We start from the raw sequence: 143,015 nt of genomic DNA, 5'->3' as shown, positions 1-143,015 counted from the left end.
TCCTGGTAAGTTCAGCTGCCTGTCTTTCAGTATAATGTCCACGCTGAATAATCCTATCAAAAAGCTCTCCACCTGCACACAATTCCATCACAACATGAACAGCCACAGCATCCTCATATGCACCTTTGATGGATATAACATTAGGATGCCCAGCCAAGTGGTGCATTATCTGAATTTCTCTTCTCACATCCTCAACATCATCATCTGTGACAAGCTTCCTCTTTGCAATAGATTTGCAGGCATACTCATTTCCTGTTGCCTTCTCCACACACAAGAAAGTTGTCCCAAACTGACCCTGTCCAAGTTTTCTCCCAAGAGTGAAGAACTCCTTGAAATTATCAGTCTCTCTTTGCAACACAGAGTCAACTCGAAGCCCTGCACTAGAAACTCTCTTCACAGAACCATGTTTCTTGTGCTTCTTCTTCTCTTGTCCCTGTGCTGGTTCTGTTTCTGATTTTGCCTCTTGTTTGGCTTCAGGTTTCGGCATAGTTATCTGCTCAGGAGGTTTATTTTGGACAGGCAAAGGCGATTCGGGCACACTAGTTGCTTCCTCTTTTACAGATTCTCTATTAGACACTGATTCATCGGGCAATTGAGACCGCCAAATTGCTGCAGAAACTGATTGAAACAAACCATTTTTTGAAATGCTAGGACCAGTACATGTGTTCCCCATATTGCTTCACACTGAAAAAAATTGTGCTACAGCTAATAAATATCCAACTTTCATCACTCGGATCTAAAAACCTACATCATCTGTAAACACAAGACACAAGATCTGAATATGAGCTTCAATTCCTTTTAAGTGAGCATCAAAGTCAAACCCCAAGTACTGAACCAAAATTTTGTTACAATAATCATCAAATCCAAAGATTCATCCTCATCCAACAAAAATGAGAGTTAGCTTGGACCGGAAAACAGATAGAAAATCTTTTCATTTTTCAGACAACATTAAAAAATTTAATAGATAATGATTGATATTAACAATAAAAGTCTCACAAAGAAAGGGGGGAAGCCATCAAACTACAAAAAAAAAATAGCAAAATGCAATGAATAGTTTGAACAGTTGAACACCCAAGTTGGTGAAAAGAACAAAGAATCGAACTTTATACAACTTCAAGGACACCCTTTTGAAAGAAAGAAAAATTAGACTCAAAAGAGCACAAATCAGAAACTATAAAAACCGTAAATGAAGATAAACAAAATAGAGGTCAAGGGTGGCTAGAAGAGAGAGAGAGAGAGAGAGAGAGAGAGAGAAGTTGAAGAATGAAGCATAAAGAAAGAGTAAGAGAATAGACAAAGCTTGAGTTTACCTGGTCAGTTGAGGACGATGAATGCCGAAGACAGTTTGGTAGATATACATACATACGACTCTTCTGGTTTGTTTCCTTCTTGTGTTGTACCTCTTGGACCATGTTACACTCCTTCCTTAATTTCCTTTATCTATTTCTAATTTCTCATCTCATTAAATTCATATTTAATTTACTAAAATATAAATAAATTACTTTTATATAATTATTTTGAAAATATATACATTCAAATTTCGTTGTCATTTTAATAAATTGTTTTTTACAAAATTAAATAAATTTTACTAACAACACAAAATTAAATATTGTTTATTATATTTGAATCTAGACTGAATCCAACTTTTTCTTCGATCACTTTTTTAATGGGAAAGAGATATATTAAACTGAGAATGAATCTCCGGCAGATACACTTTTTCTTATTATTTGTTATTACAGAAGAAATGCGAAGATAATGGAATTTTCTGTCTTTTCTACTTTTTTAACATTTATATTATAAAATGTTATATAGCGAGAGATGTGAAATGCGAAGTGTTAATTTTTAAAAAAAATACCAATCTAATTTTAATTTTTTTATAAATTTACTTATATTTATAAAATTTAAATTTAATTGAAATAAACAAGATAAAAAGTATATAAGATTTAAATTTGTATTGTTAGGGGTCGTACGACCAATATCATGTCTTGGATTCGACCATTACACTGACTGACACGGCATAATCAATTACTTTTAAGTAAAATTAATGAAACTAATTAAAAGTAATTCACTTCTAAATATGACTCAAACTCTCTAATTTGGTCCAATACGAAAGATTCACCACAATCAATAAATAGGCACAAAATTCAGGAATCAGATATGTCATTATATAATACTTAGAATATCAATACTAAATATGACTTTAAGGTTAGAATGTCTTTTGCAGGAATCATCCGAGTTTGGGATATGTGAAGACCGAGGAGTAGATAAGTACAGAAGAGGAAATAACTTGTTTGGAAATGAATGAAAGTGTAAATCGACTCTAAGGAGACAGCGAAGTTCTAATGGTTTTTTAATCCCAAATTCTCGAGAACAAAACTAAATTAAAATAGTTGGTTTTTCAAAATGTGAGAGTTATAATTAGAAAATAGAAAATTACAAGTTACCAAAATTACAATTTAGCTAATAATGTATTTATAAATGTTTAAATTATACTATTTTTTTCTGGTGCATTATTTATGCCATTAGAATTATCAATAAAAATACAATGTTTATTGTTAAAAGGGAATCGAATACAAGTTCTGTGAATATATATAAAATAAAAAATTTAATCACTCTACCAACAACGAAGTTGGTAATTACATTGCTACTGTTTGTATCAATTAATATGTGATTAAATTTTATATATAAAATCGTTAAGATAATATTGATATTTTAGTGATGGAATTAATAAAATTTATTAAAAGTTGTGTTTTATAATATATATAAGATGTTTGGATGAATGTGAAAGCGAGTGAAACGCGTTTTGGCCTCAAAGAAGGAATACGCTAATTCCGGGTTTAACGTTTCTGATGAAAGGGAAAGCGAGTGAAACGCGTTTTGGTCTCGAAGAAGGAATACGCTAATTCCGGGTTTAACGTTTCTGATGGAAGAATGATGATAAATTAACAACCAACTAATTTTATATAACTAACTACACTTTTTATTAAATGATTTAATTTATATTTTAATTTCGTACTTTATTATTGAAAGAAGCTGTGAAATAGTTATTTACTGGAAAAGATTATTGTCAAAATATTTTTTTTCTTAATTGAATTTGCCTTTTATTTACTTTTCATACCATTTATTTATAAATAAATTTAAGGTTAATTATGTTTTGGGCATAAAACTATTAAAAACTTTGTAGAAAAAAATTGTATTAATTCAGTCCTTATAAACATATTTTTGTACACTCTATTACACAAAAATATGTTTTAGTTAACTACTCAAATCATATATCAATAATTTTTAAATTAACATCTAACTAAATACATTATCAAATTTAAATTAAGTGATATCTAATTAAATATCAATTACAAACTAATTTATAATTTTTATTTTATTAATAATATAAACTATTATAGATAGTTTTTAAAAAAATATTTAATTTAATGAATATTGTGATTAATTATTTTTTGTCTTTTTAAGTTGTTTTTATTTATTTATTTTTTAATAAAATTTTGAAAAAAAAATTCATGTGGTTACACACTATTCACAACTCTTCACCCCTATTCTACTAATTTCTTTTCACTCGTCGTTCTTAAAGCACATTGTTAATTGGTTTCTACCCATTATTTAGATTTTTTTCAAAAATAACAATAAATAGAAGTACTTAATGTTACCTTTGAATTATTAAATATTTAAAATTATGTTTGAATTATTAAATATTTAAAATTATGTTTGAATTATTAAATACTTAAAACTATTTTTTAATTATTTAATATTTAAAATTACTAATTATTTTAGTAATGTTTAGTATTAAGATTTTAATTTAAAAAGGCATGCATTAGTATAAATTGAATAACTTTATCTAAGAAAATTAAAATATAAAATATTTGAATTACTTTAAACAGATAAAATCTATAAAAGATAAAGAATACTCAATTGCAAGTATCTATTTGAATTTATATATAAATTCATTTTTAGTTCCTATAATTTTTTGCAAATGTGTAACTCCTATAATTTTCAGTTTTTCAAAATTAAGTAATTTTAGTGTATTGCTAGAGTTGTTTGTCATAATAATTGGTGGTCCATTGCTAAAATTTATTGACAAACCTTCCAATAAAAATGTTAGGTTGACATTTATACACACAAATATATATATATATATATATATATATATATATATATATTAGTTTCGATCAGTAATTGCATGAACATATCGATAAAAGGTTATACAATTATTTTTTTATAAAGACTAAAATTAGATATAAAATAAAAGTGAATTTTAAATGTTTATTTATTGAATGGCTAAGATTTCCAGTTATTTCTTTTACGAGGATGGAATAATTATTCTCCTGGCTTAAAACTTCTTGTATGGTCCCTCTCCCATCATTTGGATACCATTCATCACATGCACATCTTCTAACAATTTCTTGCATTTGGAAATATTTTGTTAGTTTTTATTTAATTTAAAACTTTTTTACTTTGTAAACTGTGTTTGGATTGACGAAGAAATTTGAGGGTAGAAGAGGAAGTGAATTTCTAAATATTAGAGATGATCTTTGAAGATATATATGTGAGATTTTCTGAAGTGAGGGATAATAAAGTGGATTTATGGAGATAGTTTATTGAAATTTGTGAGTGATGTGATAAAAAGAAAATTTAGAAATTAACTAAAAATTTAGAATGTAAGTTTATAAATTTATCTTTGTTATTAAAAATATTTGAATAATGAATTGTGATAATTTTTGTGTGTAGGTTTAAATTACTTAAATTTTGTTAATATATAATATCCATAATTACTTGTATTTTTTAATAAAAAATAAAAATTATAATAAAAATATTTTTGTGTTAGATTAAAAAAAATTATTAAATATATTAAAAATTATAAAAGTAATATTTATTATTATATATATGTGTTATTTGTTGATATTATAATTTTATTTTATTATTTTTATTATTTATATTTATTTTGTTTTTTTTAATAGTACAATTAATTATTTTTGAAATTATAAAATAAATTCATGTAATATTTAATTTGGTATATTGTAATAAAATGCATGTATAAGAATATTTTGGTAAAATGCGATAATCTTAGATGAAATTATTACGGATATCTTGAGATAGATTAAACAAATACTTTCACCCTCCCTTCGTCCAATCTTTCACCCTCTTCCTTATTTTTATGTATGATTACATTGACTTATTATTATTTTTTTTAGAGTCATATTTCCTAAATCATATTTTTTATATTACCAATGTCAAAAAACAAGGAACAACAAAAAAGAAAAAAAATCTTATAGATCTTGCTAAAAGAAAAAAAAAGGATAAAAAAAATATTGCACGTTTGTACCAACATGAGTGCAAGCTGGCATAGTTTAGAATGATAACTTTGAAACACTAGTAAGTATAGACAATAAATAAAGAAGGTTTGAATGAACTTTCTGGGAACAACATCAAAATTAATTTTAATATATTTAATTGTTCATAAAAGATAGGATTATTATTGGTAACATGCATCATTGATTTGTTATCGTAATATAAAAAATAGGAATAAAATAATCAACATAAAAATTTGTCAAAATAAAATTATTTATCACATTGTTTGAGCCATGGTTCTTTTTTATGTGATTACACTCTATATTTAACATGATAATTTTTATAAATAAATAAATAAAATTATTTGAGACGTGACATTAAATTCATTCATGGATGTAATTTTGAATCAGCAAATTGGTTGGGGGAGAAATTTCACCTGTAATTAGTTATACCTAACTTATATGATCTAATTAAATTTGAGTCTTTTATCCTCTATTCTTTTAAATACTTTTTCATATCTTAACATTTAATTTAAGTTATATTTTCATTAGTTTATTTGAATTTTTAATTATTGAATTTTATTTACTAATTGTATTCTTGTGAGATAAATTATAAAAAAGATCTTAACTATTTGAAATTAGATTTTGAACACACACAAGAAGGCTATCATCTATATTTTATTTTATTTTAAATTGAGCTTAAGTATTAAAAAATTAAAAATACAAATTAAATTTCATAAGGATGAGTGAATATCTAATTAGCTTTTCATTCATCAAACAAATAATAAAAATTGTGAATGTTCTGTTTTTCTTTTAAGACAAGTTTATTTTAATTGAATTGTGTATTGGATGTTCAAAATATTTTAATTTTAAATAATCTAAATATTCTTCATTCATTTTTTACAACTTAATTCTCTAATTATTTAACTTACTTATTTCGTTTTAAAAATTTATAGTGATAAATTCTAAATGCATTATTTAAATTGCTTAAATCTCCTCTATTTTTTTTATAATTTATCTTTCCTTAGTTTGTCTCACAATCTTCTCTTATTTAGTTTAACCTATTTTTTATTTAGTACTTTTTAGTTTGTTTTTAAAAAAAGTTAACTTTGTCTTGGAGTTTTCCATTTCTTGACATCTTGATTTGAAAATAAAATTGTTATATCTTCCACTTTAAATATAAATTTTTGATAGGCTGATCAAAACTTTATCAAGAACTAACTGAAAAGGAATCATAGGAAAGGGTGCATAATTTTTTAAGAGTAAATAACCTTTTAAAAGTGATATACAAATTAATTAAGTCCAAACACTTACTAAGTGGTGAAGTCTATTTGTTTTACTTCTGTCAGATTTTTTTTATATTCTTTTTGCAAATATGAGTTCAGATAATTTTGATAAAAAATTGTTACAAGAAGAGAAAAGGTAGAAAGAAAAATTTATGACTACAAAATACTTGAACATAAAAAACATAAGTATAAAATACATCAAATTCAAGGATTAAAATTAGCTTCACTATATGTTTCGAAATGTGAAGATTATGCACATGCTTTTTATCAATAACATCAAATTCAAGGATTAAAAATAGTTTCACTATATATTCCATAAACATACTTCTAATCATAAACATACTTATAGATTTAGATGCAAACATAATATGTCAAATGCAGAGTTATAAGTTCTAAATATATAGTTACAATTATCCATTGAGTCCTTTTATAAGAAACTTTATGAATATAAGATGCATCTAGCGAAGCACCAAATGAACGTGTCAAAAGATACAAGTGTTACAAGATCATATGTGTCTTAAAGAAACGATGGACCAAGATCAAAAAGCAAGACAAATAGATTAAGTACAATTTACAACTACTAACACATGAAGTATCATTATGATGTAGAATATTTTAATAACCATTAAGTTTAATGATAATGCTTCTCAAGGAAGACTTTGACATATCATACCAATTATCAATATGTTGTATGCTTAACATGGTACGATCAATTGAATAAAAACTCAACAGAGATAAGAGTGTGACTCGCATATCTCTTTGATATACAACAGTGAAATAGCTCGACATAAAGTCACAATTTTTTTATAAATTTCTAACACAAAATCTTCTAAAATATGCTAACTACAACAACCCTTTCAAAACATCTACACAAATAAGTTTTCCCATGCAAAAAAAGTTTAATGATCAAAGTTATATCAAAAGATCTTTACATTTCTTCAAGTGCTTAGTTTATGATTCTCTTACTATAGGATTTAGAGAGAACTAGTTTTGTATATCCTTCACTAATGTGAAGATAATTCTCTAACGTAAGAAACGTATGTTTCATATCTTCTTTGTTAATAGTGAACATTGTAATTTGAATAACTTATTGTATAGCTTAAAGTGACTTTGTGTAGTTAGACCAGAGAGGCGTGTACTTAGTACTTATGTTAGGGGAACATTAGCACATATCGTATAAGTGACCGTAATAATAGTTGTAGTCATTCAAGATTAGTATAATCTTTTGTAATTTGTAAGGAAGAATTGAACATAGTCCAAGCCTGGAGTGAACCAAAAGAAAAAAAAAGAGTAATAGTTGAATTATCTATTACATAGTGCATTAGTTCTTTTTTGTCTCTTAAATGAATTACAAAAGTCTTGTGAAAGAATTTGATAAGTTATTAGACATAAATGTTTTGGATATTATTTATAGAATCCCTCTTACAACTGTGCTTCAACCTTGAGAAAATCCTTGTAAGGATGACAATGGACAATACAAATTGGAAGCTCTTCTAAGCTAAAAAAGAATGTGATGAATAAAATTGAACTTGGCTACGAGTATAAAGAAAAACAACAAATTTTTAAAAATAAATAAAAATTTAGAAAACCATTCAACACATCCTTTATAACTTGTTTTTTTTTTTATGGGGAAGCAACATTGTTAAGAAAAGTTATAAAAACATTATTTTATGATAATTCATTAAAAAACAATTTAAAATGTTGTCTATTCAATATTTTACTAAGTCTTTGACTAGTTTAATTCTTAATATCATTTACAAAGTGATATCTCTTAAGAATCATTTAAGAGACTATTAATTGTATATTTGAAGATGTGATTGTATCTTTCAAATGCGTGTTATAATTGTAATATGAACATTTATAAATAGTAAAAACAATTATTCTAAAGTTGAGTGGTTGATAACATATATAAAATTAAGAATATTTAAACTAGTTTAAAAGATATTTTGTGATATTTCTATCTTCTTAGTTTATCTTTCTTGTTTAATTAAATTAAGAAACCCTAATCTATCGTTAAACATATGAAAAAAAATTATAATTTTTCTGATAATAGTAAGAGAAAAATTTCAAAGAATTCAACTTTACTTTGTTAGTGTTCTAAGCTATCCTTTAACAAATTTTAAATATTATCAACAAAATAGTGTTTATTCAATAAATAATTTTCTTTTTTCTTTTAATATTCTCTTATTTTTGATTAAACATAAAGAATACGAATAATAAAAAAAAACTATAATGATGACTTTAATTTTTTTATAATTTTATTAATAAATAAAAAATACGTAAAGAAATATATAAGCAAATCATGAGTAAAAATAAACAACACACTATTTTTATCATAGTAACTGATGATGCTAGTCGGCCCAACCCAATTGATTTGATTTCATACTCAACCTAACTGATTTTTATTCTTTTAAACAAAGTAATTTTAACAAATTATATGTGTAATTATATTGTTGGAATAAATATTTTTTGAACAACTTATTATTTAAAAATTAGCAATAAACCACATATTAAATAAATAAGAAGTTTTATAAACATTAAAATTAAAAAAGAATTTATTTAAGATGAAAACAATATGTAAAAAAAAAACTTGGGAAACAACTATACTCATCATTTACAATATTAATGTATCAAACTAACAATTATTTTAATGTATATAAAAAACATATGAAAACACAGTAGAAATTAAATTTATATTAAATATTAGAATGGTAAAGAAAATAATTAAGGTTAATATAAAATATAATATTTGAGGAAGAAAAAGTTATTTTAGGGAAAGTAAAAATACAAAAAGTAGTGAGAGATTCTTTTCCGTTCTCATCGGATATCCGTTGCCCTATTTCGTTTTCCTTTTACAATTATTTATTTATTTATTTATTTTCTCTTCTATTTTCCTTTATTTCATTTTATTTGTTTTTTGTTTTTTATTTTTATTTTCTCTCTCTTCTCTTTCTATCTCTGCGATTAAAACCCTAATTTTGCTCAATCTTAACTTCTTCTCTCTATCGAATTCGAACCTCTCTCTTTCTCTCTCATGGCGCCGGCGCGTGAAGAGAACCCTTACGAAGGCGGCGGCGGCGGCGGGGGGTTTGGCAAGTTCCGTAAACGACCGTTACGAAAAACTCAAACGACGCCGTACGATCGTCCACCGACAGCGCTGCGAAACCCTAACCGAAACAACGGTTGGTTCTCAAAGCTTGTCGATCCCGCGCAGAGGCTCATCGCTTCCAGCGCTCACAAACTCTTCGGCTCGGTTTTCCGCAAACGCCTTCCAGCACCACCAGGACCAGCAGCACCACCACAAGGTTTCTCTCTCTCTCTCTGAACAAATTATCAATTAATTTAAATTGATACTTTATAATTTAGGTTTTTCTTTTGCATGTTGTATTTTTATTTTTTTCTTGAGAATATAATCACTTTCGGCATTGTTAGTGCTGATAATTAATAATGTCAACATGTTTAAATTTTAAAGCATTTAAGGCGGGATTTGGATAATTATTGTGACTATTATTGTGTGCACATTTCTCAACTGATTGAGTTTTAGTTCATGGGGTTTTAATTGTCTGAAAGCTGTAGAATTTTGCATTGCGTTATGTTTATAAACGTTTGAGAAATTTTTCTGTTGTGTGATACTGTGTATTCTGTTACTAAATTGTAAAACTTGTGTTATATAATTAGAGGGTGCTGTAATTTGATGTGATGTAAATGCGTTTTTAAATTTAGCTTGGTGTTTTGAGGATGTGGGGAAAAGGATAGAATGAAACTGGGTGTGTCTAACGTATGGAGAGGAAGGAAACTCTCTTGTTCACTTAGAATGTTGGGATGGAGCACAAGGTCGGGATTTTGTTTATTGACTTTACAGGGAATGGTTGTTTCTTAGTGACAAGTGCATGTGGGGGTTTGGGAACTGGATTCTGCATCCCTGAACCGATTCGGCTTTTGGGTTGGTTGTAGATTCAGTCTGTCTCTCAGTGGTTTCCATCATATGTGTTGTAATTAATTTGTAAACAATATCTATAAGAATGAAAGAAAGAAATCGAGGGAAGACAAGAAAAAAGGAAAGAAGAGAAACGAGTGAGAAATAAGTGGAAGATGAGTTTGTTTGGTTGAAGTGAAAATAGAGTGGAAAGAGAGAAGAAATGAATGGGAATGTAAAGGTGTATGTATGTGTTTTTGATTTGAAAGAAAAGAAAGAAGAAAGAAAAAATAAGTTATTAGTATTAATAATTATTATTATTAGCATTTATTATTTTATTATCAATATTATTTTTATAATTAATTATTAATATTCATGATTCTTTTTAATGTTATATATTATATTTATTATTTTAGTATTATTAAAAATATATTATTTTTACTGTAATAAAATAATAAGTAAATTAATAGTAAAGGTAAAAGTTTTTGCAAAGGAGGAGAGGGAGGTTGGTGTTCTTCTGCACAGTAGGCAAAATGGACGGGATGGGTGATATTCAATAATGTAGGGAAGGGGTTGGATCAATATAAGATACAGGGAGAAATGCAGCTGGCTGAACAGAGTATATCTAATTTCAAAGCTGAGAGTAGGAAAGTGTAAATGAGAAATGGGAACCACTGCTATAATATTTCTCGGGGCTTGCTGCTTTCCCTATTTTTTTAAGTACAAGTGTGGTAGATTGTGGGGTATTCTGTGGAAAGGTAACTTGTTAGTTGTAACTTTTATGTGCATTTTCATTTTTTTTCAATTTCCTTTTTATTTTGTTTGCTGTTCTCTGATATTTGAGTGAGAAATATGATTCATGTTTTTATTTATGGTATGTATATTTTGGCGCAGAAGTAGTACAGGAAGTGAGGGACCATCACCAGGAAACAGCTCTCATTGTAAGTAGGCATGCTTTACATATCTTATTTGTGTTTGCTTCTCCTTACGAATAGTATTTTGGGTGTTGATGAGATGCATTTCCATTGTACCACTAGTAATACTTTGGCTATTTCATTATTAAATTACAGAATAAAATTATGCAGTTATGAAGGTTGACTTTACTTTTATCTCTTGATAGTTAATAAACTAAAATTTGTTTTTGTTGACAAATCATTATTGAAAGCTCTGAAACTCTCCAATGATTATTTTCTCTCTTTCAAAGGAATAATTTAAATGCCTAATATGCCAAGATGGATAGTTTTCACTTGAAATTCAAAACATGTTCAATTGATTTTGTTGAAGAACTTCACTCCTTGTTTGTTAAATTAATTGGGGTGCCTACCCAAGTTCATATCATAGCACTGCCCCAAAGAACCGATGTCATGACAATTTTCTCTCAATGACATTTCACTTAGCAGCAGTTTCTGAGAAACCAACAATTAACTCTGTTATTAATTGATAAGTTGTACCCATGCACTTGGGGAATCTACCCTCAAAACACTTGAATACTCCATGAGCATCTCATACTACTTGATGTGGGACTTGGCACCCCATAATACCCAAGTTGCTATGATTGCTTCTATTATTTTGATTCTTGTTTTTTATGCCAAGTTTATCGATATCATTTTCTGTAATTATTGTTGTGGTTATCATTTTGTTTTTCTGTTTGAGGAACAGGTTGGAAATGAATCCTCTGGCAAGCAAAAAGTAGTAGGAGAAAGTAGTCTCCAAATTAACTGTTCTGATGGAGATGGATTAACTGAACTTGAGAAAATGCTAAAGCAAAAAACTTTTACCAGGTATTTTTCTATGACGTGCATGACTGTCTGTTACCACTGATTCTGGTATTGGGTTGATTGGTCTGTGTTTGGTAGTTTGCTTCCAACATATAACTTTGTATCTTTGTGATGTGGATTGTTGGTACAATCCTTTGGTTCTTAATAGAGCCAATGTTGCCCCTTGATCCATGTAGTTGAGCCCACGTCATTCATAGTTTGCACAGTGCATGGTGGCTATTAGTGTAATTTACACTTCGTGCATAATTTATTGAATTTATGAAGTTCTTGTTTTGAAACATGCACTTTGCATCTTCTGTTGTCCATTGCAAATTCGTGTCATTCTGTAGTCTCACACAACATTCCTTTTAATACAAGTCTGCATGTAATAAGTTTGTATTATTCCACAGATCCGAGATAGAGCATTTGACTGAACTTATGCGCTCAAGAACTGTTGGTTCATCTGTTGGGGAGGAAAGGAAGAACACAGAAGTGATTCCATCAGATCCAGTTTTACCTCATGCACAAAGGGAAGAATACCTCAAAACTCCAGCACTAGAAAATGTGATGGATCTTGTTTCAACCCCATATGTTGCGAAGGTTCTTCAACTCTATGATCTTTTGCTTCATACTTATCTTTCATATATATGTCTCCTTGTTCCCTTGTATTTGTAAAATTATTAATTACCTGTTTTAATTCATCTGTCTTCTATATATTACGTCTATAGGTTTCTGTTGATGATGTTGCTTCCCCTGCGGAGCTTGCCAAGGCTTACATGGGTAGCAGGTCTTCAAAGTTATCACCATCAATGTTAGGCATCCGAAGTTCTCCCAGGGAGGATCCAACTCTACTGAGAAGTCAAAATTTTTCTCAAAAATCTCCTATTATGTCAATTGTGCCAAGGGCTACTACCCTTACTAGGGTTCATGAAAATGGTTTTGTGACCCCACGATCTCGTGGCAGATCAGCAATATATAATATGGCTCGAACACCTTATTCTAGAGTTCATCCAGGCTCTGTGCCCAAGGTTTGCCCATTTACTGAATGATATTTTTTATCATTATATCTCTGGTGTTGAAATTAATGTGGTTTCTCTTACAGGGTGCCAGGGTTGATGTCGAAGGTGAGCCATCATCTTCAGCTCATCATGTAATTGATCATCATATGCATTCTGGATCTAAACAAGGGGTACTGATACTTATGATTGCTAGTCCTATCATTTTTAGTTTATGTGTTTAAGATCTCTAAAGGATATTTTACTGGGTTTTTCCTCTTTTCCCCTCCCTTTTTTTGCAGCTATTAAAACGTAGAAGTTCTGTATTAGATAATGATATAGGATCTTTTGGTCCTATACGCCGGATCCGTCACAAGTCTAATCTTCTATCTTCTAATAGATTGTCATTATCTCATTTGGGAAACCCTATATCTATAGATAGGAGTGGAGTTGGTACTGATGCTGCTCAGCAACCTTCGTCTTCCACGCAGAAGCCTAATCTGCTGGGTGAAGCCAGGCATACACATTCAAAATTGTCTGCAGAGACTGTAGATGACACGATGCCTAGTACAAGCACTCCTCCTTTACCCTCAAAATCTAGTGAGATGGCTACAAAAATACTGCAGCAGCTTGATAAGTTGGTTTCTCCTAAAGAAAAATCCCCAACAAAGTTGTCTTCATCCATGCTACGAGGGCAGGCTCTTCGAAGTATTGAGACAGTAGATTCATCAAAATTCCTGGATAACATACTGGATAAACAATTGGATGACACACTTAAAAATATGTCTGCTGGTGCTCCAAGGTTAAAATCTAAGATAGATGAAACCGAGAATGGTTCATCAAAACTGGTTGCTCCTACTGATGCAGTGATTCCTGTTGATGCAAATGCTACAGTCCCAAGAAAGCAAGATATTTCTATTTTAAAATCTGGAGATTCCTCTGGAAAAAAAACAGGGTATTATCCTCCACAAAAAAAGAGGGCATTCCATATGAGTGCACCTGAGGTTTGTGATTTTCTTTATTAATTTCTTTGTAATGATTTTATTTTTTTTAAAACTTTTGTTAATTTAATGCAATTTCAGGTTAATTATTTTGTATATCTCAATGGAAAGAGCTGGTACTATTAATCTTGTTGATATTCATTTGTTTGACAAACTAAACTGAATGACTTTTCTAAATGAAAAAGTGCGATTAATATGTCATCATGATTATTCACTGTTGTTCTTTTTACTCTATCTCTTGTAAAGGATTATCTGGAGCTGGATGATGAGGCCAATCCTAATGGAGCTGTGTCTCCTTTCTCTACTTCGAGGAAAGAAACAACAGTCTCCACTGCTTTGGCTGATAAAACTGCCTCTTCTATTGAAACAGCTGTACTGGAGAAGTCCCCGGTTTCATCTGGGCTTGTGCCATCCAAATTTTTTACAATAGATGGTAAACCTCAAGTTAGAACAGCTGATGGGTCTATTGTTGAAGAGAAGGTTGATGTATCGACCTTTATAACTCCATCTGTCTCTGATCCTATGTTTAAGCCAACTACAGGTGCAATTACAACAGCTTCTAACACAAGTTTAGGCTCTAACAAGTCTACACCTAATGGATCAGTTGCTAATTCTCCCCTGTTTAACTTTGGGAATAATGGTGTTCCATCAACTGAGCGGACAGCTGGTGTTGCTCCATCAAAGGACACTACTAAGCCTAGTCCACTATTTGGTTTGGAGAAGGTTGCTTCACCAAAAGAGCCAGGTACTGAGGCTCCTTTGGTTAATTCTGGCTTCAACAAAATTGTTGACAAGGTTCCCCATGTGCCATTTACTTTCTCCTCATCTGGTGGTGAATCTACTGTGTTTAAATTTGGCTCTTCTTCTGACTCAATTCCAAGAAGCTTGATCAGGTTAGTGTATGTAATTTTGACTTGCATTTAAATCTCAATTGATCTTTTACTTGCATAGGATATTTTTATTGTGGCTTAAATTTACTTTCATAGTTAGAGTGAAGTTTGAACTTGTGTTTACATTTTGCAAATTGAACTGGATTTTTGTTATTTATATATTATGTTTTTCTTGATTCACTGTTCAATTGAAATTGAAACGAATCTACATTAAAACAGTGAAGTACCACAACAATCAGTATACTAAGCGTTTTCTTCATTTGCAGCTCAAGTCCTGTTGCTGGTGCTGTTGATGCAATGCCAAAACTTGATTTAGAAAATGCTGGTGCTAAGTCTAATATATTCACTGGTTTCTCCACCCAGTCGTCTGAACCAGCTGTTTCTTCAGCATTGACGCCATCATCTACAAATATATTTACCTTTGGCAACAATTCAAATCTAAATATTGGACCTGCTGCTTCAAGCACCTCTCCACTTTCCTCTGTGTTTACAAACAATTTTGCAGATCCGAATATATTTAGTAGCTCATCACTTGCAACAAGCAACAGCAGCAGTAGTGCCACTGTTACCTCCACTAGCCCTTGCACGACAACTAGCACCCCTGCTGTAGTTGCAGTGACTAATAACAGTTCCTCTTCCCAAGTGGCATCTTTATCTCCCACAACTTCAGTTTTCAAATTTGGATCTACTCCTTTACAATCAACAAGTTTACCTGTATCATCTTCTGCCTCAGAACCACTGGAAAACAAGAACAGCATTTTTGGGAGCTCTTCTGCTGCAGTTGGAAGCACAGGGAGTGGCATTATTGGCTTTAATTCCTCAGTAGCGACTACTGGAAGTAGCCAGTCTCTGGGTTCTGTCATTGACACTACAAGTGGGTCTGTTCCTGCTACTCTGGCATCTTCTGGTACCAGTTTGTTTGCAACTTCTTCTGAGAGTCAGCCAGTAGCATTTAGTTCATCTGCATCAGCCCCATTATTTGGGTTGTCTGGGAGCACAGGTTTTGCTTCAGGTAGTTCATTGTTTGCTTCTTCTAGTTCCCCCACAAATATTTTCAACGCAGGTACAACTTCAGGGCAGAGTACCCCTGCTGCTTCTTCAGAAGCCAACCCTGTTAGCTCCAGTAGTGGCCCAAGTTCTACTGTTTTTGGGCTTTCAAGTTGGCAGCCCAACAAGTCTCCATTTGGCTCTTCCTTTAGTTCAACATCTTCACCTTCCTCTGGGTTTGCCTTCGGTTCATCTTTTAGCTCATCATCTTCATCTACCCCTGGGTTTTCCTTTGGATCATCCACATCTACTGTTACTTCTACCAGTTCTCCCATGATGTTTGGATCCTCTGCTGTTGCATCAACTCCTCAGTTTTCATTCACTTCAGCTACAGCTACTACCAACACCCAACCTGCTTTTGGAAGTTCTAGTCCTGTCTTTTCATTTGGTTCAGCTCCTGTTAATAATGATCAGATGAACATGGAGGACAGTATGGCCGAGGACACAGTTCAAGCAACTCCACCCGCAACTCCTTTGTTTGGCCAACAACCTGCCCCACTTCAATCAAATTTTGCATTTGGAGCACCAACTCCAACAGGAGCTACTCCTTTCCAGTTTGGTGGTCAACAGAGCATCGCCCCACAGAATCCATCTCCATTTCAAGCTTCTGGCAGTCTCGAATTTAATGCAGGAGGGAGTTTCTCATTGGGCACTGGTGGGGGTGACAAGTCTGGTCGAAAATTTGTGAAAGTTAAACATAGGCAGCGGAAGAAGTAAGACTATTGTTTTTGAAAAGTGGTTTTTTTGTCGCTGCTGCAGGCTTTATTAATGCTACAAATTAATAAGCTCTAAAGTGAGTGATGTCTGAATTTCTGTCCAGGTAGGAGGAATCTCGATAAGTGACGTTATTGAAAGTAAATCAGGTGCTATGTTGTCAATCTCAGTTGTCTTGCTTCTTGTTGGGTGCAAGGCAATTTTTCACAATTTTGTAATAGTATGATATGGTTGAACATAATCTGTGCTCTACTTGTAATGGTTTTAGGTCATAGTACTAAATCAAAGATTTGGTCAATTATGTTCACAAAATCCCTGTATTCTCGCTACTTGTATCATAGCCAGAAATAGGCATGAATTTATGGCTTAGCTGGTTCTCAAATAACTTACGATTCAAGTGAGCAAGCTGTGAATGATTATTAGCTAGCTAGTAGGTTTTTTGTTTTATTTTTTTTTTCCATTTATGCTCACTGACAATGAGGTGCTGGATTCTTTTGGGCTATTCGATACATGCTGCCATTTTCTTGTCAATTTTTCCTGCTTTCTTTAAGTTTATAGTAGGAATCCAATGCCTATACATTTTTATTTTTTTTTATATTTTTAAAGTAAACAGTTTAGTCACTAAATTTATTATCTTTGATATTTTTACCATTTAATTGAAAAAAACACATGTTCCGTTTATACCAGGTTTAAATTACATTTTTAGTAAGTTTTATAGAATGCAAATTTAGCAAATCCAAATATTAAATTTTATATTCTATCAATTAGTTTATGCATATGAATCTTCTGATAATTTTAAAATTATATAGAAGGCTTTTTTTTTGGCTTAAGTAGCCTTTTTCGTCTATTATAAATTTTCAGTTAGGTATTTGATAATTTTTATTTTTATTTTTGATTCAATCATTTACTTGTATCGGTTAAGAGAAAAATTATTTTTATAAGTGACATGTTTTTGTTTCTCAACATTTTTCCCTATTCAGGTTTGACATAAAATTTACACTCTTATTTTGGCCTCTTTTGTTTAGTTACATTTTTTTTAAGTAGTAAGAGCTTAATTGAAGATTACATCAATATCAACGTAGAATTAACACGTGTTTAGTTTTTTAAAATTATTTTATTTAAAGAAAAATATTAACCAATATTATTAAAATAATGTTGTTTCATCATCATTTTATTATTTGATGGTAAAAAGTAAAAAATAAAGTTTTGTTTAAATAAAATACTTAAAAAAATGTTAATTTTACTCATTTATTAGGTATGTACATGAGTCGAATTGCTAAAATCCAATCAAATTCAACCTATGCTCTCAAGTGAGGTTGGATTGGATGTTAAATATGTTACTTGTTTTGAAATCATTTTATTTTTGCTAAAATTTGTAATTTCAAAAACTTTTTTTATTTGATTTTTTAGAGTAATTTTGTAAAATAACTTGCATATTTTAATATTTGGAGATTTAGCTTATAAAAACTCCTAAGTAGTTTATGATTATTTTTCAACTTCTTAAATACCTTTTTTCATGCAAAAAACTGCTTATTTTGCATCTAAATTAAATTATTCATCTTAAAATTACTTTTCAACAAACTTATGTAATATTATTTTATAATGTTTACACAGATTACTATATTAATACCAAATAATGTCTGATATAAGTTATTTTTATTCAGTATAGTATCTAGCTAGCTTATTCAATCAGAAATAATTTGCCAAATACAAACCTTAATACAATTAGTTTAGATAATTTAATAGAAAAATCTAACTAATTTGTTAACACATCATTATTCAATAATAGATAAAGTGAAATACCCTTATTAACCATCTATCTTGCATTCTTGCTGCTTCAACGCACTTTGAAGCATAGTCCTTTTAATAATACTCTTTTAAGAGAAGTGATTAGAAACTACAACAACCAAGACACATCATCCTTTTCTCCTAAGCCATCCAACCAAGTCTGATGTAAGTGCATCCAGGTATAATGATGTGGTGCATCAACCTGCCAAAATCCAAAACCTATTAATAGATATATAAGATCAGAAAACTAAGGTATAATGAAGTGCTAAATAAAAAACTAGGAGCTAAAGACCGAGTACAAGGACTTACCTTTGAATTCATCAAAACCTTTGTTAAACAACCCTGTGTCTCATTCCCTGATTAGATGACAGGACAGAACAATGAAGTGTAAGTAATATAGAAAGAGGATTTGTAAAACTACTTTATAAAAGGACAGGAAATCTTCCAATACTTGTCTACACAGCCTTAGAAGGGTAGCTTAAAAATGCAAATGAGTAAAAGTTGAAAACAAGAAAAGGAAGCTCAGCATGCTGCATTGAATTAGGCAATTTATTAACAGAATCACACATGAAAATCAGCAATCACTACCACTCATGCAATCAATCATTTGTATCATAAAATCCAATGTAAGTTTCTGCAGAATGAGTTCTGCATGTTCTCTGCAGAGTTGCCCATAACTGATACCTTGAAAGTAATTACTAGATATAGATGTATTTCTCAAGTATATATCACAAATATTACTCGATATAATTTGGCTGCAACACTTTCAAACTGTGAAGTTGTTGATAATTATCAAATTGTTTTATGTATTTGGAGATAAAATAGATGTAGCCTTTGTAGTTAATCTGTCCACTTTATATTAGATATTAAAAAGATTGAAATTATTTCAGAAAATTCAAAATAGGCTCCTTCAATGGAATCTATTCCATTTTTTTCATGGAGATGTAATAGTGTTCTGTCTTATCATTTGTTTAGGGTTTAGGTTCCTTAAATGGAATTCCCTGTCAAACAGAGTCATTTAGAACCTATCTTAGCGATACTTCGTAGGGCTTATCAAGCCACCCACTTTAAACTGACAAACAATTTTGGAATTGCCTTAATTTGTGTATATTAAACCAGGACCTGGTACATTCTTGATGAAGGTGTGTATCACAACATTCCAATGGCTATCACATGGGGCCTTTAGGAATTGGCTAACTACATTGGCTGCATATTTGATTTCTAGTCTAGTGACAGTGAGGTAATTAAGTCTGCCTACTAGACGATGACATCTTCTAGGGTCTTTCAATGGCTCCTCTTGACCTGACCGAAGCTTCAAATTAGGATCCTAGGACTATTTTTGGGGCAACAATTAATCATATCAGTCTTGGTCAAAGCGTCTAAAGCATACTTTAGCTAGGAAATGACAATGTCACACAAGGATTGTGTAACTTCAATGTCATTAAAGTACCGAAGTGGACCCAAGTCTTTGGTCACATATCTTCTATCTGTAAGTCAACTTTCCAGTACTTATTCAACCCTAACGATTCATGAGACCCGATTTAGGGAAGAAAATATCTTTTATCTTTAAGTCAGTTTTCTAGATCTTATTTGACCCTAAGAATTTTGTTGAGGTCCCTATAAATATGATGGTTCCCAAGGGGGAGGATATGAAGTATTCTGGTTGGAAATCACCAAGTTTCTACAAAAACAAATATTACTGGCTTGAAGTCACTCAACTTTAAACCAGAACAATTAATATAAAAGAATATGTGTTTAGTCTTTAATAATTATCACATATGTTTATTAAAGGGAAAATTAATGTTAATATGCAATTAATCATGAAGGAACCACTAAAGATTTTAGATTTACAAAACAAAAAGCAAAGGATAAAAGGCTCTAATTGCATATTAACGATAATTTTTCCTTAACTAAACACATGTAACAATTACTAAAGGTTAAACACGTGTTCAATTACCTAAAACATTAATGGATTTCAAACAAAATTAACAGAATTAAAGTTGTTGTACTAAGACGGTAATTTTTTCTTACAATCCTAGACCCTCTTGCAAGCCCAAATGCTTATATCAAACAAGAAGCCATGAGGCAAATAAAGATGCAAATTGAAGAATAGAACTCAAGACTAGTGAATTAAAAATACAGATGCCAATCAAAAAATCGAACTTAAGACTAATGAATTAAAGTTGAAAAAAAACTCACCAGATATCTCCCACTTGTCAAATTTGACCAGCCACGAACCCAAACTAACCTCTGCAAAAGATACACCATCAACCCACACTCGAAAGTATTGATCCTTCTTGTCCCCAAAAGCCTTTTCTAAGGTATCTAAAATTTGGTGCATAGGTTGGTCAACTCCTGAAGGGTGGACACAATTTCCTGAAGAATGCTACAAATAAACAAAAAAATTGAGAAAAGAATAGAATCGATGCCTCTTCAGGTTAACAAAATCAACATAAAAGGTCCCTCAGGTTTCAATTTCAATTTGTAAAACCAACTCCCCTTATTCTATGTTTTCATATAAATGCATAGAAAATAATTGGGGATATAAAAGTCTAAACTACATGTGTTGTGTTTCCCCTTTCACTCTTTATGATAAAACGCCTTTTCAAAGCCACCAAGTCTTTTCTCGTGCAATTTAAACTTCTCCGTGCTTTCTTTCAATACCCTAACAATTCTTGGTATTCCTATTCCTAAACTAATTCATTGTTCATGTACGCAAAACATTCAGCTCTGATTAAGGTTAGCAATGGATTTGCAGTTATGAGAAAAATCTTACAATTGGATCAAACTTACGAAGACTGATTTAAAAGTTTGCATATACTGCTTAGGATTCTCAACTTCACCACGCCTCCATCTCTCATAAAATATGTAAAACATCACTACTTCATGGCTTGGACCAAGAACTTTCCTGCTGGACATGCAATCTCTAATATCTCTTGGAGACACATTCGGACCAAGAGAGAAGTTACCGATGGCTTGCAAAATGCCAGCTGCACACCTTTCAGTTGCATGAATTATTTGGGGATTGCTCCTTGCATTTTCTGCATACCAATGAAGCAATTCTTCCTGTGCATTGCTGACCTTCAAATTCAGGAGATGAAAGATTACTTTTCACAGTACAATCACATTTACAGACAACTGTAAGTTGAAGTTGTTAATTCTTATAATGCTACGAACCAAGACCCCATTAACTTCAGGTACAGTGAATAGTTCAGCATCATTTCCAGAATCACCACAAACAAGAGTGTTGTGTGGCCCAAGTCCATCAGCATTTAGTTTTTCAAGTAGAAAAGCAAGAGCCCTTCCTTTTCCAGCAGCTTGGGGTAATACATCCAAAGCAATACCATTACTATAAATTATTTTCACATCTAACTGGAAAAGAGAAAAAAGTAATATCACAAGTCATTGTAATATAAATATAATGAAATTCTAGCATGTCAATACAATATCAGATCAAGACAAATCCAATCAACTAAGTATCCATGCATACTTGTCAGTTGTTTGTCTTTACAGATGAGAAAGGATGGCAGAAGATCTTAACCGCCTATCCAAAAAAAAATTGTAGGTAAAGCTTTCAAATGAAGTAGACAAATTTCTGCCATTGAGTTAATATATGAACTATAATCTTACCCCACGTTTCTCTAAACAATTTGAGAGGGCTTTGACGATATTTGGGGCCTTCCCTTTTTCCAAATAAAAGCTGACCTTGTGAGGCCGTTGTTCTGTTTCTGACTGCAATTACTCCAGAAGGTTCAAAGAAAACAAGTTGATAAATGAATATCAATGCTTCTCTAGAATAGCTAATACCGAAATTCATTCAAGGTCATTCGGCTGATCATGATTCAACATATAAAATTTCTGATAAGTATCTTAATTTTGATAATTAACAGATTACGAGGTAGATACATACTTGCATAGTTAGTTCAGGAAACTTGGCTGTTTCCTCCAAAACTACGTTTCTGTCCCACTTATGATCCAGATACTGTTTCCAACCATCATCAGGGACCATGGATTCACCATATGCAATCTCAGTACCCACAGACATTATAGTAATATCAGGAGTCAACAAAGGATTCTGTTTTCTTAAATCTCCATAAATAGTTGGCGATCTCCCGGTGGAGAAAACTAGCAGAGAATCATGACGATAATAAGCTTCCCACAGCGCATTGAACCTGAGAAGAGCAAGATTCTCTGGATCATCATGGTCAACCTGCAGTGAGATACACAATCTTCACTAGATTTCACCCCAGCATTAATCCAGAAACAGATCATTGTCAAAATTATGATGTCTACCATTGTGAAATCAAGATCTGACACTATCATTACATTGGCAGAACCACTGAGTCGGTCCATAAGTTTATCTTCTCTTTTCTATCACTGGAAATCCCCAAAACACGACAGTATCTTCAGAATTATGCACCTGCAAATTCTCCACCAGCTTAGGTTCAACATATATTAGTTAAGACTTCAGAGTCCTTAGCCGTTTTGTATAAGAATCATACCCAGTTTTAGTGCAACTATAAGAACCAAGATTCACAAAAACAATTTAGAAACATTCACGATCAATGCACAAAACACAGGCTTCATGCATACCCCCTATTTTGCCAAATAATCAAGGTCGAGAACAGGTCTCTATAACCAGTCTAACTGTAGTTCAATAACATCAATACTATTTATATAAAAACAAACAAAAAAATACAAATCTGACTAGGGTATCCAGGTGAAAATATAAATTTTACAAGCTCCATACATTGGGATTGAAAAAACTCAAGGGAATAACAAAATCAAGTTTCAACCCTAAAATAGAATAACCCTTGGAGCTCATCCTCAAGCTTGTTATCAATTTGATCATACCCCAATCTGAAATTCAAAATGCAGAAACTCAACCCTTCCAAAGTACAGCGATATTCAATGAAACAACAACAAACAAAAAAATCATCCTAAGAAAAAGGGAAATAATATAAATATACAAGAAAAGGGGCAAGAAGCTACCTGCTTTAGACAGTACAAAACATCTGCACAAATAGGTTTATCCAAACACTGAATCTGCAATAAAGTTCCACAATTCTGCACAATCCAAGGTAAAATCAGTTATAGTATTCTAATGTCTTATCAAACTTGAACAGGTAAATTAATTCATTATATGAAAATATAACAATAACTTTCAACAAAATTCAATTTACCATATTCTTTCTAAAAGGACCATATAACATGTTCCAATCTGCTCAATCTAATTTTTTAACGATTTAAAACTAGAATTTCTCCTTCAAAATTGTTGAAGTGACATAAAAACTAGGGTATTTTAAAAAAGACGTAGTAATTTGTTTTTCTAAATTAGTAAAGTTTAAGAAAGTTACCTAAACAAATAAATTGTACATTAAAAGAAGACTTTTATATACAGAATTTGTGTTTTTTTTACCTAAAAAAGAAAACCAAAATCTTATTTTATAACATAATTTTATTGGAATATCAAAAGATATTATATTGGAATCATTTGGACTTTAATTAAAAAATAATATTCAAATCGTGTTTTAATTCATAACTTTAGCTCAAAAATATTAAAAAGTATAGTATCAAAATTTTGGTTAGTGTATTATTTTAGTTAAAAAAATTCAAGATTTGTAATTGTATAATTATTAATACGAATTTATCCATTAAATTGTGCATATTTTCAATTTCATTCCTTTAATTTCAACTAAGAAACCCAACTTAGTGAAAGAAATTTCATCACCTTTAATTCTAATTAAGATATTTTATATATTAACAATTAAGTTAGGTATATAAACCATTAAAAAGACAAATATCCTAGATTGTATCGCTAACTTTGAACTAAAAGATTTAAGAAATAAGTGAGATAAGAACTTGGCAAAGCAAGTTTTGGTCACTTAAGATAAAGAAGAGAATGATTTTAGGGAAAAATGTTGTTAATTTAGAATTTAAAATAGTTAGAAATTAAAATGTTAATAATTAATATTATATATATATATATATATTTAGAATTTAGTTTATAAATTTTTATTAATAATAAAAATTACTATATATATATATCAATAATTTGTATTTTCTTAAAAAAAACTTTTTATAATATTTGTTTTTAATATTTCTAAATAAAAGAAAATATAGTGTGATATGGATATACTTATAAACAAATAAGGTTGTTTATTTAAAGGTTCCATATCTTTTCAGACACATAACTATTTAATATATTTTATTTAATCATTCATAATTTAACATAAATCAATGCTGGATTAAAATCTAATAGTTTTTTATTAATAATTTTCTTTTGATATATATTAGTTATTTTTCATATTTAATTTACTATACTAATTTTCTAATACCGGATCATCATCGTAAAAAAAAAGTTGATGATAAAAAAAGAATAGAAGTCGAAATTTGCCTGAATAACATTTTATCAAAACGTTGCAACTAATGCATGTAGAATTGGTTTTAAGCTTGAGATATCTCTTATTAATTTGTCTGATTTTTGTTCTTCATTTCCTTCATCTCCTCCACTATACACTATTCCATAGCCAATGCTACAAATATCTATTGCAACTTATAAGAGAAAAAGATAATACATATATAATTAAGTTGATTGCAAGGAATTGTAGTAAAAGTGATAGTGACTCATAACTTTTATATGCATTTACCAGAACTAAGACAAGTGATCTTAGTTTCTAAAGTACATGCGAACTTTACTAAGAATAAGAAACAATTGGAAAGAGAATTAATTTTAAAAATTATAAATAAAATCATGCAATATAATAGTAACATTTTTTTTAGGGTTTTTCACAAAAATGGTGTTTTTTTTTTCATATTTACGTAAATGGGCAAAAGTAAAAAAAATTACAGAAATGGGCAATTCTTGGTCAAAGTTGCCAATGGTGTAGGCAACATCAATTAAATTTGTTAATCTCTCCACTTTTTATTTTTTAATTAAAGTTTCTAACTGGATTGGCAACTTCAGTGTAAATAAAATTGGATATTGGATTGACAATTTCACTCCATTGAAGTTGCCAACTGTATTGGCAAGTTCAGTTCATATTTTTTTATATAAATGACAATTAATATTTTTGGAAATAAAAATATATAAATAATATTTTAAAAAATGACAATTAATTATAATATCAAAATTTAATTTAATTTAATTTAAGAAAATGGTATATAAAGTTGAATAATTAAATTTTTTTTTTACAATAATTTTAAATAAATTGGATTAAAAATGAGTTGTTTGATAAATTAAAAATATTTACTATTTTTTAAATATTGTTAAAGTTAAAAATACACTTATAAAAATGTGATATGATTTATGTATAAATTTTTAGATTATATAATATATGAAAATGTATTTATGTAAAATAAATGAAAATATTGAATAGAAGTCATTAAAAGAAGATGATATTAAAATATTTGATAACAACATTACAAAGGATGATTCTACTGTCTAAATGGACAATTTCCTCTGTTATGACCTTCATTGCGACAGTAAGAACATTTTTTTGGCTTGTTTTGAATTGGTTGATCCATTTCATTATGCAAACGAGTTGTAATTGGTCGTCCCGAGTTTTTACGTCGCATGTGGGGGTCAGGTATGAAATTTGGTCCGGTATAAGTAGACCAATAATCCTCGTTTCGAACGGGATGGAATTGAACTTGATATGCCTTTCTAATTGTGTGGAGGTTGTAAACCGGATCAATGAATGTCGTCATTTGTAAATGACAAGAGGAACAAACGGCAATCACATGACGACAGGGAAGTCGAAGAGCTTGGAAGTGACCACAATCACACCACCAATCATTTAATCTAACTGTATATGACTGAGGTCGTCGACCATGTTGGGGGGTGGCTAATTCTTGGACATCAAATTCAGAATTTTCTACATTAAACCTTTCCACGAAACACATAGTCGAATCTTGTTGATTTTTTCTAAATAAGGTTGTGATATCTTCTGGATAATGATGACCTGCACGTAACATGGTGTCTATTTTGAAGGCTCGCTCAAGAAACCATGTTTTTGTTTTTTCGAAAGTTGCCTTAACCAAAGCGGAAATCGGTAAGGAACGAGCTCCCTTAAGCACGAAGTTAATGCATTCCGCTAGATTTGTGGTCATGTGACCATACCTCTTTCCCCCATCGTATGCTTGAGTCCATTTCTCTAACGGTATGCGATCTATCCAGGAAAATGCTTGCTTGAACTCAGATCGCATAACTGATAGCTTTGCCTGTACTATCGGTTGTTTCATCTCATAAGCTGTCATAAAGAAGTAAATGAATTTAGTTAAATGGTAAAAAGTCGTAATTATCTATTAGAGAAGGTAAGCAATGTTATTACCCATGTTAATCAACTGTTGTTTGAGCTGGGCATTTTTGAATTTTTTGTTGAAATTCGATGCGATATGACGTATGCAATACACAGAAACGAGGCCGTCTCCTTCCCATCCAACTTCTTCGGATTGTAATGCTGAAATTATACCGGTTCCTCTATCAGTAATCATGCACAAATTTGGCTGAGGTGTCACATATTGTCGCAATAATTGGAAGAACCAAATTAAAGCCTCCCGAGTCTCGCCTTCAACAATCGCAAACGCCAATGGAAATATGTTCCGATTCCCATCTTGAGCGATTGCGGTTAACAATGTTCCATAGTATCTTCCAGTTAGAAATGTCCCATCAACTTGTACAATGGGCTTGCAAAAATTGAAACCATCGATACAAGGCTTGAAAGACCAAAACACACGATCCAACGTGTAACAAGAATTGTCTTGAGCACCATCAACCATACAAGGAGAAGCAATATACTGCACAATTGTCCCCGGATTGCTCTCTTTTACTGCTTCCTACCATCTAGGAAGATCATTGTAGGATTGTTCCCAATCGCCAAATGCCAAAGCAAGAGCTTTCTGTTTTCCCAACCAAGCTTTTCTATATGTGATAGTATAGCCATACAAATTTTTTATTTCTGCAATTAAGCTTTTAATTCGGACAGAAGGGTTTGCTTTTACTGAAGTCAGCACCATGGACGCAATATGGGTTGAGTCCAAATTAACATGGTCTGCCGAAAGATTTGTTGACAAACAACTATGTTGTGCATCAATTTTCTTTATCTCCCATTGACTTCGGATTTTACTAAAAGATGCACGTAATCTCCATTGGCACCCTCCCTCACGATGTATGCACCGAGCGACATATCTGTTTGGCTTTGATTCCACAACAACAAACTTGTAACCATTGTCTATGTGGTATTGTTTTATGGCATTCAATGTCGCCTCCTTTGACATGAAACACATGTGTTCATTGAGGTCGCGGTCAATGTTATGTTCGGATTGACTGCCAGACGGAATATACTGTGAAGAAGATCTGTTGAACTGATCTTCATCATCCAAATCAAAGTCGTAGTTCTCTCCATCTTCACTTATGTCGTCCACGATGTCTCTAATTATTGGTTCTTCATGTTCGCTTAGTGACGTTCCACCGACATTCCACGTGTCCATCTGCATTTTAAAAGAAATAAAATTACCTTATATATATATTATATGTGTGTGTTGCCTAAATAGGAAGAAATAAGATGATAAATAAGAATGTATTACCTTGACGATTTTGTTTGAACTTTACACTAGAAGGAGAAAATAATGTGTCCCACAAACTTTCTCCTCAATTTTTTTACTTGGATACAAGAATTAAGACAAGAACATGTGTACAACAAAGGATGAATGCATTTGTGTAGAAGACTCCATTGTTGTTCCATTATATAGCAAATGTTGTGTCTGAATTAAATATAATTTTAACATATTTATTAAAATTTGTATTGAGAAGTCCAATCCTCAGCAATCAATCTCTGTGACATTTGTGTATAGAAAACCATCACGCGTGTATAGAAAACCATCACGCCAAGCTACACTTTGTTTCATTTATTTTTTTCCAATTTCATAACAAAGAAGTTGCCTTCACCATTGGCAACTTGGAAAAAGTTGCATTCACCATTGGCAACTTCTATTCAAAGTTTCCTTCATGGTTGACAACTTTGCATAGGCACAAAAAAAAAGTTACTCACACTATTGCAACTTTAATTGCAAGGACGTGCAACACAGCTTGATTTTCTCACAAGCAATGTTTTTCTTACACAAAAGACATGCCAAGCTACACTTTACTCACATGGCTACATATAGATTCTTTTGGGTACAATGGCACAGAGATTCCCTTGGCAATTCACACTTATACTCATTGGTTGGATGAATTTAAAGTTTCAGGAACTCTATTTAATAGAGTCCAATCTCATATCCAATTCACACTCAATTTATTGCATTGTGCTGGAACTCTATTGCATTGTGCTGGAACTCTTTAGGTGTGCCAAGTTATCTTCAAAGGTAATATTTGTCTAAAACTTTAATTATTTAATTAATTATAGTATTTTAATTCTGAAAAATCATTTTGTATTTTCTATTTATGATTAATTTATTTATATTATATTAGATATTTATATATAATATTAAAAGTAGGTAGTGAATATTTCTTCATTCTCTCGTTAGTGGTGTTTTAAATAGAAATTAATATTGTTAAAAGTGTAATTGATATTTGATTACTGCACAATTTGGTTCCTACCGAACACAGAACAAACTATAATTTGTATTGGGCCAACTGATTTCGAAATACAACCCAACCCGTATTGCTAAATTATAATTATATATATATATATATATATATATATAATTCAATAATTTACCATAATTACGATTATAATAAAAAATACTGTTTTAAAATAGACAATATTTTTAAAGATGTTATTTTAAAGTGTAATGGTGTATAATATAGTTTAAAGTGCAATTAAATAAAATAAAATTAATTAAAATATATTTATATTTGATCTCCACCTAGGATTTTTTTTTTTAATAGGAACTAGGTATAAAGGTACTATAAAATATGGTTGTATTTGCAGGAACCATCTTATTAGAATTTTATGGCATCTTGTCGCCTTCCCGCGAATATGTCCCTATTGCGACTCCAAGATAAACATGTTACTAAAGACGTATGGGAAGGTAATGAAAGACTATTGAGACCCAGAAGGCATGCAATCTGGATACTAAAGCATGAGGACATACTTGACCAACGAGTCAAACAGTTAATTGATCATTCTGGTTTTGGACATTTGTTAAAATTTAAGAACATTGACTTCAACCACGTACTACTTACAGCATTAGTGGAAAGATGGAGATCAGAGACTCATACCTTTCACTTTCCTCTCGGTGAAACAACTGTTACTTTGGAGGATGTGGAACTCATATTGGGTTTACCTGTTGATGGACAGGCTGTCACCGGGATTACTAATGGTGATTTAGTATCTTTGTGTGAGCAGTTCCTCGGATTTATACCACCCACTACAGCGGTGAAAGGAAATGCAATTAGTTTGTCTTGACTTAACAACACTTTTCAGGAATTGCCACATCATGCAACCGATGATGTTATTGCTCAACATGCTCGAGCTCACATATTAACACTTATTGGGAGTCTATTGATGCCTGATTCTTCAGGTAGTAAGGTACATTTAATGTATCTATTATTGTTGGCTGACTTGAACAACGTTAGAAATTATAGTTGGGGGTCAGCTGTATTGGCTTCTTTGTATCGTGCGCTCGATCACGAAATAGACTTTAATCAAGATAATATTGGAGGTTGCACGCTGCTTTTACAGTGTTGGGCATGGGAACGCCTAACATGCATTTCTCCACAACTTCAACCATTGACCGATGAAGAAGTTCAACAAGGGGTTGGTTTCCCACTCGGGAAAAGGTATGCTATTTTTTTATTAATTTTCGAGACAAGAAAACAAAGTTCTTAATATTCCTTTGCTTATATTAGGTGGACTCGGAGGATGCATAGGACGCACACAGGAGGAACCACTGTTCCTCAAATACGAGCAATGTTTGATGGCATTAAAGCTAAAGAGGTTGTAACCAATATATAAACTAACATATCATTTTATTTGAAAATTTCATATTACTGATGTTTCAAACATGTATTTACAGTTTCTTTGGACTCCATATCGAGTGGATTATGTTAGGCGCTTGATCACTATCGAGGTTTCCCCAATTGCACGAGCGGTAGTTCCTCTCATATGTTTCGCAACGGTTGAATTTCATCAGGTTGATAGGGTTATGCGCCAATTTGGATTTCGACAAAGTATTCCACATGACCCATTCAATCTTGATCAACTTCACAAAGAGGATATGAGAGGACGAACTTATCGATATTGGCCACAATATCATGTGGCATGGATAGCGATGTGGAATGACCGTCATAATTGTCTAATTCAGGGAAATCAATTTAATGGAAATGGTCATTTGCATGACAAGTCAACATACATGCAATGGTACATCAACCATACTATCTGCTACATCTCGCCTATAGAGTCATCGTCCGAGGATGATTTAAGTTCAATTACAAAATTATTTATTATTCTTCATTCACTCATCCAAAATTAACACATATTTTCAAAACAGTATGATATGCCACATGAGACTACACAACCTCACTATCAACATCATGTCGGGTCTTCTTCTCAAGTTCAATCGTTTCAACAACAATCTTTTCGTCTGCCAGGTGTTCAACCGACCCAGTTGTTCGGATATAGGGATCAACCTCACATGTCATTCCATCAACCACCTTTCAACTACTCAACATCTCCATCTCAACAACAATTTTTTGTTGGTCCATCAAATCCCTTTGCAACCTCTACCATGATCCCCCCATCTGCCTACAATCCAATGTCATCCATGCAGTATTATCGACCAATAATGCCTTCACAGGTGTCCGAAAATCAGAATGATGATAATGAAGTCGAAGGCACTGACGATGACATTCCACCTCCACCCCCTCCTACCCTTCCATCCGAACAACAGCCACAACAACGACCACGAAGACAACGAAGAGGACCACCATGCGGCACAGCTTCACATAAATGACAACTTTTCCTACATCTCTATTTTATAATCATGTATGAATTGTACTTATTTATTATTTTATAAATATTGTTAAACACTAACCTATTTATTTATAACTATATCAACTATAAATGCTACTTCATGAATATAATTTCAATTTTTTAAAAACAACAAGTATTTTTAATTTTAACATTTAAAAAATACTAAATATATTACATTTATTACACAACTTATTTTTAATCCAACTTAATCTTGGGTAACTTTGTTTCTTGTGAAAACAAAAATTTAGTTTTAATAGTTTTAATTTTAAAAATTATTATTATATAAATTTTTTAATTTTTAACAAAATTAATTATTTAAAAAAAATGAACTGAACTTGCCAATACGGTTGGCAACTTCAATGGAGTGAAATTGCCAATCCAATATCCAATTTTATTTACACTGAAGTTGTCAATCCAGTTAGAAACTTTAATTAAAAAATAAAAAGTGGAGAGATTAACAAATTTAATTGATGTTGCCTACACCATTGGCAACTTTGACCAAGAATTACCTATTTCTGTAACTTTTTTTACTTTTGCTCATTTCTGTAACATTTATTTCTGAAAAAAAAAATACACCATTTTAGTGAAAAACCCTTTTTTTTTATCCACAATAGAAAGAGTAAATAAATATGAAACATTGTAGGAATGCTTCAACCTTATTATAACTTATATAGTTTATGAATCCTGCATAATCCTAAAAAATTAATCAAAAAGAATAGTATATTCTAAGTTATAAGGAGTGTATATCTTGGAACCATGATTTGTATGAAGTATTTGAAAAAAATGATGTTTGTGGACCTTATATCTAACTTTTTGTTTATAAATGGAAGGTTTGTTGTGTTTCTCTATGTAGGTTTGTGATTGTGTAGATATCTGCTTTTCGTAAAGAGTACTCTGGCTCCCGGTTGACTTAGTTAGTAACAATATGTTGGAAAAGATTCTTATTTTGAAGAAGGAGAAGGTTTTGGGTGGAGTTGTTTTCTTTTGTGTAGGTTACTTCTTCTTGCCAACTTAGGTGAGGGTTATCTGCGGTTGCATGCCTAAGGTGTAGACGTAGGTTTTCGGTTGTTATTAGGGGGGTTTTCTTTTTGTTTTGTATTTGTTTTAGTATGCAATTGGTAGGATGTCAGTGCTTATGTGAGGGATTATGCATGCTTGTTTTGATGAGTTATTTTCTCTTTCTCATATATTTGTTTCCTGATGTTCAGTTTGTTGTTTTTTGACTTGTAGTGCTTGTTGGAACATCTGTTGGTTAAGTGTTGAGCAGTTAGGCCTTGACCATTTTTTTAAAAGGATTGAGACACTCCTGAAATGTCTCATTCTATTTTATTTATTCTTTGTTGATAAAAAAATCAATACTGAAAATTTTTAGTTGTTTTTTTCTTTCTTAGTTTTAATTTGAACGATTCACACATACACCTTGGTACACGTTCCTCGACGTTGAGGGCATCCTAAGAGTTGGGGATTTTTGTGACGTTTCAGAGTGGCTAGTCTTTCTATTGAGCTTTTTTAGCCAAAGACAAAAAGCTTTAACTAAGAAAAAAATTCCTAAAAACTCCTCAAAAAGTAGAAGTTGTTCTTGATGCCAAAAAAAAGAATTGTCCAACAAAACCTCAACATTAATCATCTTACAACATTGGTAAAACTGAGATATTCACCCCATATTTCACTTTGCATGTAGTTGTCATTGTCCAACAAGCAAAACCAGAGCCAACAAACCAATTGTTATCCTTTTGTCTTAATCTTTTCCTACATGTTGTGGATAACCAAGTGGTCCCATAATTCAACACATTTATTTGCCTCCAGAATCACCCAGTACTCATCAAACAATGATTAGGACATAAAAACCAATTTGAAAAAGAGTGACTAAAGTTAGGTATTAATTTTCAACCAAGTCCAAAATTTTAATTGAACTATATACAAAATCTCCTTAGATTCTACCTTTCCTTCTTTAAAAGCAACTTCGTTCATATGTTCCTATACATATATCTCCAATAATAACCACTAAGAATGAAAATCGATTAACTTGAACATAAACTCTAGTTACCCAATGAGTCTGCAAAATATAATCAAAGATCCGTATGTTGCATATCGAACTGAAAAATGACAATCACTTGCTCGAAAAGTGAACAATTAAAAAATAAATAAACATAATATCCACTACAAAGAAAATAAATTCAAAAGAACAAACAAGAATCACAAATCACAAGTAAAATACATATGAGGATTTTAATGAATTTCCCCCCTAAATAATACCCTTTTAAATAAAATTTCAAAATAGACCCAAAACAACTTTATTTTTTCAAATAGTACGTATCATTATTTATGGTGAGAATTTGACTAAAAGTTAAATTTCTACCTTTGTTTTTCTCCTACAATAAAATCATTAAATAAAAACCAATTTTAGTGATAAAAATAATTAGTTATTATTTGACTAAATTAGAGACCACTTTATAAATTAAAAAATTATTGTTATCTAACGTAGTATCTATTATTAATAAAAATTTAGAAAGTAGTTTCTAAATTGGTATTTAATCATTAACTATCAAGATTTTATCTAATAACTACTTTAGATTCTAAATTAGTCTTTATTACCTTTTTAGAGGTTAATTTAGAATCTAAAATATTAGTAGCTAAAACCTTAGTAGCTAGTTTATATATCAATTTAGAAACCATTTTACAAAGTTTTATTATTAATAAAAACCACTTACCGATACGTTTTTTAGTTTCTAAAATACTATCTAAGTTAATGACTAATTATTATTTTTTTTGTGGTGGGTTTCTAAATAAAATTTCAAATAAACCCAAAATAATCTTATTTCTTCAAATAGTACCTATCATTATTTATGGTGAGAATTCAATTCATAAAGAGTGAAATTCCCACCTTTGCTTTTGGTTTCTGATGTATTAAATTCCACTTCTCAAAAGTCAAATTTTAGAAGGGTTTCATACCCGAAAACTCAAAATAAGATGAAAATCTTGTTTCCTATAGATCAAATTTCGAATTGTAAAATTTTCTCATTGTATTCACATAAAAAAAATAGCAAAACACTCCCCCACAATTATGTCCCCAAGGTGAATTCAAGTGGAGTTTTAGACGTCAAAATTTTTGGAGAAATAAATTATCCTAAATTCATTTCATAATTTTTTAAAATATATTATTTATGAAAAAATTTCGAGAGGTTGGAGATTTCCCAGAGATTGAAAATGAAAGAAAGAACATCTAGTGGTGTCTGTGGAAGTAGTTAGGCAACAATAATTTTCTCGATATTGTTTGGTTTTATATTTGAAGGTTATCAAACATCTATTATAAAGACATGCTAACCTTTTTTTAACAAATTTTTTGTATGTAGACAGATTATTATAACTTCCCAAATTTATGACAAATTTAATTATCAAAATTTAAATAGATTTATAATAGGGCTCAAAAATGCATTTATGATGCACAAAGTCAAGGTTTGGCCATGGCTATTTTAAAACTATCAAATTACTTATTTCTGATTCGGTTTTCCTTTTTTCTAATTAAAAAAAAATTCTCACACGAAAAAATTAAAACCAATAATTTAGGATAACACACATGTATTTTTGAGATGTAGTAATATAAAATTAAGAGAAATTCAGAGATAGAAAAATATAGTAAAAAGTTTTTTTATGTTTGAATAATGAAAATGTTAAGCAATTTAAAGGAGGATTTTTGAATAAAATATTTTCTCTTTTTTGAATTGTAGGGACTGAAATTGAATTGCACATTGCTTTCAGTGTACCAAAATTTAAAAGACTTCTAACACACAGAAGGAACGTGTGGAGTTAGCCAAAGCACAATAATAAATGCAAGAGCTTCTCAAACCAAAGCATAAAAAACATATTATACATTAATTAATGCATTTTATGTTCTTTTCTATTTTCTAACTCTTAGTTTATATCTTGCGATTAATATAGCATGTATCACAAGTAATATTGTTGAACAAGTTTTCTTTAAGGATTTATAGGTAGTGCAAAATAAATAGAAAAATTAAATAAATTTTCCATTAAGTTATATATATTTAAAGAAGTTTTTTCATATAATTTTTTTAATTTTAAATTTTGTATAAATTAATTATAATTTGTACAAAAAGTTTATCATTTTTCTTTTAAAAGTTTTAATTGATTTTTTTTTTTAAATAGATCTAAGTAGAAGTTCGATTGAGTAAAATTTTTCTATTTTTTTTTATCAACAATTAAAAAATAAATAAATAGTAGTATTTGAGCTACTCCAATTGTATTAAAAAATTCTACATAAACCTAGATGAACTAACTAAAATTACACATCTTAGATGGCCTTAAAAAAACATAAGGTAAAAAGATGGTGCATTAAAGCAAATCCAAAGACTAATAAGACATAAACAACATACGCAAATTTTCTTCTACATAAAAGTGGTTGTTTAAAGTTTTATACACATATTAAAAAAATTATTTAAATAAGTTTACACTAAATTATATTTATTTATTATTTTATATTTTTTTTTACAGTACTATTTCTATTTCATTTTTCATGAACTAAATTTTTACTACATAACGATTAAGAAACACTATTTTTGTTTCCCCTTATAGATCTAATTGGTCTACTTCATTATTGCATTAATGAAAGTAATTAGTTTAGTTAGTTAAAGAAGGTGTTGAAATGAAAACAAAAATTAGAATAAGGAATGTGAATTGCAATGGGAAGACAAAAGGTGACGGAGCAAACCATGCAGAAAAAGGTCACCTTCTCTTCGTTTCTATCGCACCTTTTCAATCAATCAATTTCAATCGCTTTTGGAAATCTCGGAGCCACCATTGTCATCGTTCACATACTCATTCATACCAAACCAAAACTTGTCTCACAGTGCCACCAAATCTGCATATATATTCATGCAACTAACCACACTTTTCATTGCTTCCATCCATGGCTTTTTCCACCTTCCCAACCGTCACCAAGTGCTCCTCTATTGGTCGGGAACAACACACTGTGGTTGCGGACATGGATGGAACCTTGCTCATAGGTCGAAGCTCTTTCCCTTATTTTGCTCTCATCTCCTTTGAAGCTGGTGGGGTTCTTCGCCTTTTGTTCTTTGTCTTGGCTTCTCCCCTTGCTGCTCTTCTCTACTACTTCATCTCTGAATCTGCTGGCATTCAGGTTCTCATCACATCCTTTTCCTTTTTCTCACAGTTCCATGTAGATTAGAGAAATTATGCTTTCACATGTTTATAAATAATGTTTGTGAGAGATTGTTGTTGTTGTTTGATGTATAAGGGTTGTATGATAAAAAATAACTGATTTGGTGTGATTTAGGTTTTGATATTTGCGGCAATGGCGGGGATGAAGGTGTCGAGCATAGAATCGGTGGCGCGAGCGGTGCTTCCGAAGTTCTACGCGGAGGATGTTCATCCGGAGTCGTGGCGGGTGTTCTCGTCGTGCGGGAAGCGGTGCGTGCTGACGGCGAATCCGAGAGTGATGGTGGAACCTTTCTTGAAGGAGTTTTTAGGAGCAGACGTGGTTTTGGGGACTGAGATTGGGACATACAGGGGAAGAGCAACTGGGTTGGTGTGCAGGCCTGGGGTACTTGTTGGGAAGAACAAAGCTGAAGCTCTTCTCAACACTTTTGGAGAAGACAAGCCACACCTTGGACTTGGTGATCGACTAACTGATGCTCCTTTCATGGCTTTGTGCAAGGTAACAACCTTCTTATCATCATTCACTACTCATATCTTCACATTTTATGTCAATATGATTCATATGATTCTAAGCTGATTGAATGTTAAGAAGTAATATTTGTTAGATTTTACTATGTATTTGTTCTGTTCAAGTAATATTTTTATTATTAGCTTAATATAAGATTATGTATGCTGGTATATGCAAAAGGTTAGTATATTTTGAAGAAGAGGAATTGATAAAGAAGTTCGTACACTCCTCAATGACGTGTCGTGTTTGATAATATTGGATACGATAATCGTATAAAATTTGTAGGAAAATTTAAAAAGTATTTATTAGATTTCTGAAAATTCTAATATATTCTAACACAAATTTAAAAAAAAAATACATTAATTTTTAAAAAATTCAAATTTTATGTCGTATAAGTGTCTCTTTAGCATATAAGTTTATAGTTGAATTATACAATGTTTTTTTCTGGTTTAATTATCCTTTATCACCTATATATATTAGGCAGAATGATAGAATGAAAAGTATTAATTAATGAAGTGTTTGGTAAAAGTCACATTATTCTTAAATGAGAACATTATCCAGTTTTTCACATGTAGCTCTTGTTCTTGGTCAAACAAAAAACAACCACAGTCTTGGTTTTGCGCTGTCTCTTCTTCACATTAATTAATTAATCATAACTACCTTTTTTTTTCTAAAACATTTAAATATATTGAACTTAAATTAATCTTATTTTAAATCATTTAATTTAATTTTTGTCTCTTAAATAAAAGATTTGAATTACCAGCAAATATAAAAATTGACTTAAAAAGGTGTTAATGTTTTTGATGGCATGCATGAATGCAGGAAGGTTACATAGTCCCAGCAAAAAGTGAGGTGAAATCAGTTTGTACAGAGAAGCTTCCAAAGCCCATAATCTTCCATGATGGAAGACTGGTGCAGAAACCAACACCAGTGGTTGCCCTACTCACCATTCTCTGGATACCCATAGGCTTCCCCTTAGCATGCCTCAGAATTGCTGCAGGCTCCCTTCTCCCCATGAACCTCGTCTACTATGCCTTCTGGGCCCTGGGAGTCCGCGTCCTTGTCAAGGGCACCCCACCCCCACAACTCACCAAATCAAACCCTAACCCTAACACTTCCTCTTCAGGGGTCCTCTTCATCTGCTCCCACCGTACCCTCCTCGACCCCATTTTCCTCTCCGTCGCCCTCCGCCGCCCCATCCCCGCCGTCACCTACTCCGTCTCCCGCCTCTCCGAGATAATCTCCCCCATCAAGACCGTCCGCCTGAGCCGCGACCGCGACACTGACGCCGCCATGATAAAGAAACTCCTCCAAGATGGCGACCTAGCAATCTGCCCAGAAGGCACAACCTGCCGAGAGCCCTTCCTCCTGAGATTCTCCGCCCTGTTCGCGGAGCTAACCGACGAGCTGGTCCCTGTGGCCATGGTGAACCGCATGAGCATGTTCCACGGCACAACAGCAAGAGGGTGGAAGGGCATGGACCCCTTCTACTTCTTCATGAACCCTAGTCCCGCTTACGAAGTCACGTTCTTGAAGAAATTGCCTCAAGAGTTGACTTGTGGGTCGGGGAAGAAGACGAGCCATGAGGTGGCGAATTACATACAGAGGGTGATTGCATCGACATTGTCGTATGAATGCACTGGGTTTACGAGGAAGGATAAGTACAGGGCACTTGCTGGGAACGATGGGGTTGTGGTCGAGAAATCTCAGGTTGCTAACAATAAGGCTAACAAAATCATGGGTTGCTAAATTTTCTTTCTGCTTTTAATATGGAACTCATCACAAATCAAAAAGGATATTCAATACATGTTTCACAAATAAATGGAATCATTTATAGCAATTTGTATATGAAGCTCTTGATTTTTGTGCTTTTTTAGAAAAAATAAAATAAAAAAAATGTTAATTTCACAGCTCTTCAAAGTCACTGGTTTAAAACCTTTCAAAAAAAAAAAAAATCATCTACTCACATATTTTATTTTTTATCAGCAGTTTTAACGTTTGTAATATGGAACATTGTGAAGTATACGAGGACTCAAACTGTTGTATTCATTGGTGATTTTAATTTCGTGGTTTCAAAAGATCTACTTTTGGCTTCAAGCTAGAACGGGTTGATTTGCTTTTATTCTTATCCTTTTATTTTTTCTTAAATAAGAAAAAACAAACTTCTTTTCATAATTGGTACAAGGCGTACCATACAAACTTAAAGGAAGCAAAAATAAAAACAAATTGTTGTAACTTCATACAAAGTATACAACAATTCACCAACTAACACATGTTTAATACTCGTCTATACCTCGTTAAACAATCTTGATCTTATCAACCATTTATATAACACTTGTTTCACTATAATAAAATCATTAAAACTAAGTTTAGATACCAAACATAATTAATTGATACATTTCCTATATTAAATATTATTTTAAAAACTAAAAAATTATTGGTATCTAAATTAATTTTTATTATTGATAAATAGTTTCTAAATTGGTATCTAATTAACTATCCAAGTTTTAACTACTAACTTAAAAATCTTGGTAGTTAATTAGATACTCATTTAGAAACGGTTTATCATGATAAAAACTAATTTAAATACTAATTATTTTTTTAGTCTTTAAAATAGTATTTAATTTATTCAATATAACAACTAATTAGTTTTAATTTTTAAAATTGATTTCTATTTAATGATTTTTTAACTTATTCAATATAACAACTAATTAGTTTTAATTTTTAAAATTGATTTCTATTTAATGATTTTCTAACTTATTCAATATAACAACTAATTAGTTTTAATTTCTAAAATTGATTTCTATTTAATGATTGTCTAACTCCTTTACGAAGTAGAAATATAATATATATATATTATCAAAATTTTCTAATGGTTACATCAAAGTACTAGATGCTTTAAGTAGTTTGGAATCTATTAGTTTGATATCATGATACGAAATCAAGCCATAATCATAAATATTAGTTATACATCAAATCAAAAATAAATATATAATATTAAGAGTTTATTTATATCTATTAATTTTAATCATTGAAAAAAATGTATTTATATACACGAGTGTCAAAATGATTCAATTAAAATCATGAGTTGAATGAGTTGAGCTAAAAATGAGTCAACTCAATTTGACTTATTTCATTAAGAATTAATGAGTCATAAATTTTGTGATCAAACTCCATTCATATTTCCCTAAACATTATCTATTATAAATTTATTCTTCGCACAATTTTCTACTCCATAAATATCATAAACATATCGCATCAAAAGATAAAATTTGTACTCTTTTAGAAAATAACCACTCCACCAAACAAATTTGTCAAAAAAGGTTTAGAGACTTATTCAATGTCCATTCCACATAGTAGCAAGGAAATCAATGAAAGAAGTAAAAAATTGAACATGTACACTAATCTTTCATTTCCTATGCAATAATATACATCTCGATCTGATAATAAATGTATGAAGTATCTGTCATCTCTTCCCCCTTTGGGAGGGAGGAATAATTATATTCTAGCAAGTTTGTAGAAGTACAAAATGTTCTTGCTTTAACCATTTCACATGCTACTCTCTTGTATACTAATTAAGTTGCTCACTATACATAACAATAAGCTAATTAAGAAATAGAAAAAAAATGGATTACCCAAAAGTTATGTGTATCTCAATTGTGGTTGTAATAGTTGAAATTTTGAAGCAATCATTGCATAGAGTAGCAGGTAAGAAACATAGTAAAATCCACAGAATGGTGCAGGCCTTTCAAGAGTCTTCAGAAAATATTCTGAATATGAAGTCACGAAAACGCCTTGAATATTGTCTGGGATCAACGGCTGATATTGAGGTTGGATCATAGTGAATGGACTTGTAGGCATGCTCAAGCTTCTTGCTGATGTCATAATCTTGAAGTATGTCTATGACACCAAAAAACAAAACCACCTCATAGAACTCTCCGATTGGATCTCCTACAAGTTGTAATTCACAATCACTTTTCCTCACTGTTCTTTCAACCCTTGCTGGCATATTCACACCCAATTTGATACTTGCCCATCTGCAATTGCAAATTACACATATGTATTATCCAACACCATGACTTGTGTAACAATCCTCAGGCAGAGTTTGGGCAGAGCTTTTCACAAAATTTCCCAGATTCAAAACCTCCATGAATCTGTTTGTTCATAAGTTATTTTAACTTATAAATGAATCAATTTCCTTTTTTCTTCAGATTAAAAGTTTTTATGAAAAAACTTGTCCAAATATTTCTACTGCTAAGATCAAAATTGGAGGGCTTGTCATTAGCAACGCAAATAAGCAATAACCAAGCATTTATTTGGAAAAAAGTTACCCTTGTTGATTCAAATAATCATAGCATTAATGTCTAATGGTGTTATAGAGTATATTGGTACTTAAAAGTATTTAGAGAGCAACCTAGAGTAACTTCTGGGTGGTGACCCTAAGAACTAAGTTTTGGCACATAACTCATTATAGTGTATAAGTGAAGAACAAGTCTCATCTTATTATTAAGTTGGTTTTGTGAGGACAAATTAAATTTAAAATCACTTTATAAGGTGGTATTAGAATCTATTTTAGTTAGATTTATTAAGACAGTCTATTATAGGACCCTCCTCTATTTTTCATGTTCAAGGTGTATCATCCTTAATATGAAAAGATGTGTTGGAGATCCTACATCGATTAGAGATAAGATCAAATTTTACTGTGTAAAACAGCTGCAAACTTCGTCTTACTAAACTGGTTTTGTGATCTTTGATTTAAGTTTAAGTTCATGATTATAATTGGTTACGAGCCTTCTTCTCTTACAAAAAAGTGTTTCTCAATAACTACTATAGCTGATATACTTTTGTGCACATCAAATAACATACTCTCTAGATGACAAAACAATCTTTATCAATTGCATTACAAGTTAGCATTAAAATTCGAAAAGATATGTGACCTGGTAGGATCTAGAAGAAGTAGATCCATGTCTGCTCTAGAAGTACATGGAGTTCCTTCATTCTCTGGATCACCTGAAATTGACAAGTCAAACCATTTTTCTTAGTTTTGAATTTTGAATGTATTGTAGGTATGCCAAGGAGTTGAGGTTAAGTAGTACCAGTAGGAGTGTGAGATCCTGAAGAAATAAGTTCTCCATTTTCTGATATATCTTTGAAATGAATACCAACCAGCAGACTATAGTCCATAATTCCCTCCTGTTCCAGAAGCTCACAGTCCCTATCAATTTGCCTGAGATAACAAATATATATAGTTTGTGTGCTTATTTTTTTCCATTGGGGTATTAGAAAAGAAACCAACTTTAACAGGGTAGACAACATCTCAGATATAACACAGTGTGACAAAATCTTTCATCACCTGCAAAATTCTTGAAACCAAGACTTTTGTAGACGAAATATGAAATTTAGATCTAGATCTTTAAGGATAGTTGTTTCACTAATCTCTGACTCTGGCTTAATTGTTATTCGCCCAAGGGAAGAACCCTTCAAATCAAAGCGTCTATGGATGGTATACTCAGAGCAGAAGAGATTGCCCATTATGATAAATCGAACCTGCAAAATCCCAAAATTTCAAGTGTTAACTTCCAAGTTTTTTATGCAGTTATAGAAACCACAAATGACTCCACATAGGGTCTTTTCTTTTTCTTTTGCCATGGTACGTGAAAGTAAAATATAAACAGTAATGGGCAAGAAAAATTCTCTTATTTCTTTTCACTTTATCTCTATCTAGACAGAAGAAAATATTGTTTTCTTTCCTCTTAACTAAACATGGCTTTATTAATCAACCTCCTACCAAATGTCTAACCATAAATATACAAGAAAATAAAACTTGTTCTCATAATCCCATATAAATCTATCATATTGTTCTATCTATAATCCAACAAGCTTTTTTACCTTCTTCTGAGCTGGTCCAGTTAACTTAACACAATGCAGACCATAAAATTTTGTCACAAGAGCATTCTCAAATGCTCGAAAATGATTGTAATAAGCTGGTAGCATCCTTAAAAGAGCCTGCATCAGCATAGCCAAATACGTTAGAAGGTGGCTTGATTTAATTTCCCAGAACAATTGAAGTAGGGAGAAGATACAGCACACTCACTTTTGCCTCGGCTTTCTTCATTGTCTTTATCATATAGCGGTCATCGTTGGTCAGGTAAAAGAAGCTACCACTTTTACCAGGAGAGGAAAGTTCACGAAGGGCCTCATTTCCACATATAGATATCATGTAATCAGCTGCATCCACCTTGAAGAGCTTCCTAAGAGTTCTGTAGGCGGAGAGATTCATACAAAAAAAGTTATAACTGATTTAGTACAAGAATGAAGAAAATAAATAAGGATTGATATCGCTGGTTTCTAGGAGATATGAGATCTCCAATACACCCTCACGTCGAGACCTGCCAACTCGTCCGATAGCGGGTGTCACAATAGGTCTAACAAACTTTCACTATAATAAGCTCTAAATAGTTCTGATACCATATCAATAAGAGAATTTTAAGCCTAACTCAACTTTATAAAATTGGCTTATAAAATAAAGTTTGTACTCACTTATATATATTATTCTCTATTAGATGTGAGATTTCCAACAAAAGTAATTACCTGGAAAACTAACCACTGCACTAGGATAAACATGTGTTTGGTTATGGTAAAGTTAATTGCTTTAATTTAGCACCTGTCTTAGAAAACTTTCAAAAGTAAATATATAATTACTTTCCTTGAAAAATCCATGTATACAATCTTACCTAAACACTACTGGGCAATAGTCCTTCCATTTGAACTCACATGATGGGTGTGGTGGAGTGTATTTAGATCCTTCTGGGGGAAATCTTGTCCACACTTTTTCCTTGGGATCAAAAGCTGAAGGCTTTAGATCAAGTGATGCTGAGGGGGCAGGTCTTCCAACAGAATGCCTGTGTAACAAATCAAACAAACTCTAATGACTCATATGTGATGCAGGGAATAACTCAACTGCATGTGTGGTTCTATGTGAGATTGATTAATTTGTAAAATTTTGATGATGTACCTGATTCCCAGCTGCAAATTGAGCATGAGCTCGTAATTTTTGTGTCCTTTGCATATGGTTTCCCCTTGCCTCTTTGATTTGGTGGGTGCTTTGAGGGTTTGGAGATGAGTCCCTCTTGAAATAGAACCATCATGGTTTAAAGTTGTGAGGTTGTCATCTGCAGTAGTTGGAGTTTTAGTGCCACTGAAATCACCCTCACAACCACCCCATAACTGCATTCTATCACTTGGCTTCTCCAACCCAACACTTACCCTCCCATCTATGGACATTCTCCTTGGCTTAGCACCATCCCCTCCCTTTGAAGACCTCCACACTGCAAGCCTCTTCTGTGATGGCAAAATTGAAACCTTCTCCCCTGGACAAACTTCATATGCACTCAATGCATTAAACACTTCTCCAGGATCCCACTCAAGGTGACCCTCCTGTGATGATCCTGGTGGATAGTATGTTCCACTCTGATCTCTGGGATCCTTGCTCCAGTTTCCTGAATAAAAACTTCCATCTTCCCATCTGAAAGCTCCAGTCCCTTTAGGTAAACCATCTTCCCAACTCCCATCATACCTATTCCCATCACCCCAAAAAAATGACCCTTTACCACAAATATTCCCATTCTTCCACTCCCCAATGTAATAGTTCCCATCCCTCCATTCATATCTACCTTGCCCTTCCTGCATCCCCCTTCTCCACTCACCTTCATACTTGTCTCCATTGGCAAAATTCTTCACACCATTACCATGTTTCATATTCATCACCCACTGCCCCTTGTATATGTCACCATTTGAGGCTGTGTATGTGCCTGTTCCATCCATGTAACCATTCTTGAATTCACCTTCATAATTTGGCCCATTTGGCCAACTGAACCTTCCCTTTCCCATTGTTTTCCCTCTGACCCATTCTCCAACATACACACACCCATCAGTCCACACATATTTTCCCTTCCCATGTGGAAAATTATCTGCCCAATCTCCCTTGTAGTAATCCCCATTGGACAGAACCTTCTCTGCATGGTAAAGTTCATATACCTCACTTCCATTTGAATGATCCTTACGGCTATGGTCTTCTTCATCTGCATGGGTCATCCCAAATATGCTGTTTGCACGCTTCTTGGCCACAGCCTGTGTCTTTCTCACCGTGGCCTCCCATGCCTTCATAACACTACTATCTCTGCCAATCATTGTTTTTTCCTTCTTCTTCTTCCTCTCTCCCTCACCCTTTTGCAAAATCTCGCACCAATACTTAGGCTATAGCAAAATTCATCAACAAATCTGTGGGCGAGGGAAATGTCAAGTTTCAAAGATTGGCTTTCTGACTAAATGAGCCATCTTTTGTTCCGAATCCAATACCAACTTGCATGTTGGCGTTAAAATTTCTGTATCTCAAGGTTCCAAGTCATTTTTCATATTTGGGGTATCGATGAAACAACTGTGGCAGACAAAGTTTGCTAGAGGACCCATTCCTTAATTTGGTCAATTTCATCGCCCAAATTAATTCCTAAAGGAATTGTTGTGATATTCATGAAACAAAAACCGTGAAAAATCCATCAGAGGTGCAGTTTTTTCTCCCATGTTTGAATTGTTTTTGGTGAGAGAGAATCGTTCATTTCCTACAACCTCTAAGAACCGCGACATGGAACATCTGCTAAATCAGGGGTTTTGTTAACTATTATTAGCCTATGAATAAATTTCATCAACCCTTCACATACTACGCACACTCACTGCTCAACCGTGGGTACTTCATACCTGGTTTTCACAGTGAATGCTAAGGTTCTTTCAATGGATTTTTCTTTAGATTCACTCTAATTCACACTCATTTCGCCATTTTCGTTACAGAGATCATTTATTAAAGTTCTATAGATGAAGACAGTGATGCTCAACACTTCTTGAACATTTGTTAATTTTTGTTATGATCATGTTTAGATGACCGATTATGAGTGCAAAATTTGGATGGAGAAGAAATTTAAATGAATTAATTTTTTTTATGACTATATATATATATATATATATATATATATATATTAGATTAACACCAATTAAATATTGATAGTGGAGTTGTTTATAAGAATGAATTGAAAGAATGTACTTAATTTGTTTATTTATTTATGACTGAACAGATAATCCATAAATTATGGTGATCATATATATATATATTGTGCTAAAAATGAAAGTGCATATATTATTAATTGAAGTAATAATAATGAGGTTATAAGCTAAAACTTGGAAAGATTGGTAGTCCTGGTTGCATATTTATTAAGGTATATAAAAGGCATATAAATATTGAGAATGAATTTATTAATCAAAATGAATCGAAATATCTATTATCATCCATGAGGAATGTTAAAGTAGTTGAAAATGGGGTGTCATATAGCAAAAGGTGACAACTGGATTCTAAATGAACTATAATATATGATTTCGTATAAAATATAATTTTCTAACTCTGCTCGAAATTATATTATAGCTTTTGTACTAAACATTGTAACGCCAAAACTGGAATATGAAAAAGAAAATAATAGGACTCTTAAGTTTGCTTTATTTGGATATTTGGATTAGGAAGATTTGTGAGAATTTGAAGAGTAAACTTGGAATGATTTGAATGGAAAATATAAAGAAAGTTGGGTTGTTTCAATTAAGATAGGAATTTAAAATAAAATTTTATGATAAAAGTTTATTGAAATTTATAAATAATATGATAAATATAATAAAATTTTAACTCGTGTTACACACAGCTGAACAAGTGGAACAAACACAGTTTATCAATGCAAATTCATCAAAAACAAATTGCCATTCAATGAGACTCGTATTTTATTTACAAAAGTTTTATAAAACACGTGATTTTGGTTAGATTTAAGTGTGTTGGATTTGATTTCTATTTGCTATGTGTTTTGTGCGATTCTTTCACTCAATAAATTATTCTCGATTTTTATGACATTGATAACCTGGAAAAATTGTAATAAATACCCAATAAAATAATAATAATAATAGTAATAATAATGCAAAAATTATAAATGATAATGCAAATATGTCATCAGAACTGTGGGTCAAATTATAGATTTTTTTAAAAAATAACAAATGCAACAATAATTAATATATTTACAAGAAATTTAAGTAAGTCTAATTGATTTATTAAAAGATATAATAATGAGATGATTATCTAAATCAATTAGATAATTAAAATCTAGATGTTATATTCAAATTATTGAGCATGAGTTGATTTGTATGACAACAACAAGGTTATATTTTTTTATAAGAAAGAAATTGGTAAATCTATCCTTGATAGATATAGCTTAATTGACCGATAAAATTAGAAAAAATGAACAAATAATGTTGAAGAAAGACTGATATAAAAAAATTTATAGAGCAGTACAAAATAGCATACATAGAAACTTTGATTAATAATAAAGAATTGAATAAAATGGAAGTGAAAAAGAAGTAAGCAATAATATGAATATTGCATAAAAAATAGGACTTTATATGTTTGCAAATTGCTACAACAATGAGAATTAAAACATAAAATGGTCATTTTTCGATGTGGCAAAAGTACATAATTTTTTTATATTTTGTTAAATCATAAAAAAAAATTGAGTGATGACCATAAGTTATCCTATTTAGAACAAAAAAAAAAGAATGAATTATTGTAAATATCATAATATTTGTGGTCATTATACTAATAATAATTGTATTCATTTCAGGTAAACCAGACAATTGATCAAGGAAGATTAAGATTAAGGTTGAAGAGAAGTCAAAGAAGATGGATACAAAATCATTTCAAGTTAATCATGATTGTTGATGTTACTAAAGACATCAATATTAAGAATGTAAAGTTTGCTCTTTTGGAGTTAGAATTGAAGAATTTGATTAAGTTAAAAAATATATTTCCAAAAGTTAAGTGAATCCTTAAGTAATTTTTTAAATCATTAGAAGGAAGGTGATGAAGATGTTTAATGTTTGATCAATCGAAAGCAAAGACTTAAAGTTGAAAAGAATAAAAAGATGAAAAGTCTAACAACAAAAATACAATTTCAAGGGTAATGAAACAATTTAAATGTTGATTAGGCATGATAGGAAGTTTGATAAAACTTTTGTGGCTTATGAAAAAGCTCAAATTGATCAATGGTAAGGAAAAGTGACTATCATCAACCTTTTAAACTGATTATCTAATGATGGGAATCGAAGTCATTTTGTTACGAAGTTTCAAATAACTGAATAAGCCAGGAGATCATGGTTGAAAAATAATATGATAAAGACTCAATGGAGAAAAGGAAAAAGGGATCCTACAAACAACAGATAACTTTTAGTGAAGTAAAAGTGTGAAATCATCATAAATTCACTCTTCTCACTTATTCTCCATTTCTCTCTTTCGCTACTAAAATTATTGTTTTCTCCTTTAATTTCGTGCCCCTTTTACATCACCCATACTCATCTGAGATCAGACAGTGAAAAATTGTCTCTGTATTAGAAGTTTTTCAAAAAAATAAATATAAGACTTAAATCTATGCATGTATATAGAAATATATTTGATCACATCATCAATTTGTTTGTATTATGTAATAAATTAGATAAATTAAGTTTTGTATAGACGGAATCAATGATGAATAAAAAGATAATTTTGTCAGGCTTATAAGAAAAGCAAATTGTATGGGAAAATACAAATTTAGCATGCGGTGTCTGAAAGAGGAAGTCCGATGAGGTGTTGAGTGACATGATATACATAGAATCCCAAACATGTCTAAAAAAAGGGGTGATGTGAATGTGATGCTTAACATGTTTAAAGCCCTAAACCAACTGTACGGCCATCTCTTCGTCGAAGGCCTGCAGTGTATTGTTTCTCTAGATCAATCTGAAGTTCCTTCTGCTTCTCGGCACGGAGAATATCGTTACTGCTTTGGTTGTTGCTATTCTGCTCTACTTTAGCTTCGCCTTTCACACCCTACAATTTGCCATAGGCACGAGGACAACCTTAGACTCAAACTGAGTTAGTAGGTGAAGAAACTCCAATGGAGTGACTCATTCAAAGTAACATCCCCTTCATGCAATTTTTGGGTCAGAATAGAACAAACACTTACCATGAGTTTGTTAAATTTCTCTTGCCGCTCACGATCAGAAAACATAGCTGTATCCCAACGATGCCCAGACTACAATATTTGGCAAGACCATTCATAAAGCAACGATTGCATAGTTAGTAGCAAATTATCGGAAATGTAAAAATATGTTATTACCCATGTCACAAAACAGGTCATCCTCCACATTACTACTCATCTACTTATTACGTACAAACTCAACCACAGGTACATATTTTAGCAATATGTAATCTTATATTTTTATGTACAATTATCGATAGGTATACAACATTTCAGGTCAACGCTACAGGGTGACTTCAACCAACAAATCCCAAGGCATATTTTGGTGAGAATGTATATGTAGTTCATTCACAGTACAAATGCATACATATTTGATATGCCATAGAGGATTTTTAAAGGAAGCAATATATTAATTTAGAATTTGTTGAATGATAACTAAGTTTAAGGTAGCTTTGACCCATTGTGCGGGTGTTATGTTGGTTGCAGAATCTAATTCTTGATTCGGTTGATGCAGACGATTCAACTCTATCGGCAGCACAATATGTCAAACACCCATTCTTGTCTATGCTATACAAAATTGAGCAGTTGCGAAGGGAATAGCAACAAAGCAGAGGCAAAGCATTTTCTATATTTAGGAAATTATGACCCGCTATCTTTGGAGCTATCTTAGGCAATGGCAGAGGAAATCATAGTTTGACAGCACAAGTTGGAGGTTGCCTAGAAGATTGCTTATGCCAACATGGTATGTTATCTGTGTGGGCATGACATGTTGCTATGAAGAGAGGTTTTGTTTTACTGTTATGGAAGCTATAATGCAGGTTATATGGAGGCATAGGCAAAGAAGGCAGCTAAGGTGGAAATCTGGAAGGAGGGCCCGGCTAGTAAAGGAACTGATGTTTTAGTCTGTTGCAGCAAGTGCAGAAGGGCACACGATGCACTTAGAGGCCTCCGCAGATGCACTCTAGGACTTCAAATTCACTAAGGGTATGAACCGTCTTCAATATGGATAAGTGTGGATGAACCATGCGTAATTAGGGCTCTTCTGGGTGAGTGTGATTGGAGCTTGTTTGAAATGGTAATTAATGTTTATCAAGTTATTTATAGTTTTTAATTGCCTTTACTTGGTTTATATAGTAATTAAATTTTCATATTTAATCATAGTTTAATACAAAAAGAAGAAACCTTTTGCATCAGAAATAGATGAATGACTTAGTTTATATGATGTGCAGCTAAAAAGTAAACAAATAAGAAAATCTGTTGCTTTCCCATTTTATGATACTGAGTCTAGTGATGAATGGATAACTAAAGAAGGAGATAATGTTGAGGTTTCACAAACTCAAGGCAAATGTGATGGTGGATATGTTGACTTAGCTTGACCAAGTTCAACTGCTAACTCTAGATGCACTTTTATCCGTCAGTACTATTCTTTGCTCATACTCCCTTCTTTTCAAAACTTTGGTTTTTACAATTTCAATCTATTTGTGCAACTTTAAAATTTTATTTTTTTAAGTACTTTACTCCACGACATAGCATTGTTAAAATTCTTCACTTATAAAATGTTATTCAATAAAGAGAAAATTATTCTCCACAAGAATAGTTTCTAAAAAATATCCAAATTGAAGATAAATTTATTGTTACTAACTAAACTTTCATTAATCCAATAATGAATTAGACCAATTAGATGAATAAGTGGAAACAAAAAGAGTGTTTCTTAATCATTATATAGTAAAAAATTAGTTCATGAAAAATGAAATAGAAATACTCACTAGTGCAAAATAAGGGTTTCACGACGTATATAGACACTGGTTCAACAGGAGCGTCGTCTACAAAAATGTGATGTTAATTTTAAAAATAAGATCATTATATAGACTGCGCTTCTAATTATAACCGTCGTCTATTTGAAAACATAGCATATAGAATACGGTTTTGTGTGAAACGACCATTGCCTATACCTGTGTATCATATAGACTGCGGTTATTAGGTCATGACCGGGAACAGGACCAACAATATGGAAGAAATCACTATGGCGGAAGCAATGACTCTCTTAGAAATCCTGATCGAATTTGTCATCATTAACTGAACAATTTCAACCTCTCGTCTCAAACATCTAAATTGAAAAGCACTAGTTCCTGGGATACAAAAGCCTAGAAATGTGAATTACACTAATTCAGTTCATTTCAACTTCACGATCATTCCTCGAGTATATTAATCCCAAAGAAAAGTTACTGTCTTATATGCCATTCTATTTGCAAAAGGAAAGAACACATCCAAAAAAAAGAAAAATGCAAAATACCTCTTCAGTAGGTGTACTCTTCTTGCTGCCCCACAACAGTTTCTTCTTTTGGTCAGTAGTCAAGCAACCAGCCCCAACTAAGTTCCTATTAACTGTTATGCACCAAAATTTCAAAATGAACACAACATGCATATGATCTATAATCAAGTTCCTATTTCAGTCTCATCTATTTCTAGATGCTTGGCTAAAATAATTTTTTTTAAGGTTGACAACTTGGAAACTCAAATCATTAGGAGAGAAGAGAAAAACTTTCAATAGAGAAAATAAATTTGAGGACTTAATGGCAAACATCCACGTCATATACATCCAAACCCACATCAATTCACCTTAAGCAAATGTGAAAGTTGAAATTGTGAACTTTAAATCTATCTGAATCCAATCAATCATAGAAAAGCAAACATATGTCCATAACCCAAAAGTAGGGAAATTTTGAGGATAACTAGTGCATACCTAATTCAGCAGCCCTCATGGCTGCAAATTTTGCAGCATCTAGATCATTGTCACCATCAAAGCCACTGGTCTTGGCAGCCAATGAATCTGCCTTGCTCTCATGAGAAAACTTTGAACTCTTACTTTCATTGGCTTCAGTACCTGAAAATGAAGCAACACAGTAATTTCATATAATGGTACAAATATAAAAAAATCAGTAAAAAAAATATGTAAACAATACCATTTTTTCTATTATTGTCATCCTTGTCAGGATCAAACAACTTTAGTTTCTTCCCAGAAGTTTCTTTATCTTCAACAGCACACTGCTCGCCTTCTTTCCTAGTTTTTCCCTTCCCAATCTCAGTGTCATGTCTTCCTTTTTCTTTCCATGGAATGTTTTGATCGTTTAACTCCTTCTGCTCACTCTTATAAGCATCTTTTACACTATATTTATCGTTGTCTCTCTGTGGACTTGAGTCATCTCGTTGGTCACTTCTGTTGTAGTCCCCTGAGCTTCTGCGTGAATCTCTTCTTTCATTTCGACCATCCCAGTCCAATGAAAGTCCCTCCCTCTCCACCTCATCATGCAGTGCATGCTTCTTACTATATGCAGATTTTTCATAAGGATCGTTCTCTTTATATGTTTTATGATCCAAGTATGCTTCCCTTCGTTTTTCTTTGCTTCTATGATCAGGCCTGTTATATTTGTCATGTGAATACTTGTCCACACTGCGATGGTAGTTTTTTGACCTCATATCGCTCTCTTCTCGCATATGATCATCCCTTGACTCATGTCCTGAACGAGAGATTTGCCTCTCCCGATATCTATCTTCATTTGCATACTTGTCACGTCGAGAGTGACCATGGGAACTCTTGGATGACTGTCTATCAGGATTTCTAAGAGAGTCATTGCTTCTGCCATAGTGATTTCTTCCATATTGTTGGTCCGGTTCCCGGTCATCATACTTCCTTGAATAATGGTGAGAGACTCTTGAGGAATTTTCTCTCACTGGATTTGGACTTGAGCTATGTCCTTGCCTAGGATTAGCTGCATATAAAGAACATAAATTTATTTATTGAAGTCATAGACTACATATAGCTTAGCATTGAATTTTATAACACTAAGATCAGTACTGTAGTGGATTATTATGCAAAACACTTTTATGGAGATTCTTCCAGATAAAAATAGTTACTGGCAGATTGCAGCACAGGGTCATTGATATGAGGGTATACCCAAAAGTGAACAGCTTAAAATAAACAATAAGCAATGTCGTAACGTGTAATGAATGGTTCTCCATGCATGAGGCAAGAACAAGGGACAGAATGTTTGCTTGTCTTGCAGTGTTTTAAGTGCGTAACTGAAGGTAACTGACGTGATTTTCTTAATATACATGCATCTTGGACATGTGCTAACACGCACTTAAACAATTAACTGATATGAATAGCAAAACATTTAAGTGACTAGGAAGATAATAGACATTTACTTTTGGCTTTTCACAACAGAAAGAAAAAGATAAAAAAGACACGATAGGCACCATTGTAGTTAGAATTGCAAACTTCATTACTTGTATCCTGATTTGATACAAAAAAAATCATAGTTTGAACCATATCACAATTAGACTGGTTTTTGACCTTGAATACTTTGCCCAATCATGTGAATTGCTTCCGTATAGGAGAGCTACATTGTGCAATTCTTGCACAGTAGGTTGTGCACAAAAAACAGCTCAGGTCAAACAACTAATTTCTTAATAATAAACAATTTTAAGGGTTTTGTTTAAACTATGTAAGAAAATAAATAATTATTTAATTAATAACAATCACATCAATTACATTCTCATTATTTCTATTTGTAATAACCAAAACCTATAAAAAAAAAAAGAAATAAGAATATGCTGAAATGAATAAGAAGATTCTGAACACATTTTTTTCCTAATTATTATGGAGATATTGAGAATAATTTTTATCCTAATAATTTTCTATTTACAGCACTCCTCTCAAGTTGGTAAATGAATATCAATCATTCCAAACTTGCCTAAAAGATTCTAGAATCTGCCCTTAGGAAGCCCTTTAGTGAAAATGTATGCTATCTGAAATCCTATAGGGACATCAGTTATACCACTAGGCTCCTATGAAGATTATCTTTGATGAAGTGCCAGTCAATTTCAATATATTTGGTCCAATCATGTTGAAATCGATTATGGACAATGCTCATGGTTGACTTGTTATCACCGTACATTACATAGAGATGTCAACCTTTATTTTAAGGTCAACAAATATAATCTTCATCCAGAGTCCCTTCAGACAAACCTTGACCAAGGGCTCGAAATTCAACTTCTACACTGGAATGAGATACTCTCTATCTTGTTCTTTGCTTCTAAGTTAGACTTTCTCAAAAAAACATAAAAAACACAAATGTAGATTTTCTGTAACTAACAAAACTTGTATAGTCTACATGAGTATATATCTTCAAGGTCAATGTGTCTTATTTTGTCTTCTTTCCTAAGGAATAGCCCCTTTCCTAGGCATGAGTTCAAGTCCTAAAGAATTTCATCAATTGTTTGCATGTGACATCATAGTGAATCCATTCAAATGAGAAATTACTCTTTTTTTAAAAAGATGGAATGAAATGCACGATGATGCTTTGACAGTTGACAAATATCAAATTTGAAAGACTCAACAAACTCTATAGTGAATAAGTGAGGGAATAGGGATTTTAAAAGGTTGAAGGAGGGATGCCCAAATCTTTTATAGTGAAGCCATATTTGGGAATTTGTTCATGTTTATGATGTTGCTTGTCATTGTTTTGGCCCTTGGATTCCAGTAGATACAACTCATACTACTCCCTTAATAATTAAAAGCATCTTCCTTGTGGCAAAGTCTTGAAATACACAATAAGAACATAAAAGAGTTACTGAACAATTCAAATCTTTTGTAAGCTTTTGTCTATAGATAAAGTTATTGGTCAATTGTGGGACATATAAAACATCCTTTAATACAATAGATGATTCTAAAGTTATATTCCTAGATCTGCATATGGGTACATCATCACCATTTGCAACTGTAATGAGTTGTTTTCTAGTCACTTTTACATATGAATCAAAAAGCTTAGGAAAAGGAGTCATGTGATTAATTGCTCTTGAATCAAGAATTCTAAAACACCATAAGACGAAGGGCTAATAGTATTGAATGTACTATTACCTTTTATTGGTAAGGAATACGATCCAAAGGATTTAGTCATTAATTCAATCATTATTCTCAAATGATTAAGTTTCTCTTTAAAAGCTTTCATACCAGATATTGAAAAACACAAAACAAAGAGACAATAAGAGGAAAACTTATAACAATGGGTTGTTAACAATATACCACTACCTTATTAATAAGAGAAAAAAACATTTCCCCCATAGTGGAATTAAGATTCATAGCATACCAACTAAAATCTTCTCAAAACGCTGACCACATAGACAGGAAAAAGGAGTAGGTTGCATAAGCTATTAAGGAAAATAGTGCAAGTATTTTAAATTGCTATAAACTGCAATCACATACCCACCTTATGCTAATCACAAACATAAAACACTGTATTAGTTTTCATACACAGGGAACTGCTGTGACGTCAGAAAACACCATGAATCAGCCTTAAGTCCAGCACGCCCATAAATTAGATCATTTGGTAAGTGACAAAAGAAATAACGTACCACCTATCTAATTCCATCACAAGAAGAACCATGCACGAACAGCACAAATTTAAAAAGTTTCAAATACCAAATTACCAACATTGGTTGAAAATTCATCACAATACCATTGAAACTTCTAAAAGAAATAAGACCAAGAGCTTAAAAGATCCCAACCATCAGGTGAGGATGATCCATCAACAGGTGACCGGCGCCGATAATTTCTACTAGCTGCATCACCAGAAGGCTTGCGAAATGCGGTTTTCGTATCAGAATCGCCGTGAGGCGGCAACGGTAAGTTCGAATCCATCATGCCAAGCCTGCAATTGCACTAACACAGTTGGTCAGATTAGAATGCAAAAAACATCTCAGTGAATTGAACAATCAAAACAAGGGAAAAAAAAAGGCTAGTGCAAAATTTCAGAAACAGAAAAAAAATAAAAATCAAGAACCTAATTAACAGTGACTGTGCCTATTAAACAGACTCGTGAATAAATTAATGCCAACCTCTTCAACCAAGGCCAGTACTACTGACATCAAGGGTTCATTATTTTAACACCAAGCAAAAACAAATACATATAAATAAAACGAAATGTTAACTTTTCAATAGCAAAATTAAAAAAAGAAAATCAAGAACTTCAACATGTCTTCAATTTAAAAATAAAATTAACACGAAGGAGCAAATCGCTTCAGCTCTTAGGTTTCCTAAGCATTCAAGCAAGGAAAAAATCAGATAAAATCCAAAGATTAAATGTGCGAACGTGTTCTAAACAAGGCATGCATAAAATTTAGGAACTGAGATGCGCTACTGAAAATCGTAAAGAGAAAGTGAGAGAGAGAAGCAGCTACTGCGAGGATTCGGAATTTTGAAACGAGAGAAGATTAATTCATTGAGATTTTGGCGCTTGTGAGTGCAAACTTAAGGAATGAATAGATGCGATAGAAGAAACGAAACCCTTGATTCTGCGTGTGTCGTTTCAGTTAGTTTGAATCAATTGGGAAGAAGAGATTAGCTACATATAAATATTTCAACCCCAACAAAAATTATTATTATTAAAGTAGCGGGCGTGTAATAAATAAATAAAAATACAAGAGAAACACTAAATTTTAATTCTATATTTTTTAATAAAAGTATATTATTTTTATATTGTTAAACACATCATATTGATATTATTGGGTATAATTTGTCTCATAAATACATCATAGTTGTTATTGATATTATTTAGGATAAATGCAAAACTTTTTTTTCACATTGTTTCTTAGGAAACTCAAAGGGAAGTCTTTCGCAAATATTTAATTCAAGGTCTTTTTCCTAGCATGTATGTTGGCTTATGTAATTAGATCCGAGAGGAATTTAATGAAAAAGTGAGAAAAATATTTATAAGACAAAAAAAAATATAAACAAGGAATATCACAAGGAAAAAACGAGAAGAAGAAATTTAAAGGAAAATTTTCAAGAGAAAAGCCTAAAAGAAATTGAAAAAAAAATTATAAAATATTTTATAAAACAAATGAGATTATATTTAGACTACTACAACAATAGAAATACATGTATTTGAAAGTTATGTGTTACTTATAACTATTTATATATGTCATTTTCAAGTGTATGTGACGGCTAACATGTCTCTCTAGCTATCTTTTATAAAATGTTTCTTGTGTCAACAAAAATAAACTCCTAAATTTAAAATCATCGAGTAAAATATAAGTAATTATGATAAAAGATGATGCAATTTCAACAAGATTACCACTTTAGTTTGTATAATCATACTACAAATATAAATAATTAAGATATTTAATAACAATATTTATTTAATTTAGGTTTTTAAGATGAATAATTTGTAACAATGTATTTTGGAATATAAATATGTATTTTTGATTTTACATAAATTAACTTATAACATTTTACAATTTGGATTACGAAATTCAAAAAATGATTATTGGATTCTGAAAATGAAACTACAAAACATTCGTCACCAACCATCACCTCTAGTCACCAAGCACAACAACCACCACCATTCAGAAACAATGAAATGCTCAACCAAAAATACATGTAGTCACATCATAACACCACAAATCCACAGGGGTGCATGATTAAAACATGGGGTGCACCATGAAGAAGCCCCAATGTTTTAAATCCTGAGTAATATTATCTTCCAGAAAACTTTGCGTTCTGGGCTGCTTCTTCCTGCACCTCCATACCTTCTTGTGCCACTCCCATAAATTTTTCATATTCCAAAAATACCCTTTTCAATATTTTGGATTATATAATCCGGAAGTCTTTTGTGATTAGCTTTCGGAATACATAATCTGAAATTTTTTTCTATACATAAGATTAGCTTCTGGATTGTGTAATCCAAAAGCTTTTTTTCATGTGTTATTAGCTTTCGGAATACATAATCCAGAAGTCTTTTTCCACCCCTTGGATTTGAAATAATAAACCTATGGATTATGTAATCTGGATATATTCCAGATTACATGTGGGGGTGGCACAAAATGGCCCTTACAAGTAATTTTTTGTACGTTTTAATCTAATTTTCCAGTTAAATATGGACATTAAATTGTTAAGAGTATGCAGAAATGAGTGAATATGGCGTACAATCTAGTTTTTGTTCAGTTTTAGTCTTATAAGTATGCATAGGTTTTCCCATTAAATGCTTTCTGAAATGTACGGAATGAGACACCTGCATAATCATGGAAGAAGTAGGTGAAATGGGATACATTCTAAACTAGCGATACCAATAGTTTTCTAAATGCAAAATTGTTTCTATTGCGTGTAAAGAATATGGATGTTGAAATCTCAACTCCATCTTCAATTCTTGATAACTAATGTTCCATCTTATTTCTCAATTATTACATTCAACTAACAAAAGTGGTATAGCTTAATAAAGAAAACTAATCATCAATTTACCACATTATCAAATTCATATTTCCATTGCAAAGAGTGAAAAATCATCCCACTGAATCTGAAGCTCGAGAAAAATAAAAATAGACAAGTCAAGACATGACACATGTAGAAAAGGGAACAAGCCATTCTTAGCTTTCCCAATTAAAACATGATGTACACCATGGAGAGTGCTGAAAGATCTTAATGTGAATCTTCTTCTTCACAGAATTTGGTGTACTTTTCTGAATCCATCAAATTGTTTACTTCACCACTGTCAGACAGTTCAACCTTAATAATCCATCCATCTTTATAAGGGCTTGAGTTGACCTGTGTGAAGAAATGTAGGACAACATTAAAACTCTAGGTGTTTATAACAAAAATTATTCATTGCAATACTTAAGCTACAGATAATCGTAGTGATCCAAGATGTAGCATACAAAAACAGCAAAGTACAAAAAGGGGGGGAAAAAGTTAGTGCCTATAAACTCCATACACATTTTGTCTTTCATGTAAAAAACTGTTTAGTGCCTATAAACTCAGCATACGCGTAGTGATGCAAGATGTAGCATGCAAAAACAACAAAGTACAAAAAGCGGGAAAAAGGTTAGTGCCTATAAACTCAGCATACACATTTTGTCTTTCATGTAAAAAACTCTTAGAATTAAGCAGAAAAACTTACCAAAGCAGGAGAGCTATTAAGCTCTTCATTAACTTCGGTCACTTTTCCTGAAATAGGAGAGTTAATATCACTAGTTGCCTTCACACTTTCAACTGCACCAAAACTATCTCCTTGTGTCACGGTGGTTCCCACTTCAGGCAACTCAACATACACAACATCACCCAAATGATCTTGGGCATGATCAGTTATGCCAACAGTTGCAGAATTTCCATCAACTTTGACCCACTCATGGGAATCAGCATACTTCAGATCTTTAACAACTGGAAGTAAACATGGAAGAAGCCAACAATGCAAGTTAGATGTTCTTTTTCATATAAAAAAGCCTCTATGTAGATGAACTACAAGAATGTTAGTTGCAACAACTGCAAAAACAACCAAACATTTCCATATCCTACTGGTTCAAATGCAAATATTACATTTGAAATAAAATTAAAGATGTAGATATGCCACGAGTCAGAAAATCATCAAGGCCCATAAGATGTTTACATTCAAGTTATAAAACTAAACAGTTGTGTGATGGAAATGTTTACCCAGCCAATTAGTATTAATGAGTATAAAGGGTCAAGTTAGATAAAAGTATCCCAAAAATAGGCAATGGTTAACTTTAAAAAGCCAAAAGTATTTTCTAGCAAATTTCCAATATGCACTAGAACACTAGAAAAGCCTTTCTCTCTGATCTAATATGAAATCAAACAAACAGCATAGCTACAACCCATGCTTCAAACTTTCGGTAACAAACTCTGAAAACGCATACAAACATGAAATATTTCAAATGTTAATAGAATTTATCCTTGCTTCCTTTGTAACTCAGTGTTAAAAAATTCCCTCTTACCCCTTTTAACACTATACACTATCTATTACCAGCTCCACCCTTGGCATTCTCCTGTTTGATCACACCAGATTCAGAATGCAACATATTTTGTAGGTCACAGAAAATACTGCCATTAAGAATGTGAAGACAAAATCATAGAAAATTGGGTGCATTATTTCTTATGCTACTTTTTTTAGTGGCTGGATGGGTGCACTTTCCCTTCCCACCACCGTTCAGAAAGCTCCATGCCATTAAAGCACATGCATAGATAATAACATAAAGGAAACGGTGTAAAAACAATGTGAACAGTGCCAACAAATTGAGAGATCTGAATCCACACACTACAAGTCAGCACAATGATGAATGCACGTCACACATCATAAATCATATGAAAAAAAAATGTTAATTTCCAATCTAGAAAATAAGAAACCCTAGATTCAAATCATTAGAGGAAAGACATAGATCAAGATCCACATCATAACACATGAAAAAAACTCAATTGTTGGTGATGAATGAAAAAAAAACAGATCACAGCATAACACAGAGAGAAGAAGAGAGGGTTAAGGAGAGAGGGATGTTACCATTGGAAAAGGCCCTGTTGAAGACAGAGATCCTGAGGTAAGAAGCAGCCCTTGAAGCCCAGAATTGCCTGCAAGCCATCTCTCTCTTCTTCTCTTGTCTTCTCTGTGTATTTGTGAGTTCTACACTTTTTTGCTTTTGCTTTGTGATGATCATCAAGAGCCAACTTCCAACATATTTATATTGCTGGGGTTGGTGAAAGTTTTCTTTTTTTTTTATTCCTTATTCCTTAAAGTTATCTATTTTTAATTATAAAAAATATTTTATCTTTTTAAACACAATATATTCTCTATGATTTTGTAATTATTTAGTCACATTTCAAAAAAATAAATAAATGTATATTATACCTGAGAATAAATACATTTGAAGTATTATTGTAAATATTGCCTTTTGGTATTTTTTTAGTTTCTGTAGAATATTTTGTTGTTTTAAAATTTCCAACCTTTTTTGAATGCTGTTTCTTTTGTCTCTATAGTGTATTATAGTAAATTTAGTGCTAAAACTTGAAAGTATTAAGTAAAAATAACCAAAAAATCAAATTAATGTAAGTATGATATTTATTAATTTTAAAAATAAAATCTTTGCGTATAAATTTATTTTTTATTTTAAATATACTAACAATAGCTTTTGTATTTTGTTTTTTAAATAGTCATTTGCTTTTATCACGATGTTATTTAAAAAATAATAATTACATATAATTTTTATTTAATAATTAAATATACTTATCATTTTGTAGGTAAAAAAAACATATAATAAAATTGTTCCATGTATGATGATTGGCTATATTAATATTATTATTATTATTAATATTTTTATTAATGTTATTATTTTTTTAATAATTTGTATGTAATGTTGAATTTATTTATGTATATCGATCTGTATGTAATAATTTGTTTGTAATGTTGAATTTATCAATAAATAATATTTATGGATAATATCCATATGTAATGCTGAATTCACTTACGAATTTGTATTTGTGTGCAATAATTTATAAGTTTTAAATTTATGTTAGTGTAGTGTGTTGTTTTATTCTATTAAGAATGGTTTATAAACAATGTTGTTCTTTCTCTACTCCTCCTAGTATAAAAGTGTCTTCATTTCTTTTACATTGTACAATTTGAACTTTTGAACTTCATAAGTTCCTTTTGTACTTTGTTTGGTGGATGTTTATGTTCTTCATATATGAGAAAAATTTCATATTACTATCATGCTTATCTTAAACTAGTTATGGATAGTTTCAACAAACTTTTCATATAGAGAGTGGTTAGTAGCACACTGATATATCAAAACATAAATTTGTATAACAAGAAAGACAAACTTAGTCTTTGTAGAATAGTGTGCGTATCAACTTTTTCTCTAGATAATTAATTTATTGTACTATGTTTTACAAATTTATTTTTTATGGATAAGAACATGATAAGGATAAGTTAGGTTCTAAAACTTAGGAGTTATTTGATGTAATTGGAATTGAAGATGGATAACACGAAACAAGAATAAAAACAAGAAGCATAAAAAGTAATAAAAATTTTGTTTAGAGGAAGATCACTAAAGAAACACTTAAAAAATCAAAGAAAAAATAAAGAAGCAAAATGAAATGTAGGTCTTTAAAAGATTGTATAATATTTTAAGGAAATAAAATAATATTCTATAAACTTATGTTGGGTGTCCATAAGGAGAGCAAAAGAAATAGTTTTTATCTTCAATATGTCACTTTCAACACTATTTGTTTATATAAGTGTTTGCCTATGTCACTTTCAATACTTAAATGTTTTTTCTTGAATTAAAAAAGTCCTCATATACTCTTGTAAGTGTTTTTTCACTTTTTGATAATCATCCATGTCTCAAACCAACAAGATTAAAGAGTTAACTTTGCGTTAATTAATAATATTTTTAAAATTATAATTTCTGAATAAATTTTAGAATTAACTTATGTGTAAATTAATTTTTAAAAATTTTTATTTGATTTTTTAGTTTTATCATGTATATAAGCTAATTTTAATTTATAAAAAATCTAATGTTTTTCTCTCCTAAAAATATCTAAAAAAAAAAGTTGAATAAACAAATTTTTAATCATTAAAATTGTATGGAACTAAACATTTATAATTCACTATTACAAAAAGGGAAAAATGCAATTTAACCTTTTTATAAATTTTGAATTTTCTCTTGTTTTCTCTTTTTCACCTACTTTCCTTCTGCAGATCCAATATAAATACAACTAAGATTATTTAGAATTTAAAATTACAATTATTTTCAATATGTAATTATAATATATAATATTATAAAAATTACTAAAAAATATTTTTAAATTAATCTTTTATAGAAACATGTTTTTATAATTTTGGGTTTAGGGTTTTAGTAATTAGGGTTAAAACTGGAAAATATCAAACCAGTGGCCTCATCTTCTTCTCCGTTTCAACCGTGAAGAATGGCGGAGTCCACTGTCCCTAAAGGGGCCCAAAAACCCGTCACTTCCAAGGTCCCTTTTTCCTTTTCTTTTCGTTTTGTTTCCCTTTACAATTTCCGACTAAGTTAAACGAATAGAGAACAAATTAATGTACGAGTATACTCACATAAGAGATACTTGAATCCAGAGAGGTTTCGCTCAATTTCTTCCGCTATCTGATTTGGAGCAAAACAGTGATTTCATTTTGGACTGGTGTTTGTTTAACATGTTGCTGTCTCCAGTGATTCACTAGGGAGTTATATGTATATTTTATGATGATTAATACATCATAGATTATTTGTGATTAGGATTAACCTTCTATTAATCCACAAACAATTTTGAAATCCCACAACACTGTTCTTCAGTGGTAGTTCCACTCTATCTATTTGATGTTTTTCAAGCACTGTATTACATCTAGTGCATTTCGATTTGGAGGAGCCAATTTCCTGAATGATGCTTGAACTGGAGATGAAGTATAAAAGCATAGCTTTATTGGTACAACTTCATAAGGACAAAGAGAAAGTTATAGGTTTTTACTGAGCAACTATCAAGACATGCCTTTCATATGGGTTTATATAGTATTGAATAACCTTTGCCAGTGTAGGAGTGGAGAAAAATAGAGTAACAGGAATCGAGGGTAGCATTAGGGGAAACATAGGATTGTGAAATGAGACTAATAAAATGGTCATGCATCCAGCAAGCTCTTTTCATGATAATATTTGTTTACTCCCTACCTTTCTTTTTCATGTTATTTTTCTTTTATTTATCTCTTCTTTTAACTTATCATTGTATTCTGTGCAAAATTATTTGATGTTTGTTTGTTTGTTTGTTGTTGTTGCTGGTAAGGTTGCGTTCAGAGGTAAAAAATTGGAGCATGGGGATGGAGAAGTAGTCATAATTGGGGGTATGGTGTTGGACATTCACGCTACACCTTCAGTGAGAGCAAATTCTGGAACAACTGTCCCTGGCAAGGTTGTAATCTATCTATATTTTATCTGAGAAGGAAAGAGGAAAAGAAACCTAATAGGGTTCTGTTTGTATACTTCACCAAACATTTACAGGAAAGGAAAAATAAAATAAGTTTCTAAATAAGAAAAATAAAACAAGTTTCTAAATAAGAAAAATAAGTTTCTATACAAGGTAATTCTAGTTGATGCGTTAACTAAATTGTCACAGCCCTTTCATATTAGCTGAACCAAAAGCTGTTGTTAATTTTTCCTTCTTATTTTCTTTGCTTATAAGTGATCTTAAACAAGTTAATCCAAATAGTATATATACAGCCCATTCAGTTGTAAGTAGTCAATATCAGGTAAAGTTGATTACATTAGGTGAAGACAATAGCTAATTGCTTCTCATTCAATGCTGAATGAGAGGTTGATGCCTGCAACATCTATTTTACCATGGGTCTAAAACTTCCAAAATTTGAAGTTACTTTGAGATATTTCTAATCCAAGTTAAGTGAGGTGGAAAAGAAAAGACTGAACCCAAAACACTGGTTAAGAGAAACTAAGTTCCTTGCTACTTAGACCAACTGACATTGGTTAACTCAATCTTCTTAATGACGTGACAAGCATAAGCAGCGCTGATTGAATATTCTCAGTTATTCTTTTTCTTTTTCATGTTTATATCTATCTTCTTATACTGGAGAATTTTCAGGTCTATTATGTCCGAGGAGGTGTGGCTAGGAATGTAGCAGAGTGCATGTCAAAACTAGGAGCAAAGCCATTCATGATTAGTGCTCTTGGGTTTGACATGGCGGGTAAATTCTTACTATCACAAAGCATTTTCTTGCAATGCTGTCATTCTTTTTACTTCAAGCATTATTGTGGTCAAGAGGCACCCTTTATGGCAACTTCAACTGATACCTATTAAAATCTGTTGACTGTTCAAAATTTTGATAAATGTTTATGTCCTACGTAGACTAAAGCACAGAAGTAGTATTGCTTTTAGCAAAATGTGATATAAAATAATTTTCTTAAGAATCTATGGAGTCCTGGAAATGAGAGGAAAGGATTGTAAATGGTCCTTGGATGGAAATTTTATAATGATTATGAAATCCCCAATCCTACAAATATACAATGAATTCCCTTCTACGAAATAGATATGGTGTGCTTCTACCCATGATACTTCATTAATCTGATTGTAGTACGTGTCAACTCCTACTAATTAACTCCAGTAATGTTCTAGATTTTACTGACCTGTGGTGGCTTAATTATTGATGTCTGATGCTTTACACTTTGATTTTTAGACTACCTTTAATTACTTAGATCCCTGATTACAATATAAGACTTTCTACACTAAATTAACCAGTTAAATATTTAGAAAATGGCCATTGCGTGACAAAAGCATCTAATCATCTAAACAGTAAGAACATAGTTTTCATTTTGTATCACATACATACCCATGAGCATGGACAGTACAATGATAAATGGGTAGTCAATGTATACTAAATTTGTATCTTCATTCTTTCCTTATTCCTACAATTAACAAATTATAAAGTATCCCAATCTATAATGTTTTGAATTAAATATCCCTCCAAGGATGCAAACTGATATGCATGCCATTCCAATCTGTTAAGAATATTCTGTGGATTTCCTTTAATTACTAAGACACTTTGATGAAAATGACATATGGAGAATAATTTTCTTCTTTTACTCTATTTCTTCTTTTTATAGGAAACCTGTTGTTGAATCAGTGGAAATCTGCTGGCCTATCTTCAGAAGGCAAGTTATTTTTTCTTCATCATTAGATATGCCATAACTATGTAAAGTAACGATTTTGTGTGTTTTTGAATTTGAGGTAGGTATTTTGAAGGATAAAGATATTGAAACTCCAGTTGTATGCAATGTATTTGACATTAATGGTGAGGTAGCAGCTGGTGTTGCTAGTGTGGAAGCTCTTGTAAGTTGACCATTCAAGTATTAAGCTATCAAGTAATCTCCTAACTTAAGCAAGCTAAAAGATGTATTTTGAAACTTTTTTTGTAATGACAGTTGTTGTAATAGACTGAAGCAAGGAAAACAAATATAATACAATCATTTTGTTGCAGGAAAAATATTTGACACCTGACTGGATCTTGCGCTTCAAAAGCACTTTACTTTCTGCTCCAGTGTTAATGGTGGATGCAAATATGAGTCATCCTTCTCTTGAAGCTGCTTGTAAAAGTACATTGCATGCCAACATTTTAATTCTCTATTTTCCTCTCTCTGCTGGATTATGAACTCACTACAGATGTTGTTTTCCACTGCATAAATATCCATATTCCTCAGTGGCGACTGACATGGAGTGTCCTGTTTGGTTTGAGCCAGTATCAGTTACTAAATCCCGAAGAATCAGTTTTATTGTTGAGTATGTGAGTGCTATGCTCTACACAAACTTGATATTCTTTATTAGATTTATTTCATGGTTTGTTTAAAGGTGGTTGTGAGTAATTAGGGACTGCAGTAGTCTGAAGTAGTATAAGAGACTGGATAAATTTCGTGCGTTTAGTTTACATAGTGGAGGCTCTTGTTTATAATATAAGTCATAAATACAGTGGACAACAGTTTCTATAATTTATATGAATACATACAATTCACAATATCTCATAATATCCTTGATTGCAATATTTACATAATCCCTGATTGTCGTAGTAAACAGTTTGTTTTGTGTGTCATCAGCTTTCCTTACTTTGTCTTGAATTCTTGATATTCATTATCTTAATAATGATGTTATCATATGCATAAATTTAAATATTTACCAGCATCACTAGTTTTTTTAGATATATTACATTTGTTTAGGATATGATTTAACTCTATCGACATTATAGGATAGCATTTGTGTTTTTCTGTAAAAATGTTGTTTTTGACATTTGTGCATATTTTGTTCAGGTGACTTTTGCTTCACCAAATGAAGATGAACTTATTGCGATGGCAAATGCTTTATCTGGTAGTGATGAGTTTCAACCACTTAAAGAAAGTCAGAAGAAAAATATTTCAGTAGTGTCTTTGTTTCAATTGCTGAAACCAGCAATATGGGTTTTGCTAGAAAAAGGCATTGAAGTGGTCCTAGTGACCGTTGGATCTAATGGAGTGTTTCTATGCAATAAAGGAGGGCCTCGCCACTTTGAAAACCCTACAGAGAAAATAACTCGGAGTGGTTTTGGTGGACAATTATACAAGGCCGTCATGCAAAAATGCCCACCTAGTCATTATTCTGGCTTTTCAGAACTTAATAAAAGCTCTCATATTTTTGCTGTGCATTTTCCATCTCTTGCTGCATCAGTTGTGAGACTTACTGGTGCTGGTGATTGCTTAGTCGGTGGAACACTTACATCAATTTGTGCAGGATTAGATATTATGCAAAGTGTGTCAGTTGGCATTGCAGTGGCTAAAGCTGCTGTTGAGGCTGAGGCTAATGTCCCTAATACTTTCAATTTATCAGCTATCGCAGGTAAAGTTTTAGCCTTGTATTTTAGTTATAGCCATTGTCATTTGCATATATAGTTGCTATTTTTTGTTAAATGTTTGAAAGTTATGTAGTGAACTGATTAGCATCCCTGATAATAAATAATTCATTTTTGTTAATTTCTATTGCTTTTCTGTTTGGAGATTGGCAGCCTACATGTTGACTTGAATCAGTGTTTGAGAAATGCAAAATTCAGATGAAGCCTAACAATATTTATTTGAATCATGGATTAAGATGTAAATGCACAGCAAAGAGATGTTGATATAATATCCTATGGTCTAACCCAAAACGAGAAGAGTTTGATTAGGCAAAGTTTTATGTTGTACACTACTTATTCAATAGTATTTCCTCTTCAATTGATTTTGTATGGTTTTGTTATTATCGGGTGCTTCTACAACCATGATGATGCGATCTTCTTTTCAATTATGACCCTCTGTTTATTTCTCTGTCTTGTGCAGATGATGCTAAATCTGTATACTCCAATGCCAAAGTTCTTTTCCACCAATCGATGTTGTAAATTTTGAATGAGGATTATGGTAGATAAACAGCTTGAGTTGTGATATAGCAACCTCCAATCATTTAGGAATTTTCAATTAGATTTCCATTTTTTTTTAAATTGTATCTTTGATTTATGTTAACTTTTTTTTTTTTGAGTTTGTACACAAATTTCTTTATTATTATAATCATAGTTATTATAGTGTTTGTTTAAACTTATTCAACATGATTTGATTTGAAATGTATTAAACATATTTTGTATATTTTATTTTCTTCTATATTGAGTAACTCAGGTTCTCATTTTTTAAAGTTAAGTGATGGTTCAATAATAAGCAATTTTTAAGAGTTTTAAGAGTCTTGAGAGTAAAAGGTAAAGAATTTGATTAAATTTATCCCATGCATTAACCGATTTGTTTTATGTAAAAAATAAAGGGTTTTTTTTTTTAACAATAACCAACATCGTAAAGTTTTCAACCCAATATTGAATATGTCTTTCTACCTTTAACATATGATATCTAACATTGTATAAATTTATAAATCAATACACCTAATAATTATTTTAATACGCACAACTACTAATTGATCTTCAAAAAAATATAACACAAATGAATTCATATTACCATTCTAAACAACAATATTAGTTTTAAATGACTTTTTTATGATAACTAACTTAATGCTATAGAAATTATCAAGGTAAATGAGATAATCTAAAAATAAAGGAATAACTTGAAAGCAAGTGACAAAGATAAAAGAAAGATATATACACTCTAAAACAAAAAAAATTAACAAAAAATTAACATAATAAACTAACTTCCACTCAGTGCTAAGCTTGCTCTAACATCCACTCATGTATAATACATTCCTTATCACTTATTCAAAAGTCTTGAAATTGATTTTAACTATTAAGATAATTTATTTTGTTCAAAATCTAGATACATAAATTTTTCTCAAATCATAATTAACACGGTAGCATATCTCGAGTTTTATAAAATAATTATTGTGAGACGTCTCAAAGAGCTTCTCATATTTTAACATTATTAAAATAAATAATCTCTAGAACATCCATCTTTTTCTTTTCAAACAATTTCCATACTATATCACGATAGTAATAATATTTGAGATAAATAGACATCCAATATCAACACAACGAATACAAGTTTTAAAAAAGTTAAAATAAAAATAAATAAAACCATATATATATATATAAATGGAGATATAATCAAGATTGTTTTTCTTTAGAAATTTACTTTATTAGTAGGCCAAATAAGTCAAAATAATGTTTGGGAAATTCTCGCTCCATTATATCACTACAAAAAAATCAGTAAATAGAAATCAATTTTTAGATACTAAAATAATTAGTTGCAATAGTAACTAAATTATAGACCATTTTAGGGACTAAATAATTTTTTGGTTTCTAAATTAGTTTATATTATTGTTAAATGATTTTTAAATTGGTATCTAATTAGCTACCAATGTTTTAACTACCAATTATTTAGATTCTAAATTTAGTAGCAAAACCTTAGTTGCTAATTAGATACCAATTTAGAAACCATTTAACCATAATAGAAACTAATTTAGAAACCAAAAATTTATTTAGTTTCTAAAATGGTCTCTAATTTAGTCAACAACTAATTATTTTTTTTTCTAAAATTGGTTCCTATTTCATGATTTTCTATATCAATTTCAACTTATACATGATTTGTCATTAAAATAGTTAAAATATTTTTTAAAATGACAAAAATGACCTTAAATAAAAGGAGAGTGTGATTAAAAAAATACTTCTGAAACCTCTTTTCTGAAATATATTTATGCATTCGGATTTCCGAAACATATTTTTAAATTTCATAAACTTTTGTCTAAAATGTATTTTCAGTTTTTGTGATTTGGATTTTCTTTTTCAAAATGTATTTTTTGTATTTCGAATTTTCTTATCAGAAACGAGATTTTTAATATGGAATTGTATTTTTTGAATTTCAGATTTTCAAATCTGAAATAGAGGATAATATTAAAAAAAATTGAAAAAAAGAAAGAGTATAGCTTGGAATTGATATGGTGTAAGAAGAATTTTCCTAATCTTAACTTTCATATAAGAATTGTTACATCATAAGCTCACTCTTTGGTTAAAAAGGTTGTAGTGATTACACAATTCTTTGTATTTATGTAAAAATATGTTAGTCCAAACATTACACTTGATTTACCTAACCTCTGTAACCTCTGAGCTCTGTCTGTCATAGGTAATTGATGCATCCTCCAACACAAGCACCGTTATTAAAAATGCATGATTCACCCTCAAAGTCAAAACCATGAATAAAAGTGTAAACCACACACCTAACACAGCTACTTGATAACTTTTAACCACATTAATTTGCAATTTAAGGAGTTTTGTGCAGACTCATTTGGTGCCACAAGGTGAGCATGGGCACATATATCTACTGACATGTACAAAGGACAATAAGATTTAAATACCATACCAAAGAAGATGAAGTAAAACACAGACCCAATTAATGGTACTAAGTTATTGACCATGCAGGGAAAACCTACACTACAAGGCCATAATCACAGGAATGCTACAAGTCCTTTTCATGCAGGGAATCCAAAGGTGGCATCCACATACCATTATTAATGTTTTGTACCAGCATGCATGGTGTCGTATAGGGAAATATACAAATATCAAGCATTCAAAATTTGTTTCTTTAGAACCAAAAAGACAATCATTAATGGCTGCAAAAATAGGGTGCTACTCAAACATGGCTGAGTCTGAGTTTCAGAATATTGTTGTCACACTCTCCAAATGCGCTTCCCATCACAACCTTTCTTAGCCTAATCTACTATTTCTCTCTTAGGCATGGACCACCCAATGCTTCTTTCTGTCAATTTTTTTATCAGAATTACACATCTATGTGTCCCAATGGAGTACTAAATCACTATTTTTGGTCGTTGGATGTGTAATTAAGGTGTCTTTTATCCTTCAAAATACGTGGGGGTTCAAGTGTTAGTCATGTGGCTTATGGGGCAAAGTTTATTCTATTGTTTAGGGAAAAGTGGAAAACATTTCTTTATTCCTTGCTGATAATTGTAGGGGAATTTCTCCATTACAAAAGTTGAGCATTCATGAAATTTCCTTACTTTTCTTGTTCTGTCTGATCAACATTGACTTTTCGTTTGCACAAATTGTCACCTAGTAAGTACAGATTTATTTTCTCCCTTTCTTGTCTCTGAATTTGTGATCTAAAAAAATAAACCATATGATTAAGTTCCAATAAACTGTCACAAAACTTCACGAGAGTTGTATTTAGATGCACTATGGTCATGTGAGAAGGAATACAGCACAAAGATGCTAATGTGATACAATCATTATAAATTGTATCAGTCTCTTGTATATTAGTGTCCGTATCGTATTAGTGTTTAAGTTAATATTTGTATTTATGTGAGTGCTTGTGATTTAAATTTGTTAATGAGATATTGAGCTATTACTTAGAACTTATTTAGGGGAGAAATGCATATATAAGCATTAAAAAAATGTAGGAATGTTAGCCAATTATATTGTTTAATAATTGGGGGGGTCATAAATCTACCCCACGCTCTCAAGAAATATTTGCATGTGAATAGGTGAATTCCTATTTATAATTGGTATGCAGCCAGAACATGTGGTGTGTGTGTGTCGAATGTAAATTCTCACAACTTGGCAAGTGCTATTCACGAGCACATTTCACCACTTCCATTATTGAAGTGTGAGTACAACAATGACCCTTATCTGAGTTTCATAAAATAGGCCAAAAATTTTGGTGAGTTTTCTATCAATTTCTGAAGCCTATAGCCTACCCTGTACTCAAGTTTTACACCACCATTCATCCTCCATCATTATTATCATTCTCTTCTTCTCTCATCACATTATAATAAGTTGCCAACACACAACCCACCACCACTTTCATAGGGGCAGCAAACATGGGTGGAAGAGTGAGCAAGAGTGGGAGGAGTTCTGAGAAATATGTGATGAACTTGAAGGAGAAAGTGAGGCTCTTGCAAGAAGAGATAAAGGAGATGATGTACGAGAGGGAGAAGGAGAGTAGGAGCTATGAGAGGGACATAATGGTGTTCACTTTCAAGGAGGCAGATTGGAAGCAAGAGGGGAAGAGGCTGAGGGAGGAGGTGAAGCAGTTAAGGAGTTTGGTAGAAGAGAAGGATGAGAAGATAAGGGAGATGGAGGTTGGAATGATGGAGAAGAACAGTGAGAAGGAGTGGGAATTGATGGGGACTAAGCTCTTGGTTGAGCAGATGAAGGAGGAGAGAGCAAGAAGAGATGAAGCTGTGGAGAAGTGGAAGCAACTTTATCTTGAAATCAAGAATGAGCTTGATGAACTCATTCAAAGGACATATGATGGTATCTCTCTTTCCCTATCTATACTTTTTGTACTTCTTTTAGCAAATTGTAAGTTGTAGAACATCAATTCTTGGTAATTTGCCTTTCCCTTCTCTAAGTAACTAGTCTATAGTAAAATGTTGAAATATTCTGGTTATTATTTTATTTGAGATAACATTATTAGAGTGTATCTGAAGTATTATCCGAAGTATTGTTAGTTTTGATTTGGTTTGCCTTATTTGTTTTTTGCTGTGTTTCACAGGAGATGGACTGTATTGGAAAGCAGAGGAAAATGACATCCAAATGGAAAATCTGAGGAAGGAATTGCAAGAAAAGGAGGAAAGTATGAAGGCCTTAAAATCCCAATTACTTGCAATGGAGAAAGAGAAGTACAAAAAGGAGAGGGAGTTTGACTTGTTAAGGCAAAGCCTGAGGATTATGAATGGCAAGAAGAATTCAAATCAAACAAAAGAGAATCTCTTGAGGAGCAAATTAGGAAAATGAAAATGCAAATATAGTGCATAAAAACTAGGTTTCATATCCAAAATTGACCAATGTGGTTGAGTATGTATTATTGTATACTGGGTTAGTGGGTTGGTTTATATTTTTCAAAAGCACCTATTTTCCTTTCAATTTTGTCTTCCCTCCTTTTTCTGCAGAAAAATAAGGAAACCAGTACTTTCACAGAAGATAAATATTCTTCTTGGATCTTGAAGGATGCAGAACAAAGAGGAAGAGTAGCATTTTTTTTTCCTTCTGGACTAGTTTAGTCATTGAATGTGGCAGGGTCTAAGGACTAGTGAAAAAGATACAAAGAATATGGTTATTTATTTACCTATTTTGTTTTCATTATTTAGATTCAAACAAAGTTAGTTCTAATAGAAGTTTCTGTTCCTCTGATTGAATTTGGTATATTTTCCATCAATGGCAAATCAGTATGGTGCCCATCTACTCAGTAGTCACATCTCTTAGGTGAGTTATGAATTTGGTATATTTTCCATCAATGGCAAATCAGTATGGTGTCCATCTACTCAGTAGTCACATCTCTTAGGTGAGTTATATATATGTTGAAATTTTTCTATCAGATTAAACTAATATTCATCAATATTCATTCACAAAATAAAAGCACCATGTGACTGTAATTAGTACAGTAAGTAAATGAATAGCATGGTTGATAGAAACCAGTAGCATATTTAATGACCAAGATGAACTATTTTATTCAATTATAATGTTATTTTATCCTATGATGAAAAGAGGTAAAAAAAAAACAACCCTGATTGAAATTTGGAGTAAAATAAATAAATAAATAAATAATTCTAAAAGCTTTTAATAAATTAAAGAAATATTTTCATATTGTTTACTATGCTTTACCAAAGGTATCCTTTTTCAGTTTCTGATATACTAACTGACAAATGTATAATAAACTTTGGCTTTGGCTTTTTGTAAAGGATGGATAAGTAATTACAGGCATGGATGATAAATTAATATTTGATATTTAAATGTACCAGGGCAAGAGTGTTGGTAATGTATTTTTTAGTATAATTTATTTATTTATCTATTAATCAAATTTCATTTAAGATATAATTTTTTAGTAATTGGATTCACATTTTTTTTAATTTAGCTATTTTATCACACACACAAATGTGTATGTATATATATTTAGTCGAAATACAAGCAAGCGTTATCATTTGTCTTACTATAATGAAAAACAAAAAAATACAATATTTTTTTTATATAATTATTACTATAATGAAGAATAATTACCAAAATATAAAAAAGTAAAATATATAAAAAATAATTGTAATTTTTTTTATTTTTTTATTTATAAAAAAATATAAAAATAATTATCCTTTATGCACATTTTATATTTTTATTTTATTCTTAATTATATTTTAAAATTAAAAAAAAATGAAAACAATCTATCCAAATCCTAGAAGTATCTAACACACATTTCAACGTCAAGACTTCAGGTTATATTTGAACAACATAATCTATTATAAAATCACCAAATACTATTTATTTATGTAATCATTGTAATTAATTTTATTTATTTTCTTAAAAAAATAGAGGTATGGAGTGTTTATATGTAGTAAATATATAATTTGTGGTTTGTGTATATGTTTAGTAATTTGTTATGTATGTGTTGATAATCCTATTGATATATAAATATATTATTTATACTTATATATATAAAAGAGAATTTTTTTCTTTTATCTTTATATCAATATTTTATTTTATTTATTTTATAATTACTTAAATTTAAAACTAAAAAAAGTTAATATTAAATTTGAAAGAAACTGTTTGAGAAACGTGCACTACATTTATTTGTTTGAGAAATGTGCACTACATTTATTTGAAAAGAATGAGTCAAATAAAACACTTTGAATTGAAACTTAGTTTAATGGAGAGTTACTTTAAGGGAAAAGCATACACTACAAAAAAACAAAATTAAGAAAAGTGTTAGAAAAAAAGACTGAAACGGAAAAAAGAACAAAAATAAAAATAAAAATGAATGTAATGAACAAAAATTTAGTTTTTTTTTATTCTTGCCAATCTAAAGGCATTTTTTATTGTGTTATAAATTTGAATTTGTTTAATATATTTTTTATTGTAACTTAATTATTAAAATTATATATTGAAACTCAGTTGATGAGAGAAAATATTTTTATCTTATTTTTCCTTAATAATATTTGATATTTAAAAGATACAAATACACATATAATAATATACATATAATATACCTACTATTATAATAATAATAATAATAATAATAATAATAAAAGTAAAAAAATGGAGATACAGAGGCATTCTTTGCACTTGTGTTTCCGCTAGTAGTATATAATGTAAGTAATGAGTGATGTATACATATTGTATACAATAATATAATCATTAAAAAAATTATTAAATAGTACCCAAAATTAAAGAAAAAAATAATTAATAACTATGAGTTTTAACATTTTTAAAAACATAATTACATCTTTAAATAATCTCAATTGCATCCCGCATCCTCATGTCTTTCTTCCAGTCGCAACATTTTCATTCTCTTCATTTGAGTTTGAGATAACAGTTTCATCATTAGAACGTGTGTGAGAGATTTATCGATAATATTAGTCGTATTCAACTTTTTCAATACAAAGATAATTTTTTTTAGTTTTGTATTCCATTTTTATATCTCACTAGTTTTTTTATTTATTTTGTGATCACAAAACTTACTTTAATCACTTACGTTTACTATCAATCATCAGAAACAACTACTACCACACAAAAACGAAGAAGAAGACTCTACATTTTTTACTATACTCAGAAAGATATTATTGAAATTAAAAAAAAAAATTATAGATAAGGGAGAAATGTATCGAGGTGTGGAGAGAATTTTTCTAAATATTTAATGACAAAATCTCCACAAATTTGCTTGTGTGTTTGGATTTTTTTTTCAATAAAACATGTCCCTTTCCAAAACCCTAAATGAGAAGCAAGTATACTTTTGCTTTTGCAAAAAAGAATATTACATTTGATATATGTTTTCCAAACACGCACTTCATAATTATTGGTAAAGTGAAAGCGGAAAGAACAAAAAGCTCACAACTCATAAATTCAAGTTACGAGATTTTTTTAAGGTGTGAATCTAAATTTCATATTAAATAAAAAATATAAAATAAAATCTACAAATCTATTAAGATTCTAAAGCTTATTACTTTAACACTTTATATTAGAGATATTATATATTAATTATTTATGTAGATGTAATTCAAGTTTTAGTGTTATGGTTATAATACTTGAATAAATTATTATTTTATTATAATATAATATTTATATAAAAAAAACAAGTATGGTGTAGTTGTCTTTTACTATTTGTGTGAAACCAACTTTATTTTTTTTAAGTGTAATTAATAAAAGAAAGGAGATATCACGTTAATGTCAAGAACTTTCCTTTTTTAGAGATTAAACTTATATTTTGAGGTAGAGACACGTCTTAAAGGGAAAAAAAGTACAACAAAAAAGTATTTCCACTTAAGAATATTTTATTTTATTAGCTCAAGATAAAGATTAACTTAATTTCATTATATAAAATAAATTAAGCATGCAAACAAACTATTGAAACTTAAAGTTGATGAATAACTTTATTCTTTAAATAAATACGTGATTATGAGACTTGTTCCCATTTTATGTGTATGAAAATCAATTATTAAAATTTATTAGTATTTTAAATAAATCTCAATAATTTAAGAAATTAATCATTAGTTCTCTCTATAACACCTTAAACTAAAAACAAACAAAATATTAGTGAAATTCTTGATGTATGACATGTTTTCAAAAAAATGAAATGGAATCCGTGATGTATGAAATTTTGGTAAGAAAATTTTTCATCACTCTCATCAATATTGGTCCCCTTTTGTAAAAGGTTATTGAAGAAGGAGTTGAAAGAAAGAAAACCTAATCATGTTTTTTTTAATGTTAATCATGACAACTGAAAAAGGAAGTGTTTTTTTGTAAATTATTGAGCCATTGATGTATGGAAAGTCCAATGTAATATATCCTATATATATGAATCCCATGATTTCACTAGCTAAAAAATTGTGTTTAATTTTTATGAAGTGCAAAAAATTGTAAAATTAATATTTGGTTGAATAAATTTAAATAATGAGTTAACTATGTTTTTTTAATGTATTTTTACATGAAATTGTTTTTCATTCTAGTCTAAACTTTATACCTTCTGAATAGTGTAGTCAGAAAATTATTGGGATGAGTCATTGCCAGTTTTTTTTTCCGATCTCAAGTCTGAGAAATAATATCGCTAGAGTCAATTACCGCATTCGAGATATTGTCCGCTTTGGAAGTCGGTGCTTCGTCACGATTTTGTCCTTAAAATGCATCTCAGAGAGTTGAGGGAAGAAGGTGTATTTAAACTGCCTTTCGCCTCGACTCTTGAGTGAGACTATATTGACGGTACTAGAACACTTGTTACCTGGCAAATCGATTTTCAATGTGAACTAAAATGTTAAAATATTTCATACTGAATTATCTCTGATATGAATGTTATAATATTATAATACAATTTACGTCGAAAATTTGTAAAGATTTATTTGTTACGTAAAATAAAACACCGATAAATATTCATTCCAATAATTTACTTTCGTGTTATAGAAGATGAATAAAAAACATATTTCAATAATTATGTGGTAGAAGAAGAAGAAAAAAAACCTATGTAAATTTTTGAAAAGACACTTTAACCTACATTGATTTAAAATCTTAACATATATGTGGCGACAAAGGTTGAATCTCATAATAAATTGTAAGTGTAAATAATAGTTAAATTTAGATTGTGGGGGCATAAACCCTCTCTTGAGAAAACAACAATGTTCTCTTACAATGAGGTCCCATTAGGAGAATCTAGGGCATTATTGCACTTACTTTATGCCATAATGCAAAAGCAAGGTTTTTTCTCCGTTTTCTTCAGGTTTTAACATTTTCTATCTATCGGATTCAATTCTTGTCGCAATAATGTTCTAAGATTCAATTCAAAAAGGAACAAAAGGTATAAAAAAAAGTTGCATATTCAACACTTTACGTTGCACTGCTACATCATTTTACATATTCACATATTCTGAAGTTTCACAAAAGAAACCCAAAGAAAAAAACACTGAAAACTTTATTATCGATAATTTCAAGAGAAAAAAAAATTACAAAGCATGGATGCAAAGACTAAATATAAAGAAAAACAAAAATGCATGGAAAAAACACAACAATTTTGATTATTATAAATTGTCCAAAGAAAACAAGAAAACAAATCATCTAATAAAAAAAAACCCTAAACCCTAATAAGAAAGGAGACCGTTTAAGATAATTTTCAATATAATTAAAGTTAAAAAAAATATTATGAAAACACAAATGTAAGTTAATATAAAACTTAATTTACACTAATAATTAATCAAATTTGTAATGAAAAACTCTCCTATTTACTAAGGAAAGTTTTAACTATGATAGGTAAAAATCGAATTTCAATTAGTTGATAAAAATCAACATAGAGTTGAATCGAGATTATGATAAAAAAAATGGAAAAAGTTATTTATTGAGAATGTCTATAGGATTTTGACCTAATTTTTATGGGAATAAAAACTACATATAAAACTCATTAAAAGCCGAACTGCATGGAACATGTCAAGGAATAATGTATTGGTACTCATATTCTTATTTTCAAATTTCTTGAATTATATATTTGTTGTCTTGCTAATTTTATTTTCCAATTGTTTTTTTATGACATATTTATTTTGGGTTTTCGAATGATTGTCTTTGCTTTATTATGATTTTTTTATAATTAAATATATGTTTTTTTCGTTCTTATATAATATAAATTTATTTTTTATTTTTAATTTAAAATTTATACATGTAGTAAAAAATTAATAAAATGAATATTGTCATTCTTTTAGTAAAATTAATTTGTTACGTAAGTGACAAAGATTCAGTCAAAATGTTTAAAATTTAAATTAGAGATAAAAAATAATTTTATTTGAAAGTACTTGGAGGAAAAAAAAAATATTTAATCTATTTTATTTATTTTAAAATTATTGTCTTGCTCTTGCATTCAGGTCTTTATTCAACTTTGACTGAAGTCAATATAAACATTACTTTTGGTTTTACGCATTTCATTCAAATTATATTAAATTTCTTTGTCGAAATATTTTCAAGTTTTGATCTTCTACTTTATTCCCTCAATATTAAACTTATATTTAAAACCTGTATTATGTTAATGTTTATTTTAAAGATAAAACATATTCTATACAAATAATCGTATCATCACAATTTGGTTGCATTCTAAATTTAGTTTTCTTTAATGCTTAAATTATTTAATATATTTAAACTGAAAATCTTTACAAATTGCTAGTCTGGGAAAAATAAGCCATAGAAATATTTATTTAATTTTAATAAAAATAATATAATTTTCAACTACCAATTTTGATAAAAAAAAAATTTATTTTTTAAAATATATTTTTTAGATTATAATTTATTTTCACTGTATTTTTTTCATTTGTAAAATAGGTAAAAGTAATAATTTTTGTGTTTGGGTCTATAAAGCCCAATAAGACTAAGGGGTGAAGACATTTGAAGAGAAGAAAGTAAGAAACATTTGAAATCTTGATTTGAAAGACACACCAAACGAATTGGAATAAAATTGTAATAGAAAGATTTGAATATATTTTCCATTTTACCTTTTTAACATTATGCATCAAACTTTTAGTAATAATCTATAAGCTAAATGACAAGGGAAAGATATACATAGTACCAAAATATCTCTTTTTTTTATTAAAAACCACAAAATTATGTGGATCTTATATTTTATTTAATATTGAATATAATATTTTCTCAATCTATAATTTTCATCCATTCATTTTAAAATTGAAATTTGACTTTTTAGAAACTTTTCAATTTTAACCAAATCCTTGATTTTAGGTATGTTTTATTTTTTTCATTTCAATTAATTGAACTCTGAACCTGATTTCATTAATTTAAATGTAATGTAAGAAATAGAATAAATATAGAAAATTAAAAACATAATCAAAATTACATATTTTCTAAAATAAACAACCAAAAGTTTCTATTTTAAAACGAAAATCAAAATTGTAAAATAGAAACTTTTAATGTGGTTACCTTTCTGTCTTTTTTACCAACTTGGATTTCTGATTTAACTTGATAATTTTCTAAAATTTGTAAAGTCATTTACAAAATTTACATGAAAAATATGTGGTTAACATTTATAATACTTTATAGTTAGTTTGGGTTATACTTATACACTTAAATTTTCATTCAAAGCCCATTTCAGAAGCAGAAAAATGCTCACATTCATTAACACACTATAATGATCCTATAACTTTGCATTTCTTACATCTCAAACCACACCACACTTCTATATATAAAATAAACCTTATGAAACAAGATCAATAAAAAACATCATTAACACCATTTTACATCATTACTTGTACTTTTTCTTTTTCATCAAATCAATCAAACATGTCCAATGCCCAGCAAAGCTTCAGTGCAGGCCAAACCCAAGGCCAGACTCAGGTCAACAAACCACACATATCTAACACTCTCTTCCATATTACTAACATCAATTTCATTCTAAAACTTTAATATAATCAATTTATAGGTTTGTTAATATTGTTTGATTATGGTTCAGGCTCAGGCTGAAAATTTTGTTCAGTCTACAAAGGAATCAGCTTCAGCAGCTGCTGACAAGGCTAATGCAGCTGCCAACTCAACAGGGCAAACTGCTGAGCAAAACAAGGACGAAGCTGCTGGTTTTCTCCAACAGGTTCTGTTAATCTATGTTCTGTTGTGATTTTCAATGCAACTTCTTCAAGATTAATTTCTTTTATTCATTAACTATCGAAGTAAACTTTTAAGTTTCACAAAATATATTTATAAGATGAAGTTTTATTGTAATTTATATTTATATGCTATGAAATGTTCTATACTTTAATCGATTATTCTCTATTCTTTAATCGATTTAAGATTTTAAATTTAATTATACTTTTTTTCAGACTGGGGAACAAGTGAAGAACATGGCTCAAGGTGCTGTAGATAGTGTGAAACAAACACTTGGAATGGAGAAGAAGTGAAGATAGAGATCATGATCAAAGTTCTTTTTTCAAAGGGTTTAGACCAAAATAATAATTATATATATGTTTCTTTGTTTTTGTAGGTTCTTGCTTATTCCTAGTTGTTTGGGATTAGCAAAATTAAGTATTTATTGATTAGTGATTGTGGAGTTTTGTTGGAGGAAAATCAATTTCATTTGGTAATAAAAAAAGTAGGTTACTTAAACATATTAGGACTAAAACAAAATAAAAGAGACCTAAACAAAAATTGAAATTTTAACAAAATATTAAGAGAAAAGCATTTAAAAAATATAATAATATTTAAAGATAAAAAACATATTTAAGGCTTCTACATTTATATAATCTTCAATAAAATGTAGGGATTGAGTCCTTGATAAGATAATGCTCATGAATAATATATCAAAGTAGTTTTTCATACCCAATACAAACTAGCATGTATCTGTGTCAAGTAACCATTTTTTTTAATAGATTGAATACATTTTTCATCCATATATTTTTACATAAGATTGCCTTCTTTCTAGTCAAAATTTTAGATCTTTAGGTACTTAATTAGAAAACTATTAAAACAAAATTTTATCATTTTTTTACATAATAAACAAATTTTAAATATGAATTAAAATATTAAAATATTTCATGAGAATGTTACAATATTATACTAAAATTTGTTTGTTAATACTATTAAAAATTTAATATAAAAAAAAACACATTTTCTTTTTCTCAATGTCAAATTTTCTTAAAAAATTATAATTATATAAATATTAAAGTATAATACCAAAAAATAATCATTCAATTAAACACATAAAATTAATAGTCATGACACGCCATAAAAACTAAAATATTAAAGAGCAGGAAGATCAAATATGTTTGAGAAACAAAAAAAATTGAATAGTTAAGGTTGTGATGAAAAAGTACCCGAGAATCTAAATAAACCTGATAAATATTGATGAGTCAAACAATTAAAAAAAAACAAAAAAAAGATGTAGTAAAAGAAGAATTTTTAAAATGAAATGAAAAAAGAAAACTAAAAAGAACAATGAAAATAAGTTTTTTGTTACCTAATAGAGACAGACATATATATACAGAGAGACCATTGTGTACTTGTAAGATAATTAACAAAATACATTAATACAGCCACAGCCACTAATTCTAACAAAAATGCTGCAGACATTATGTGCACACACGTACATGCACTAAGATGATTAAAGTCATTTTGCCATATAAAAGTGGCAGAAAAATTGAATTAGATATTATCAATGTGTATGAACTTATGCATAGAGGTTGGAAGTGCCAAAATTCCTATGTTTACCATCAGCCATGTTGCTCAGTTGGAAGCCTTGACTAGAAAGCTGGTTGATGAGCAGAGATTCAAATTGGCATGCCAAGCTTTTTCCCGGAACAAGAAAATAAAGAAATGATGCTTCATCCATACCTTCTTTCAATCTATGTCTTCGAACCCGGCCCTCTAGATCATCCGTCTGTTACATTTCATTGCAGCAAAATATCAACTAATTGACATGATACCATGCAAACAAAACCAATAAATTACAAGTTTTTACTATTGTGCTAAAAGTCATCATTTATGATATTTGGATATACCATGAAGAGGATAAACACAATAAGTACTCCGATTATAGAATTTTTATAAGTTATTCTGTCTTTTCAGATGATAGTTCATGTGAGACACCCTTTTCAGAAGAGAATCAGATTCATCCAACCTAACCATATGAGGCTAATTCACACAGCCAGGTTCAGCTATGAGCTATCAATTAAATACTGCTTTTTGGCTAAGTATTCAGAACAATAGCCCAGACTACTCCATTGTAAATAGAAAGAAAGAAAAATGCTAGATAGTTAAAATTAATAATAGAAATAGATCAAAATGAGTTGGTGTTATTAGGGATCTCATCCTGTTTGTTTTCTTCAACAACCAACTTCATATATATAGCTCAATTTTGTCTATATGGTGTTAAGTTATTTTCTGGTGTTGTAGTATTGCTCAATGATAAAAGGAAGAAACAAAATAAATAAGGAAAAAAGTTCTTCAAATTATGATAGTATACTAAAGTTGGTAGTTACCTCTCCTACGTAGAGTTTCTTATCTGGCGTGAAAATCACATAGACGCTTGAAGAACCTACAACAGATGGAGGTGGCTGCTCCCTCTTACCGATTAGGAGACATTTTATCTCAGGAAGCTCCAATGCAATCTTTTTGTTTTTCCGTTCCATTATATAATCCTGGCATATCACAGTAATAGCTCTTTCAACTTCCTGGCGAAAACCTTCCATTTGATTAGCTCCTGATAAGAACCCTTTAGAATAAAGACTTGTTGTATTCAAATTATTCAAATTGTTGCAAGTAGAAAACTTCTCTTCATTTGGGAAATTTTCCTCTGCATAAACTGACTTATAAAGACATTCAGCTCTTCTTATAATAGGCTCAGGAATTCCTTCCCTAATGGCAGTTTCAAAAGCAAGACTTTCTTTACAGACTCCATCTGTCAGCTTCCATGTAGGAAGTATTTGTCCATCAATGCACGTTGTGCCCATTGCTTTGTGCACAGTGCTTTTGATGTTGAGGGGCAAAGTAAATATTCCATGCAAGTGAGTGGACACAACACCCAGACAACCAATTCTTTCTAGAGTTTCAATGATACTACCAGCAATACAAGTCCCTTTTGCAGTTTCTGTTCCTCGGCAAATTTCATCAACAAGTACAAGGCTCCTTTTGGTGGTTCCGCCAATGATGGATCTAAGTTCTGACATTTCCACCTGAAACAAATACAAAGATGGATGAGATGTTCAAGGTAATCATGAGTATTTAACTTTATGGATACTTATGTGAATTCCCCAGCTTGATAATTCCATAAAGCAACAGGCAACTAGTCTTATAATTGAATCTATGACTCAAACTTGATTGAATATGGGTTTCATACCCATTCTTGAGCTACGTTCATGACTACCAAACTAAGAGGAGATTCATACTCTATGGTTATGATCTTACAATGGTTTTATTCCTTTGATTCAAAACTTTTATTACATTGGATTTTGTGGATTGCAAGGGAGGTGCCATATAGTGGAACATCCCTCTTACAAACATTTGGGGTCCATCATTTCATATTCAGAGCAAGGTTTTAAAATTCATAGCTTATGTGAATCAATTTGGTTATAATAAGTGAAACATTTATGTCGCAATTCTGTAGTTCAATTCCATTGTTATTTTGAATTCCATTGGTACTACTGTCGCTATTCCTTTACTTCTTGGTCTTGGCATTCTGAACTTCGGCATTTGAAAACCTTTACTGACTCTTTCCGTAAGCAATGACTTTAATGACTCTAATACTATGCATGAGGATCTTTAGACTGTGACTTTGTAGCTACTGGCCATATGACAATCATATTCTTGTTTTCTAGCATACACTACTTTATCTAGTAAACAACACATTACTATTGTGTTTATGAAAGTGGTAACTAATGCGTTAATACTACACAGTAAAAAAGCATTGTAGAAAGTAAAAACCAACATCCTTGGAAGTCATAGAATAATCCATTTTCAAATGTTGGTTACTAAGTTCGTTTCGAAAGGAACTTCAGCTGTGAATATTGATGGAGTTAGTGATATTTCCATTCGGGTCATGACCTCATTCTTTTTTTCCATCCATATTTGAACACTCTCTGGTGTTGTGTTTCGGTGTAATCAAAATTATGTAATATTTTACTATGGATGAACATCAGACAAAAGCATGAGTCAATAGCAAACCTGAAAGGAACTCTTTTTATCAGCTGGACTATCATACGACTTCATATGAAGCGTGATGGAGTCAAAATAAGGAATCACGGCAGATTCTGCAGGAACCATGAGCCCACATATACCAAGTAATGCGGCAGCACAAATTGAACGAAGTAAACTTGATTTCCCACCACCATTTGGTCCTGTCAAAAGAAATAATGATTGCATATCAACATCATTACGCACAATACCTTCTGCTATGTGGAACCAATAAGGTGCTAAACCAACTATCTTCATCCCATGGATTTTGTCCGAAGATTTCACATCCTGCAATAACAATTTAACATGTAGCCATCACCTGACAAACCCAAACAAGTTATGAATAAAAAGTAACTGGCCATTAGGTGAAAGCGTAAAACACATTTATACATGTAAGTTCAGAAAAAAAAAATTGCCTTTAAGGACTGAGAGATAGTTGTAATTGTGTAACAATGACAGCCGTTTTAACTGCCTAATCAATGCAGTTATTGTAGCTGCCTAACAGCTGTAACTATCTGACCAAGATACAACCCATTTACAAGACACTATACAGAGAATAATCCATAAGTGTATTCTCTGCAAACATAAACATTATCCACAAATAAAAATAAAAGCACTATCAAGTTGTTACATACTACCTCAAACCCATTCGATTCTGCAAGTGTTGGAAAAACCCATCTCCTTCTTCTCCCTTCACTGAAAGGCATCAATGAATAAATAATTTCATCATTTTAGTAAGATAAAACATTGATAGGTTACATTTTACAAAAGCAAATTTCAAAACAGTAAATTCCTCAAGATTCTGAAAACCAGAGAATGACTATTTTCAGGTATGTTTTATATATTCAAATAAATAGATAATAGTTTCAATAAACCTCACCACTAATGCACCATTTCCATAAACAACCCAAGACTAGCAAGGATATATGTCAGATTTTATCTTAATATCGATTGGCATAAAACAAAGTTGCTCAACAGATATATAAGCTGCACTTCAAGAATTGAGATAGGCAATGTGGGACTTCCCAATACTCCTCTTCCCCATATGTCTGCCAAACCAGGTGAGCCAACCACAATATGCAATTATCAAGATAAGCTATAGTCTATGATACCATATCAGATTTCATCCTTAAACCTATTGGCATTAAAGTGAAGATGCACAACAAATATATAAGCTGTATTCCAAGAATTGAGGCATGTGGGACTTCCCAACATACACCTCCTAACAAGGCAAGTCTACCATCACAGATGGTTACTAAAAATAGTTATAGCCTCTGATACAATGAGTCGTACTCCAAGAATTGAATCAGATGATGTGGGACTTCCTAACAATATACACTATGAGATTGATAGCAAAAACTTTCATGCTACCTTCCCATTCCTAAATATTTGTTTAACTACTGCTCGTACTTGAAAAAACTGCTCTTACTTGAAAGTTTTATCATATGACAAATAAATATTTTAGTTTTTGTTGAGATATTATTCAGATTAGATATTCAGTCTTTGGTTGGACTCTTTGATTCTCACCTACTTTCCTTACATAACTTGTCTTGACCACTAAACTTTAGGAACTGATTTTGTTGTCCATCTGTATAAACATTGAACAAAATCATGTAATGCAATACACCATTTCATTATACTGTTTCAGGTTTTCCAATGACTTCAAGTCAATCATAAAACTATTGTTTGTGCCCCGGGAGACAAATGCCCATTAAATATTTTCTAATGAAACTAAATTTAATCAACAAATTGAAGACAGATAGTTGTAGCTTAAACAGATATAATAAAAACCTACTTAAAAAATCAATGCACCACAAGGAAAAATACCATTGTATTTTATCCAAAAAAATAAAGCAGAAGCAACTACAAATGTTTACAAACCTTGCATGAGCGAATAAAGCTTTGGTAATAACAAGCAACGTGGATGAAAAGACAAGAATGTTTATACTGTAATGCAATTCAGTAGCGAGTTCCCTTAAAATTTCCAAAACTCGTTCTGTTGCCTTGGCATTTGCTTCATGGTACCTAAAACAAATAAACTTCTCAACATATATAATTAAGAAAAAGAATGACAGGCGTTTGACAAAATACAATAAGAATAAGATACAAGTACATATTAAAAAAGAATACCTTGTTAATGCAGCCTCAACCTTCGGTGTAGTAAACCATTCCTCCCCTACCCTTTTACCTTTAGAATCTAAAGCATGCCTAAGCTGTTTAATTTGTTCCTCCCCAGGGCTACCAGACCACAAACTCGGCGTAAAGCGTTTGCCTCTGAACCAAACTGCCTCATGCTCACGAGCATAAGAAATTTCTCCCCTAGGACCTCCAAGTGGGGCTATAGTAGCCTTTACTCTAGAAACAACAGGAACAAAATCTTCAGTGACCTGCAATAAGATTGCGACAATATTAATGTCACATAAACAAGACTCTAAACATGCAAACATGTATGGACAAGGTTGCGTTACATAGACTTACAGCTATGTGCAAGACCTCAGCTGCTTTTTGCACTGCTGTAAACACCTCATCTATATGGACTCTTTTTATTCGACCTTTCCATTTAGACTCCGTATCTTCAAAAAATTCATAAGGAATAATAGATAAAGAGTTGATTTTCTGATCATTCCCACCATCCAGAGAGATTATTTCACTGATCTTACTAGATGCAACTTCACATCCAGAAACCTGGAAACAAAATAACTACAAATATATAAAAAATTCCAAGGAGAATAGCTACAAGTTGTACAGAAAAAATAATAATTAGGGTCTGTAAAATTAGCAGCAAATTAGCTTGTGAATATCTTTAAGAGACCAGTGCCCAAGCCTATACATTCTAATTTATATATATATATATATATATATATATATATATATATATATATATAATCGGCAAAAAGAATCACCATATAACATATTATCTACACTAGATTGGCACCCTATGTTATTTCAATCATTTGCAGCATACCCAAATAGCATGAAAATAAATAAAAGAAATACAAAAGAGATCTGCTTAAATCAAACTTTTATATCCATAATTGGTTAGCAGCTAGGAAGCTGGTGTTTTTTTAATAAAACTGAGAGCGCTAAGGTATCAATCACTATTTTGTTTGCCATCCCAATATTGGCATCACAAAAAACATCAACTATATGCAGCTCCTCAGAATATCATAAAAAGGAGAAAAACTAAAAAAAAAAAAAAGGAGTGTGGGGATCACACCTGACCTACAATAAATCTCCAAAAAAGAGTGCTAAGGTTTCTTGTGAGGAGACATGGAATGCAGATTTGACTGCTGTCTAATTTTTCTTCGATAAAATCCAGGTCAACTTCAATATGTTTAGTTCTATCATGTAGCACGGATCATGGGCTATGCTAATAGCAGATTTGTTATTACAGTAAAGTCTCATTGGTTCATCCTGCTTCATTCTCAAGTCTTCCAAGATTATCTTCAACTATAGTAGTTCACAGATCGCTTGTATCAGCTCTGAATTCTGCTTCAGCACTGGATCTTGCAACCACATTTTGTTTTTTACTTACAAGTTACAAGATTCCCACCAAGGAAAGTATAATATCTAGTAGTTGACCTTCTATCCACAATTAATCAACATTTGTATACACTTCGAGATTTATGTTCTGATTTAGTTTAAACAAAATTCCCTTGCCTAGAGATCCTTTCAGATATTGCACAATTCTTACTGCAGCTTGTAGGTGAATCTCCTTCAGCAAATCAGTAATGTATTTCTGTTGGGATGAGATATGAAAATAACCTTTTTAGAATGGACTACTTCAATCCCAAAAATATACTTCAATTTTCCCAATGTCTTGATTTCAACTTCCTTGTCTAGATGTTTGGCTTAATTAGTTGTAGCCCCTCTTCATCATGACCATCACTATAATATCCTCCACATACACTAGTAACCATATTACTCTCCCTAACTCAGTGTGTTTAACAAACCTTCCAAACCATGATCGGGGTGATAGTTTTAGTCCATGCAATGCTGTTTCAGCTTGCAAACAATATTGACAGCAGATTTCCCACCATATCCACGTAAATCTCCTCTTAATGTTCTCAATGAAGGAAGACATTTTTTACATCAAATGGTTGCAAGTTCCAACCATAATTAGCCACTAGAGATAATATGCCCTTGACTGTATTCATTTTTGCAACTAGAGCACAAGTTTCCAAGCAATCCACTCCAAAAGTTTAAGTGAATCCCTTGGCTACTAATCTTTCCTTATACCTTTTAATGGATCTGTCAACCTTCTATTTTATAGTATGTACCCATTTGCATCCTACTAGTTTTTTTCCATTTATTGAAGTACCCAATGCCCAAGTACTATTCTTTTCTACTACCTCCATTTCCAAGTTCATGCCTTATTTACCCGTGATTGGAACTTACTTTCTTTGGAAACTACTACGTTCTTTGACTTACAACAAACCACTGTCATGTGTGGCTAGTTCCTTGACACATAATCTTCAAACGCCTACATCTAATCAGCACAATAAGCTTGTCCACTAGTTCCTCAATATATATCTTCACACACCTACACCAAATCAATGTATAAAACTTTGCCATCATTAAATTTGTTAGCTCTAACAACCAATTGGATGACATGTTCACTAGGTCTCTCAAGGGGTCGTCAATTGATGACATTTTTAACAGGCTTGACTCATGATACCCATGCTTCTGTTTCACGAAGGATGTTAATGATATAATTTGATTACATTAAATATGAAAATATGATATGATTTTATTACATCAAATAGGGAAATTTTTTTAACAAATGTTTCTCATTATTAGTGATTAATAATATAGGTCCTTATTGCTATATCCCTTTCATTCAAAATCACTCACATGCATACAACTTACACAATTACAAGCACTCCTTTTTATAGAGATAAAGAATTTTCTATTTATAAGTGATCTTATAGTTGATATGTTTTGAGAAGTGAAACTATCACTCATTTTCATCTAAACAAAGTGAAAAACAAAAACTTTTGGCCCTCACCAGTGTTTCAAAGTCGATGTCTAACCCAGTTGTCGCCCATGTTGGATCAATTAAATTTTTCAATATTTCATTGAGCTCAGAGGTTTTGTACATATGCAAAATCTCATCAAGCACATTCTTTATTCTACAAAATTCCATATGGTTGACCTCCCTCCACTCAAGTAGCTTTACAAGCTGCACAAATACAGAGAACAATCAGACAAAAAAATACATATGCAGAATGGTTAAAATAATAAGTGCCTAAATTTCTAAATATAAAAGATATTGAAAATATAGTCCAGAAACTTTTTTTCCCACTTTACATATTGATTATATGTAAGAGATGTAAATAAAGATTAGGACAATAGCCGCACACTAATCTAGGACTAAAACTCGAGACTATTCTATTCTCCTCTTAATAGAAAATTAAAAAGGAAAGAACACGAGATAACCTAAAATATTGAAAATAATATTCTCATAGATGTACAAATTAGAACTAAACAGACGATTCTCTTTAGTGCTATAAATCTTAATAACCAAAACATAGTACCGAAAACCAAAATGGAAAAAAGGAATTTTTACATCATTTAATTAGAAATGAAAAATGTCAAATCAAATATCTTGTTAAATAAAAACAAAACAAGTATCAACCATCATATGAAAGAGTCTTCACAGACAACATTTTTTGTTGGAACTTGTTTTCCTTCTAAATTTCCATTAACAATATAAAGTTCAAACACACTTCTTCAATGGTGTGTTTTAGTGTCTGACACGTATCTAACACCGGTACACAAATGACACTCGTGCAACACGAATTAGATACTATATTGAAGTGCCGATTTAATGTCTTCAACATGGCTCAAACAAAGTGTTGATGAGGACAAAATGTCTAGCACAGTCTTCTGCTGAAATTTTATGGATTCAAGCTCTATTGAAGGAACTATTCATTTCTTTCTCTACTCGTATTATGTTGTGCGACAGTCAGAGTGTTGTTGCCATAGCTTGTAATCCAGTTTTTCATTTCAGAACCAAGCATATGGAAATTGATGTTTTTTGTGTTTGGGACCAAGTGTTGTCCAAACAACTTGCTAGTTATCATGTTCCTAGTTTGGATTAGTGGGTTGATGTTCTTACTAAGCCTCTTTCTCCTACTGGTTTTCAGCTTCTTAGGTGCAAACTCGATGTGTAGGATTTTGTTCTTAGAAATCCCTCACCTTGATTTTGAGGCGGGGTATTAGTATTGTATAATGCAAACATTCGGTTGACTGTTTTCAAAAGAATGTTTGGCTGTTTTTTGCTTTCTGTTGTTTCTGTTTCTGTTTCTGTTTCTGTTTGGGCCATGTATGGGTCTTGTTCTGTTTGAACTGTACATGGACTTTATTCTTAAGTCTATATATTGGCTTTCTTTCACTGTACTCAGACAGTTATGAATGAAATAATATTCAGTCTCTTTCTCTTATACTTTCTCTCTATCTTTTACATACAAATTCTATTAGTAATCATTATGAGCACCTTTAACTTTGCAATTCATCATTTGAAGGTTGCAAACATAGTACAACTAATTTTTATTATCTGTTTGACAGAAGAAAAACTACTTAACAGTATAGAGGATAAAAACAACATAATAACCTTTGCTGAAGAAACACACGTAAATTCTGGAATTGAGCACGTTAAACTGCTCATAAGTTTGCATGTTTCTGTGAAAAAAAGAGAATTAAATATGTACAAAATTAGGTCTAAAATGGCATTGTAATAATAGTAATATTTATGTGTAGTACATAATTGAGAATATTTTGCATTGCAACAGAAAGATTGAAAGTGATAGAGTAGTATAGCAAACCTTTTTTGCACAAGCATATTACTCTCTATTGTAATATAGTTAAGATATGACCAAAAGTGGGTATCAAATATCAAAGAGCAACAATTTGATTATGAGACAATCGCTCCAGTAACAAATATTAATACTGTAAGAATCATTCTCTTCTCTCATTACCTGCTTATTTTGATTGGAAGTTGCAACAATTTGATATGTAAAATGTTTTCTTGCAAGGACAACTAGAGGAAGAAGTCTACATGGAGATTCCTCTAGTATTTAGGTCTATTGAAGAGGAGAATAAAGGGTGCAGATTGAGAAAAGCATTATATGGACTCAACCAGTCACTCTATGCTTAATTTGGTAGACTCACTTAGGTTATGATCTCCTTAGGTTACCGACAAAGTCAAGGTGACCATACCCTGTTCATCGAGCATTCCTTAGAAGGGAAACTTACTCTACTCTTGGTCTATATGGATGACATGATTGTTATAGGAGATGATGAACAAGAGAAACAAATCTTGAAAGAAAAGCTTTTTGCTTAGCTCAAGATGAATGATCTAGGAAAATTAAAGCACTTCCTTGGGATAGAAGTTGCTTACTCTAAGAAAGGCATCTTTATCTCCCAAAGAAAGTATGTTTTTATCTTCTCAAAGTAACAGGTAGGATTGATTGTGTTAAATGTATTTTCAATATAGGCCCATCTCCTTGTAATATATTTGTACAATCTATATATAATATCTTCCTTGGTTGTGCTCAAACAGACAAGGATTTATCCACATGATATCCTTATGAGAAGTGATACTTTGACACTCTTCCCTCATTTCTACATTCAATTTACATCTCAAAAAATTATTATAATATTAAATATAATATTTTTTTGACAAAAGCAAATGTCAAGTGAATGTAATTATTGAATAGAGGTGTCAAAGGATATTTATTCTATATTTAGACAAATTGCAATACCAATGGAGTTCTCATATAACAAAACCATAGAATTGGGGTTGATGAAGGTAGTTCTATAGTGAATATGGGTCAATATCAAAAACTTGTGAGGAAGCTCATTTACTTAGCCCACACTAAACCTAACATACCTTATGTAGTGAGTATAATTAGTCAATTCATGCATGATCCAAAGGAGTGACAATTACAGACTGTGAACTTAATCCTTCAATATTTGAAAACAAGTCCAAGAAGGAGAATGTTGTTCAAGAGGAATGAGATGTGCAAGGTCTATTACATATAAGAGGTTCACCTTAGGATATTTCATATTTTTGGATGGAAACTTGACTTGGAGAACTAAAAAAGAAATGTAATTGTAAGGTCTAGTATAGAGGTTGAATTCTAAGCGATGGCACATGGGTTGTGATAAAGTGGAATGCAAAAAGGCCTATGACTCTATTGTGATAATAAATCAACTACTAGCATTGATCATAATTCAGTTCCACGCCCAAGTACGTAGAGATAGATCAACACTTCACTAAAGAAAAACTAGATAGTGGCCTTATCACCGTCGTTCACGTCCCATCTAGACTTGATTTAGCAGATCTAGTTACAAAGGGTCTTCCCACAAAATGATTTCATGATCTCACATGCAAGTTGGGAATGATAGATATTCGTTCATTAGCTTCAGAGGAAGTGTTGGGCGGGAGAAAACATTTTGTTGAGTTAAAAGATATTCTAAACATTACAAGTGTAGTACTTTAAGATACTATATATCTTTGAAAACATTCCTCTAGGGATAGAGTTCTCTCTCTCCAAATCCTTTTCAAGTCAAACTATTAAAAAATACCCTGAATTTTGGATGCGATCTCATAAGAAGGAGGATTCAAGAGAAGATTCCTTATATACCTGCAAAGCACAATGAAAGAAATTAGGCATCTAATCTAGATTCTAGAATTAATTGCTAGGAACTACTTTGAGCAACATTAATTATTAAAAAATAAAAGGCAAAAATGAAAAATAAACAACTTAAACTGAAAATTTTAATACAGTTGAGTCAATGAATTACACAATTAAATGGTTCAAAACTAGAATACATAAACAAAATACACAACGAGACAATATACCCACATCTTATAACAAAGCTAACTTCATCCTTGCACCAGTCCCTCTCAACATTTTTTTCATTTCTACACTTCTTTCCAGAGTCAAGGGAAACATAGAAACTTTTGGTTGCAAACTAAATGGAAAAATAAAACAAGTAAGCAAACAAACCATCTTGCAAATGCAAAATGCATCAACAAGAAAAAAGAAAATTTTAGCGGTTGTCCATAATAAAGAACTAATAACCAAAAGCATAGAGCTTGTTTTTAACTAAAACAAACAATTATGAAAAATGAGACAGTAATTTTCACCAAGTTTGAGGGACAGCAGACTAGAACAGAATTTTAACTATCGTGAATCTTTCTGGTTCTTTGGCAACAAGTCATGCATTACTATTGCAAAATTCAAAAATTATTATGGCATTTTTGGTTATTTGCAGACAAGAAAATAAAATAATATTATTCAAGTGGATTGAACTCCCCTTGAAACAGGATTGATAAAATGCAATACAGATGGAACATAATTTGACCATGGACATAAAAATGAGCGTGTGGTGCTATCTTTAGAAATTCAAAAGGCAGAATTTATGGGCTGTTTTTCAACAATTTTACATGTACTGTCAGCCGTTGAAGCAGAGCTGATGGGAGTTATACATGCCATTGAGATTACTATTCAAAAAGGGTGGAGAGCTCTTTGGATTGAGACAGATGTTTTGCTTAATATGAAATCTTATTATGATAGTTCTTTGGTACCTCGGAAGTTATGTGTTGAGACCTAGATGGTCTGCACCCCACTAGACGATCTATCAATAGACTTGCAAGTGTTCAAGTTTTGATGATAACAAAACCTATAAGTATTTTATATCCTTATGATCATGCTAACATTTGTTTCACACAAACACAGTTACAAGATCATAGTAGACTATACAGTCTCTCTTTGTTGCAGTTTATATTATGTAGTATTAATACTTGTTTTAATCTGTTTATTCATTGACTGTTCAATTGAATAAGCCGAAATCAAAACATATATTTTCTAGTATCAATCAAGCAAACAAAGTAATCTTCAAACGGCTAGATTATCCATCTGAGGAAACAACTCAATGTGAAAACAGTCATAATGAAAATGTTTTTGGAAAGAAATTAAACAAATATCTTGATTCCTTTCTTCATATACAATGCTTGCGCGATTATCTGTGTTTACAAGATTATCTGAAGAAAAGCTTTTAAGGACAGATCAAGACCTTCCATATTAAGAGTCTACCTTAAAAGAGCTTTATAGAAGATAAAGCCTTCCTGATCAAATCTTCTACGGTCTCATCTAAAGAAGTTATATAAAAGATCAAGGATGAAGAACAAAAAAAAATACCAATACTCGAAGATATACACGAGAGAAATAGTTGCATGGAGTCTTATAGTTCTATTAGCAATTGAGCATCTGTCTTTGGGTTGAGTGAAAACCATTGTAAATTCCTTCACTGTGTGAATATATATATCGTTATGAGCTTTACTGGTGCTCTCTCTAAGAGTGTTTTCCTTGTTCCTTTCTCAGTCGTAGGAGAGATTGAGAAGGATAACCCGAAGAGGTGGTGTACTCTTAACTTGGAGAGGTTGGTGTACTCAGTGTAATCAAGGTCAAGGTGTCTTGATTAGTGGAATTTGTCAAGAAGTTGGCTTAAGGTGGACCAAGATAAATTCTTGTGTGTTTTTCTCTCCTACTCTTGCTAGTTGTTTTGTTTTGCTTGCATGCTTTATCTTGATTTGATAGACAATCTGCTAGAAATTTGTCATATCTATTATGAAAAGATTCCAAGGCTCTATTCAACCCCCACCCCTTCAAGAGCAAGTTATTCCTACAATATGTAATACATGGCTAAATATTTTAAGTCCATAAAAAATAAACATTTCAGATTTTCTCATATTTCCAGGGAGGAAAATAGGTGCGATGATGGTTTAGCAGCTTATGATTTGAGATCATCTGTTTTTTCTTGGTGGGATAGTGTACCTACTTTTATTGTTTCTAACTTTGGTTGAGATAGGTATGGTCTTCCACACTTTTGTTTCTCTTGCTGGTTTTGGTTTTGCTCCCCATTTTTGCATTCCATTCCCTTTAATAAATTATTCTAAGAAAGTTGCATGTGATTGATACAAGTTGTAGAGCTAACTTAGTTGTGGGTTAGCAACTTGTACACTGATGTTATAGCCTTCTTTCCTTTGATTTAAAAAATAAATAAAGAAAAGGATAGAACTAGTTTTTTTATAAAATGAAAAGGGTAAATAAGTTATAAATATGAAATGTTGAAAGGAAAGTGGGTCAAAATCGTCAACTAACTTTAAGCAAAATACAAGCAAAAAGAAAAAAAGAATCTGTTACTTACAGAACCGGTAATCCATTGCAACTTGGTGAAAGTAAGACCTTTAACAAAGAAGGTATTCCTTCCGTATGAATGGCACCTATAAATGCAAGAGGCACTGATTTAGGAAAAAGAAAATAACATGTGGACAATTGACCATCCATCATTATTAATATACAAACCAATTTGAGTAGATGTTCCAAGGGTTAAAGGTCGAGCCCTATGTCTCGAAGATACGGTTGTGTTTCGAAAAGTAACCTCATCATCAAGACCATAAAGCTCCTTTACCTATGTTTAGAAGGGAAAAACAAATGTAATATTAAATGACTCATTTGTGTACAATTCATTTAAAAAAATAAAATGCAAAAATTATATATCATTTGTTTAAATACCTTGACCAAGAGATCAGAGAGAGGGCTGCCATCAAACCATTCAAAATGTCTAGAACTACATTCTCCCCATAAGAGACCCCCCTCACCGAATTCTCCCCATTTGCTGGTGCCTAGTTAAACAGTATGCATAACAAAGATGTGGAAAACAAAAAATATCTATATCTTATCTACTATCAAAGTTACTCAGAAAAGTGGAGATCTCCAATCAATACTTGGGTTAAATGTAACACTGGTAGACACCTCTAATTAATATCTAAATGATCTCTATATACTCTTTCACATAAACACCATTTTCTGATAAGAACATGATAATAATGGTCACAATTTTATTTTTATTTATATACATCAAATAAATATTAGAACAAACAGGGAGAAAATATAGAATCCACCTAAAAAAAATCTTGTTACAACAAGGAACGTCAAATCTAACATGTGATCTTTGACATGTCCTTCATATAAAGTCACCCGGTAAACCAAAATCTGGCTCAATATTTTCATAAAATGAAAAGTGCAGAATGAGAAAGTACAAACCACAAGAATCCTGCGTCAAAGATGTATGCAAGAATAAGTGATGATATTGACAAGTACGAAGCTTTGTCACAATTGCTTCCTCTGTCAAGCAATCTTCATAAGAGTATGTTTTCATAGTCTCTAGCACCATGTTAATGCAATAGCCCCTCGCAGAATGAGATATTCCTACAACAAAAAGACATCTTTCAAACTTATCATTTCAATGTTATTATAATTATAAAAGTAAGGAGCGGATCCTATATAACAAAGAATATCTAGATTATATGTATAGCAACGTTTATGTATATCTAGTTTGATACAGACCAACACAGAAAATAAGAGAAAGGAGGTAAACGTGGTATATTATTGATACTGAAAAAGGGAAAATACAGTAGGAGGCTACTGTCCAGAGCTATGCTCCTATAGAGAATTAGCATTCTCCATTCTGCAAAACTGCAATATTCTTTCTCCCTCCCCATTCTCATGCTAGGCTGTGCCTATAAGGATACACGCCTCACACACCCACAAATCCCGTAACTAACTATCACCCAACCTTTTCTTTCTCTCTCTCTCTCTGCCACCTCATCATGCTCTGTTAGCCTTTTCAATTCTGTTTCTCCTAGTGTACACACGCCATATTCTAGGCCTATGTAAACCTGGATCAACTTGAACATTCTTTTGGGCCCATGAATCATTTTGGGTTCTATCAGTTTTCCAATATCATATGTTTATCATTAGAATATATCAAATCTCCTCTATCTATAGTATTGATTCCGTTTTCTTTAGTTGCAACCTCAAGTATAGTCGTTTAGTCTCACATCAACTACCAAAATAGCTAAAATAAAGTATAAAAATGGATGCATACCTCACCTTACAAGCTGACTTTTTTGGAATTGAGTTAAGCCTTAATCACTTTTTCTGACATTGGTTCCCACCACGTTTGCAATGGCATGTTCAAATGAGAATCCTTCTAAATTGCAACATGGGCATGGCATGTAACTGTAGTTCTACTTTAAAAATGTTTCTTTAGTTCAGCAACCTAAAGTATGATTTAAACAAAGGTTTCAGAAAGAAACCGTCCTCGCCGATTTTCTAAAAACAATAGAACTTATCTAAGACAGACCTAACAGGAGAAATTACTCCTAAAACTACAGTTGCAAACAATCAGGATATAAATAGTTTATTACAATCATTTCACATTCTATACAGTTAATCACCTTAAATGCTAATTCCTATAACCAAGAATCTCCCAACAATCCTATGGCATCAATTCGGTAGGTAGGTATTAAATTCCTAGCTTGCCAACTAATAATTTAAACACGAGTCCTGACAAGGAAATGGTGAGTACATAAACTTCCTACTATCGTGTTTGAAATTTGAAAAGAGATTTGAACTAGATCAAATCAATCTGAGAATTATGGCCAAGAGAATTCAGATATATATTTTAAAGTATAGACTAATCCTAATAATTTCTTACCAACAATAGAGTTATGTGATATACAAAATATCAGGATATGATTAGTTTATTACAATCATTTCACATTCTATACAGTTAATCACATTAAATGCTAATTGCTATAACCAAGAATCTCCCAACATTCCTTTGGCATCAATCCAGTAGGTGGAACTAATTCCTAGCTTGCCAACTAACAATTTAAACATGAGTCCTGATAAGGAAACTGTGAGTATATAAACTTCCTACTCTCGTATTTGAAATTTGAAAAGCGAATTGAACTGAATCAAATCAATATCAATCTAAGAATTAGAGCACAAGAGAATTTAGATATATATTATAAAGTCTTGACTAATCTTAATAATTTCTTACCAACAATAAAGTTATGTTATATACAAATATCTGTCCTAAGAAATAAGTTGTACAAGAAGAATGATAACTTTAAAATAAATGGTCACCAATATTCTACTTAGTACAAATAGGTAAGAAAAACATCAATACCTATTACAGGCATTGGCTCAGGAAAGTTAAGATCATGATCAACTGCAGCAAGTCCATATACATAGGGATTTCCAGGATGAGCATGCCTAGAAGTTAAAACATGAATCAGTAACATGACATGACACTAAAAATACAAAATTAATTTGAGATAAGAATTTAATGGAAAAGAAGAAATATAATTCCATGATCTTTGTAACCTATAAATACTATGTAAATGGTAAATTTGGTTATCAGGAAATACACTCATACTTTTATGCACCAGCATGCCAACAGGAACTGTTTCAACTAAAAGAACCAAAACACAGCCAATAAAATAAAAGTCTGAAATCATTAAAATTTCCAGGTGATCATTTCAAGAAAAGAGAACTTTTACTTTGGCTAAATCTATAGCTGACATGGGATCTCAGCCTAGTTGTCATCCCTAGGATTGGATATATAGAGCATGAGATGATAGGACAAGTTTGTTTGTTTTGCATTGCATTAGGAAAACCATGAGGCCATGTATGATAGATTTTATTTAATATTGCACTGGGAAAGCCATAAGATCAGATAGAAGAATGCATGTAGGAAAGTGGCAGGGTCAAGTAGTTGTTAGACAGTTGAGGGTGACCAGTGGAGCAAGTAGTATGTTGACCTGGCAAGTGAAAACATGTGAATCAGCCTTATAAGAGTCCAAATAATCATGGGTAAGCTTGGAGGAGAGAGCAACTGTTAGAAGAAAACATTCTGAGAGTTTTTTATAGAAGAGCATGAGCTCTGGAATAGTTTCTGTGTATTATATTCAGGAATAAAAGATTTAGATATATAGGCAAGACTGTCACAATTAGATAATACATGCAGAAAGAAAATAAAATAAAAAAGGATAAAATCAAATCAAAGAGATTTTGTTTTTTACCCCAAAAAAATCAAATCAGAATTATCTGATTCGGTCCCAAATTATTTCAAATAAGATCAAATCAGAATAATCTGATTAATTATTCAATCTTCTAGAAAATAAAATCCAGTTGTCTATTAATTCCTAACATAAACATACACCTGCCAACAGTAAAAACAGTTGAACCAGAGAGTTTCCTTTGTGTGGATCATGTTTTTATGTGCCAACTTTCAGCATTGGGTCAAGTTTCACTTTTTTTTCTTCATTTTGGGCTTCTATAAACTTACGCCCCTAACCCCTGTAGTAAATAGAGGTTTCTGAGATCAAAATATGCAGGAGACAAGTGAAACAACTAGGCCAAATGCCCAATCAGAGTAAACCTAAAGAGCTGATCTTGCTGGTTGAAATAGGAGAACATGATTATCAATCAAGCATGTCCTAGAAGTCAGCCAATATGTTACTATCATAATTAGCAAAATGAAAGTTTATGTTCCTCACAAATAACCACAGAAAACTGTATCAATTGACCACACCAATCCACAGAGAAACCACTGGCATAGAGAGAATATTGTACTAACCCAGATATAAAGCGGCGTTTCCTGGATCGAGCTTGAGTTGGGCCCTGAACTTCCTCAATGATGCACTGCGCAGACCAAAATTAATTAGCAACAAGTATTCATAAACTAGTAAGATGGAAAGTAAATTACAGAATAATGAAAAATTTTAAAAGGTGAAAAACTTATAGAAACACTATTTAATTGTTGCACTCACCACTGAATAACCATTTTGGGTCAGATCATCTAAAGTCTGTCGAAGATTCTATGACAAATAAAAGAAGAAAGCCATTGTTAAATATATAAGAAATTCAGCAAAAAATATCATATATATTTAAATTCCATGAGAAAATAACATAGTAAAATGTCAATACCACAACAGGACAACCAGCCCTTGGAACACTATCTGATTGGAGACCACCACAGGGATTTAAACCAGCATATTCAACTAGAACACAAGCATCTATTCCCCATGCTTCATAGAATTCCCCTACCTTAACAGTAATTTGAAAAAATATGAATTAATACATGGTAAAAACAGAATATTTACTTCATGGAGGAAAGAAATTGAATGCTACAGAACCAACAAATGAGAAAACAAGAATTTTATTAAGAATTGGGAAGGGAAAATATATTTTTAGTCCTTGTACTTTCAGTGAAACTTGGACAAGGTCTTTATACTTTCATATCAATAAACTCAGTCCTCAAACTTTAAAAACATGTCAATTTAAACCCTCCGTTCTTATAATTTATAATGTTTTCTAAAATTAAGAGGTCACTAGATGCATATAAATTTGAGGATTAAATCCATCAACACAAAGGTACATAGATGACACCATGTTTAACCAAAAGTATAGGCACTAAAAACACATTATTCCCAATAAATAATCATGCTTCCTTCAAACCAAATTCATAAGAGCACCAATGCTAAACTCTCAAGAAATGGCATAACTATTACTTACTCTGCAGAGTAATACTTGACGTGGAAATTTTGACTTGAACTGCAACATTTCCCAGTTGAGTGTTCCTTCCTTCACACTACACATGGAGATTGATTCTTCCATCAACTTTCTCATAATAACACCATTCCAAACAGGATAATAAGGGAGTTCAAGTATGTATAAGTTCATGGAACAATAGCCCATGTAAATGGCTAAGAATAAAGGATTATCAATTATAAATAGTCATATATTGCATTCTTGATGACATTCGTCCATTAGTTGTGAACTTAAATCTGAACAACATAATGACATTGCAACTTATGTACAGCGAAATAAATACTTTTTATTTAGAACAGAAGTGCAGAATAACACCCTCACGATCCCAACCATAATCTCGATTTTGAATACCTTGTTTGTGGACAAATGTTTAAAAAAAAAAACCACAATTGATGTTTTCATATTATTTTGGTTACAAAAAACTAAAAGAAATGCATAAAGTAATAATTTCAATTTCATTAGTGCTCGCTCACCTTCCATTTTTCAATTTGGAATCCAGACCAAGCAAATTAGAAAATTCAAGCCTTTGAATTAGCTGGACAGTCGAAAACTTTTTGCACATTTGCAACCTCTGCCATAATTTGAAAAGGAAACAAAAGTCAAAATGAAGTTTTATTGTAAATATGACTTAATAAACAAACCAACAAAATTCAGGAATAGTTCTTTTTGCTTTTAACTAGATACAAAAAAGTAGATGGACCTACCTCCTTCCACCACGATATGTGAGGAAGATCTTTGTCATCTAAAACATTATTTGGTACTTTTGGCTTCTTGGTGGTCCTACTACTTCCCCTTGAAACCCTGTTATTATCCATATAAGTTGATACATTCTTGACACGTCCATTTATTCTGTTCATCAAGAAGTTTCACATTTTATATGTCATACCACAAAAGAACAGATATTTACATAATTAGGATTTCACCATGTCAAGCAAATATTAAGTCGACTTCTATGTTGATGGTGCAAGTTTTCTCCAATCAACATTTTGGTGTGTTAAGAATTGTTGGAAGAATATGTTATATCAACTTAAGAGAATGAGAGTTCATGTGTCTCACACATATAGGGAGAGAGGGAAACTATTGTGTTGATAAACTTGATTCTTTTAGGGTTACACATAGATGTACTAGGTGGTGGGATCTTATTCCTGTTTTTAAGTTTGACTCTAGGAATAGATGGAATCTACCTAATTATAGGTTTGTTTCTTGAGTGGGTTTTGGTATAGTCTCACACTTGATGATTTCTATTTTTGTTATTTTTTTTAATACATGGATATGCTGCAAATGATTGATAGAACATGAGTGCCAACCTAGCTAGGATTGCAAATTATATAGTGATTTTTTTCATAGCCTTATAAAAAACTTAGAGCATTTCTTATCTGAATTACTCACATTCAAACTATTTAAATACGCATGACAGTAATATCTTAACTTCATAATCATGATTTTTCATATTGAATGAGTTACCTAAGTTTCTAAACAGATTTAATAATACAATTGATTACATTTTGAACAATAACAGATCAAGCAAGCAAGATGTAGCTAGAATGAACTCAAGGTCCAAAACAACTATTACCATCAATAACTCTTGATGACACACCAGATGTTGTTCAAACACCAAAATTTCAGGCAAGATCTTTATGATTCTTACAGTGTCTCTAAACTAGAATTTAGTAAAAGACTTAATTAGAAATAAAAATAATAATGGGTTAGTTTATTTTTAAAAAGGTGTACTTTTTAATAAAATAAGCACATTTCTACTTTTAGTTATGTCTTCGTCTAACATGTTTATTTAAAAAGTAAGCACTTTTCTACATTTTTAAGAAGGGGTCAGTTTGTTTGTACTTATTTTTGAAAAACAAATGCTTATTTAACAAAATAAATAGCTTTCTGCTTTTGTCAAGCGTTTGTCTGATCTGCTTATTTTTAAAAATACGCAGTTTTGTGCTTATTTCAGTAAGCAGATTCTATTTGCTTCTTAAATTAGTAAATATTTTAAAAATTGCTTTTTTCAAAGATACTTATTTCAAGTTTAAACAAACTGGCCACATCTACTTCTTAAGTGGGTTCTCTTTTTCAAATTGCTTATTTCAAAAACACTTATTTTAACCTTAACCAAACTAGTCCAATATTTCATTGAAAACTTATAACATTTATCACATTAGAATCTTTCTTTTAAGGCTAAAACTACAATCATTTTCATACAGAGAGCAAGGAAGTATAAAAGTAAATTTTCAACCAAAAAGGTTTCTGCAGGAACTAAATACTATAGATTTTTTTGCAGTCATGCGATGTATCACCGGTTTTATTTCATGAATGATAAATCTTTACAGAAGAATCCACTGATCACTTCTAATAGAGTCTTCCCACACCCAATCACACTTCCATCTAAACACAATGCCAAAACGAGTTCCCACCACACACACACATTGTTAAATACGTATTGATAAAAGAATAAAGAATACAGTGTTAAGGTGAGTTCATAAACATATAATATGTATTCATACACGTTCCGAATCACATATTAGTAAATAATACAATGTTTTGACAGATAAAGTGAATATTCGCCAAATAATATGAAACGAAAAACACAAAAAGAAAAGAGAAAGATTACCGAAGGAAGCGAGAGGGAAGGGATGAAATGAAGAAGGGAAATAGCGAATGAGAGAAGTGCGAGAGAGAGCGGCAACGAGGCAGGAAAACGGCGACGTTTCTGGTAACTGCCCTGTACATTGTTGTGAAGGGTAGAGAGAGAGTGGAAGCAGAGTGAGTTCCCGCCACAGACACGAAGGGAAGGGTTTTAACAAGAATGAAAGAGGGAAACCGAAACGATATTTAGAACACGACCGTACCGTGTCTCAAGAAGTGTCTTCCTTTTCTCCTGTCGTGTTGATTTTTCTTTTTAAATTATGGCTATTTAAAATAATTTATTATTTAAATAAATCTTAGTGGACACAAATTTTGTTAAGTTTTACTTACCTTCGTAGTCGAGCTACTAACGTGTAGAAATGAAGGGGTTGTGTATGAGTGAAAGGGAATAAATTGATTGAAAATTATTTCAAAAACAAGAATTCCTTTAACAAAAAAATTTCAATTACTTAAAAGAGCTACAAAATTTCTTCAATCACTTAAAAATAGATGGGTTTGGATTGAGAAAGATATTTGTGGGAGGAAAAATAATGAATTTGTGAGTATTAGAGAGGATGTATGAGGTTGTTTAGATTGAGGAGTAATAAAGTGAAATTTTGATGATGGTTTATTAAAACTCGTAAGTGATGTGATAGTTGCAAAAGAATTTATAAATTATTTTAAATATGTAAAATGTAAGTTTACAAATTTATCTTTGATATTGACAAATATTTGAATAATGAATTATGATATTTTTTTATGTTTGAATTAATTAAATTTTTCTAATATATAATATCCATAATTATTTGTATTTTTTAATAAAAATTTTAAAAAAATATAATATAAAATATTTTTGTGTTAAATTGAAATCAATTTATTAAATATATTAAAATTTATGAAGATAATATTTATTATTATGGACATTTGTTATTTTATATAACTATATATGTGTTTGTTGATATTATTATTTTATTTTATTATTTTCATTATTTATAATTATATGTTGTTATTAATAGTATAATTAAATATTTTTTGAAAATATTAAATAAATTTATGTAATATTTAATTTTGTATATTATAATAAAATGCATGTACAAGGGTATTTTGATAAAGAGTAAGAATCCTACACGGAATCAACGCAAATCTCTTTATTTGTGTGAAGAATGAAAAAAATGCATTTACCACTCCCTCCCTCCCTCCTAATTGCACATACCTAAAAAAACACAATGTTAATGTTCTTTTATGTACTAAAAAACATTAAAAAAATAATATAAAAGAGACTGAGATAGTGAATAAAATGAACAAAGTCTGTTAAAAAAAACAATGTGATAACTAATAGAATATGCAAATATTTTTACACGATCAAGCAATAAGATTATTTTCAATAAAAAACAAACTAACTATAAGTGGATTTTCGAATGTCAGAATTTTTTAGTAGTCGCGCATTGCTCATAAGTCAAAATCTTAGATATAATGATTGACTCTAATGTATTAGTATAATTCAAGTCTATAAGATGGTTAAGACAATCAAGCTAATTAATTCAATATATTAACCAGTCCAATAGAAAATATTACATAAAATATTAAAAATATTACAAAAATATTTACATATTTTATCAATGATCATTTAGGAGGGCTTAGATTCTAATAAGAACTTAAGATAGTTATATGAATAATAAGCACAATTGTGTGTTTATGACAATGAAAAAGAAAAAAAAAAAAGGTATAATTTTATCCTATTTTTCTTTTGAATTTGCATAAAGTTCTTCGTTTTGATTAAGAAGAAGAATGAATAACTTATTCAAAATTGTATTCTCGTTTTTTAGTAATATTTGAAGTCAAAACTTATTTTCCAAAATCCAAAAGCATGTTACTGAAAACATGTGTTTGAGATTTTGTTTTTCGGTACATGTTCTTAGATCGGTAATTCCATAACACTTTTTTTCAGAATGTACAATTCAAAATACTACAATGCACTACACTTTACCAATGTGGGACAACAATGTGGCATGATGTGCAACGACACTGGAAAACAAATTGATGGTGCACGCTAAAAGTTAGAGAAAAGTGCAACGAATAAAAAGTAGGTTTGAAGTTAAATTACAAGTCTAGGGTATTTTGATCTTTGTACTATGAGTTTTGCATGTAACAATTATGAGAACGCAAGAAGAAAAAATCCAAAAAATTATCTCGTTTTTTTCATGTACCTTCATAATTGTTGTAATTCTAAAAGTACCCTTTTACAAATATTTTTAGGATTTGTTGGAAGTGAATGAGGTTACTGGTAAAGTAGTGTTTTGTGGTGGTATTTTATGATGAAGGTTGTAGTATTTGGTGTTTCATTAAGAGTTACGATAACAATTTGTGGGGGTTGGTGATGATTTATGGTGGGAAAATAAGTTAGTGTGTTTTTTTATTTATTTGTAGATTTTGTAAAGATTCCGAATAGTAGAATACAAAATACAAGATAACTTTCAAAGTGTAAAATTTAAAAATAAAAATAATATCAAAATTATAAAATTTAAAATATAATTTTGTATTAATACAATAAAAATAATTAAAGAATATAAAAAATCCCAAAGTAGTGTTGAGAGGTAAAACTCGAGAATAATTAATACATTAATTATGAATCAAGAAAAAAAATCGATATGACGAATATAAAGGAGACTATTTCAAATAATTCAATTTGGAAAAATGATTACTAAATGAACCGGGTTGAGAAGTACTTACCATAAATTTTTTAGTGTAAATCAAATAACACTTAAAACAAAATAAGCATGAAGTAAGAAATTATTGGTTTCAAAATAAAAAAAATTAACTGCTAACATATCAATCTTATAAGTATAGAATGTAGTACACATATTAGAAGATAAATGTACCTTTATAATACAAATTATTTATGTAAACACACCTCTAAATAAATTACGCATAAATTTATTTTTCTATGCATTTTTTAAGATTCTTTCTTGATATTTAGATCATTTATTTATTTATTTTTTAGATTCCTATTACATAAAAAAACTTAAATATATTCAAAAGAATTATTTGTTTTATTATAGTGTTTCACGTTACATAATTGCAGTCGTTATAAACTAATCATAATTTGAAAACAGAAAATTGTTTCTCACAATTGTAAAATAATCTCTTAAATTTTAACACTAAACACCCCTGTAAAAAAAAAAAAACAGAGGATATTTCTTCCTACACCCCCAACAAATTTCACTTTGCAACCATCAATTTTGAAAATACTATTTTACCCTTTTCAAAAATGATTTTCATATTTTTTTTAAATGTATCAAAACATATTTTCTAAAAAAAAATATGAAATATATTTTTAAAAAACGTTTTTTTATAATAAATTTTTTAAAACATATTATATATACTAGTGGAAACATAGGCATTGTGACTGTGTATCCGCATTTTTTCTCTCCTGTTCAACTCGAATGATGATAGAAATTTAACAAACATAACTAATACTGGATGAGTAAAAATTGAAAAACAAAAAATAACATGTAAAAAAAATGATAAATTGATTAATCAATCTCTTTCTTTTTTCTTTTGGTTTGAGTTTCTCTCATTCTTTAAACTTTTTCTTTTCTTTTATTAGTGGGTTTGAGATCTGAAAGTGTGACGATGTTCACGTAAGATTTGAATTCACTTGATAGTAGATAGAAAAGAATTATGATTTTATAAAAAAATAGAGTTGCTTAAAATGGAGTAGAAAGAATGATTGAAATTTAAGATTATTTTATTTGATAGGTGAGATTTGGTGTGAGAATCAAATAAAGATAATGATATATGATCTGTTGTTGCCTTAAAATAAGAAATTAAAAGAAGATTGAAAAGTTAGTTTGCATATAAAACCTATTCCTAAACATTAATTTAAAAATTAAAAAATATTTTTATTTTTTAAATAATTTATATGAAATGATAAAATATGTCATTGTAATAGTAAAAAATGATATATACTATGTGAGCGTAGAATAAAAAAAATTATATAATTTTTTTTTATAAAAAGATATCAATTTTTCTTTATAATTATTTATAACTGTATACCACTCTAAAGATTATCAAACTATCATATATGTATATATTTTGGAACCTGTTTGTGAAAATAATTTTTCTAAAACATGTTTTGAAAAAACTTTTTGAAATGATAAAAAATCAGGTGGGGCATTTTAGTTATTTCAATTAATAGATGAGGGTACAGGAAAATTTGTACGGGGTGCATTAAGACACATCTAGAGATAGAAAAGCCGTAGAAAAAAGTGTCACCGTCCACGGAAAGAAACTGTTGACATGCTTTCCAGAACCAACCAGAACTGAGTGAGCTACCGGTAACACTTCTCTTGGCGGTACCTGAAAACCCACTATCTATTCTCAACCATTTACCCTTTCTATTCCTCTGAATTACACGTTTTGCCACTTCCTTCCTTCTATTCTCTTCCATTACTTATATATCTTTCTCTCTTCCCGCCTCTTGTAATGCATCATCAAAATGTCTTCGCTCCAATTCCGTTACGCTCTCTCTCCTCTTTCTCCCACGCTTTCGCCTCCTCGCCGGCCAATATTTTCTCGCACTTTCTCTCGTTTTCCGGCAAAATTGCACGTTTTCTCGGCCTCGTGGAGGAGGAGGCGAGTTCTCTCAATCTGCTGCTCCTCGAAAACCGGTTCCCAGCTTCGGCAGGTCGCTGTTCCCGAGAACGATGATCGGCCTCCGTTCGATATCAATCTCGCGGTTATTCTCGCTGGTTTCGCTTTCGAAGCTTACTCAACTCCACCTGTACGTGTTCCTTTCTGTTGTTTTCGTTCGGTTTTGGAGAAAATACTCGGGAATAGTGAAGCCGTTTGTGCTAATAGTTCATAATTGAAGTGCTAGAATAGTTTATTTTATCTATTTTTTTTTTGCTGTTTAGTTCCTGAGATTATATTATTCGATCGTATTGTATATTTTATATTTATATTTATTATAATAATGATGATTGATCATTTTGTCACTCCCTAGTTGTTTTTTTGTTTATTTAATTGGAGCATATTAAAAAAATAAATTAATAGTGCCTTCATTTATTTTTAAGTAATATGGAAGTCATGTTGGGATGGAAAGAGTGCTATTTTAAGATTTTAGGATTAACGTTTAAACAATCTAAACCCTAAACCGTTGGTATTTTTTAAGGTATTTGTTAAATAAATCATGAAACTTGTAGGGAATTGTGATTGAATGACCGTGTAAAATTGTCTTACACTTTATTTACATAATCTATTTTCTAATAGAATTGCAGGATTGATGATTTTTTTTATTCATCATTATATTTTTTTTTTAATTTTCTCTGATATTATCGCTATAAAATTTTAATATCAATGAAAATACACGTTTTTCTAATTTATATCTCTTTTAGTATCAGATTAGTCCATACGCTCTTAACACCAATTTGAATATAAGGAAGAAAGGGACTAAAAGGTGACTACTACCAAATAGGCATAGTTGAGAATGCTCAATTCATTAATTATCAGAATGCACAGTAGAGAGAATATATAACCAACATAAACAATTACAGCTCACCAATAGATGAGAAGGAATCTACCCGGCAGAAGGTAAAAGTTGTACAATAATGTACTAAACTTAATACAGCTTAGCAGGTTTCTAGCCCTTTCTAGAAGATAGGGAAAACAGTTCTAAGATTATACTAGGCTATTTCTAATTCATGACAACAAATAATTCTTCTCATTTCTCAATCAGATATTCAAAAGATTTACAAATCTATTAGTAGAATTTGTACAAGAGATTTGATAAAAGCATGTGTCCGTTGCGATTAAAATTTATTCTAGTGCCTTCTAGTGATCCTCTTTTCCTCAGTATACAGAGTTAAATATAATCCTTGAAATTGTTTGGCTTTTTGGTGATTCTCTTTGATTTGGTGGACCATGTTATGTTACTATCATCATCCTCCACTAGGGAAGACTTTTACAGACCCACACCTCAAAAGCAAGAAGCCCACTTGTTCTTTTGGCCTCATCAATACCCTCCTCTCAAGGAGTTTTTTTGTCCTCAAAACCCAGTCTTAGAAATTGACTCCTAGTTGAAACTTCATCCTCCTATATAGCCTCCTATGCCATCTTCCCCCTTTGAATGGATGAGCCATTGATTCACTTGTTCTCCCTTCTTCATAATGCTGTGGAAGCTAGGATAGACATAGGCTCAATTATTTCAGCTCCATCATAAACACCAATACTCCTTTCCTTAGAAAAGCTCTAAATACTTCTTCATTCATTAGGGATTGAGATGTAGAAGGAGCATTCATAAGCTCAAAAGGCATTACGAGGTATTCATAATGACCTTTGTGAGTTCTAATGCGATTTTGGGAACATCATCAACCTTCATATACACCTAGTGGTATTTGAATTTCAAATCCAACTTAGAGAAATACCTTGCTCTGTGTAACTCCTCTAGTAGTTAGTCAATAACTATTATGGGAATTTTTTGTGGCTTTATTCAAGGTTTTATAATTCGCACACATTCTCCACTGGTTACTCGTCCTTTTCACCAATATCATTGGACTTGAATATGCACTATGACTATCCGATTGTGCCCATTTTCCATTAACTCACGTTCCTGCCTCTCAGTCTCATTTTTGTGATGATAAGGATAATGAGGAGGCCTCAAATTAATCGACTCTTGACCAGGTAGTCCTTTGGGTTCTTTGAAAAAATGATCATTTTTTTTATCAGCAAAGAATGAAATTAAATTAAGAGGGATACAAAAGGGGTATCCCAACCCTTTTACATAAACCAAATCACATTAAGAATCACTAAGAATAAAGAGATGAACAAACCTCCCAGAAACAATAGATAGATAATGTTTGCTGCATAAGCTAGACATCCTATTCCACCTAGCACCGTGCTCGTATTGGAATGCCATAAGCACTGCAAACTGCAACTACAAAACCATCAAAATACACCAAAATATTGGTTATCTCCACCACCTCATTGACATTCCTTCTACCCAGCTTGCAGTGGCACGATTGTAGCACTTGTCACAAAATTAATCATTTCAATGCAGCAACTTCCATTCGCTCCTTTTTGGACTCTGGCTTCCCCCTGTTTGCTCCTTTTAAGCTCACTTTTATCAAAAACCAACTTCCTACTTGCCAGGGTCCATCTCGCACTTAAATTGGTTGGAGTTTACAACTTCGACTTACATCCCCCAACATGTCTAAATCCCCACCACAACCTCTACTGCTACCATCCACATGTGAGACCACTAGTTGATCAACAAACACACTTAGGGATTTCCACAACAACCAAAACACCACATAAAAAACACAATTTTTGTTTCCTGCAAAAAGAACCCTGAACCAGCATACACCCTGCCTCTATTGGTCTGTTATAAGACACATCAAAACAGAATCCTCCATCATGTCCTTATCATTCCTTTTGACTCCCTTGCATACAAGCACATATGTCCTTTCCATCTTGCACCAGCTGCAGGCTGTGACAAACCCACCTACACCTCTAACCAACTATAAATCCAGTATAGGTTGTAGTCTTAAAACTCTTGGTATCTGAGAGTCCTAATTATAACTTCTAATGCAAAGCATTGGATTAAGAATCCAGTCTACGAAAGAATAAGTAAAGGAATGCACCTTGTGCTTCATCCAAAGCCAAGATTTGAGTTGAGCCTTCTGAAACACCTCCTCCGCATCTACTAGCCCTTTTTTGAATACAATCAGGTTCCTTTAGTCCCAGATACACCTAATAACAGATGCCCAAACACCTTTCCATACCAGGTTTTGCTTCTTGCTAGCATTGCTCAGATAAAAACTCATAAAATGTAGATTTAAATCATTCTGTTGAACAGAAGAGATACCTATCTATTTGAAGCACAAGGACCATACCCATTGTGCGTATTTACACTCCAAGAAGATATGTTGACAAGACTCCTCCTTAAGCTGACACATTGCACATAACATAGATTCCATCGTCACCCCTCTCCTACTCAAACTCACCTTGTTGGGATTTTATCCAGCAGCACTCTCCAAGCTGTCACGATCACATTTGGGAATGCCTTAGTCTTCCAAAGGAAATTAAACACATCGGATTGGGTTCCACGAGACTGCTTGGCAAGGCACTCATAAGCAGAATTCACAGAAAAAAGGCCTGGTTCTTCCTTCCCCCACACCTGCACATCCACATCATTCCTTCTCATTAGTGCCCCTGATAACAGTGTAAAGAGGTATGCTTCCAGTGATGATTCCCACTCAAACCTGGCACGCCTCTATGTCAGCCTCCTTCTCCAATCCGAATTAATTCACACGCCAACTTCACCCACTGTTTGCCCCTGGTTTAAGGATAGGGAGAACAGTCTAGGAAACAAGGATTTGAGAGCAGAGCTCCCAACCCACACCTCCTCCCAGAACTTTACTTTGTCTCCACACCCTAGTTTCCAGCTTAGTTCTTCTTGAAACCATCCTTTTCCTCCTCCCTCCTTGCACACTTTATAGAGATCTTTCCACCACCAAGATTGGAGTTTGACTAGTGAATGGACGCTTCCAGGCTTCGACCCATACTTTGAAAAAATGATCATAACACTTTAAAAATATATTTAACACCTCTTGTTAGTTATTGGTAAGTTTCTTATTTATTAAGCCTTGATTTACACCCAACATACCACAAAGATATGCAAATAATGATTCTCCTTGAGGTACCCTTTTGAAGGTTTTGGTTCCTAGAGATGTCCCTATCTCCAGGGTTTGCTTTTTCCATGCCCAAAGAAATCAACCATGACATGTCCAAGATCATATCAACATCCTCTAAATCAAACAAATATATCTACCATGAAAACCCAATCTTCTATTTTGATTTTAATTCTACGACACACTCCAAGCGTTTCTGACTTGTGCCCATCTTCCATCAATATTCGCATACTCTTGGTGGTCTCCCCTACTCCAACCCATATCTTCAACCAATCTTCTAGAAATAAAGTTATGTGATGCTTTGCTGTCAATCAAAATAAACAGAGGCAACTCACTTACTTTTCCTATAAGTTTAAGAGTTTGAGGCGACTCTTTCTTCAACTTGAAGGTCGAGCAAACTTAGGGCGTTGCACCCACCATCTGTGTCTCCCTCTTCTCCCTCATATACATTTTTTGAAACAGGTTCTCCTTGTCGCATTCCATCTGGATTTCATCACCCACCAATATAATCTAGAGTTGTTTCATGAGGCATATAAATTTGTGCATATGGTTGTATGGTCCACCGCATTTAAAATACTAACCTCTCTTTCACTTATCCAACAAGTCTCGATAGGCTAAATGCCTTGTCTGCGTATGTATGCTACTTATATTATTCTTGTTGTTTCTTCATGATATTATGAGTAGAATGGAATAAATTGATCACTATTAAAATGAAGATAATGATTTCTTGAAAGATGTATTCAAACACCTTCTCAAACCTTTTTTGTTTGTGCCCATTACAACATGTTGCAGGAAAATATAGGCAAGCGGGAAGTTGATGCTGCTGGTTGCAAGACGGTCTACCTCTCTGAGTATGATTCATTTGCTTTCCAATCATGGTTGCACATGCACTCATTGTTCATTCTTTTATTAGTTTAATATATCCAATGCTTATTTTAAAGATTCTTGTGGAGAGAAATTACATATATTCATATGATAGAATCCCCTTTGTGTGTATTAACAAAATTGAGGAACACATACATATTACATAGCAATTCATAGGGATGGACCCAAGCCCATACAAATCATATGCATCAAGCTTGTTACATATATAGTCCATCATAGGGCCCTACAATTGTTTGGTGAAGGTATTTGCCAATTAATCATTATTCTGAAAATAAAGTAAAAAGAGGTATAGGATTAGTTCCTTGTATAATGAACACATAGGGTTAAACTTGTTACATCTAACACTCCTCTTTAATCTGGTGCATATAAATCGTATGTACTAAGCTTGTTACAACTATAATCAATTTTAGGTTCCTGTAAAAAGTTATTGAAATTATCTGTTAATTCATCATTCAAATTAACAAACTTAGTCTTGATGTCTTTAGATACAATCTTTTTTCGAATAAAGTGGCAATCAATCTCAATATGTTGTCATTTCATGGAAGACAAGATTTGAGCTATTATGAAGAGCAACCTGATTGTCATATATACGTGTCATGACATGAGTGACCTCTCCAAATTGTAATTTTTTTAAATAACTATTTAAGCCAGTAGTGAGATCATTGCTATATATTTTGCTTCTACACTAAATCTCGTCACAACATTTTGTTTCTTGCTCTTTGAAGAGATCAAGTTATCACCAACAGAGGCACAACTAATCTTTGTGGATCTTCTATTAGAAGGAGATCCTGTCGACCAAACAACTTTAGTATGGATACTGTGACCATATAACAAATCTTTTCCAAGAAAACCTTTAATATACTTCAATATATGAATGACTGCTTTCCAATGATGTACACATGTGGAATTAAGAAATTGACTCATCCCATTGACTGCAAAGGAAATATTAAGACGAGTAATAGTAAGATAGTTCAAATTTTCAACTAATCTTTTGTACTTCCCTAGATCTGAAAGAAGCTCCCCTTCATTAGGTAGGAGTTTGACATTGGGATCCATGTATATGGTAATAGATTTTGAATTCATTAACCCAATTCCTAAAAAATATCCAGTGGATATTTCCTTTAAGAGATAATGATACCAATGTTGGATTTGCTACCTTAATCCCCAAGAAATATCAAGATCTTTGGTCTGTGACAAAGGTGTTGCTTTACCTGTGAGATGCCATGGTAATCATGTTTGTAAGGATAATGTCATCAATGGCCAACATATATTATTAGAACAATCTCAGTTATTTAAGCAATTGTTTGATCCATATAATCTTACAAGAGGAAGAAGCCATTGTTCTGTACTATGCTTTTGCGCTAAATCTTGCCACTAAATTCTACTTCTTATCTAGAAGTGGATCTTTTGTCAATAGGTGCGACTTCCCTATTTTCATTTGAGTATCCCACAACTCGAGTATGATTATTGTGTAGGGACTCCTTTAATGTACATTAAAGAGTGAATGGACTGCATTCCAATGTCTCGCACATTAGAATTAAGAAATTGACTGACCACACAAAGCACAAAGGAGATGTCAAGATAAGTGATCATAACCATAAGGTGGTTTAGTTTCCAACCAGTCTTTTTTTCCTCTCAAGATTTGAACGTGACTCCCTTTGACTTAGTAGAAGTTTAGCATTGGGATCCTTAGGTGTCTCAATGGGTTTGGAATTCATTAGCCCAATCTCCTCTAAAATATATGTTAAAATTATGATTATTATGTATTGTACAACTTATATAAAGATGTTTCTTGGGTCTATGTACGTATAACTTTTCCTTCTAATGTACTCTTTCCTACTTCATAAATAGGAAATATACATCAATTGAGTATGTAATCCACTGGTTTTTCATCACATCTAAATTGAAGTTGGTATGAAGAGCCTTCTAGATGGACTATCATTATCCGCTATTCGTTGTTGGCCGCTGCCGCTTTGTCTGGCGAAGTCAAGGTTTGGTGTGTCTCAAGGAGAGCAACCCAACCCTGGTGGTGTCGTGACCTAGAGCATCATGATGCCCAAGGTGCTGTGTGTGCGTGTCCAAGGTGCTGCCTTCCTGATGTCGGAATCACAAAGGATTGCTGTTGTGTATCTTGTTGGTGTTTTTGAGCATGTTTCTACAGTTGTCTTCCTGGTTTGACGCACTTAACTAGTCAAGGCTGTCTCCTCGTGCCTTTGGGTTTTTCCTTTTCTTCTTAGATCTGTTTGTCTCTTTGTCTTTGAAATGACTTGTACTATGTCTGCTCCTTTTTTTTCTATTCCTATATTACCATGACAACTAAACTGAACAAACTACTTGTACTTGACTTGGTGCGCATCTGTGGAGTTATAGTTCGTTGGTTAAGAATACCATGATCATTTGGAAAAGGTAGTCGGTGTTGATCCGAATGAAGATAAACCTCTATGGTACAAACTGGACTTTAAGTGTTGTGTTGTTTTGTGGTATTTGATTCAACAAGATGTCTTAAAAGTACTTAGATCCTTTAAGACATGCTCTTCTTTTTGGAAAAAGGCGGATGATAGTTTTGGTAAAACATCTCTTTGATGCAACTCAAAGAGCCTCTCTCAATATGAACACTGGGTCCTTGGGAAGGCACAAATTTAGATTAGGCTCTAAATACCATATAGAGAGAAATGTTATGTATCCATGTGATAGAATCCCCTTTTATGTATTTGCAAAACTGAGGAACATATATACACATAATATATAAAATAACATAGGCATGGGCCCAAGCCCATATATAAAATATATCTATAATGTCTCTAACAAATCTGATGGTGTCATTTGATCCTATGTTGTTGCCCTTATTTAATCAAACGAAGACTTGTTGTAGTAATTATTTTCACAAGATTTCCTTAGAATAATGGCATGTTTAACCATATTATTTTGGGTATCTGCAGGGAATTTGTTCATGAAATTTATGATGGTCAACTCTTCATAAAGTTGAAAAAAGGGTTCAATTTTCCTGCCATGGATCCATGGGTTGGTTTTGTTTTTTAAATTACCACCCTAATTATAGTTCTCTGATGAGATGAAACTACATGTTGCTTCATCTTGTATCTGACAGTTATCCCTGTTGCCCCCAATTTTTTAGTTAATTCATACAACAACTTATTTCTCTATGATTTCTATCATTTCTTTATATCTGTTATTTTTTTGTCATCCAGGGAACCAGTGATCCATACATAGTCATACAGCTGGATTCTCAGATGGCTAAAAGCGGTATCAAATGGGGGTGAGCATTTATCATATTTCTGTTTTGTTCATTTCACTTATTCAAAGCCCACCATCTCATGGTTAAGAGTCAATGTTACATTGCATTTTCTTTTTCAGAGTCAATTGTGTTATGTGACTGTTTTGACTTTTCTTTAAAAGATATTTCATATTGTCCCTGGAAGCATTTTCTGAAGTTTGAAGTATTTTGGATTATCAAGTTTAGAAGGAATAATATTTTCTTCTATATAAATTATGAGGTCATTAGACCTATATATACATGAGAGCTTGCTAGTTATTTTAGGAAATATGGACAACTAATTCTAGAGAAACAAATCCCTATGATTGTGGGATTGTTTCTAAATACATAATCCTAATATTAATAGTAAGATACAGCTGTGATACAAAATAAAAATATAATAAGGATAAAATATAAAACTTCCTAAACAGTTTTGACACTCCCCCTCAAGCTGGTGAATAGATGTTCTCCATTCCCAGCTTGGATATAATTCTTTCAAAGTTACTGCAGTTCAGTCCTTTGGTGAGTATGTCTGCAAGTTGACTCTGAGTGGACACATATGGGGTGCAAATCAAGCCACTGTCTAACTTTTCCTTGATAAAATGTCTGTCCACCTCGATATGTTTAGTTTTATCATGCTGTACTGGGTTGTGGGCTATGCTAATTGCAGATTTATTGTCACAATATAACCTCATAGGTTCATCCCATCTTATCTTCAAGTCTTCCAATATAATCTTCAGCCATAGAAGTTCACATATTCCTTGGGCCATTGCTCGAAATTCTGCTTCAGCACTTGATCTAGCTACTACACTTTGTTTTTTACTCTTCCAAGTCACTAGATTTCCACCAAGGAAGGTGCAGTATCCAGTAGTTGATCTCCTATCCACAACTGACTCTGCATAATCTGCATCCGTGTATGCTTCAAGACGAACACTTTTGTTTCGTTTGAACAAAATCCCTCTTCCTAGAGTCCCTTTTAAATACTGCACAATTCTAAGGGCAGCTTGCAAATGTGCCTCCTTTGGTTGGTGCATAAATTGACTGACTAGACTCACAGCAAAAGCAATGTCTGGCCTAGTGTGAGATAAGTAAATAAGCCTGCCCACGAGTCTTTGGTACATTTCCTTGTCCACGGCATTATCCTCCTCCGCACTTCCCAACTTTATATTTGGATCAACTGGAGTACTTGCTGGTTTGCAGGCTGTCTTTCCTGTTTCTCTAAGCAAGTCAGTAATATATTTTTGTTGAGATATGAAGATTCCTTTCTTGGAATGGGCCACTTCAATTCCCAAAAAATATTTAAGTCTCCCTAATGTCTTAATTTCAAATTCCGTGGCAAGACATTGACTTAACGTTTGCTGCTCCTCTTTGTCATCTCCAGTTATTATAATATCATCTACATACACCAATAATATTGTTACTCCTCCTGAAACTGAATGTTTAGTAAATAAAGTGTGATCTCCTTGGCTCTGTTTGTAGCCCAAACTTGTCAAAACTTTGGTGAATCTTCCAAACCATGCTCTTGGGGATTGTTTCAGCCCATATAGAGCCTTTTTTAGCTTACAAACGGTTCCAGCAGCAACCTGTCCATCATAGCCAGGGGGCAACTCCATGTATATTTCTTCTTCAAGGTCTCCATGTAGGAATGCATTCTTCACATCGAACTGCTGCATATCCCAATCATGATTTGCTGCTAATGACAATATTACTCTGACCGTGTTCATCTTAGCAACCGGAGCAAATGTCTCCAAGTAATCCACTCCATAGGTTTGAGTGAATCCTTTGGCTACTAACCTTGCCTTGTAACGCTCAATAGTCCCATCAGCCCGATACTTTACAGCGTATACCCACTTACACCCTACTGGTTTTTTTCCAGTTGGTAAGGTGACAAGCTCCCAGGTCCTGTTCTTGTTTAGTGCCTCCATTTCCACATCCATGGCTTGTTTCCATTTCCTGTCAGATAATGCTTCAGATACAGAGGAAGGTGTGGGTGTAGAGTTTAAGTTTGTGAGAAAGGTTTTATGGGTAGGAGAGAATTTTTCAAAGGATAGGAAATTTGATAGAGGGTAAAGTGGCTGTTGGGTGCAGGTTCTGGTTCCCTTTCTAAGGGCAATAGGAAGATCCAGGTTTTGATCCTCCTGTGCTTCTGAATTTTCCAAAATAAACTCATTAGAATTATTGGAATTTCTAGGATTAGAAACTGTTACCTCATGTAAAGATGGTAGGTTGGATTCTTGGACATGGATAGATTCTGGAATGACCTTTCCTCTTCTTGAATATACCAGATTTTTTCCGAATTTCCCACCACCATTAGGTGCAGATTCAGCTGCTGATTCAGGTGCCTGTTCAGGAGCTGATTCAGGTCTTGCTGCTGGTTCAGGTGCTTGTTTTGTTCTTGTCTCAGTTTCAGGGACAGCAATGCTATTTGTCCCAATTTCAGGTCCAAATGCCATATTTGGAAGCATGAGAGGCTCATCTTCCTCTCTTACATTCTCCCCTTGAAGATGAGGCTGGAAGTAGCTCTCTTGTTCGTTGAATGTGACATCCCTTGACACAAAGAATCTCTTTGACGGGGGGTGAAAACACTTGTATCCTTTTTGTGTGGTTGAGTACCCTAAGAATACACATTTGACAGCCCTAGGGTCCAACTTTCCCCTTTCATTACTATGAACATGCACAAAGGATACACACCCAAATATTCTAGGTTGGAGTTTATTTGTAGGGTTTAGGTGTGGGTAGAAGGAGGATAGGACTTCCATGGGGCTTTTTGATGCTAAGATTTTAGAGGGTAACCTATTGATTAGGTAGGTGGCCGTAAGAAGGGCTTCCCCCCAAAATTTCTTAGGGACATGATTTTGAAAAAGTAGAGCTCTAGTTTGGTCTAATAAGTGCCCATTTTTTCTTTCTGCAATCCCATTCTGTTGGGGTGTGTTAACACATGAAGACTCATGAATTATCCCTTCCTTTTGGCAAAAAGAGTTTAGCACCAGGTTAAAGTAGTCCTTGGCATTATCAGACCTAATTCTCTTGATATTAACTCCAAATTGATTTTTAATCATAGACACAAACTGAACAAAAATGGAGCTAACCTCAGATTTATGTTTCAATAGGAAAACCCAAGTCACCCGTGTACAATCATCTATGAAGGTTAAAAACCACTTAGCACCTGAGATATTAGGAATATTAGCAGGACCCCAGACATCAGTATGGATAAGAAAAAAAGGGACTCATTTTATTACTAATGGGAAAAGGTACACGCTTGTGTTTCGCAAGCTCACACACCTCACAATGGAGACTCTCCACATTTAAATTCTGAAACAAGGAAGGGAAGAGCACTTTTACAACTTGAAATGAAGGGTGTCCTAGCCGACAATGATATAGTTGAGCTTTCTCTTTACTGGTCATGGTGGATTCAGATATGAGAGAGTGACTATTGATACCAAGATTAGGATCCTCCATGTAGTATAGGCCATTCCATTCTCTAGCATGTCCAATCGTCCTCCCTGAGTTTTTGTCCTGAAATACACAATAGTTGTTATGAAAAACAACGTTACAAGAGAGATCTTTTGTGAGTTTCTGTACAGAAATCAGATTGGTGGACAATTTAGGGACATGAAGGACATGTTTTAATGTTATAGATGGGCTTATTTGGACTTCTCCTTGACCTGCGGCAGTTATACATGTTCCATCTGCTGTGGAAATTTTCTTGTTGCTAGGACATGGGATATATGTGGAGAAGTATTTAGGTAGAGGGGTCATATGGTCAGTAGCACCAGAATCTAGTATCCAGAAATGAGTAAAGGGTGTATCTGAAGCAGTAAGTCCAAAAGAAAATGGAAACTTACCAGAATATGTTAAGGAGCACATACCTGAGGGCTTCTCCAATTTACTAAGGAAGGACCTTACCCTTTCTATCTCTTCATGATTCAGCTGGACAAATTCTTCTCCTTGTCCATTAACAATGTGTGCTTGTCTTTGTCCTTCCCTTTTTGGAGGGCCTCCTTTCTGGCCCCATTCTCTGCTTGGGGGTTTTCCATGTAATTTCCAGCACTTTTCCCTTGTGTGGCGCGGCTTGTTGCAGTAGGTACACCAGACTTCCTCCTGTTTTTTCTCTATATTGGAAAACCCGCTTTTCTTCTGGTTAGTTAGCATGGCTGTTCCTCCTTCAGCTTTCATTGCTGAGCTTTCAGTAGTTGGGGTCTCCAACATCAGTCCTCTCCTGCTTTCTTCACTTCGAATAATAGCTACCACTTCATTAAGCCTTGGGACCTTCTCTTTTCCCAAGATTTGGATTCGAACCTGATCATATTCAGGATTCAGGCCTACCAAGAAATCATAGACTCTATCTTGTTCAATATACTCCTTAAGGATTGCTGAGTCTTCTGAACATTTTGCTTTTATAACTCGGTAGTGATCCAATTCCATCCATAGGGACTTGAGTTGATTGGCATATTCTGTAACAGATTTGTTTCCCTGCTTGGCAGCCACGGTTTTCACTTTTACATCATATATTTGAGCAGCATCCTTGGCCTTAGAATAGGTTTGTTCTACTGCCTCCCAAATTTCCTTTGCTGATTTAAGGAACATGCAGGTATCACTGATTTCTGGGACCATTGAATTCCACAGCCATGCCATGATCATGGAGTCTTCTTCATCCCATGATTTGAACTTGGCATCCTGTTCATCAGGGGCCATATCAGTCAGGTGACTGACCTTTCCTTTTCCTTTCAAGATGGTTCTAATGAGTTGAGACCATTTGAGATAATTTTTTCCATTTAATCTATAAGCAGAATGAACATTCTGCAATTCTCCAGCAGTTTGGGATCTGTCCCCAATAGGATTCACGATCTCAGTGATCTCAGCCATCACAGTGATGAACAGTAACGGCGGTGAACAGTAACCGTGATGAACAGTGCGTGGTGAACAGTAACCGCGGTGAACAGTAGCCGCGGTGAAGGCTACACAGCAATGAAGGCTGCGATTAGGCCAAGGTTGTGCAGCAATGAAGGCTGCAGCAAGGCTCAATGTTGTGCAGCAATGACGGCTGCAACTTAGGGTTTTCAGGCACGGTCAGAGACTCCTAAAGATCAGGAGCTCTGATACCATATCAAGTTTAGAAGGAATAATATTTTCTTCTATATAAATTATGAGGTCATTAGACCTATATATACATGAGAGCTTGCTAGTTATTTTAGGAAATATGGACAACTAATTCTAGAGAAACAAATCCCTATGATTGTGGGATTGTTTCTAAATACATAATCCTAATATTAATAGTAAGATACAGCTGTGATACAAAATAAAAATATAATAAGGATAAAATATAAAACTTCCTAAACAGTTTTGACATGGATTATCACTTTCTTCCAAATTTTTTATATTAGCTAAATGGATATTTCTCTTCCAACTGAACACTCGTCTTCCACTTACTTTGCTAAATTTAATGTCTTAACTTCAGTGGTATGTTTGTTTACTGTTTTCTAAATTACTATTACAGCTCGTCATTACATTGGGTTCATTTATGTAAAATTAATTAATGGCAGGACAAAAGAGCCAACATGGAATGAGGAGTTTACTTTTAATATTAAGCAGCCTCCAAGCCAGTCTTTACAGGTTAACAAGCACGAACACTCTTTCTCACTTTCCTCTATTCGCACATACATATTCAGTGGAAGGTACCATTGCAAGAATTTGATAGAACAAGACAACCTTTTATTAAAATTGTATTAGAGAAATAAATAAGAAAAGTTAAAATGTGTAATAGTTAGTTGATTCAGCTGTCAATTAGTAGAGCACAGACTGTTAGTAGAGGAAATTGGTTAGTTGTTAGATGAAAATTATATAGTTCTGTGTGGGAGGGTTCATGTTCCTTGGAATACCTTAGACTTGTTCAATTGAGAACTGTTTGGGTGAGGAGTTCTTTAAGATCAGTAAAAATATTTTTGTTTCTATGGTTATTGTTCTAAAACCAAATCTGATGGTTTTGGGGAGAAGATGTGTTTGGGGCTATAACAAAGCTCAAAGCCACGTCCACACAATATCATGTGCCATTCCAGAACATGAATCTGAAGAGCACCAAGCTTATTATGCATATCATCCAATTTCATAGGCTTTTGACCTTTGGCAAGAATGAATCTTCCATGGAGATTGAATTTTCATCTTTCAAGTCCTTCCTTGTAAACATCTTCTGGGATAGTGAAGGCTAAAGAATCCCTTTTCATGCACGGGTTAGGTAGTCGGGATAGAGTAGGAGCAACCACTCCACAAGACAAAGCTTGGAGACAAGATTTAAAGGCTTTTGGTGGGATTGAAGGCTGATCCTTAGGATTTATGAGACATTTCCAAGGATAAATGTAAGATTCCTCCATTTCCTTACCTAAACTAGATTGGAATAACTCAAGGACGAATATAGATGTTGAAATCTTGGAGATAAAATGACACCAAATCCCATATTTGTATGTCATATGGTTGAATACATAATGAAGGGATAACATAATTTAATTTTTACTTTCTGTCCTACCTTCCACAAATCCACTCATCCTTATTGTGGTTACCATTGAGGTAATCCTTCATTGCGGTAAGTAATCCAAAATCCTAAACGACAACCTTCATTGTTGTTGATCATCCTTTTGAAGGTAGCCTTAATTGTTGTCTTGATTTATATTGTCATTCAATGCCTTTGTCTTGCTATAGCCATGGCGGATTCATTTGACACAACAATTGAAATAGGGGAAAGAAATCCCAGACTCATGGAAAGCCACCTAGTAGAGGTTCTCCCCAACCTAAAAATTCTCCTCCTACACCCCTTGCCTTAACAATAAGAAAATATTCAATGCAGATGGAACTTCCTTCACTGTAGAGAAGGAGAAGTTAAAATAAATCCATCCATAACCATGAAAAATGTTCTCCATATTCCCGAATTGTTTTATAGACTACCTTATAGTGTTGTAGCCTCAAAAAGTTCTATGGAGGTTTTGTTTTCTTTTTATCCCAATGTGACTACACTAAATAATCTCATTCCAATATATTTAGGTGTGTATTGTTTGTCCATGTCCTTAGTGGTGCTAGTGGAAAACTTGATCCTAAAGCCTTAAAATGTGTCTTTGTAGGATACTCACCCACACAAAAGGGATATAAATGTCATCACCCACCTTTCAAAAAATTCTATGTCAAGAGATGCCACTTTTTTTGAGAAACAAAGTTAAGCCTAGATCATCTTAAATGAGAAGTTAAAACAAAGAAAGATGATTCTCCTCCACTGCCTTTTGATTTTAGACTTGGACTAGAAACACCAGAAACAAGGACTAAAAAAGAAACAAATTCTGAGAAAAGGAACTGAAAAAGAAACATTATGAGAAAGGGGACTGAAAAAGAAAGCACTAAATCCACTCAAGATGGATTTAAGATTTGAAGTGTGTGCCTGCAGTCTAGCACACTTTTTTTTTTCTTGTTGTTGTAAGTAATATAACCCATCATACTCTTTACCAATTCCAATAGTCCTCCTCGTGGCAAGATCCGAAAAACATAATGGGAATGAAAAAAATACCATTGCGAGGGTCTTGTTCACAAAAAAAAAGATCCCCTGGAAAAATAGCGGGGGTTTAGGGTCTAGGGGTCAGTGAGCGGGTCAATGGCAGTGGTCAACGGCGGTGGTCAGCGATCAACGGTGGTAGTGGCGGTCAACGATGTAGAAGCAAAGTCTCCCAAATGGGGAACTCTGATACCATATTAGGAAGTGAATTTTAAGCCTAACTCTATTTCATGAAATTGGCTTATAAGGTGAGGTTTGCTTCCACTTATATATTATGAAATGTCTTAATTTTTAGTCAATGTGAGATCTCCAACACACCCCTCTCATGTCAAGATTGCCAACCTGATAAACCCATCAAACACTCGTTAGGATAAGTTCTACATGACTCTGATACCAAATTGAAAGAAGATTGAATATATTTCTGAATGTGTTTACAAATGTAATTACAATATAAATTTATAGACTATTTACAACCTAATTAAGGAAAGAAATAATAGGTAATTAAAAGAAGCAATAATAGGTAATTAAAACAAGAAATAATAAATAATTATAGTTATACAAATCAAATCACCAAAAGATATCAAATGTCCAAATAAATAAAAAAACAAAATCTGCACTAATTATGGAATAATTATCTCCTAATTATGCAACAAAGATGTTAAAAGATTTGGGAAAAATCTTGTTTACACAAGGAAGACAAAGGCCATTCCAAAATGTCCATGGATTCAATCCAACTGTTTTTCCTAAACCTATAATCTCTAGTGAATCAATCTCTGATTTCTCAACTGCACAGGAACCTAAATCTAGTTTGATACCAACCTATGAGGACCTAGACATTCCAATTGCCATTAGGCAGAGACTACAAAATGTACAACCAAGCCACAATACTTTTTAGCCAATTATCTATTCTTTAAACACTTTGCACTTACTAGTATAGTCTTCCTTACAAGCCTAAACACTACCACAACTCCTACCTCCCTATCTAAGGCATTGATTGACATGGAGATAGGCCATGGACTTGGAAATGGAGGCACTGTAAAAGAATAGTACTTGGGAATTGGTTACTCTATGAAAAGGAAAAAAAATCCGTAGGATGTAAATGGGCATATATTATAAAATACAAGACTAATGGATACATTGAAAGATACAAGGCAAGGTTAGTAGCCAAGGGATTCGCTTAAGCATCTGGAGTGGATTACTTGAAAACATTTGGCCCAGTTGAAAAAATGAATATAGTAGGGGTAATATAATCTCTTGTGGCTGAAACTTGCAACAATTTGATGTAAAAAATGTCTTCCTTCATGGAGAACTTGAAGAGGAGATTTACATGGAATTGTCCCTTGGATATGGTGGGAAAATTGCTGTCAATAGTTTGCAAATTGAAACAGGAAATGCATGGACTAAACCAATCACCACGAGCATGATTTGGAAGGTTTACTAAAGTTATGATAGGTTTGGGCTTCAAAACAAAGCCAAGGAGACCACACATTCTTTGTTAAAGACGCTAAGTCAGGTGGAGTAATAGTGTTACTGATGTATATGGATGATATTATAGTGATAAGTGCCGATGAAGAGGAACAACAACTATTAAGCGAACATCTAGCCAAGGAGTTTGAAATCAAGTCCTTGGGAAAATGAAGTAGCTCATTCTAAACCAACATAAATACATTATTGATTTGCTAAAGGAAACTGGTAAGATATCATGCAAGCCTGCAAGTACACCAATTGATCCATATCTAAAGTTCAAAAATGCAGAAAAAGATACTGCTATGCTAGAGATTGGTTGGCAAACTTATATATTTGTCTCACACTAGACCTGAAGCTACATTTGTAGTGAGTCTAGTAAGTCAGTTCATGCCCCAACCAAAGGAGACTCACTTGCAGGCTGAACTAAGAATTGTTCTATATCTAAAAGGTACTTTAGGTAAGGGAATTTTATTCAAATGAAATGGGAATGTAAATCTCAAAGTATATAAAAATGTTGACTATGCTGGGTCAATTGTGGATAGGAGATCAACCATTGGATATTGTATTTTCCTAAGTGGGAATCTTGTAACTTGGAAGAGTAAAAAACAGAATGTGGTAGCAAGATCTAGTGCTGAAGCAGAGTTCAGGGAAATGGAACAAGGGATCTAGAACTGCTGTGGCTGAAAATCATCTTGGAAGACTTAAGAATAAAGTGGGAGTAACCAATGAGACCTCACTGTGATAATAAATTTGTTGTTAGCATAGTCCATAATTCGGTGCAACATGATAGAACCAAACACATTGAAATTGATTGCATTTTATCAAAGAAAGATTAGACAATGATCAAATTTGCCTTCCATATGTCTCCAATGAAGAGATCCTTGCAGACCTTCTAACAAAGGGGCTGAATAGCAACAACTTTCAAAGGATTGTTTCCAAGTTGAGAATGGAAAATGTTTATTCACCAACTTAGGGGAAGTGTGAGCAATCATATTTTATTATTCCATATTTAGCAGATTATAATTAATAATTAAAGTGTATAATGATTATATCCCTGAATAATAGGGATTTGATTATTTCCCTGAATAATAGGGATTTGATTATATCCCTGAATAATAAGGATTTGATTATATCCCTGAATAATAAGGATTTGATTATATCCCTGAATAATAAGGATTTGATTATATCCACGAATAATAGGGATTTGATTGTTTCAAAAATGAAAAATCATGAAAATATATGTTTGAAAGTAAAATTATCTTGAAAAGTTTATGTCAATATTCTAACATCTGGCACTATATCTTAGGTTGCAGCCTGGGATGCAAATCTTGTAACTCCTCACAAACGAATGGGGAATGCAGGTGTTGATCTAGAGTTGCTCTGTGATGGTGAGGACCAGAAAATCTTTTGACAATTAATTAGTGAAGTGTTGAAAGATTCTTGTATTGCTTAAAATTTTGAAATGGGTTCAATTTCTGCTCCATTTTCTTTTATATACATGTTCATCTGTCAGAAGAAGTGGGAAAATTGCTTATGAATATATTTACTAGAAGTGCAAAAAGTTGAGATTTATAGTGCAAAAAGTTGAGATTTATGGTTAAACTTATGGCTGCAAAAACTTAGCAAAAATGCGTTTTGTTATAGGAGATGTTCATGAAATACTGGTCGAGTTGGAAGGAATGGGAGGTGGTGGAAAGGTTCAGATGGAGGTATGTTTCTTAAGAGTACAGATTTTATGGGGAAAAGTTATTGGGCAATTGGATTTAGTGGACAGCATGATGTCTATGCATTGTATGAATAATTTGGTGAAATAGATACGTCTCTGATATACCTTACAACTTACAACTTCATATGACAATAAATGCATTTTTATATTTTAGCACTTGCATTAATCTGTCTCCTCTTTAGTGATGTTGTATTTTTAAATAAATCTATATAGGTTTTAATGTGAAATTTGACTTGAACTTCATTCAAGACTTTTGATATAAGCTATATGCTTTATGTATGTTTGAGATATTTATCCACATATGTGCTTTATTTGGTATAAATTCTGTTGTGTTGTGTAAATGAGAGGCTACATTGTAATGAATCATGATTGTGATAAGTTTTGGGTTTCAGGTAAAATATAAAAGCTATGATCAAATTGATGAAGAGAAAAGGTGGTGGAAGATACCTTTTGTTTTAGACTTTTTAAAGATAAAGGGTTTTGATTCTGCATTCAGAAAGGTTATTGGTTCTGAAACAGTACAGGCCCGCCAATTTGTGGAATATGCATTTGGGCAGTTAAAGTCTTTTAACAATTCATATCTTCTGAAGGGAGGGAAGTCTGATACTAATAATGGTGAGTATGACAGTGAAGCTGCAGGGGAACTGAATGAATCTGCTTTTACATTCAATATTCCTTCTATCGAAGCTGGCATTTCAGAAGCCTTCAATGAAACTAGCAGGGAACAGAGGAACTCAAAGGAATTTATCAAACATGACAATGATACTGAAAATGGACATGCTTCTGAATTGCCAACAAAAGTTAGTGAGGAAGAATTATCAAATAAAATATTTTGGAGGAATTTTGCTAATGTTGTTAATTTTAGTATCGCTCAAAAGTTAGGTCTCTCTGTTTCAGAGAAATTTAAGTGGGATGGATTGGAGTTTTTAAACAAAATTGGCTCACAATCGCAAAATATTGCAGAAAGCATTTACGTCCAATCTGGTCTTGCAATGCCTGTAGGCACAGATGATACAGATGATAAAACAAGTGGCCAACCTGCCATTGCTGTGTTTCAGCCTTCACTTCCTGAGGTTAAAAAAGCAACACAAAATTTGATGAGGCAGACTGAGTCAATTTTTGGAGGTTTAATGCTTTTGACTGCAACAGTATCCAAAATAAAAGAAGGGGGTTCTTCAGAAGAGAGGAAAATCAAAGAAGATTCTACCAAAGCAGGTGACGAGGACATGGAATATTCCAGTAGTCAGCAGTTTCCCAGCTCACAGAGTGGAATAGTGCTGGATGATAAAATAACTGAAGAGATGAAAGAACTTTTTTCTAGTGCTGAAAGTGCCATGGAGGCTTGGGCGATGCTGGCCACTTCACTGGGCCAACCTAGTTTTATTAAGTCTGAGTTTGAAAAATTATGTTTCTTAGATAATGCATCCACAGACACACAGGTGTTTTGTTTATATCCTCTTCAATAAGTCCATTTCTCTGTTTTTGTGAATTTTCAACTGGCAATGTACATCTGTAATATATTGCTAGTGTCTTATTCTATTCGCTGCTTTCTATTTTCTAAGTCTTTAGAACTTTCAGGTTGCAATCTGGCGTGATTCTGCACGAAGAAGGTTGGTGGTTGCTTTTAGGGGAACAGAACAGGTAGTTCATATTTCTTGTTCTTTTAGGTGGTGTATAGCATCTGGGTTCAGTTAAAGATGCGCATACTTTTTATTTTTCAGTCTCAATGGAAGGACTTAAGAACTGACCTAATGCTTGTGCCAGCCGGGTAACATTCATTTCCAACCTAGTTGTGACTTATTTAGTGGTTTGGTTTAATTTTCAGCCATAAAGGTGTTGCTTTGGGGTCATTGTATCATTGTATGTAACATGTATCTCATCTCATTGTTTTAATGTAGTTTTAATCTTGTGAGTAATTGTGCATGTATGTATTTGATAAATGTAATCATATTTGATATTGCTTAATTTTGTATGTTATTGTTGGAGATCCTACACCAACTAGAGATATAGTTAAACTATAGCAAATCTCACCTTATAAATTAGGTTTGTGAGGTTGAATTAAGCTTAAAGTCTATTTCTTAAGATGGTATCAAAGTTTATTGTAGTATATAAGTGAATGAAAACATCAACTTACAAGTGGTTTTTGTGAAGTTGAGTTTGACTTAAAGTTCACTTTCTAATAGATATATTTGATAACTTTGAAACAAAATATTTGGCAAAAAAAAATTGAAAAGAGAAAAAATTTAAAATAAGTAGAAAAGTTATCGAAAAGCAATGCATATTTTGGGGACAGAAGGCAGCAATATATTTTATTTAGTTTATTGAGAAAGTACACCATGCATATTTGGGGGACAGAAGGCAGTAATATATTTTATTTAGTTTATTGAGAAAGTACACCATCATTGTTTCTGTTGTTATTGACTATTATTACTTCAAATGTATTAAACATGTCAGTTTTTGAGGTTATACCACCTCAGCTGCCCTGAAAATATTCTTTTCTGCTGTGTCAAATCATAATTAATTTAGGGATTGATTAAATGATTTTTGGTTTAACCATATGATTTCCTTTCACAACTAGCTTTCCTATGACTTTCACAGGCTAAATCCTGAAAGGATAGGTGGAGATTTCAAGCAAGAGATTCAAGTATGGTAATTGTTGTAAGGTTATGTTATTCAGACATGATTAGTAGGTTTTTTGAAAGCTTGAAGAACATAGTATTCATTTGTTGTTGATGATGTTATGGTTATTGTAGGTTCACAGCGGTTTTCTAAGTGCGTATGATTCAGTAAGGACCAGGATCATTTCTCTAATTCGGCTTGCAATTGGTTATGTGTAAGTTGTACTTGTGAAGAACTTTTGTTGCACCGAGCACACTGCCTTGTAACTTTATATTTCTTAGAATATTTTGAAAATCCATTTGCTTTCCCATAGTTAATTGTTTTTATGAATTAAGTGACAAATGAATTACTAATTGTCGCGAACTAGCTAGCCCAAAAGCTTATGTTTGGGATGTAGGTACAACTTGAACTAGCAAGAAAATAATTTTATTGATAACTATATGATAGGTTCTACGTTAGATTATAATTCTGTATTAGGAGGCTATGATTTAGTAGTGACAGTTATAGGCGCAATTATGCCACTTATGTGTAGAAAATAAATGCTTTAGAAATCAACTCTATATTAAAAACTCCAGGACGACAGGTATGTGTAGAAAATAACTACTTCAGAAATCAATTCTATATTAAAAACTCCAGGACGGCAGTTATGTGTAAAAAATAACTACTGCTAGTTAGTTTTGTATTAGAAATTGGAGCACAGCATTATGCGTGGAAAATAACCGCTGGTAGTTGTGTATTTGGAGTATATATTTGGCGAGTGTGAAGTTGTTTGTGATTTGTGGACAGAGAATACTCTTTGTAGGAGATGTTTGTCTCTAGGGCAGCAAGTGTATTGATGTATTAAAACTGATAAGGGAGACTTTTGTCTCTGGAACAACTAGTGTATCTATTATGTGTGATTCCAGTGTTCAATGTTATATTTTGTTACTTTTTTATTAATAGGGTTTCTATCAATTATACACACGGTTTATTGACAGACCTGTAGGAGGGTATTAAGGTTCGATTTGTTGCATATGATCTTTGAAGGAAAAAACTCCTTATAAGGGGTAAAGCCTTGTTTGTTGAGTGCTTGTACAGAAAATCCAGTCATTAAACCGGATTGTTTTGTTAATACAGCTACTGTTTTATGTCTCTAATTCTCGAGTCCAACACTATGTCAATAGTACATCTCAAAATTTGATTTGCTTTGACAAACAAAAGTTATTTTTTGTGCCAGAGATGATCATTCTAAGTCCCTTCACAAATGGCATGTTTATGTGACTGGTCATAGTTTGGGTGGTGCATTGGCAACCTTGCTCGCACTTGAACTTTCATCTAATCAATTAGCAAAGTAAGTTTATTATTTCTCATACACTTTATTTCTGTAATTTTTAACTTTTTAATTTACACTTCATTTAATCTTGCAGATGAGCATGCATTTACTAGCAAAATATTTTATTTACAATTGACAAAGATTGGACAGGTTGAGAGAAGATTTTATTGAATTGAATTTTTGAAACAGTACATCAGCGTATATATAGAGAACTCTACCCCTAAAGTAAAGATTACAAAGAGATCTCTGGAATCTTCTAACAACACACGTGTAATTAATTACAATATTTTATTGTAGCTTATCAACTATATTTTCTCCTTAATAAACACTTCCCCTCAAGCTCGTGAATGGATCTATCATTCCAAACTTGCTCGTGAGATCATGAAATCATTTAGTATGAAGACCTTTTGTAAACAGATCTTCTAATTGAAGCTCAAATGGGACATAAGAAATGGTGATAAGACCACTATATAGTTTTTCTTTAATAAAGTATCAATCTATCTCTATGTGCTATGTGCTTGGTCTTATCATGTTTAACTTGATTGTGATGAATGCTAATAGCTGATTTGTTATCACAATAAAGAGTCATAGATTCTTCACATGTCACTTTAAGATTGTTCAAAATAATTTTCAGCCATAAAAATTCACACACCCCATGTGCCATAGTTCGGAATTCAGCCTTTGCACTAGACCTTGCAATTACATTTTGTTTTTTACTTCTCCAAGTCAGCAAATTTCCTTTCCATCCAAAAACATGCTATATCGTGAAGTGGATCTCCTATCTATAACATACCCTGCATAATTTGCATTAGTATACACCTCTATTTTTAATTTTTCATTCTTGAACAATAATACCCTACACAAGTATAGGGAATCTTATGATTATTGTAGAAATAAATGTCGGCTTCCACATTCTGGTTTTCCTAGTGGCTTTTGGTTAAATCTTCCACTTTTGTATATTTTCTTTTATATACAATATATGGGATGCTGCAAATGATTGATGGAGGCTATAGTCCTAACCTAGTTAGGATTATAACGTATATAGTGAATTGATATAAGTTGTATATACACTATCATTGAAAGTATAGGACCTACCAATTAATAACCCTAAAATTTATATTCATGATAGTTATTGTATGCCATAATATTTTTTTTATATTCATGATAGTTATTGCATGCCATAATATTTTTTTTATATTCATGATAGTTATCGCATGCCATAATATTTTTTTTTGTCTACCAGGCAAGGAACAATTTCTATTACTATGTACAACTTTGGTTCTCCTAGAGTTGGTAACAAAAGATTTGCAGAAGTTTACAATAAGGTTAGAAAATAGTATAACTATTTTGTTAATGTTGTTTCCATTGCCATGTTGCTACTATATTGAATTGATTGTCCATTACGAACTTCAATTATTTTAAATTCTAAATCTTCCTATATATTATAATCTTTGACATAGAGATATTTTGCCTTCTTTATTAATTTATCATGTTTGATAAAGTAGACATATTTGTTTTTGTTTACATTTTGTAGAAATGTTGATTGTGTGATGTACCGACTCTAAATCATGATTGTGAAAAGCATAAAAGACACTTGAGAGTGTCTACTAGTGTTAATATTAGTTAGACTGTCTACCACCTGTGTTAGTGTTTTGACTTTGTAGTTTTCTAGTTATTCCGTTTTCTATGCAGGGAATGTTGATACTGATAAGTTGATTTTTAGGTATGTTTTCACACTATTTTGAATTGCAAAAGCCAGTTTACAATCTATGGTGGCTTTATATACCCAGGTTGAGTATATCGCTCACATAAAGGGTGAAGGAGTCTCTATGGTTGAAGGGGGTAATAAGAGAATTGGGTGTTATAGGTCTGTGTGATTATTCATTGTAAAAGTCAAAGTGTTTTACATCTAACTGATCATCATATTTACCATGAACAAACTAGACACAATTATGCTAGATTGCATTTCATTAGAGACATTGTTGAGTCTGGGGAGGTTAGGATTGTGAAGGTAGCCTCATAGGAGAATTCTACATATGTATTTACAAAGTCCTTACCAAAATTGATATTCAAAGGTTGCTTGGAATAGATTAATTATTTTGTTCGAGGATAAAGAAAGGTGATGTGGGAGCTCTTCCATAATTTGGAGTCAAGGTGGAGAATTTTAATGTATTGATTCTAAATTATGATTTTCTAATGAAGAGAACCAACAAATATCTAAGCGTCTAGTAATGCTAAGATTAGTTAGACTGTCTATCGTCTACCACTTGTATTAGATGGTATTTTGTTTTAACTTTCTTTGTGGTTTTCTGTTATTTCATAGTTCTATATAAAGAAGTTTGGGTATGCTATGCATGTTGCATTGAGAATGTACTCTATGTATAGAACTTTCTATTAAAATACTATTGCTTTCTTTAATTCTTGTTCTTGTGTTTTTCTTGTTATCATTTGATGAACGCAACAAATTGTTTTGCTCCTGTATATGCAGAGAGTTAAAGATAGCTGGCGAGTTGTGAATCACAGAGATATTATACCTACAGTTCCTCGGTTAATGGGTTATTGTCATGTGGAGCGACCTGTATTTCTTGCTGCTGGGGTTTTAAGAAATACCCTAGTGAGTGGTTATTATAATTCTTTGCACTCACGTGAATCTCTATTAAAAATCAAAATATAAGAATATACTCTTCTCTTTATTATTTACTGTCTTGTCAGGCACTCATCCTTTTTGTTGACAATTTTAATGCCTCATTGATTTGGCTATTATTAATGACAATATTTTGTGAAAATTACTGAAATGGTATGGTTACATTTGTTAGTCTCGATAGTTCTACAATGTAATTTATCAAGAACATGGCATTACATATGAAGTGAAAGTCAGTTGTTTGAGACTAACAGGAATAATTTCTTGAAGTTTAAATCAATTGAACATTTCCAAACGCCTACTCTTGCTAATATATCAAATGCTTGCCATCCAGGAAAACAAAGATATTTTGGGAGATGGTTATGAAGGTGATGTTCTTGGGGAATCAACACCAGATGTTATAGTCAGTGAATTTGTATGTTTCTTCTTTTCCAACTTTCAAATAATTGTTTATTCTGTTATATTCTCATATTCACTTATAATATTGTCATTAATTTTGATTTCGTATATTAAGGGAGTGGAAAGAAATAGATGAAATATATTTCTGAGATATCTTACAAATGTGATTACAGTCTCTATTTATAGACTGTTTTACAACCTAATTAAGGAAAGAAATAATAGGTAATGAAAGCAAGAAATAATGGGTGTTTAAAGCTGTACAAATCAAATCACTAACAAATCTGTCCTAATAAATATAAAATGGAATATGCACTTAATTATAACATAATTCTCCTGATTATGCAACACTCCCCCTCAAGTTGGTGAATGTATATCTATCATTCCCAACTTGCAAGTAAGATCTTCGAATTGTTTTGTGGGAAGTCCCTTAGTAAACATATCTGCCAATTGGAGTCTCGAAGGGATGTACTCAGTGGCTATAAAAATATTTGTCTTCATTATTCTTCTCTGGTAATGATGTTGGTGCAGGGTCTTTGTCATCCTCCCTAAGAACGAAATCCTGCAACAAAGGAAAAGGTGGCAACTCAAGGTCCTCAGCTTCTTGAATACTCTCCCCCTGAAGCTGAGAACTAGGAAAGAAAGACTCTGTTTCATGGAAGGTGACATATTTGGAAATATAAACTTTACGACTTTGAGGATGATAACATTTGTACCCTTTTTTGTTGGGGGCATAACCGATGAAGACACATTTGATGGCGCGAGGATCTAACTTACCCCGATAAGGACTATGAACATGGACAAAAGCAGGACAACCAAAGACACGATTCTGAAGACTATTCAACATAGGAATAGAAGGATAGAATGTGGTCATAACCTGAATAGGAGTAACACCCTCTAAAACCCGAGAGGGTAATCTATTAATCAAATAAGTGGCAGTCAGGACTACTTCCCCCCAGTAAGATCTAGGAACAGATGTTTGGAAAAGTAAAGCTCGAGTAACCTCAAGGAGATGACGATTTTTCCTTTCAGCAACCCCATTTTGTTGAGGAGTGTCCACACAGGTTAATTCATGAACAACTCCATTTTCCTCAAGGAACTTGGAAAAGTTTTGGTTCACATATTCTCTTCCATTATCAGAACGCAATCTCTTAATTGGACTTTCAAATTGTGTTTGAATCATTCTGTAAAACTTTACAAACAAGTGAAAAACTTCAGACTTATCTTTCATGAGGAATATCCAAGTAACCCGAGTACAATCATCAATAAATGAAACAAACCATTTTGCACCCGAGATATTAGGAATAGGTGAAGGTCCCCATACATCTGAATGAATAAGATCAAAAGGTTTAGAACTTTTATTACCATTGGGAGGAAAAGTTGTCCGATGGTGTTTAGCAAACTGACAAACATCACAATGAAATGACTCAGCAGACACTTTTGTAAATAAAACAGAAAATAAGGACTTTAGGGTACTAAATGGAGGATGACCAAGACGTCTGTGTTGAAGCCATATCTGAGAGGATGACCAAGATTCACGACCTTGCTGAAAATTAGAAGTGTGTGCCTGTAGTCTAGCACCCTTTTTACTTTCTTCATGTTGTAAATAATATAACCCGCCCTGCTCTTTAGCAATTCCAATAGTCTTCCCCGTGGCAAGATCCTGAAAAACACAATGGGAAGGGAAAAATACCACTGCACAATTTAAATCTTGGGTAATCTTTTGAATAGACAAGAGGTTATTGGATAGTTTGGGAACATGAAGCACATTTTTTAAAGAAAATGAAGGTTGAAGGTGAATGTTACCACAACCATTAATGGGGGTAGTGGAACCATTAGCAACAGTAATATATGGCTTACCGGATAAAGTAGTGTAGGATGAAAAAAAAGAGGAATGAGGTGTCATATGATCAGTAGCACCAGAGTCTATAATCCAGATATTTTCAGTACTAGAAGCATTAAAGGATAAAAAACTAGAACTCTTACCACTCATAGTAAAGGAACAATAGCTAGATGGCTTACTAAGGGAGTCCATGAGAGTTCAAAACCAACTTTTTTCAGATTGGCAAAATTTGATCCTGTTCACGCACAAAAAAAAAATCCGCCGGAAAAATTTTCCGGTGGCGGTTTCCGGCGAGCAGTGGAAGTTCCGGCGAGCGACGGCAGTGGTGGTCGGCGGTGGTCAATGGCGGTGGCAGTAACGGTCAATGGTGCAAGGTGGTGGTGGTGGTCAATGAAGAAAGGATAAGGAAAATAAAAAGTTGCAGCAATGAAGGCTGTCCAACAAAAAAAAAAAAAAATTGCAGCAATGAAGGCTAAAAAAAATTGCGGAAGCAGAGTCTCCTAGATCAGGAGCTCTGATACCATATTACGAAGTGGACTTTAAGCCTAACTCAACCCCATAAAACCGGCTCATAAGGTTGAGGTTTGCACCCACTTATATACAATGAAAGGCTCTAATCTCTAGTCGATGTGGGATCTATATCTATTTCTTTCCACTTGGTATCAGAGCCATTTCGAGTCTATCCTAGCGAGTGTTTGTGTTGGGCCTATCGTGCCACCCGCTATCGGGCCGCTATCGGACCACCCATAATATATAGTCCCACGCACGAGTTGGCAGTCTCGGCGTGAGGAGGGTGTGTTGGAGATCCCACATCGACTAGAGATTAGAGCCTTTCATTGTATATAAGTGGGTGCAAACCTCAACCCTATGAGCCGGTTTTATGAGGTTGAGTTAGGCTTAAAGTCCACACTATTTACACCCATATTTCAGCACCCTCTCTCAAGATGAGGAATGAATGTCCTCCATTCCCAGCTTGGTTATGAGATTATGGAAGACTGGGGTATTGATTCCTAGACGATGCAAGTCCCTACGTTTTCATACCTTAGCATTTCCCTAGATACTCCATTCTTCACAAGTTTTTTTTTAAACAGTTTTTTTTAAAACACATGCTAGATGTCACTATGAAACTTTAGAATTTTAACTAGGTTGACACTCCAAAGTTCGACAATTACGTCAATACATGAGAATCCATAATGTTTACAAAGAAAAAGGAATACAAAAAACACGGGGGGAATCACACTAAAACCCATACCACATGAAAATACACCGAGAAACAAAACCAAGCTACCACAACAAGAACTAACTCATAAAAACAAGGTAACACATAACACCCAACACTTAGCCAAACCTAAACTCAAGAAGACCATATATATTTCTAAAAAATAAAGCTCAGAGATGGAGAAACTATTAGTAATAAGTTTCCATCTTTTCTTCTTGATCTCTGGTTGGATGTAACCTTGGTCTATGTTTGTCTTCAGTTATTTTCAATGAAGATAAAGATGTTACATATGTTTCTGATTTTTCTTTTTGGGTGTTTCATTGGAGACTAAAGAATCTTCATAACATGAATTTAATTATGAAAAGCAAGAAATACATGTCAGATACTCCTTAAAAATTCAAGTCAGTTTCTATGATGGCTTATTCATTGACAGCCAGGGATGAAAGGAAGGGGTTTCCAAGCTTTGAAGCACACCTTTACGATTTTGTCATGTTTCCAGTTTTTGCATGAAATTATTGTAGTTTGTAATTTGGCCTAAAAATGTGTAGTTTTGGCACCTAGGAACTATACACATTAATTCAGCCCCTGTAATTGCATATGGGGAGTGTGTTTGTCCTAAGGGTCTAACGTCATATGTATTCACTGTATTACAGAGCATTGTATTCTTCTTAATCTATCAAACTGGGCTATTTTTATTAGTAACGTTGACATATTCTTCCTTTTAAGAATCTAGAGGTGGTCTTTCTTACATGTTCACCATTCCCAACCTTGATGTATCAGTTGAAGGGTGAGAAGGAGCTTATTGAGAAGTTGTTGCAAACTGAAATAAATATATTCCGCTCAATCAGAGATGGAAGTGCTCTGATGCAGCATATGGAGGATTTCTATTACATCACGTTACTAGAGGTACAGACCAATCTCATAAAACTATTCAACGTATTACTTGCCTAATTCTTCCATTCTGCTATTGTCATTCTTGTCTAGTTTTACTGTAATAAAGTAGCTCGTATGTTTTTTTTTGGAAGTAGTCTATTATAATAGTTGTAGAAATATAAGATAAGCACAACAAAAGAGCGTATTATATATGAAATGTAGAATACATTACATAGAGTTGGGCCTAGGCTCATATAGTGAAAATACATACAGCAATAGTAAATATTAAAAGAGTGAAATATACAAATTGAAAATTGTCTTTTACTGCATTATTTCTTTGACGAAAAAAATAAATTTCTTTAAGAACTAAGAAATACATGTTTTGATAATTTAGGTAATACATCTTTAATTTTTATGGTCTTTTAACAATTTTATCATTCAGTTTAGGTGTACAATAAACACCTTGCCATAATTATATCACTAATGAATGTGCTTATCCTGTAAGTATTATGTTTTAATTCATACAGTATAGCACATTATTTCATGATAGTACCTCGAGATATGAAAATGCATAAAAATTAAAGATATATTACCTAAATTATAGGTAGGAGATTGGGTAGGTCTCCTCAGTTCCGTTTTCTTCTTCATCCCTCTTTTGTGAGAATGAATAATCATAGAAAAATTGATATGGATGTTATGTTAGTCCTTCAAAATAGAAGTGTCATCAATTTGGACCTCCAGAAAATTGGCTTCAATTTGGTCTTTCAAATTATGGAAGTGAGATCAAAATTGTCCTTTTATTTTGGACCATGAGGACGCTAATGGAAAATTTGGTTTAGAGGCTAAGTTGATGCAATTTTCTTGCGAGAACCAAATTGACGTCCTTTTCTATGATTAAAGATCAAATTGATGTTCTACTTTGATTAGAGGACCAAATTAACATCAGTTGTATCTTAAGGGGACTAAAATAGGTACTGACTGATTTTTTATTGATTTCATTATGCAGTTTCCTTTTCTTATTCTTTTATTCTTTTTATCTGTTATTAATGTTTTGTACTGCATTATTATTTAATTCAGAATGTAAGATCAAATTACCAAGCAGTCTCAAGGTCAGAACAAGATCAAAACTATAGCTTATAATGATCCGACAAGGGTTTGCTAAGACTGGCCAGCTTCAGTCTCCCGTACCAACTAGAAGTATACTTAATACAGTTGTATATAGATATTGAGAAGAGCATATATATGTATTTGAGATCGCTTGCAACCAATTCTTTTCTGGTACAGTAGACTGTATTCTGTTAATTAACTACATACATGAACTTTGCTATATTTCAACTTGAAGGAGAAGCTGCAGCTGTAATTGCGTCACATAATTAAACGTAAGCATCACCTCAGTATATCCTGAATTTCCTTTCTGGAACTCTTCTGCTAAAAATAATTATATGGCAGTGTTACAATCTCACCACTTTTTCTTACAACTATTTTATAACAGACATTATTTAATGCTAATGGAATTTAAATGAAAGGCTAGGATCCTCTGCAGTACTCCCTTTGTTATGTTTTTTAGGAAACGGATTTCATTTTTTCATTATAAAGTTTTAAAACGTTTAAAGTCATTTTCCAGAACTTGTAAGAGTAAAACTTGTTATTTGTTCTTTACAACATTAATGTGTCCTGCTTATTTTGCAAATGGAACCGATAAGGAATGGTGAGTTGCTAGAGACTGCGAAGAGCAAAACTTCTTAACTTCTGTGTTTAAGTATTATATTTATTTGCATTGTGAAATTGATGTTATAGCATGCATGTCAAATATTCAAAGACATGTCTAATCTTTGTTCTGATCTCAATAATCTATAGCCTCGTGTAGAATGTAATTTATGTTGTAAATAGGCTTATATAACATTATATGTTGTTCAAAGATTCAGTTACTGGGGTTGAGCGACTCAAAAAAAATAAATTAGGTAGATTTGCATTGCTTGTTTTTATTTGGATGAAGAGCCACATTACCATTTATTGAAGATGTAAAAGATAGAGGGTAACTAATGATTTTGTTTTATGCATACTTGTTAACAAAACTAGAGGTGAACCAAAAAGAGGAACTGAATCGAGCCTTTGAATTGAACTAATAGACAACAAAAAGGTTAAATCTTTTAGTAAACAATATACTAAATTGGAGAAATCCAACCCAGCTTATCTAAAATCAGTGAAGAACTAATTTTTAAGGGATTCTTTCAAAAATAAAGAAGGAAACAGAGACATTAAAACATCAAAAGACAGGATTCGGAATTAGTGCAACATTGGAGAAAGGAGGTACTCATTTATCTACTGTACTATCCTTGGTTCTCAACTCAAGTCTTCAAGGCAATACAATGCTTTCTATACCTTGACAATTTCAATCGTTATCTTCGTAGTAAAATCCTCAAAAGTACAATGAAATAATTTAGGTCATGAATAAGGTTTTGAACATAAATAAGGTTATTACAAAGTTTTGAAATATGAAGGATATCTTTAGGGTTGAGGAATGGAAAAAGAGGAAATAGTCATGTCCAATTATTCGGATAGGAGTCTCATGGATAATCATGATTAGAGAGCAAGTATCAAAAGAGGGCTTATAGATAGAATTCATGAGAACTTTTAGACGTTCAACTTTAACAGAAGTGCAGGAATTCCACCAACAATCCTCTTTACCGTTAGAGTTGAGTTCCATATTCCTAGGATTTGAGGTCTTAGGTTTGGAAGCATTTCTGGAGAATATGGCAGCTCATTCAATGGATGACATTCATTATGACCATTAGATGAGTCTCCTCACCTCAAACAATGTGTTAGAAAAAGAGAGAAGTCTTTCACTGCCAATAATTTGTCCCATAAGATTAATAGAACTTATAGTTTTTAAAAGCAAATCCTTTTTTAATTTTACTAATGATCATGGATTCAAGCATACACGCTCAAGAAGGAATAGTCATAGGAGGCATGATAAAAGCCAGAGAAAGGAGCAAAGAGTCCATCAAATCCAAGAAGCTTCTAATAGAATTCTCACTAAGGGCAGGTTAGAAAGCTTGAGGAGGATTTTTACGAAGTTATGGAGATAAGTACTCTTAAAAATGTATAAATAGTGTAGAAGAAAATCAATTCCAAAGCATACACACTCTACAGCTTAACCCTAGGTGCTTATGCATAAAACAAAGACCCATACTCCTTAATCATGTAAAAAGACACCTTTGAGGGATACAATTCATTTTGGGCTTTTGAAAAAGTCAAGTTCTTACTATTACTTACCACCATCGACAAATATCTAAATTCACACTCAAAATATTCATCCTTAACATAAGGGGGATTGTGTTGAAAATCTCAAAAGACTAGGAATAAGGTCAGATTATAATATATAAATAGGGTGAAATTCTCATCGGTTTTGTGATGTGATGTTAAGTTAGACATAAATTAACTTATTAAGTTGAATAAGTTAGACATAAATTCTTTGGGGCTATTATCCTACCATGATTAAGTTCCTATTAGACCACCCATAAATATATAATTTCACACTTAAGATATTTTTCCTCAACGTGAGGGGATGTGTTGGGATCCCACATTGACTAGGAATAAAGTTAGATTATAATATATAAGTGAACATTCAACCTAACTTCTATCAACTAAATTAACTCTAAAATAACTCCAAGTTCAAACCTAACTTCTATCGACTAAATTAGAGAATATTCAACCTAACTTGTCCAAAACCAGTGAGAATGCTCATTGTTACAGTTTGGATCAGCACAATTTTGAACTAAATACAGAACAAAGAAAACAACAGAAATTCAAGTACACGAATAAGATTCAAGTTGTAAGACTTCATCTCACTACAATTTCCCTCATGTGCATCTTTTATCATATCAAGAACTGTAGACACCCCAGATGAAGCAGATGCTGTCATTATGTGATTTAAATCAAAGAAGACGGCCACCTTCATAAGTAAATGAAGGTTTCACTAGAAGCCACACAAACCAATTCTGTTAGTAATTGCAACCTTCCATCTGCTAGTCTGCTAGCTATAATGCTTTCTTGGCTCATAAAAAATGTGCTTATTCTCATTATATCTTCCAAATTAAACATTGTGACATTACTAAAAGTTGATCAACAGTAATTTGCTGTAATAATTGCTTTAGATGCAAATTTACAAGAGCAAGCTACTCAAGGGGAGAAAACCAAAGGTAAATTCATGAATCTGTTACAATGTTACCAACTTTTCTCATGAATAACTGATATTTTTTTACTTTAATTTACAAGTGTACACTCCAAGTAAACTTTGCCTTACTAAAAGGAAGCCTAGAAACAAATGGCTAGAAGCATCCTTTCCATCCCCCACATCTAAGACAGTGCCTCAGCTGAAACATTCAGGAGATACAAAAAACACAACACAAGAATTATCTCCCATTCAAATTTGTAAAAGACACCAAAATTCAAATTTCAATCTTCATTTATAACTTCTAAATGCTAATGGTTGAACGAGTGCGACCAT

General features: G+C 32.1%; 12 protein-coding genes across 43 annotated transcripts in view; 6 read left to right on the top strand and 6 right to left on the bottom strand.

Moving 5' to 3' along the window:
* LOC137830398 (calcium-dependent protein kinase 1) overlaps positions 1–1,448 on the bottom strand; it is a 7,285-nt gene extending 5,837 nt beyond the window's left edge. The window contains exons 1-2 of the mRNA XM_068637707.1: positions 1,311–1,448; positions 1–753 (exon numbers count right to left, since the gene is read on the bottom strand). The exon at positions 1–753 is cut by the window's left edge and continues 144 nt beyond it. Of these exons, the coding sequence (XP_068493808.1) occupies positions 1–673 (673 nt within the window). The 5' untranslated portion in view covers positions 674–753; positions 1,311–1,448. The remainder of the gene's footprint in view (positions 754–1,310) is intronic.
* Positions 1,449–9,465: 8,017 nt separating this feature from the next.
* Positions 9,466–17,434, top strand: NUP1 (nuclear pore complex protein). 2 transcript variants are annotated; one of them, XM_068637706.2, is made up of 10 exons: positions 9,466–9,888; positions 11,394–11,440; positions 12,159–12,280; positions 12,667–12,856; positions 12,985–13,284; positions 13,359–13,445; positions 13,554–14,255; positions 14,499–15,145; positions 15,409–16,902; positions 17,010–17,434. In XM_068637706.2, the coding sequence occupies exons 1-10, from the start codon at positions 9,618–9,620 to the stop codon at positions 17,011–17,013; spliced, it is 3,864 nt and encodes a 1,287-aa protein (XP_068493807.1). In that variant the 5' UTR covers positions 9,466–9,617; the 3' UTR covers positions 17,014–17,434. The 2 variants fall into 2 exon arrangements, with proteins under 2 accessions (XP_068493807.1, XP_090161152.1); XM_090305026.1 differs by having other exon boundaries at positions 15,409–17,045.
* Positions 17,435–18,526: 1,092 nt separating this feature from the next.
* LOC137830389 (sucrose-phosphatase 1) lies at positions 18,527–23,963 on the bottom strand. Of its 12 annotated transcripts, none has more exons than XM_090305245.1 (10): positions 23,875–23,963; positions 23,684–23,758; positions 22,985–23,129; positions 22,602–22,901; positions 22,322–22,432; positions 21,869–22,063; positions 21,485–21,767; positions 20,891–21,077; positions 19,001–19,047; positions 18,527–18,893 (listed from the first exon to the last, which is right to left on the bottom strand). In XM_090305245.1, exons 6-10 carry the CDS (start codon positions 21,961–21,963, stop codon positions 18,801–18,803), a joined length of 705 nt encoding a protein of 234 aa, XP_090161371.1. In that variant the 5' UTR covers positions 21,964–22,063; positions 22,322–22,432; positions 22,602–22,901; positions 22,985–23,129; positions 23,684–23,758; positions 23,875–23,963; the 3' UTR covers positions 18,527–18,800. The 12 variants fall into 12 exon arrangements, 8 of the variants coding, with proteins under 8 accessions (XP_090161371.1, XP_068493791.1, XP_090161370.1 ...); XM_068637690.2 differs by having other exon boundaries at positions 21,485–21,772; positions 22,322–22,423; positions 22,985–23,111; positions 23,875–23,909; XM_090305244.1 differs by lacking the exon at positions 23,875–23,963 and adding an exon at positions 22,182–22,235 and having other exon boundaries at positions 22,322–22,423; positions 22,985–23,111; positions 23,684–23,822.
* Positions 23,964–36,375: 12,412 nt separating this feature from the next.
* Positions 36,376–39,215, top strand: LOC137828308 (glycerol-3-phosphate acyltransferase RAM2). Its single transcript, XM_068634814.2, has 3 exons — positions 36,376–36,823; positions 36,980–37,360; positions 38,192–39,215. Exons 1-3 carry the CDS (start codon positions 36,593–36,595, stop codon positions 39,116–39,118), a joined length of 1,539 nt encoding a protein of 512 aa, XP_068490915.1. The 5' UTR covers positions 36,376–36,592; the 3' UTR covers positions 39,119–39,215.
* A 1,458-nt stretch (positions 39,216–40,673) lies between these two features.
* On the bottom strand, positions 40,674–45,690 carry LOC137828307 (phosphatidylinositol 4-phosphate 5-kinase 5). Its single transcript, XM_068634813.1, has 8 exons — positions 44,385–45,690; positions 44,104–44,271; positions 43,464–43,629; positions 43,259–43,375; positions 42,723–42,916; positions 42,466–42,596; positions 42,307–42,379; positions 40,674–41,406 (listed from the first exon to the last, which is right to left on the bottom strand). Exons 1-8 carry the CDS (start codon positions 45,557–45,559, stop codon positions 41,118–41,120), a joined length of 2,313 nt encoding a protein of 770 aa, XP_068490914.1. The 5' UTR covers positions 45,560–45,690; the 3' UTR covers positions 40,674–41,117.
* Positions 45,691–48,969: 3,279 nt separating this feature from the next.
* On the bottom strand, positions 48,970–57,041 carry LOC137830388 (pre-mRNA-splicing factor). Of its 8 annotated transcripts, none has more exons than XM_068637685.2 (7): positions 56,698–57,041; positions 56,026–56,168; positions 52,422–53,228; positions 52,202–52,342; positions 51,752–51,843; positions 49,444–49,512; positions 48,970–49,336 (listed from the first exon to the last, which is right to left on the bottom strand). In XM_068637685.2, exons 2-7 carry the CDS (start codon positions 56,159–56,161, stop codon positions 49,301–49,303), a joined length of 1,281 nt encoding a protein of 426 aa, XP_068493786.2. In that variant the 5' UTR covers positions 56,162–56,168; positions 56,698–57,041; the 3' UTR covers positions 48,970–49,300. The 8 variants fall into 8 exon arrangements, with proteins under 8 accessions (XP_068493786.2, XP_068493785.2, XP_068493787.2 ...); XM_068637684.2 differs by having other exon boundaries at positions 48,970–49,307; positions 56,698–56,894; XM_068637686.2 differs by having other exon boundaries at positions 56,026–56,179; positions 56,698–56,845.
* Positions 57,042–58,751: 1,710 nt separating this feature from the next.
* Positions 58,752–60,962, bottom strand: LOC137830386 (glycine cleavage system H protein 2, mitochondrial). The gene is made up of 3 exons (XM_068637682.2): positions 60,804–60,962; positions 59,412–59,671; positions 58,752–59,059 (listed from the first exon to the last, which is right to left on the bottom strand). The coding sequence occupies exons 1-3, from the start codon at positions 60,955–60,957 to the stop codon at positions 58,934–58,936; spliced, it is 540 nt and encodes a 179-aa protein (XP_068493783.1). The 5' UTR covers positions 60,958–60,962; the 3' UTR covers positions 58,752–58,933.
* A 2,182-nt stretch (positions 60,963–63,144) lies between these two features.
* On the top strand, positions 63,145–68,400 carry LOC137830385 (pfkB-like carbohydrate kinase family protein). Of its 4 annotated transcripts, none has more exons than XR_016523543.1 (9): positions 63,145–63,277; positions 64,091–64,216; positions 64,901–65,003; positions 65,920–65,967; positions 66,048–66,145; positions 66,294–66,408; positions 66,514–66,592; positions 67,114–67,675; positions 68,149–68,400. XR_016523543.1 is itself a non-coding variant. In XM_068637680.2 (9 exons), exons 1-9 carry the CDS (start codon positions 63,227–63,229, stop codon positions 68,205–68,207), a joined length of 1,245 nt encoding a protein of 414 aa, XP_068493781.1. In that variant the 5' UTR covers positions 63,145–63,226; the 3' UTR covers positions 68,208–68,400. The 4 variants fall into 4 exon arrangements, 3 of the variants coding, with proteins under 3 accessions (XP_068493781.1, XP_090161518.1, XP_068493782.1); XM_068637680.2 differs by having other exon boundaries at positions 66,514–66,596; XM_090305392.1 differs by having other exon boundaries at positions 63,148–63,277; positions 66,048–66,177; positions 66,514–66,596.
* Positions 68,401–71,309: 2,909 nt separating this feature from the next.
* Positions 71,310–73,379, top strand: LOC137830382 (golgin family A protein). The gene is made up of 2 exons (XM_068637675.2): positions 71,310–72,566; positions 72,808–73,379. The coding sequence occupies exons 1-2, from the start codon at positions 72,131–72,133 to the stop codon at positions 73,047–73,049; spliced, it is 678 nt and encodes a 225-aa protein (XP_068493776.1). The 5' UTR covers positions 71,310–72,130; the 3' UTR covers positions 73,050–73,379.
* Positions 73,380–80,466: 7,087 nt separating this feature from the next.
* On the top strand, positions 80,467–81,361 carry UNE15 (Late embryogenesis abundant protein (LEA) family protein). The gene is made up of 3 exons (XM_068635008.2): positions 80,467–80,606; positions 80,722–80,856; positions 81,086–81,361. The coding sequence occupies exons 1-3, from the start codon at positions 80,553–80,555 to the stop codon at positions 81,161–81,163; spliced, it is 267 nt and encodes an 88-aa protein (XP_068491109.2). The 5' UTR covers positions 80,467–80,552; the 3' UTR covers positions 81,164–81,361.
* Positions 81,362–82,171: 810 nt separating this feature from the next.
* MSH1 (MUTL protein homolog 1) lies at positions 82,172–104,283 on the bottom strand. 7 transcript variants are annotated; one of them, XR_016523336.1, is made up of 22 exons: positions 104,019–104,278; positions 102,112–102,256; positions 101,881–101,978; positions 101,372–101,447; positions 100,784–100,903; positions 100,627–100,674; positions 100,434–100,498; positions 98,982–99,067; positions 97,049–97,213; positions 96,518–96,627; positions 96,308–96,413; positions 96,150–96,225; positions 93,522–93,580; positions 91,546–91,613; positions 89,938–90,111; positions 87,408–87,614; positions 87,060–87,316; positions 86,811–86,954; positions 85,568–85,625; positions 84,921–85,093; positions 83,240–83,932; positions 82,172–82,638 (listed from the first exon to the last, which is right to left on the bottom strand). XR_016523336.1 is itself a non-coding variant. In XM_068637673.2 (22 exons), the coding sequence occupies exons 1-22, from the start codon at positions 104,135–104,137 to the stop codon at positions 82,429–82,431; spliced, it is 3,381 nt and encodes a 1,126-aa protein (XP_068493774.1). In that variant the 5' UTR covers positions 104,138–104,283; the 3' UTR covers positions 82,172–82,428. The 7 variants fall into 7 exon arrangements, 6 of the variants coding, with proteins under 6 accessions (XP_068493774.1, XP_090161221.1, XP_090161224.1 ...); XM_068637673.2 differs by having other exon boundaries at positions 84,921–85,217; positions 104,019–104,283; XM_090305095.1 differs by having other exon boundaries at positions 84,921–85,217; positions 100,784–100,899; positions 104,019–104,205.
* A 3,951-nt stretch (positions 104,284–108,234) lies between these two features.
* Positions 108,235–139,922, top strand: LOC137830378 (putative triglyceride lipase). 4 transcript variants are annotated; one of them, XM_068637670.2, is made up of 18 exons: positions 108,235–108,815; positions 113,515–113,573; positions 116,547–116,628; positions 116,814–116,881; positions 122,422–122,491; positions 127,183–127,264; positions 127,521–127,585; positions 127,995–129,041; positions 129,181–129,243; positions 129,324–129,370; positions 130,201–130,246; positions 130,356–130,435; positions 131,438–131,551; positions 132,777–132,858; positions 134,022–134,147; positions 134,509–134,589; positions 138,413–138,538; positions 139,583–139,922. In XM_068637670.2, the coding sequence occupies exons 1-18, from the start codon at positions 108,531–108,533 to the stop codon at positions 139,643–139,645; spliced, it is 2,586 nt and encodes an 861-aa protein (XP_068493771.2). In that variant the 5' UTR covers positions 108,235–108,530; the 3' UTR covers positions 139,646–139,922. The 4 variants fall into 4 exon arrangements, 3 of the variants coding, with proteins under 3 accessions (XP_068493771.2, XP_068493772.2, XP_090160424.1); XR_016522919.1 differs by having other exon boundaries at positions 108,291–108,815; positions 130,201–130,251; XM_068637671.2 differs by lacking the exon at positions 116,547–116,628 and having other exon boundaries at positions 108,517–108,815.
* The last annotated feature ends 3,093 nt before the right edge of the window (positions 139,923–143,015 follow it).

Source organism: Phaseolus vulgaris, chromosome 7, assembly GCF_051622355.1.
Source record: "Phaseolus vulgaris cultivar YP4 chromosome 7, ASM5162235v1, whole genome shotgun sequence".
Classification (NCBI taxonomy): Eukaryota; Viridiplantae; Streptophyta; class Magnoliopsida; order Fabales; family Fabaceae; genus Phaseolus; species Phaseolus vulgaris.
This window is presented reverse-complemented; position numbering and strand designations above follow the sequence as displayed.

What these genes read in the sequence shown, in the direction of transcription:
- UNE15 (XM_068635008.2), top strand. Translation starts at nt 80,553, where the DNA reads ATGTCCAATGCCCAGCAAAGCTTCAGTGCAGGCCAAACCCAAGGCCAG. An exon ending in AAACCCAAGGCCAGACTCAG is followed by an intron (nt 80,607 to 80,721) that starts GTCAACAAACCA and finishes ATTATGGTTCAG; the next exon opens with GCTCAGGCTGAAAATTTTGT. An exon ending in CTGCTGGTTTTCTCCAACAG is followed by an intron (nt 80,857 to 81,085) that starts GTTCTGTTAATC and finishes ACTTTTTTTCAG; the next exon opens with ACTGGGGAACAAGTGAAGAA.
- LOC137830389 (XM_068637690.2), bottom strand. Translation starts at nt 23,044, where the DNA reads ATGGACCGACTCAGTGGTTCTGCCAATGTAATGATAGTGTCAGATCTT. An exon ending in CAGATCTTGATTTCACAATG is followed by an intron (nt 22,902 to 22,984) that starts GTAGACATCATA and finishes ATCTCACTGCAG; the next exon opens with GTTGACCATGATGATCCAGA. An exon ending in TTCCTGAACTAACTATGCAA is followed by an intron (nt 22,424 to 22,601) that starts GTATGTATCTAC and finishes GAGTAATTGCAG; the next exon opens with TCAGAAACAGAACAACGGCC.
- LOC137830388 (XM_068637684.2), bottom strand. Translation starts at nt 56,161, where the DNA reads ATGATGGATTCGAACTTACCGTTGCCGCCTCACGGCGATTCTGATACG. An exon ending in TGACAATAATAGAAAAAATG is followed by an intron (nt 52,343 to 52,421) that starts GTATTGTTTACA and finishes CTTCATTTTCAG; the next exon opens with GTACTGAAGCCAATGAAAGT. An exon ending in AGAAATTTAACAAACTCATG is followed by an intron (nt 49,308 to 49,443) that starts GTAAGTGTTTGT and finishes GGCAAATTGTAG; the next exon opens with GGTGTGAAAGGCGAAGCTAA.
- LOC137830378 (XM_068637670.2), top strand. Translation starts at nt 108,531, where the DNA reads ATGTCTTCGCTCCAATTCCGTTACGCTCTCTCTCCTCTTTCTCCCACG. An exon ending in CTCCAAGCCAGTCTTTACAG is followed by an intron (nt 122,492 to 127,182) that starts GTTAACAAGCAC and finishes ACTATATCTTAG; the next exon opens with GTTGCAGCCTGGGATGCAAA. An exon ending in TCATCTAATCAATTAGCAAA is followed by an intron (nt 131,552 to 132,776) that starts GTAAGTTTATTA and finishes TTTGTCTACCAG; the next exon opens with GCAAGGAACAATTTCTATTA.
- LOC137828307 (XM_068634813.1), bottom strand. Translation starts at nt 45,559, where the DNA reads ATGATTGGCAGAGATAGTAGTGTTATGAAGGCATGGGAGGCCACGGTG. An exon ending in TATTGCCCAGTAGTGTTTAG is followed by an intron (nt 43,630 to 44,103) that starts GTAAGATTGTAT and finishes CTCCGCCTACAG; the next exon opens with AACTCTTAGGAAGCTCTTCA. An exon ending in TGAAGAAAGCCGAGGCAAAA is followed by an intron (nt 43,376 to 43,463) that starts GTGAGTGTGCTG and finishes ATGCTGATGCAG; the next exon opens with GCTCTTTTAAGGATGCTACC.
- NUP1 (XM_068637706.2), top strand. Translation starts at nt 9,618, where the DNA reads ATGGCGCCGGCGCGTGAAGAGAACCCTTACGAAGGCGGCGGCGGCGGC. An exon ending in CAACCCCATATGTTGCGAAG is followed by an intron (nt 12,857 to 12,984) that starts GTTCTTCAACTC and finishes TTACGTCTATAG; the next exon opens with GTTTCTGTTGATGATGTTGC. An exon ending in ATCCAGGCTCTGTGCCCAAG is followed by an intron (nt 13,285 to 13,358) that starts GTTTGCCCATTT and finishes TTTCTCTTACAG; the next exon opens with GGTGCCAGGGTTGATGTCGA.
- LOC137830385 (XM_068637680.2), top strand. Translation starts at nt 63,227, where the DNA reads ATGGCGGAGTCCACTGTCCCTAAAGGGGCCCAAAAACCCGTCACTTCC. An exon ending in GAACAACTGTCCCTGGCAAG is followed by an intron (nt 64,217 to 64,900) that starts GTTGTAATCTAT and finishes GAGAATTTTCAG; the next exon opens with GTCTATTATGTCCGAGGAGG. An exon ending in TTGCTAGTGTGGAAGCTCTT is followed by an intron (nt 66,146 to 66,293) that starts GTAAGTTGACCA and finishes ATTTTGTTGCAG; the next exon opens with GAAAAATATTTGACACCTGA.
- MSH1 (XM_068637673.2), bottom strand. Translation starts at nt 104,137, where the DNA reads ATGTACAGGGCAGTTACCAGAAACGTCGCCGTTTTCCTGCCTCGTTGC. An exon ending in TTTGACGCAGGATTCTTGTG is followed by an intron (nt 96,628 to 97,048) that starts GTTTGTACTTTC and finishes CTGTTTAACTAG; the next exon opens with GCACCAGCAAATGGGGAGAA. An exon ending in AGAAACTCTACGTAGGAGAG is followed by an intron (nt 82,639 to 83,239) that starts GTAACTACCAAC and finishes GAAATGTAACAG; the next exon opens with ACGGATGATCTAGAGGGCCG.
- LOC137828308 (XM_068634814.2), top strand. Translation starts at nt 36,593, where the DNA reads ATGGCTTTTTCCACCTTCCCAACCGTCACCAAGTGCTCCTCTATTGGT. An exon ending in CTGAATCTGCTGGCATTCAG is followed by an intron (nt 36,824 to 36,979) that starts GTTCTCATCACA and finishes GGTGTGATTTAG; the next exon opens with GTTTTGATATTTGCGGCAAT. An exon ending in CTTTCATGGCTTTGTGCAAG is followed by an intron (nt 37,361 to 38,191) that starts GTAACAACCTTC and finishes GCATGAATGCAG; the next exon opens with GAAGGTTACATAGTCCCAGC.
- LOC137830386 (XM_068637682.2), bottom strand. Translation starts at nt 60,957, where the DNA reads ATGATCATCACAAAGCAAAAGCAAAAAAGTGTAGAACTCACAAATACA. An exon ending in CAACAGGGCCTTTTCCAATG is followed by an intron (nt 59,672 to 60,803) that starts GTAACATCCCTC and finishes GTTTACTTCCAG; the next exon opens with TTGTTAAAGATCTGAAGTAT. An exon ending in TTAATAGCTCTCCTGCTTTG is followed by an intron (nt 59,060 to 59,411) that starts GTAAGTTTTTCT and finishes TTCTTCACACAG; the next exon opens with GTCAACTCAAGCCCTTATAA.
- LOC137830382 (XM_068637675.2), top strand. Translation starts at nt 72,131, where the DNA reads ATGGGTGGAAGAGTGAGCAAGAGTGGGAGGAGTTCTGAGAAATATGTG. An exon ending in CATTCAAAGGACATATGATG is followed by an intron (nt 72,567 to 72,807) that starts GTATCTCTCTTT and finishes TGTGTTTCACAG; the next exon opens with GAGATGGACTGTATTGGAAA.